The sequence below is a fragment of the Mustela nigripes genome, chromosome 3, assembly GCF_022355385.1.
Source record: "Mustela nigripes isolate SB6536 chromosome 3, MUSNIG.SB6536, whole genome shotgun sequence".
Taxonomy (NCBI): Eukaryota; Metazoa; Chordata; class Mammalia; order Carnivora; family Mustelidae; genus Mustela; species Mustela nigripes.
In genome coordinates, this window is record NC_081559.1 from 108,460,771 (window position 1) to 108,604,949 (window position 144,179).

Sequence of the window (144,179 nt, forward strand, 5' to 3'; positions counted from 1 at the left end):
TTTACATTTATTCTTCTCATCTACCCCACCCCACAGACCCTGAGAACCACCGTTCTATTCTGTTTCTAAGAGTCTGACTTTTTAAAATGTATATATTCCATATATAAGTGAAACCATGCAGTATTTATCTCCTATCTGGCTTCTTTTGCTGGGTACAACACCTTTCTGATTCATCTATGTTGTCAAAATGTCTTTTTTTTAAGGCTGAATCATATTCTATCATATTCCAGTAAATCTGGCTTATATACACACACATAAACACATACATACATATCACATTTTCCAATTCCTTACTGTAGCAAAATACAGTAATCACAACAGTATATTATTGGCGTAAGGATAAACATATAGATCAATGGGATAAAATTTAAAGTCCAGAAATATAGCCATTTCTCTATGGTTAATTGAGTTTTGACAAGCATTCCAAAATCATTTAATGGAGGTATAGATACTCTCCTCAACAAATGGTGCTGGAACACTGGATATCCATATGCCAAAGAGTTCAGCTTTTCCCCTTCCTCATCTTGTGCATGAGAATAAACTCCAAAAGGATTGTAGACCAAAACATAAAAGGTAAAAATATGCTCTTAGCAGAAAACATATAAATATAATCTTCATGACTTTGGATTGGGCTTTATGTTTTGTTTTGTTTTGTTTTTTATATGACACTAAAATCAGCAAAAAAGGGGAAAAAAGATGGATTACAGAAACATAAAAATCTTTTGCAAACAGTATCATCAGGAATGTGAAAAAGACAAACCACAGTATTTCAGAAAATACCTGCAAATCATCTATCTGATAAGGGAGTTATATCCAGAATATATGCAAATCACTTGTAACTCAATAATAAAAAGAGAGATAATCCAATGAAAAAAATAGGTAAAGTATCTGAGTAGATATTTCTCCAAAGAAGATATACAAATGTTCCATAAGAACATGAAAAAATACTCAATATAATTTTTCATTAGGAAATGCAAATTTAAAACACAATGATATATCACTTCACTCCCACTAGAGTGGTTATAATAAATGAAAGACATTTGCATGTGTTGGTAAGCATGTGAAACTCTTATACATAGTCTCTGGTGATGTGCAAAGGGACAGTTATTTTGGAAAATAGTTTGGCAATCCCTCAAAATGTTAAACATTAACCCAGTAATTTCCCTCCCAGGTACACACCCAAAAGAATGATATACCTCTATCCCAAAACTTGCACATGAATGATCACAGAAACTTTATTCACAGTAACAAAACAGTGGAAACTACCAGGTCTCCATCAAATAATGGAAGTATAGACAAAATTTTGTAAATCAATATAATAAACTATTATTGAATAATAAAAAAACACACAAATTGCTATGGCCTTCTACAGTGTGAATGGAAATTGAAAACATCATCCTATGTGATAAAAGCCAGTAACAAAAGAATACATATTGCATAATTCCAATTATATGAAATGTCAAGACTAGATAAAATAGATAGAAAGAAGGGAGCATGGTGTCTTCCAGGACAGAGAGACAAAAGATATAGGGTAAGTATGGGCATGACTGCTAACAGGTAAAGGTATTATTTTTGGTATTGTGAAAATATTCTAAAATTAGATTGTAATGATGCTTGCATAACTCTGTGTACATACTCAAAACATCATAATTGTGTAATTTAAGTGGGAGAATTATATAGCATATGAATTATAGCTCAGTAAAGCAGTTTAAGAAAAGAAACTGCCATGCATTACACTTTATGTAAGGCACTTTATTTGGGGGTATATATGCTTCCTCCATTTTCTCTACCATATAATATGGTAGAGGACCCTGTGACTTTAGTTCTCAGTTGTTTAAGTGGGGCTATGGTTAACTCCAAAGTCATGCTCCTGAGTAATATATCTGGATTTCTTCCACATGTCCACCAATAGATTTCTCCTGACAGATATTCTCCATGCAGTGCCCTGTTCATGGTGTCTCCCATTCACTGATATTTCAACTCCATAGATCTCCATTTGTGGGCAGCTGGCTCCACGTGTCACAGTAGAAGTTGATGCTGCTCTTACCCAGGGTGTGCCCTTCCATGTGGGGTGCCTCAGCTCATCTTCTTTGTCTCTCTGTCCTGCTGTATTGTCTTGTGATACCTCTGCAGGGGTACCAGCATCTCCTGGACTCCCTAAACACATTTAGTGTCTAAGCCTCATTGTGGTACATTGTGCCACCAAGTAAGCATTGGAGTTTAACACAAAGGCTAAAAAAATTGACCCCTCTCTTTCAAATTTCATTCTATTACAGCAAATGTAAGTGGTGGCTCTCTGGTATTTTGCACTTTAGTTCAAGAACTCTAAATTTTTTTTGTAAGATTTTATTTATATATTTGACAGACAGAGATCACAAGTAGGCAGAGAGGCAGGCAGAGAGAGAGAGAGAGAGAGAGAGAGAGAGGAGAAAGCAGACTCCTCACTGCCCAGAGAGTCTGATGCGGGCCTTGATCCCAGGACCCTAGATCATGACCTGAGCTGAAGACAAAGGCTTCAAAGGCCACCCAGGTGCCCCAAGAACTCTAAATTCTTATAGACATCTCTTTTGGTACATGTATCCAGAGAGTTGGCAGAGTTAATGATAGCCACCACACTGCAGAACTCATAGCACAGACTTCCACAAAGCTATGCACATGCATCATCTCAAAGACTGAGGCTTTGTTCCTGATCTATTTTTATTTTTTTCTATTTTTTAATTGTGTTATATTAGTCACCATATAGTACATCATTAGTTTTTGATGTAGTGTTCCATGATTCATTATTTGCATATAACACCCAATTCTCCATGCAATCCATGCCTTCCTTAATATCCATCATGAGGCCTACCTATTCCCCTCACCCCCTCCCTTCTAAACCCCTCTGTTTCCCAGAGTCCATAGTCTTTCATGGTTCATCTCCCATTCCGACTTCTCCCCCTTCATTTTTCCCTTCCGTAATGTCTTCCATGCTATTCCTTATGTTTCACAAATAAGTGAAACCATATGATAATTGACTTTCTATGTTTGACTTATTTCACTTAGCATAACCTCCTCCAGTCCCATCCATGTTGATGCCAGAGTTGGTATTCATGCTTACTGATGGCTAAGTAATATTTCACTGTGTATATGGATCACATCTTCTTTATCCATTCATCTGTTGAAGGGGATCTTGGGTCTTTTCACATCCTGCTCTATCTTTTAGTAGCTTCCTTCTCCTTTAACTTAAGCTCTTTTCTTAAAGCTAATATACAGAATTTGTCTGTCTACCTCACTAGTACTATTCAGCCCATAGCTGAATTACAACAGTAAATAAGGTTTATACTTCCCATAACACAATTCTGTCCTCCTGCAAGAAGAGCCTCATCTCCCTGCTCCAACATCATTTACTATGCACTCTTCCCTTAGCATGCACCACATGCACTGTGATTATTAATTTACTCCTGTGTTTTAGTCTTTTGTACCTCTCTGTAGATCCTTAAGGGCAAGCACAATGTATTATTCAACTTTTGTTTTTAACACTAACACCTATCTTAGTGTCAGGAACTGAACAAACACTCAGCAAATGCATCTGAACTCATGAATCAAGTCAGATCCCATCTATTTATTTTCATGTCAGCCTTGCTTATTAAGCAACTTGAACTAATTATATTATGTATCACATTGTTCCAACAAACCAGAAGAGTGAGGTCCATTTTAGATATTCATTAAAGATTTGTTAAACTGAATTCTGTGGCATCTATAAATGTGTGAGAGTTATTGATCCATAAGCTATTAATAAAGATTAGCAATCAATTATTAATTGATTATACTATAAGCTCTTTAGACCATTATTACAAGTGCTATCACATTTCAGGCAACCCTTTGCTTTTTAAATGAATATTAAGAAAAAAATAGTGTTTGGTTATTCTGAGAGTAGACCTCCCACCGCAGGCATTTAGACACAAGCTAGAGAGAAATAGACAGATGCATTTCATTTAGAATGTAAGATAAAATTGCTGTTTGATATTCAGTTCTCTGTGTGGGGAAAACCTTTTTGCTTTTCTGAATTCCAGTAATTGTCTTATTTGTAGTCCCTTGCTGCAGACCTTTGCCTCCTGCCAACTGCTTGCCAGACGTGGTCTTCATGCTAAGAAGAAAGAGGTTCCCAGAGAGTATAAGATATATATTGAAATCAAACACTCTTCTAAAACTATTGTTTTCCAATTTCCGCTAAATCATCCTTCTGGTGACCCTTCTTACTCAGTGGATTTCAAAACACTTAGTGAAAGAATAACTAAAATAAAAAGTCATTATTCACAGATGCTCTGCACACCTGAAGGGTAAAGTTAGTTTTCCTTTTGCGTGTTATTTATATCAATGATACACCTTTTTTTTTTTCTCTGACTGTACTTTGATTTCTCTTGCTTAGCTATGCATAGCAATTGAATTTAAGTATAAGCATACCAATCCTCTGTGGTTTTTAAATTTTGAGTCAGAATAAAAGATTAGAAAATAGAGTGGGGACATCAAGTCTTCTTCTCTATCTTAGAATAAACCTAAGCCTGATAAATTATTGAAATTTTGGAACACGTTTCAAAACCCTCTTCTTCTGGTCCCTTCCTGTGTGACCTTGGCAAAGTTACTTGCCCTCTCCATATCATGGTTTTCTTATCTGTAAAAATGAATATTAGCTATAAAACCTATTTTATAGTCTTATTTTAGGAATTAATTTAGGAGTAATGTCAGCAAAATGGAAGCTAAGAAACTCCTCACCTTCATCCCCAATGGAAACGTTAAATAAACACTAGATTCTGGATAAAATACTTTATAGGACTTGTGGAAATCAGTCAAAGATCTATAGCAACAAAGTGAAAGACAAATCAAGAAAAAAAATAAAAAGAAATTTAATTTGTTTCTTACTTTCTTTTGCCCCTTTCTTCTCTACTGTAGTATGCCTTGATTTGGGAGAAGAAGTGGCTTATTCCCCAGTTCCCTTCCAAAGAAAGTACAGCAGCCCTAATCTTCATCATCTTAACCTATACAGGGATTATTTGAGGAACTTGTTTTTGTGTTACCTAACTTGGAGCTCAGAAGGTGAAACCAGTGCAGCTTGGATCTCAGGTCAAAAAAAGGCATGAGAAGAAGTAGACAAAGCTCATGGAATCCACAGTGGACTATAAACCTATGCCTAGGGTAAGTGATTATAATTGAGGAAGATAATAGCATAGCATACCTAACACCCAGAGAAGACACAGGGATAAGATTCTCAGTGAGAATAAGACATCTATAAACAACTGTGTCTAGAAGGAATCAGAAACACACACACAGGCCCAGGAAAGTCATATGCCCTAAAAAGTGCTGAGAAGACCTTGAGGCTTGACACAAAGCTGATTCCTAGGCTCTGAACATGCCCAGTGAGAGGTTTTCTCTGTGTAGAACCAGTCTGCAAAGACTAGTAAAAGTGTGTTAATGTCTAATTCACAAGTAAAAATCACAAATCGTGCAAACACACACACACACACACACAAAAAAAAACCAGGAAAACATGATCCATTCAAAGGAACCAAATAAATCTCTAGAAACTTTCTAAAGAAACACATGCATTGGACTTACTAGACAAAGACTTTAAAACAACTGTTTCAAATATATTCAACAAGATAAGGGAAAACATGAAAAAAGAACTAGGGCAAATTAAGAAAATAATATATCAACATAACAAGAAAATGCAAAAGGATCCAAATTATAAAAAGAGAACTATGGGCTGCCAAGGTAGCTCAGCTGGTTAAGCACCTGAGCTGAAGCTCAGGAATGCTGATCCCCAATTAGCACCCCTGCTCAGCAAGTAGTCTGCTTCTCCCTCTCCCTCTGCTCCTCCCTTTGCTTTGACCTCTCTCTTTCTTGCTTTCTCTCAAATAAATAAATAAAAATAATATCCTTTAAAATAGAGAGAGAGAACCAAAGGGAAATAAATTCTGGAACTGAAAAATAAAATGACTAAATTGAAAAATTCACTAGAAAAATGTAAGAATTAATTCTAACTGGCAGAAGAAAGAAAAGGTCAATTTTCAAAGGAGTCATTGGAAATTATTGAGTCTGAGGAGGAAAAAAATAATGAAGTAAAGTAAACAGAGACTAAGGAACTCTTGGGAACCATCAAGGGATCCAAAATACACACTAAGGAAAGAAGGGAATCAAATGTGTCACTCCAAGAAAATCAGATAAACAAAAAGGGAGGTGGTAACAGAGGAAATGAAGAACAACAAAAAGGTGTAAGATATACAGGAATGAATAATGAAATGGCAAAGAGATAGCCAAGGTAGCAGAATAGTAGAGGACCTCATTTAATTTGTTCCCTTGAATTAAGCTGGATATCTATCAAACCATTTTGAACACTCATGAATTCATCCTGAGATGTAAGAAAAATATCTGGAACTCTACAAATGGAAAAGTAACTGCTTTTTGCAAGGTAGGGATTGTGGAGACATAAATCTGCAAAGAGATATTGGAAGATAAACGCAGAGGGTTGGGATCCTATATAAACTGGTTAGTGGAAAGTGATATGGCCTGGAAGACAAAATCAGAACATTTAGAAATCTGCTCCAGTGAGAGATATCCCTGTCTGAAAGGCATTCAGGTGATGAAAAGGGTAGAATTCTTGGGTTAGTGTGGTCTCAGGATCCCAGGAGTCACAAAAGGAAAGGAGATATCTGAGCAAGTAAAGTGCCCAAGCTGTGAAGTGGGGAAACTGGTTACAGTCAGAGAGCCCAGGAATGAACTCTCAGTTTGGGTCACCATAAACTGTGAGGCAGGCTGGTGGGTTGACTGCTCTCTGCCTGAGGACCCTGACAAGGACTGGAATGTGTGGGCCATCTGCCATCCCCTGGGAGGTGCAAAACAGGCGCATTCATCCATGATTGGGCAACAGTTCTCGGGCACTTGACCCAGGAAAGATAGTAGGGCAACACACAGCCTTCCCCCAGGAACAACAAAGTGGGTATGTACATGAACCCATGACTTCTCCAAATTCCAGTACACAAAAATGGCTATCACACCTGACCCTGGAACTCCCCCTGGGAGGATTGCAGAGAGCTTACACCACAGGTGTTTATGGAGTTTGGCACACACAAAGATGAAGACTATCCCATGAGTTTATAGAAGAGTAGGAACAGAGAACTTTTAGTTCTAGGGCTGGAGATTGAGGCATAGCCATTTTCCCTGTGATCTTCTAAAGAGGTGCAGAAAGCTCTCAGGGAACAAAAACCACACAAAGGGTCAGCTTACACTGACTCCAGCCCCTTGGCAAGGGGTGGTGCAATTCCCATCAGGCAAAGACAAGAAACACAGAAGGCCCCTTCCCCAGGAGACTGACTAGAAGAACAGGTGAATAACTAGTTTATGGATCCTACAAGACTGTAAAACTTTAGCACCAGGGGAGAATAGTATATTGAGTAGGAGTTTTTTTTCTCATGATTCATTTATCTCTTAGTCTAAAATTTTTCATTTCTTTTTCATTTCTCTGATTTCAACTAATCCCTTATTTTAAATTGTTTTTTAGTTTTTATTTTTTACATCTATATTTTATAGACATGTGCTTCCTTTTGTCCTTTTTTCCACCCTAATATGTGTGTGTGTGTGTGCATTATATATATATATATAATACATATATATTATAATAATATAACATATAATAATATAATAACATATATTAGGGTGGAAATATAAATAAATATATATGTAAGTTTTGCTTTATTTGCATTTTTGGGATTTAGTGTCTTCTAACATGCAGACCAAAACATACTCAAGAAAAAGCGGATCACCCTTCTTTTCTACCCTGTGATATTATAGTCTCTCTCAACCCTTTTTTTTTTTTCTTTTTCCTTTTTTCTGTTTTGCTTTGTTTTTGTTTGCTTTCCTCTTTTGGTTTATGACAGCTTCAAATTTTCTAGTGTGTTTGGGTCATGGTAGATAATTTGGATTCTGCTCACTGGCTCACCCATTCTTCTCTGGGCAAAATGACTAGAAGGAATTCACAACAAAAGAAAAAAACAGAAGTAATGTTCTCTGACACAGATCTAATCAATATGGATATAAGTAAGATGTCAGGCATGGAATTCAGGATAACAATTATCAATTTAATAGCTGGGCTTAAAAAAGGCATAAAAGAAAGTAGAGAATCTCCAAGTGCAGTAATGAGATCTAATGAGGTCAAATTTAAAATTGCTATAACTGAGATGCAGTATAAATTAGTTGCTCTAATAGCTAGGGTGAATGAGGCAGAAGAAAGAGTAAGTATCTAAAAGATAGATAAATGGAAGGGAAAGAAGTTGAAGAATAGAGAAAAACAACTCAGAGCCCATGAAGAATGGCTTTGAGAAATTAATGTTTCCCTGAAATGAACCAATGTCAAAATATTGGTGTGCCTGAGGGGGAAGGAGAAGCAAGAGGCATATTTGGGTAAATCATAGCTGAAAACTTCCCTAATCTGGGTTAGGAAATAAGCATTCATGTTCAAGGGGGTTCAAGAGTGGACCCCCTCCCAAAAATCAATAAAAATAGATCAATACCTTGACATATAATAGTGGAGTTTGCATATTTAGAGCAAAAGAAACTATCCTGAGAGCAGTTCAAGTCAGGGGGCTCCTTACCTACAGAGGGAGGGACATCACATTAACATCAGACATATCCAAAGAAATCAGCAGACTACAGAAGACAAATTCAGACTGGCAAGACATATTCAGAGCACTAAATGAGAAGAACATGCAGCCAAGAATACTTTACCCAGAAAAGCAGTTATTCAGAATGGAAGGAAAAATAAAGAGCTATCCAGACAGACACAAAAAATATGTGACCACCAAGCCAGGCCTACAAGAAATATTAAAGGGGATTTTATAATCAAAGAAAGAACCCAAGAGTAAAACAGACCAGAAGAAAGAGAGTTTCTTCAGAAACAGGAACTTTACAAACAATATGACACTAAATTCTTATCTTTTAGCAGTTACTCTGAATGTAAATAAGCTAAATGCTCCAGTCAAAAGCCATAGGGTAATAGATTGGGTAGAAAAGCAAGACCCATCCATATGCTGTCCATAGGAGACTGATTTTCGACCCAAAGACACTACCAGTTTGAAAATTTGGGGGTGGAGAACAATTTAACATGCTAATAGAACTCAAAATAAAGCTGAGGTACCAATCCTCATATTATACAAATTAGATTTTAAACAAAAGATTGTAATAAGAGGTGAAGAGGGACACTATATCATACTTAAAGGGTCTATCCAACAAGAAGATCTAATAATTGTAAATATTTATGCCCCCAGCATGAAACCAGCCAATTATATAAACCAAAGTAAAGAAACACATTGATAATAATACATTAATAATAGAGAACTTTAATACCCGACTCATAGCAATGGACAGATCACCTAACCAGAACATCAACAAAGAAACAGGGCTTTGAATGACACTGGACCAGATGGACATAACAGATATATACAGAACATTCCATCTTAAAATAACAGAATATTCATTCTTCTCGAGTGCACATGGAACTTTCCCAAGAATAGATCACATACTGGGTCACAAATCAGCTCTCAACCAATAGCAAGAGTAACTTCTCTTAAGATTATCCCTTGCAGATTTTCAGACCACAGTGCTTTGAAACTTTAACTTCATCACAAAAGGAAATTTGGAAGAAACTCCAATCCAAGACTTGAAAGTTAAAGAGCATCCTACTAAAGAATGAATGGGTCAACCAGAAAATTAAAGGATAATTTTAAAAATTCATGGAAACTAATGAGAATGAAAACATATCTGTTCAAAACCTTTGGGACACAGCAAAGGTGGTCCTAAGAGGGAGATACATTGCAATACAAGCCTCTCTCAAAAATTTAGAAAAATCTTAAATACACAAACTAAGCTTACACTTAAAGGACTTGGAGAAAGAACAGCATATAAAGCCTTGATCAAGCAGAAGAAGAATATAAATAATAAAGATTAGAGCAAAAATAAATGAAACAGAAACCAGAAGAGTAGAATAGATCAATGAAACTAGAAGCAGGCTCTTTGAAAGAATTAATAAGATCACTAAAACTTCTAGCCAGACTTACCCAAAAGAAAATAAAAAGAACCCAAATTAACAAAATCATAACTGAAAAGGGAGAGATCTCAACCAACACCCAGGAAATACAGAGGATTTTAAGAACATGTTATGAACAACTATACTCCAACAAATTAGGAAATCAAGAAGAAATGGATGTATTCTTGGAAACTTATAAACTACCAAAATTGAAACAGGAAAAAATAGAAAATCTCAACAGACCAATAACCAGTAAGGAAATTGAAGCAGTAATCTTCCCGGAGGAATTCTACCAAACATTTAAAGAATAAATAATACCCATTCTACTGAAGCTGTTTCAAAAAATAGAAATGGAAGAAAAACTCCCAAACTCATTCTATGAGACCAGCATTACCTTGATCCCTCAACCAAAGATCCCATCAAAAAGGAGAATTACAGACTAAGATCCCTGATGAACATGGATGTTAAAATTTTTACCAAGATACTAGCCAAGAGGATCCAACATTAAAAGGACTATTTTAAATAGTTCTCAATAGTACATTCAAAGGATTATTCACAACAAGCAAATAAGATTTATTCCTGAGATGCCAGGGGGGGTTCAATATTCATAAATCAATCAACATGAGATCACATTAAGAAAAAAAAAAAGAACCATATGATCCTCTCAATTGATGCAGAAAAAACATTGACAAAATATAACATCCTTTCTTGATTAAAATTCTTGAAAGTGTGGGAATAGAAGAAACAAACCTCAATATCATAAGAGCCATCTACATAAAGCCCACAGTGAAGATCATTCTCAATGAGGAAAAGCTGACAGTTTTAACCTTAAGGTCAGGAACACAACAGGGATGTCCACTCTCACCATTATTGTTCAACACAGTATTAGAAATCCTAGCCTCAGCAATAAGAAAGCAAAAAGAAATAAAATACATTCAAACTGGCAAAGAACTCTTTGCAAATGACATGATATTCTATGTGGAAAACCCAAAACTCTCCACCCCAAGATTGCTAGAACTCATTCAGCAATTCAGCAACATGGCAAGATACAAAATCAATGCACGGAAATCAGTTACATTTCCATACACTAACAATGTGACTGAAGAAAGAGAAATTAAAGTATAGATCCCATTTATAATTGCACCAAAAACCATAAGATACCTAGAAATAAACCTAACCAACTATGCAGCCATCAAAAAAACTGCAATCTTGCCATTTTCAATGATGTGGATGGAACTAGAAGGTATTATGCTAAGCGAAATAAGTCAATCAGAGAAAGACAATTATCATATGATCTCACTTATATGAAGAATTTGAGAAACAAGACAGAAGATCATAGGTGAAAGGAGGGGGAAATGAAACAAGATGAAACCAGAGAAGAAGACAAACCATAAGAGACCCTTAATTTCAGGAAACAAACTGAGGGTTGCTGGAGAGGAGGGGAGTAGGATGAGGGGTGGTTGGGTGATGGACATTGGGGACGGTATGTGCTATGGTGAGTTCTGTGAATTGAGTAAGAAGCTTACGGATCAAAGACCTGTACCCATGAAACAAATAATACATTATATGTTGATAAAAAAATAAATTAATTAAAAAAAAGAAATAAACCTAACCAAAGAGGTAAAGGATCTATACTCTAGAAACCACAAACACTTATGAAAGAAATTGAGGAAGATAAAAAGAGATAAAAAGCTTTGGCACACAAAGGAAACAGTCAACAAAACTAAAAGGTAACCTATGGAATAGGAGAAGACATTTGCAAATGACATATCAGATAAAGGGCTGGTATTCAAGATCTATAAAAAACTCTTCAAACTCAACACCCAAAAAATATATAATCCAGTCAAGAAATGGGCAGAAGATGTGAACAGACATTTCTCCAAAGGAGACATACAAATGCCCAACATATACATGAAAAAAATGCCCCACATCACTTGTCATCAGGAAATACAAATTAAAACCACAATAAGATACCACCTTACACCAGTTATAATGGCAAAAATTAATAAGACAAGAAACAACAAATACTGGTGAGATGTTGCTAAAGGGGAACTCTCTTACATTGTTTATGGGAATGCAAGTTGGTACAGCCACTTTGAAAAACAGTATGGAGGCTTGTCAGGAAGTTAAAAGAGCTACACTATGACCCAGCAATTGTACTACTCAGTATTTACTCCAGAGATACAGATGTAGTGAAAAGAAGGAGCTCCTGCACCCCAATGTTCATAGCAACAGTACCTTCCATAGCCAAACTGTGGAAGAAGTCAAGATGTCCTTCAACAGATGAATGGGTAAAGAAGATAAAGTCAATACCTCAAGAAGATATAACAACAATAAAGATATATGCAGTAAATGTCAAGGGTCCTAAGTATTTGAATTGAATACTAACCAATATCAAAAGCGACAATTGACAGTTCTAAAAATAATAGTAAGAAACTTTTCTGGGTGTCTCCATTTGACTCTTGGTCTCAGGGTTGTGAGATTGAGCCCTGCATTTGGTACTGTGCTGGGCATGGAGGCTGCTTGGGATTCTTTCTCTCACTCTCACTCTGTCCCTTTCCCCATCAAGTAAATAAATAAATAAATAAATAAATAAAAATAATAGTAAGAATCTTCAAAACCCTATTTTCAATGATGCATAGTATAACCAGACAGAATACCTACAAAAGAACACAACTTGAACGACACTGCAGGAAAATGGGACCAAACAAATACATAGCACTTCCTTCAATAAATACACCTTTTTCTCAAGTGTACATGAAAAATTCTCCAAAATAGAATATATATTAGGTCACAAAAAAGTCTTAATGCATTTTAAAAGATTGAAATCACATATAGTATCTTTTCTGATCACACTGGAATGAAAATAGAAATGGACAAAGGAAGGAAAGCTGAAAAATTCACAAATATGTGAGGTTAAACCATATATTCAAACAATAAGTGAAACAATGAAAAATTTGCAAGAAAAATTAGAATATCTTGAGATAAATGGAAATGAAAACCAAGTGCACAGAATTTTATGGGATTATAGCTGTAACATTTACATTAAAAAATAAGAAAACTCTCTCCCTTCCTCTCTCTGCCTGCCTCTCTGCCTACTTGTGACCTCTGTCTGTCAAATAAATAAATAAATAAATAATCTTGATTTAAAAAAATAAGAAAACTCTTAAATCCACAACCTGGTTTTATGCATTAAGGAACTAGAAAAAGTAGAAGAATAAACTAAATACAAAAAGAATAAACTAAATACAAAATTAGTCTAGAGAAAGGAAAAAAAAAAGTTTAGAGTGGAGATAAGGAAAATGAACCAGAAGTTGGCTCTTCAAAGAGATCAACAAAATTAACATTTAGCTAGATTGACTAAGAAAAATAAGAATCAAAAACTAAAATAAAATATGAAAAGGGGCCTAACTACTGATTTAGATAAATTTTTAAAAAAATTACTAAAGAGTGTAATGAAAACTTGTATACCAACTCTTTGGATAATCTAGGTCAGATGGTCAAATTACAAGAAACACATGACCGGACTGCTTTACTGGTGAATTCTATTAAACATTGAAAGAAAAATTAGTAGCAGTCTTTTTCAGTCTCTCTCAAAATGCTGAACAGGAGAGATCATTTCCAAGCTCATTCTGAGGCCAACATTACCCTGATATTAAAGGTGGAAAAGATGCTACACAAAAAGACTGATATCCTTTATGTATATTGCAAAAATCTTCAACATAATACTAGTAAACCAAATTCAGTAAGTCAATAACAGTTATTCCCTATGAATGAGTGGGATCAATTCCTGGAATTCATATGCAAATATGAATATCAATCATTATAATGTATTAACACTAACAGATTGAAAGACATACACACACATTATCATTTCTACTGATAAAGAGATAACTCTTGAAAAAATTTAATGCACTTTCAGGATTAAAACCACTAAACAAACTAGAAATAGAAAAAGCACTCCAACATAATAAAGTCCATATATGAAAATCCCATAGTTAACATCATACTCAACAGTGAAAGACTGAATACTTTTCTCCTAAAATCAGAAATGAGATAACACTTTTGCCACTCTTATTCAACAGAATCCTAGCCAGAGCATCAAAATTATAAAGGAAGAAGTAAAATCATTATTGTTTCCATAGAATGTGATATTGTAGAAAACCCTAACAATTCCAAGAATCAGTTTCATTTCTATATATCAACAATGAACAATCTGGAAGGAAATTAAGAATATAATTTCATTTTTCATATTGTTAAAAAATACCTAGGAATAAACTTAACTAATGAAATAAAAAGCTTTTACACTAAAAATTACAATACATTGTTGAAATTAAAGACATAAATAAAAAGACATCCTATGTTGATAAATTGCTAGACTGAATATTGCTAAAGATAACAGTAAAACCCAAAGTGATATACAGATTCAATGCAATTCCTATAAAAACAAACAAAAAACCTAATGATTTTTTTTTGCCAAAAAGAAGAAAAAGTCAACTCTTAAATTTTTATGGAATTTCAATGAATCTTAGGTAGCCAAAATAATCCTGAAAATAAAAACAAAATTGGATGTGCTGTGTTTCCTGATTTCAAGTCTTATCTTAAAACAACAGTAATAAAAATAGTGTGGTATTGGCATAAAGACAGGCATATAGACCAGTGGAATAGAATAAAAATCTCAGAAATATACTTGTCTATATGGTCAAATGAACCAGTACCAACATCTTCCAAAGGGGAAAAGATAGTCATTTTAATAAATAGTATTGGAAAAACTAGATATTCAGTAAGAAAATAACAAATATTATATAATTCCATTTTTATGATAAACCAACACTAACCAGATACATAGAGACAAAAAGTAGAAGGTGGTTCCCAGGGGCTGGAGGCAATAGAGAGTGGGAAGTTATTATTTAGTAAGCAAGCAGTTTCCATTTCTAAAGATGAAAAAAAATTTTTCTGGAGATAGATGCCATGAATGGTTGCACAATAATATGAACATCTTTGATGTCACTGAACTATACACTTAAAGACGGTTAGGTAAGACTCTAAAAAATTAAATTTGTTAAACAGAAGAAAATCTGAAATTAAAAAAAAATGCCTTTTAAGCATTTGTCATTCTTTTATGATTAGAGTCCATTGTAAATAGATAAACAAAAATAAGAATAATGTAATGAAAAGAAGGGCCATCTGTACCCCAATGTTTATAGCAGCAATGTCCATGGTCGCCAAACTGTAAAGAACCAAGATGCCCTTCAACGGACGAATGGATAAGGAAGATGTGGTCCATATACACTATGGAGTATAATGCCTCCATCAGAAAGGATGAATACCCAACTTTTGTATCAACATGGACGGGACTGGAAGAGATTTTGCTGAGTGAAATAAGTTAAGCAGAGAGAGCCAATTATCATATGGTTTCACTTATTTGTGGAGCATCACAAATATCATGGAGGACATGGGGAGTTAGAGAGGAGAAGGGAGTTGAGGGAAATTGGAAGGGGAGGTGAACCATGAGAAACTATGGACTCTGAAAAACAATCTGAGGGTTTGAAGAGTGGGGGGTGGGAGGTTTGGGGAACCAGGTGGTGGGTATTAGAGAGGGCACAGATTGCAGGGAGCACTGGGTGTGGTGCAAAAAGAAGGAATACTGTTATGCTGAAAATAAATTTTAAAAAATAAATAAAAGGATTCTACTGAAAAAAAAAAAGAATGAAAATTGGCAAAGGCATGATCATACAACTGCAAAAAGAAAACCAAAAAAATGGGTGAAGAAGGGAAGGAGGAAGGTAGTGAAGAAGGAAGGAAGAAAAGAGTGAAGGAGGGAGGGAGGGAGATAAGCATGCAGGCACTGCTGGGGGAGGGGAATCAAAAGAGAAGAAAACAAAGTAGAATTTAAAGTCCTAGGAAAATAATGAGGTGAGAATTAGTCTGAAGCCAGGTCTTGCTAAGGAGCTTGGAGAGCCACTTAAAGAAATGATATCCGGTAGTTACAATTTAAGAAGCATTAAGTGGTTAGCAAGTTACTTATTTAGAAATGTTTTGTGGGTTTTAAGGACAAGGAGTGGCAATAAGTCAGTTCTTTGTATTAGAGATCTAGTGACAGAGCTTTCCTCAGAAGCAGAGGGTTAAAGCCAGAGTGGGAGCTAAGATAGAGCAAATATAACCTTTTATTTTACTTCAAGAATTTAGAAAGATAAGAATAACTGGGGTAGATATAACCGACATTGATTGGCATCCAATTCTTCTTTACTTCTGGGTGTGTGACCCTGTGCCTAGTTTTGAATAAAGAAATATGAGGGAAAATAATATGAGTTCTGGCTAAAGCATTTAATACTCTGTGCTTGATTCTCCAACCCTCTCTGTGAATGCTATAATGAATCCTGATCTTTGTGTTGAAAAAATGACATGATAAGATGCTGGTGCCTTTGTCCACCTGTATCCCTGAGGACTTTTGACAAGCAGGACAAGCAGAGTGCACCTTACCAACCTTATTTGGACACCTGGCATGAACAGGAATAATCCTTTGATTTTGTTAAACTTCTAAAATCTGGAGGTTTTATTTTACTGCAGCATAACTTAGGCTAACCTGAATAATACATTATCCACCATCACCTTTTCATCATCAAAGGAGAAAAATCACAGCAGTACCCAATCTCAGGTGAAGATTCTTTTCAGACAGATAATTCATACTGTGCAATAAATTTTCTTTTCAAGCTTAGAGAAAGAGATGAAGGAGAGAGACCACCAGTGGCTCCATTGGACATATTGCTAATGAACACTGTGGAGCTCTTGAGTTTCTAAAATCCCTCTTATGAAATTTTTGGAGACTTTTAACCCTTTATAGTCACAGAGAAAAATTAATTTGCTGGTTTGATATTTTTATGTAACCACTTCCGGATTTCTACCATAGAAATGCAGTTCCTTTTATTTTAAGTAGAAGTAAAGGAAGAAAACTCAAAATGTCTTGGCAAAAGAAAAATGTTGTTTGTTCTATTTGTAATCTTTTTTTAATTTTTTTAAGATTTTTTTCACTTACTGGACAGAAAGAGAGAGAGCACAAGCAAGAGGAACTGCAGGCAGAGAGAGAGGGAGAAACAGGCTCCCTGCTGAGCAATGATCCCCTTTCAGTACTCTGATCCTCGGACCCTGGGATCATGACCTGAGCTGAAGGCAGCTACTTAACTGACTGGGCCACCCAGTCGCCTTATATGAATCTTTTGTAAAGCGAGAAATATGGAAGATCACAGAAATGTGACTATCCTGGAGAATAAGTGTTCCCATGATTTAAGGATCATTTATTTTTCCCTGAAGTTTTGTTAGTTTTCCAAAGTTTTCCAGTGAGAAGAATCTTCCAGTGAGAAGATTTACCTCAGTGTTGACAGTTCAAATGATGACAAAAGGTAATATCCTTAATAAATAAGGAGCATCTACTAGTCCACAAGAAAGTCATTAAGACTGCAGTATATATGCATAGCTAATAAATTTGCTTGACTGGATTCCTATGTAGTTAATGAGAAGTAAGCAGAAGACGCTGCTTGACACATGAAGGAAGCTTTTATAAGGGGCCATACTAACTAATGTGCATAGAGGCCCTTTGCCCCTCAAATCTCATCCTCCCCTCTTCCTCCTTCCTTCCTAAAATCCAGATACGGTGTTTAGAGCAGGAGGCACTGTGTTGTGACTATTGGAGAGAAAAGTGTCTAGCAAGCTTGGAAGATCAGGAAAACAGCAGTAACCTGAGTCCTTGATGGCAATACAGTAATGTCCATTTCACCCTGACTTGACTATACCCAGACTTAATTTATGATAAAAAATCAACCCTGTACTTGCTTGAGTCACTCTTGGTCATGTATTTTGTTAACTGCAGATGTGTACTATCCTATATAACAGACAGTGTTCTAAACTCTTTAACATATTTTTCACTTGTAACTTTTAGAGCGATCTAAAAGATGAGGCTATTATCTCCTATTATGCAGTTGAGGAAACTGAGGCATGGGGTGCAGCCATTTTTCCAGGAGATCTATCAGATCAGTTTTGTGGCTCATTCTTTCCTCTTCACTGCTCCCCAGAAAATCTGGCTCATAGATTTCCAATCTTCTTTCAACAATGGGCATCATGCTCTTCAAACCAGAAATCTACTTCCATAGTAGATCATTTTTGACTAATTATTGCATGTGTAATTTCTGGCAAGCAAGTACATCCCTCACCTTTTTTTCCTGACAGTTGTTTAAGGATTGAACCATTAACGCACTGGTACATCCTGGCCCTTCATAACAGCTAACGCTTATGTAGAGCACCTACATATATACCAGGCATATCTTTAAACCTTCCAGAGTCTCACTAAACCCTTAAAACAACCCAAAGCCTAAGTGTATTGTTAGCTTAAGTTTAGAGCTGAAGAGAATGGGAGAATGTAAGTGATTTACCTGAAGCTCTTCTGATAGTAATAAAACAGTGACTCCAGCTTCCTCACCAGTGTCTGTGCTCAACCCTCTATGCCACAAGGCTATTCCCATAGCCTGATCCTGCATTCTGTTCTTTGTAATCAACACACTACTAAGGGACCACAACACCGTGCTGTCCCAATGGAAGGTCCCCATGAAACTCACTCCCCTCTCAGTGTATACACCTTAACAATCAGCACATGAGGCCACAGGCTTGCCTGGACATCTCTTTGCACCCAATATGTGCATGGTATCAGTCTCTCCCAACACCAAACTAATTATGTTCCCAGTCACAACCCTCATTTCCTAAAACAAGTCAAACATCTAATTATACACTCCCAGTGAGGCATCTTATTAGAGTTCTGGCCAAGCATCTTATTCTAGCTTACCAGCCAAAGATTTCATTACAAGGCCGGACACATCTGATTTCCCACAGAACCACTGTCTCATTACACAGTTTTGAGACACACACACATGAACCTAGGATTTTGGACACTTATATATCATTAAACCTGTTCTGTCATATCCCATTTCACAGCAATTCTTGACAACCCTTTCATTTAAGTTTCAGAGACAGGCCTTGTCTAGTACCAAGGTGTCTGCAGGATCAAAACTGGAAAAGTCCTCAGAAATCATGTGTTTAGATCCAATCTATGAAGTCAGCAATGTTGTATCCATGGACAGTTGTCAAGGTTGAAGAATCTTAAGCTGTTAAACACAGATAGCCTGTATAATTTTTTTCTTATTTTTTTTTTATGGAAAAGACATACACACACTAAAATCACTTCACTGAGAAACAAAATTAGTAAATACAGAAGAAAATAATCAACAATACTACCATTCTAATATAATCAAAAATTTCAGATTGTTTTAGTTATATATGATTGTACATATGTAGTAGGCAAAATTACAGCTCTGAGAAGATTCTACATCCCAGTCCTTGTGACAGAATATGTTTGCCTCTGGCAGAAGGAACTCCACAAATGTAATTAAGGATACTAATCAGTTGACTTTAAAATAGGAAGGTAAACCCGAATTATCTCAGTGAGCTTAATGTAATTCACATATACCTGTAAAGGCAGCAAAAGAAGGCAGGGTGGCAGGATACAAAGTCAATGTACAGAAATCAGTGGCTTTCTTATACAATAACAATGAAAATACAGAAAGGGAAATTAGAGAATCGATTCCATTTACTATAGCACCAAGTACCATAAGATACCTGGGAATAAACATAACCAAAGAGGTAAAGGATCTGTACTGGAGGAACTACAGAACACTCATGAAAGAAATTGAAGAAGACACAAAAATATGGAAGACCATTCCATGCTCTTGGATTGGAAGAATAAACATTGTTAAGATGTTTATACTGCCTAGAGCAATCTATACTTTTAAGGCCATTCCAATCAAAAGTCCACCGGTATTTTTCAAAGAGCTGGAGAAAATAATCCAGAAATTTGTATGGAACCAGAAGAGACCCTGAATCGCTAAGGAAATGTTGAAAAACAAAAATAAAATGGGGGGCATCACGTTACCTGATTTCAAGCTTTACTACAAAGCTGTGATCACCAAGACAGCATGGTACTGGCATAAAAACAGAAGCAGACCAGTGGAACAGAGTAGAGAGCCCAGATATGGACCCTCAACTCTATGGTCAAATAATCTTCGACAAAACAGGAAAAAATGTACAGTGGAAAAAAGTCTCTTCAATAAATGGTGCTGGGAAAACTGGACAGCTATATGTAGAAGAATGAAACTCGACCATTCTCTTACACCCTACACAAAGATAAACTCAAAATGGATAAAAGACCTCAATGTGAGACAGGAATCCATCCAAATCCTAGAAGAGAACATAGTAACCTCTTCGTTATCAGCCACAGCAACTTCTTTCAAGATATGTCTCCAAAAGCAAAGGAAACAAAAGCAAAAATAAACTTTTGGGACTTCATCAAAATCAAAAGCTTCTGCACAGCAAAGGAAACAGTCAAGAAAACAAAGAGGCAACCCACGGAATGGGAGAAGATATTTGCAAATGACAGTACAGACAAAAGGTTGATATCCAGGATCTATAATGAACTCTTCAAACTCAACACACACAAAACAGACAATCATATCAAAAAATGGGCAGAATATATGAACAGACACTTTTCCAATGAAGACATACAAATGGCTATCAGAACATGAAAAAATGTTCATCATCACTAGCCATCAGGGAGATTCAAATTAAAACCACATTGAGATATCACTTTACACCAGTTAGAATGGCCCAAATTAGCAAGACAGGAAGCAACATGTGTTGGAGAGGATGTGGAGAAAGGGGAACCCTCCTACACTGCTGGTGGGAATGCAAGTTGGTGCAGCCACTTTGGAGAACAGTGTGGAGATTCCATAAGAAATTAAAAATAGAGCTTCTCTATGACCCTGCCATTGCACTACTGGGTATTTACCACAAAGATACAGATGTTGTGAAAAGAAGGGCCATCTGTACCCCAATGTTTATAGCAGCAATGGCCAAGGTCACTAAACTGTGGAAAGAACCAAGATGCCCTTCAAAGGAGGAATGGATAAAGAAGATGTGGTCCATATACACTATAGACTATTATGCCTCCATCAGAAAGGATGAATACCCAACTTTTGTAGCAACATGGACGGGACTGGAAGAGATTATGCTGAGTGAAATAAGTTAAGCAGAGAGAGTCAATTATCATATGGTTTTATTTATTTGTGGAGCATAACAAATAGCATGGAGGACAAGGGGAGATGGAGAGGAGAAGGGAGTTAAGGGAAATTGGAAGGGGAGGTGAACCATGAGAGACTATGGACTCTGAAAAACAATCTGAGGGTTTGAAGGGGATGGGGGTGGGAGGTTGGGGGAACCAGGTGGTGGGTATTAGAGAGGGCAAAGATTGCATGGAGCACTGGGTGTGGTGCAAAAAGAAGGAAAACTTATGCTGAAAATTTAAAAAAATATACAATTTTCTTGAAGAAAAAAAAAAAAGAAGGCAGTGTGGCGAATGGAATTTAAAAAGATGTGAATCACAAGGATTGCATTGTCTTCTGCTGGCTTGAGGATGAAGGGAGAGCCATTTCTCAAGAACATGGAGACCTCTGTCTCACAACCACAAACAGCTGAATTCTGACCATAATGTAAATGTGATCAGAAGTGAATTCTTCAGAACCTCCAGAAAAGAATGCATGTTGGCCACACCTTGACTTGGAAAGACCATGAGCAGAGAATCCAATCATCTTGTCTTAGACTTCTGACCACAGAACTACACTATAGTTAAATAATTATTATTCTAACCTGATAGCATGGTGGTAATATGTCATGTGTCTATAGAAAACTAATACAATGTACATATTTTTTATAAAATTATATATTTTATAAAATAAAAATATGCTATGAGTCATATTTGTAAGTCCATTCATGAAAGAATGTATTGAAGATACTTTATATATTGAAAAGGCATATTTACCACATATTGAATGTCTCCATGTTTTCTTTATTTGAACTAAAATTTATATAAATGACCATCTATTTGTGGACCTATAGATGGTTGTTATTTTGCTATTAAGAATGAATGCTGTGGACTCTGGGAAACAAACTGAGGGTTTTGGAGGGGAGGGGATGGGGATTTGGGTGAGCCCTGGTGTTGGGGATCAAGGAGGGCACATATTGTATGGAGCACTGGGTGTGGTGCATAAACAATGAATCTTGGAACACTGAAAAATTTTTAAAAATGAATCAATGCTGGGTGCCTGGGCGGCTCAGTCATTGAGCATCTGCCTTTGGCTCAGGTCAAGATCCCAGAATCCTGGGATTGAGTCTCATATCAGCATCCCTGCTTGGCAGGAAGTCTGCTCCTCCCACCCCTACTCCCCCTACTTGTGTTCCCTCTCTCACTATGTCTCTCTCTGTCAAATAAATAAAATGTAAAAAAAAAAAATTAATGCTATGATGAAACAAATATCTGTGTGTCTGCCTCCATCAGGAAAGATGAACACCCAACTTTTTTATCAACATGGACGGGACTGGAAGAGACTATGGTGAGTGAAATAAGTCAAGCAGAGAGGGTCAATTATCATATGGTTTCACTTAGTTATGAAGCATAAGGAATAACATGGAGGACATTGGGAGATGGAAAGGAGAAGTGAGTTGGGGGAAATTAGAGAGAGAGACAAACCATAAGAGACTGTGGACTCTGAGAAACCAACTGAGGGATTTGGAGGGGAGGGTGGGTAAGAGGTTGGGTGAGCCTGGTGGTGGGTATTAAGGAGGGCACATACTGCATGGAACACTGGGTGTGATGCATAAACAATGAATTCTGGAACACTGAAAAGAAATAAAATAAAATAAAATAAAATAAAATAAAATAAATAAAAATGAAGTATATACATGAAACCAGTCTTTATATTTTACATGAATAAATAAATGAAATATGTAACTAACACAAGTGACCAAATATTTGCTTTATATGTAGTCTATACTTCGTACGTATGACAAAATGGTAAATCTTTTAGTCTTACACACTCAGGTGCATTTTTGCAGATAACAAGTGAATTTGAATCCATTTCTTCCTCTTACTATGATCGCCAAGAGATTTGCATTTTATAGTAGATGCTTTCAAGGGTTACACACTCTAAATAATTCAAAGAATGGGTTAAACAAACACTAACACAAGTCAAATAATGAGTTAAAAGAACAGAAAACTAACACAATTTTTTGAGCACTAACACAATGGCATTAGGTTGATAGAAGCATCATATATGTTTACAGTGAAAGAGATGGCTATCTGACCACCAAATATCCTTTCTCCTTTTCTGTTGCATAAAATAGTATCTGGTAAATGGCTGTTCAGCTGTGAAGTGCATTTTCCGGACAACTATGCAGGTGATGGGTGAGCAAAAATGATGACGGTCGCTTTTAGGCTAGTGGATGCTAGTTCCACCCTTCCTTTCTACATCTGCTCAGGCTTTACTGGGAATCTGGCAGAGAAGTTCAAAGCATGAAAGAATTGCACAGTAAAAAGATATACAAAGTTTAGTCTCTGAGTCACTGCTTGGAGGTGAGCACAGTAAGTATGCTTGAAATGTTTATGTGAATGAGTAATATATTTTATTTGTGGTATTTTGGATTTTATAGAATATAAGAGATAGCACTACCTTAGCTAATACATTATCACTCTTTAATCAGTGTAAGATATAATTGTGAATGCAAAATTAACAAACAAGAAGTCACTATGGATTAGCCCCCTGCTTAACTGGAGTGCGGTGGGCGGACAACACTTAAAATCACAGAGAATTGAGAAGAGGATCAGAGGTTTATCATTTGATAGGGTTGCGCAAGTACTTTACCCATTTTGTAAATATTTCCAGAGAACTTCTTTTGTCCTAGGCCTTATGCTATGCTCCAGGAATATGGAGACGAAAAAACAATGTGAGTGCTATATAGCCTTAGATTGAATAGGGAAAACAGACAAAAATCAAACACTAACAATTCAAGAAGTTAATTGTTGTGATTTTGAAAGAAGACTTTATTTCTCAGCTTACCAGCTAAGTTTTTTTCTTGGAAGAATACATTTGGTTTAAGATTAAAAATCAAAATGGAATTTAAATACAGACAATCCTGACTGGGAAGCCTAAATTGAACAGTTAAAAAAAAATTTTCATAAACAAAACCTGGGAATGAAAACAAATATTTTCTTACGGAGGAAATCTGGCTCATTTCAGGAGGTGGGAGGTTATTCAGGAGAAATGGCATTAAAAGTGCAACATTGGGGAGGGTATGTGCTTTGGTGAGTGCTGTGAAGTGTGTAAACCTGGTGATTCACAGACCTGTACCCCTGGGGATAAAAATATATGTTTATAAAAAATAAAAAAAAAGAAGATAAAAAAAAAGTGCAATATTTCCAGTGGGAAAATAAATTTGATATCAAAGAAGTTAACATTTCCCAGACCAAAGACAGAATTACACCCGATGGAAAAACAAAGATGATTTTTGTTAGGAACTAAATAAGAAAGGTCGTGGTCTCCAAAATGTATAATATTTTATTAGAAATATTTGCTACTAAAATTACTAGAAAATGCAATTACATAAGTTATAATCAAAAGAAAATATAAGACTGAATATGTATACGATTTGAGTATGATTATATATCTTGAAAGCTGAGTCAGGTGAGAGGAACTGCGACTTGGGCAAGAAAACGTACAAAATGTGTATATGGAACATCCCATTAAATGAGAACATAAGGAAGCAATCAAAGACTACCAGGACCATAAGAAAAGGATGCACAACCCAACCTGAATGAACTCAAACTGCCAATGACAGGATGATTTGAGCCTCTATTAGTATCACAATACCATTGGATTAAAACTCATTGAGTTTTATTTGAATCTATAAGCTCCTGATGACTTTGAAGGCAACGTTGATTGGGCATCTTCTGAGAGTACTAAAGAAGCCACTTCTTATTTTAAAGGTGAGAAAATACAAGGGAAGAATCAAGCATTTATCATTTCCTATTTGAGCAGTACCTTAGAATAACTGAATAGTTGATAACAAATTTGTTTTAGGAAAGTTTTCTAGCTAATAAATGAAAAAGGAATATTAAAATTAGAATATTACAACCTGCAACGCATTATCATTCAATGGCTTTCACTCATAATTATCAATGGCTGCTAATATAAAAAGATAAGCATAACTGTATGTGTTTCCTGAATCAATAGCACCTATGTAGGCTGACTGATAAATGCAAAAGTGAATAATTTAATTGATTAATCTGGCTAGCAACGTAAAGGAAATAAAAGAGACAGAGGAATAAATCAAATGCCAGCATGAATATGTACCCTTCAATATTCTGAATTTTGAGATTCTATAGAACAAATAAACTCATTTCTTCAAAGATTACTTAAAAAAAATAAATAAATGAGGGAGTAGTAGATAAGTCTATATGTAAGCACACAAATTTAACAGTAAATATTTAATGATACTAAAAAATAATTGTTAATTTTGCTTGGTATGATAATACTATGATGTTTTATTTACAAAAAGAACCCCTATATATCAGAAACATGTAGTTAAATATTTATAGGCAAAATGATAGAATGTTTGGAATTTTCCTCACTGTAATCCCGGGGGCAAGATAAATGAGTGGAGATACAGATAAAATATTATCGTACATGAGTCAGTTGGTCCCTGTTGGAGCTGGCCATATGGAAATTCATTTTACTATTTTCTCTTCCTTTGTACCTGTTTAAAATTTTCTAAACTAATTTTTAAAGATTATTTATTTGTGAGAGAGAAGGAGCATCCAGGCAGAGGAGAGGGAAAGATGGAAGGTTGGGGAGTGCAAGCTCCTCTCTGAGCCAGGAGCCAAAGCAGTACTTGATCTCACCACCCTAAGATCATGACCTGAGCCAAAACCAAAAGTTGGATGATTAGCTGACTGAGTCACCCAAACACCCCTAAACTAATTATTTCAACCGTAAATTTTTAATAAGTAAAAATAGTCAAGATTGCAAAGGATATTGTAAAACATAGATGCATGTACTGTTTGCTAATGTATAAAATCCTTTTTAATTCTGTTGGAAAAGACTCTTACTATTATAATTAAAAAGCTAAAAAATGTATGCCATTGACCTAATAATTTCAAATCAGAAATCTAATCTATGGACATAATCAGAAATGCAAATAAGGACCTATGTCCCACATTATTCATTAAATAAAATATAGAGGCAAGTGAAACACCCAGTAATATAATAAATAGTAACTAGTATCTACATAATTAAATATCCCATACATACCTGTGATATTTCTCAAGAGTATTAATGGCAAGGAAGCTCAACTCATGATGTAATACAGATTGACATAAGCTATGTGATTGTACCCATGTAGGAAATATATGTATATTCAATCATCCAGTCATGACATTTTCAACTTGCATTCATGAAGTGACTTCTTCTATGAGCTGATCACTATAAAAACTGCTGGGAATATGATGATTGAGAAAAAAAAATGATAATGGTCTTTAATCTCAAAGAGTTTACAGTTTTTAGTTGAGCTGTTGGCGTCCTTCAGTGGCAAAAGATTAAGGACAATAACAAGTAAAACTTGTGTTTTTCTATCAAAGTATTCACAAATATTCACAAGAAATGGACAGAGAAATTACATATAATAAGTATTATGGAATTGTTACCTTAAAACAACCCAGAACTTCCAGTACTCATGATAAATATGTTTATAATTTCTCTAGAACAGCAGTGGTGATGTCTAATTCTGGGACTTAATAAATGAGTAAGATTTAATGAACTAAGAAGAGTATAGGGAGAGAATAAAAGCAAAACATCTAGGGAAAAAATCAGAATAATCAGGAAGAGGAAAGTCATCGTAAGATATTAAGTGAAAGAGTTGAGTGCCATAGGAATATTGCAACTTACAACATAATACTGGCAAGGAAGTCAAGCCCCAGAGGAGCTACAGCCTGGAAACCCATGGTAGCAGGTGTATTTGGGGATTTGGAGGGATTTAATGTTTTCCTCTCAGACTTTCCTGTAGCTGACAGACTCAAAAAGGACATACAGATGGAGAAATTTGGATCTGAGGTTATAGACTAGAGACATGTAGGCTTTTTGGTGGAAGTAGCAAATGAGAAAAAAAAATGGCACTTAAGAAAGATTAAACAAGCATCAGTGGATGGGTCAATAACAGAAAAGAAAAAAAGAAAATGAAGTCAGGAAGGAAATCTCACAGTCAACAATTACAGCCCTCTAAGAGGTGTAGAGGATCAGAATAAAGGAGCTTACAAGGGGATAAATAAATTGTGAATGTGAGACTGTTTAAAGAAAGAAGTGATAAGACTAATAAGCTCTAAGTGATGAAGAAGGATGATTCTACACATGCAGGCTAAGACAAGGGAAGAATTATGCTATTATTTGTTAGCACTGGAGAAGTGTTTTGACAGTTAACCAAGAGGAAATTACAGGCTCTCCAGCATATTTTTCAAGGGTGTCAATGTCGCCTTTGGCTCAAAGCAAAGACCCCACACACCCACAGTGCAATATTTGTGATACATTTGCTCACTTACTTATTGTATAAGCATCAGCTTCTAGGAGCCAAATGGTATGCTGGTAAAGGCTTTTAAGGAGATAAAGACCTAGTATTGTATTGCTTTGAGCATCAAATTGGCCATTTTTAAGATGATGTGGCAAATAATTAAGTCAAAAGTGGCAAGTGTTCTCAAAAATTTTCATGTCAGGGTGATACACACAGATCAAAAATGCAACACAAAGAAGAAAATGCTATTTCTGTACTACTCCTATATATTTTATCTGTAGAGCAGCACCATTTAATAGTGGAAGTAGAGCTCTTTATCTTAGGTGGAATTTCTAGTGTATTGAATAAAAGTCATTCTTGCTATAAAGAAACTACATTATTTTTGGACAAAATTAGGTAGGTCCTGACATTAGTGCACTTGACTTATATTTTACTATTTTTTCATCCATTTTAAATGGATAGGTATAAAATACCTTACACATGCTGAATTCAAATTTTGCTTTATTAGTTAACAAATCAACATTTCAGACCACTTCAGATTGTTATGCTGATGCCCATCAGTTGATTTGATGCTTATTTTCATATCTGTTAGGACAGTACTATTTTATGAATATTACTGCATTCCACCATACGACTTCACACCAAAGGGAAGAAATTGGGAAAATGAAAGTGCTAATGTAGGTGATAAGAACTCTGTGTTTCTTCAACTAATGCAATTGAGACTAAAACTTATCATTTATGGCAAAAAGAACAACCCCTAAGCTTCCAACAGATTAACATCTGTAAACGTAAGCTGTTGAAGGGGGGGGAGAAGGTAGAGGAAAAATGTAATGGTGGAAATAAATATTCAAAATCGATGTGTTATTAAGTGTATTAAACAATTTTAGTTTTCTATAACTGAAAGCCATGGTTACAATGAATGACAACAGCTTGTTTCTCTCTCTTTCATACTCTGCACTTTTACACAGATGTGTTGTTGTGTAATAAAGGACAGGAGAGCAGGTTTGGAATTTCGGTTCTGAGAGGCAATTCACTATTGCATTTGACACTCACAACACCCTGTAAGGTGATTATTATCACCCTTTTCTCATTGAGAGTAAAACTGTAATTTGTTGAGAGTATTAAATTGACCATGTTAAATAACTTATGAATGATAGCACTGATGTTCAAATCACATACTGATCATATACCTGTATCCATGTATAAATTTACTGTATCAAGCTAACAAATTTCCTGAAAACATATTTTTTTATAAAACCAGAAAATTCTTTTCCTGGAAAATTGTTGTTATGAAAAAGATTTAGCTAATAAAATCTACAGTTGTTTTTCTCTATTTTGACCAGTAGTCACTGCTTCCACTCTCCTAAGACCAGAGGCTGTGATGACATCTTAGGTCTGACTGCTGATAGAGAACATAATTCTCAGGAAAAGTGACAGATGGGAAATGTTGAAAAGAGGGTCATTATAAGAATGAATGAAAAGTGTGGCTACCACTGATGGAGCTCTACTTCTACAAGATCTTCCGAAAAAATATGTGGAATAAGGTGTACAAGGTGAGTCTCAGCTGGAGACAGGCAGCACATTTACCCACAGGCTCCCATCCCTAACTGGTTGAAGGTTTTCTGTGTAGGGATATGAGATCCCCTTGCCTCCACTTCCAGGTTGTGTCGGCATGGATACTCAGCAGACTTCCATAGTAGAGGTCAAGAGGGACTTACACCTAGCCCTGAAGCATAACCTTCGTGGGTTGCTACTGTTTGAAGTTATTCAGAGCCCATGCAGAACTGGTCTCTGTTGGAATGGCTGGGATAGGGATGAGAGAGATTAAGATAAGATGAACTGGTGGTGCACAGGAATTGACAGATGTATACAGATAATGGTATGCACATAAGACAGTATGTCTAGATGTAGATTATACACATGATTCATCAGTTCATTCAAAAATATTTTTAAAAACCTATACTATGACAAATTTGTGCTAGAAAATGGAGAAGATATGTACACACACACACACACACACACACATGAATTCAGAGTCCCAGCCATCAGTGACATAAACCAAACAGAGAGAAGGAGATAGATATGCAAACACCAGCACAAACTGTCTTCTGTGACCACTGGAATTTCATGAGTGATCCTCAAGGCATGTAGGTGGTCAATTCTCCCAGCAAGGAAGTTTAGTAGGAGTAAGGAGCTAGTATTTCCAGACAAAGGGGACTTAAGTTTTCAGTTTTGACATCAAGACAAAGCTCTGTTTTGCTAATGTGAGCAACTGGACTGAACCCAAAACCAAGAACTGAAAGTTTTAGGTGGGTACATGACATAATTCCTATTTCCATTTCTTTCTGTGATAGAAGTTATTCTTATAGTAAATGAGATGATAAAATGGAGAAACAATGATATTGGAGAAACCATTAAGAAATAATGATCATTTAGGCAAGATATGATAAAGGTCTTCAGTGAGGTAGTGACTAAGTTTGGGAGTGAGATTTCAGAGGAAAAGTGTAATAGATATTTCAGTGGAAGAATGAACATAAGATGAAGACACATGGGGAGTAGGAGAAAGGAAGAGAAAAGAGTGAGGGATACCGGCCAGGAGCTACTCTTAGGAAACTGCGTAAGTAGTGACACCATTCAACAAAGGTGCAACCAGGAGAAGCTTGTTTGAAGGTGAGGCATGGAAGAATTTACAACTTTCACATTTTGTGTGTTTTAGGAGCTCTCTGTGTGTCTGTGTGTGTCTGTGTGGGGGGCATGTATTGCCCAAGTCCAGGTGGAAGATTAGCAATTCCATAGAGGTCTCCAGATTCCAGGGACAAATCTGTGTTTGTTGGAGCTTGGCACAGGATGAAAATGCAACAAGGGCACAAAAGGTTGAAAGAAAAGCTGAAAATAGAGTGTGGGAAACTAGAACTTAGAGAAGAGAAAGAAGTGGTGATATTTGCAGAAAATAATCAGAGGGGAGTTTTTCCCAGTGAAGACACAAAGAAGAGTGGTCACAAAAAAACAAGGAGAATGTTTTAAGATGACTATAATAAGCATTCCCAACAATGCTATGTAGAGATCCAGAAATGTTTTACAAAGTTGTTGTTGGATTTTAACCGGTAAAGATTACAGATGACCCTGGGGTAACAGTGAAGGGATGTGTCCAGTCAAAGGTGGACCCAGAAGATTAGGTGTTGAATGTATGTGGGTTGAGGGATGGGGGGAGAAAGTAAGGGCAGAATAGAAGTAGCAAGCCCTGGATAAGAAGAAACATCAGTGAAATAGTGCTAGTAAAGGACAATACATGGTCAAGGCTGATTTTCTTTTAAAAATTGTTGAGATGATAGTATTCTGAGAAGTTACAGGCAAAGAGGGAAAGACACCAAATTATGGAAAAGCAGATAATTAGCAAAGCAAGATTCAGAGTAGATGTGAGGAGGTGCTTCTAGTGTATCCTTTGTCAGCTATTTATTTTTTATCTTGACTCTGCCATGAATCAGATGTGTGCACTTTGGCCTGTCCACCTAATATCTGCATGACTTTAAAGTTTGGATTACATGCTCTATGAGATTTATTCTGGATTTGAATAAAGATGCCTAACCCTAAGCATGCCAAATCATCACACCATAAGAAAACTGTACAGACTTTTGCTCTAATTGGTACTTATCCCCAGCCAGTTTCAGAAATTGCTAGCTGTTTTGATCATGACATGGGCCTTGAGAGTCCACTGGGAACTTCATCAACAGTCTGAATTAGGAAAGGCTGTCACCTCCTGGATATCATAGTCATTATCTGGTGACCTCCCCTCGCCATTCTCCAGGGCACACATCCAGAATTCTTGTTTCAAAAGACAAACATCTTGTTTAAAACCCATTCATATTCTAAAGCAAACATACATGCCTGTGACATGCTTAGTTTTATTTTGTATTTTATATGGTACTATGACGATATTGAAAAACAAATAGGATGATATTATGAAAACTTAACTACAAAGCAAAATGGATGGTGGACAACTGCATCCAATTAATGAAGAGGAAGCTAATTAATAGCAGGGTTAGAGCAGGAGATAGTTTCCTCCAAGTGCCTTTGGCACCTGCTGGCAACTCTGTAGTAACCCTTTGCTTCTTTATCACCTGAGAATTTGCAGTCTGATTGCCCCATTGAGAAACAGCAAATGGAGGGGCCCTGGGCGACTCAGTCAGTTAAACATCTGTCTAGGTTCAAGTCATGATACCAGGGCTCTGAGATCAAGCCCCACATCTGGGGACTTCTGCTCTGCAGGGGAGTCTGTTTCTCCTGCTCCCTCCCCCCACTCATGCTTTCTCTCACTGGCTGTCTCTCTCAAATAAATAAAATATTTATTTTATATAGATAAAATATTAGAAAGGAAAGAAAGAAAGAGAGAGAGAAAGAAAGAAAGAAAAGAAAAGAAAAGAAAAGAAAAGAAAAGAAAAGAGAGAGAAAGAGGGAGCAGAGAGGTAACCGCCATGTTAGATCGGCTTCAACAACTTTCACGAGATAAGAGCCCAGGTCTTGCTGTGGAAACTCTGAAGTCTTCCCCATCACATGCTTAGCAGAATGGATTCTACAGTAGGCCAGAGAAAGCAATGTTAAGATAAAAGTGTTCACAGTTTTAGTACCCACATTTATTTTCTTGACCACTCCAGTTTGTTTTTATGTCAAGGGAGGTCTCACAGTTAATGAGATTTTGGCGATTTTATCACAAGGGCCCAAGGCTATCCTTAGAATCCACTAGTCAACATACCTGCTTTGGTATAACCATGAGGCAAGGATAATTTCCCTTTAATTCCTTTTTAATGTCAGAAAGGAGTACATTTATTAAATGGCTAATATTAGATTTCAAAATGCTGAGAGCTGGAAGCACAGAAATAAATGTGTTGAATAAAATATTATAACCTAAAGAAGTCCACATGGTGTGGAGTAATACATAGGAGAACTCTGTTGGTTAAAAACAAACAAACAAACAAGAACAACAACAAAAAACCCACACCTCAATCTTAAGTAGGAAACAGAAGGTACTGAGTCAGAAAACAACAGAAGAGTGACAACTTTGGAGCTAGGGACAGGTCTTGAATTGTGACTCTCACTGTATCTTCATTTATTTCCTTATGAGGTTTCATTTCTTAATGTGTACTGAATCCATGAAGCTAGAATCCTGGCTCCCAGCATACCCACTTCTTCCCAGACTTTCCCAAAAGCCTGTGTTTGGAAACATTTTAATAACATTAAACTTCAATGGTTCACTGACTCATTCCTTGGACTTTCTCTGGACATCAAATGAGGCCACAGTGAATGGTCTACAAGGAAGTCCCTAATCCCAGTCTCATTGGCACCAACTAACATGGAGGGGATGCCCCTGGAAAGAACACAGGGTGTAGGGGGTCAAAGGAAGGAACTATGGGTCGCACATTGCACAAGGTTAGGGCAAAAAGGGTAGGGAGAGTGACTTTAATTGGGATAGCTGGAACATACATCATAAATCAGATGACACTTGTGTTGAGCCTTCAGGGATCACAAAGACAGAGCAGGTGTGAGCAAGGGGAAGTCCCCCAGGCAGATGGAAGAACATAGGCAGCCATGCACGTCCATGAGAAATGCACAGGTTTCATAGGTGGGATGCAGGGGAGATCATCACCCAGGCTGAAGAAGAAACTCAGAGACCTCCCCTGGGGTCCAACCATGATTAGGAATTGGGAGTTAACTCTAAGTGCAATGAAATGAAATTTAAGGATTTTAGCCAGATTTGCCTTTTACAATTTGTACTGCATCAACTTTGCTGCTGAAAATTAACGGGAACGAGATAGGGGAGGGGCTGCAGAAATAGGGAGACACAGTAGGAGGCTTTTACAATTCAATTTCATCATCAATGAATACGTTTTTAATGAAAAGAGAATGGGAATGATTAAAAACATTTATTCCATTTTTACAGGTTCTTGTGAATCATGCAAAATACTTCACTAGTTTAAATGGTTTAGACTTTTTTCCTGTCCTACTTTTTTTTTCTTTTTTTCTTATTAGGTGGTTGAATAATCATGGCCCTCTTAATGTCTTAAAAAAATAAAATGAGATCAAGCATTTTAGAGTTAAGAATATGGGGCATCCCACTCTGCAATGAACTTCTAGCGTAAGCTGTGTGTGATTATAACCTCAGTTAATACCACACTTGAATATTTAAGAATTGTGGTGTCATTCCTTTTACCATCTCTGTCCCACAAAGCATAAGATGGCATAGTAAGAGGGGGAGGAAGGAGAGAGTAGAAGGTGGAAATGAAATAAAATCATTGGGCATTATATATTTCTAATTCAGACTACAAAAGGTTTATTCTTCTCTTTAGAGGACAAATGGATGGTAGGCTTGGTTTTGTATTTACAAAGCTGGGTCATATAGCATTTAGCTGGCTGGATTTATGTTCTCTTTATAACCAGTAATTCACATACATTTGCCATCAGGTCTTCCATTATTACCATAGTCAGTGCAGTCACAGTTTTTTTTTCTCCTAATACTTTAAATTTCTACTATGTATGCTATTTCTGATATCACAAAGGTATGATAATTGGCAATATGTTCTAAGGGGTATCAGCCTAAGAGTCACAATAAACCAGTCTTTTCTCAGTTCTTCCCACAATTTCCTAGGTGACTTTTTAGCAATGACACCACTTATATCATTTTCTATCTACATAGGAAGCACCTGGCATAGATTAACTCTAATCTTTTAGTGCAGAATTCTCAGATCTGTACGATCAGGTTTTTTGAGGACATGTAATATTTCTGGATACTAAAAGCACACTCTGGCCTTTGCTAGACAAAGAAAAATAAAGCACCTTCCCACATACTCATTTTGTTTAAAAACAGCCTCATCCTAGATAGGGGCATGAATGGGGTTATTTTTAAGTAGGTCAGCCTGTATGTTTTTCTTTCTAAACCACCAGCTATTACTCTGTTTTGATGCTTGGCTTTTCTTGTTTCTAAATCATGGCTCTATTTCCAGTGCTTCTTGAAGAACAACCTCTTAAAATGATACTATCTACAATTTCATTGCCACATCACTCAAACTCAATGGATGGCTTTGTAAAAACATTCCATGTGTCGCAAACTATTCTTTAGGAACAAAAGTAGGTTTTTGGATTGGGAGAGGGCATCTGATTTTTGACCACTATTCTCCTATGGTATCTAGGGCCAGCTTCCATCAAAATGTCATTATCATTTTAAAAGAAAAATAAAATAAGTCATTATTATTTTGAAAGAAAAATAAAATTAAAAAGCTCAACATGCTTAAGCTAAACATATTGTTTGTTAGGGAAGTAAATGAACACTCTGTCCTTTCCTATATCCTTCTCAGGTAAAAATCTCCTACTCTCTCCCCATCTGAGGAATCATGTATATTTTATTTATTAATTGAAAATGATTCCCACTTTGCCCCACCGCAGAAATTTCTTCTTCAAATCTCAAATTTAACCTCCATCTACCATACAGTTCCCCTAGAGACATCATTCTGAGATTCAAATTGTCAGATCCAATATCACTTACAAGCAAAGAAATGCCAATTAAAATATAATAAATTCTGTTTTATAGCTTTTGATTTATCTTGAATGTTTATTAATCCAGACAATTTATTAATCTCAGCAAATGTTTATTTTGTGAATATAACTGTAGGAAAATAGACACCACAAGGTACTGCTGTTGTAAGCAAAACTTACGACAATGTCTTTGGAAGACTTGACAGTACACATCAAAATTAAAAATAAACATATTTAACCCAGTAAAATTTTACTTTTTACAATGTACCCTTTGGACTAATATATGTATTTAGAGTCATAAAATAAGTATATATGTATGCATTTATAATTATACATTCACATTTATATGTAAGACAAGTATATACTTGCTTATGTAGATATAGGTACATAGGTGTGTGTGTTTATCTATATACACACAGGTACAAGAGGTATAAGTATAAGGACGATTTAAATGACCATCAATGGGTGGTTGGGAAAACATACCGAGATGCATTATTTGGATGAAATGCTGAGCAACTCTTTTTAAAAACAAGGTAAATTTATATGTGCTAATTAGGAAACACCACTAGGATAAAACCCAGATGCAAAGTAGGATGTATTTATTGCACCCTGTTGTTGGGATGCATTGATGCACCTGCAGACACATTTAAATGTTTCTAATGATTTACTGGCTTAAACTGTCTCTGAAAGAATAAAATAAGGTGACAGCAGGGGTTAACTCTGAGGAGTGGAATTCTGAGCCCCGAGGGAGGGCAGTAGTCTGTATTCTCACTGTCTATAAGTTGCTCAGTTAGGGTTCTTGCTACATGAAAATGTTACTTTAGTCCCATAAAGAGGCAGTGCTCCTTAAAATAAAAACAAAATGGAAATCAAAATGGATCATGTATCTTCCTTGATTAGTGTCATTTAAGAATTTTTGTAATCTCAAAGTAGACTACAGTAGTTTACAGTAATTCCCAAGACCTGCCAGTCATTTTCTCTTCCCTTTGCCTGAAATGCTCCTCATTCACTGTCCTTAGAGGTAATTCTTTCTGTTACTGGCCAGACACCTCTGAGCTCAGGTCCTGGCTGCTGCGCTGGCTGATGTATGAGGGCTCTGCCTGAAGGAACGCTGGCAAGAGCTGCTGCTCTATGGCGCATGTTGGGTTTTGCCCCTTTCCAGGGTTGGGACCAATGTCCTATGGGCACCTTCCCCTTTTGTTGTCTCTGCCAGTGTCTGACCCATAGTTTCTGGAGTCAACATCTAACTCCAATAGTAGCCCTGCTAAGGAGATGCCCAGAACTTTAAACTGCTTCACTAGTAATTTTGCCTTCTCAAAAGCAGTTTTGTGTCCTCCTAGTGCCCATGGTTCTTGGTTACTCTGCTTTAAAGAATGAAGAGGTAGACCAGAGGAAGTTGGTGGGCAGCAAAGCAAAGCTGACTGAGCAAGGCTATAAAGACCCCAGAGAGGGAGGGGGACCAGAGTGGGTTTCCCCTAGAGTTTCTAAGTGTAGGGGGTTTTATGAGCTCTTTTGTGGAAATTTCGTAAGCAATCAGGGTGTGCTGGGTTGTGCCAAACAGGGTTCTGGTCACAAAACTCTCTACCTTTTAGGTTCATGTCCATCAGCTAATGGTCTATTTTTTTTTTTTTTTTCCTTCTCCTTCTCTTGGGGCTTAGGTCTTAACTGCCCCTTGCCTGTGGTATTGACAAATGCTTTTGTGGTTAATTGTCTTATTTTAGGATGTTTTGCAGAAGTCTTTTTTTTTTTTAAGATTTTATTTATTTATTTATTTGACAGACAGAGATCACAAGGAGGCAGAAAGGCAGGCAGAGAGAGAGGAGGAAGCAGGCTCCCTGCTGAGCAGAGAGCCCCATGCGGGGCTCGATCCCAGGACCCTGAGATCATGACCTGAGCCGAAGGCAGAGGCTTTTAACCCACTGAGCCACCCAGGCGCCCCTGCAGAAGTCTTTTCTGCAAAGGCTGCAAAACAGAATGTCAGTGCAGCTCTGTCTAAGCTGAAAAACAGGATGTTGGTGCTATTTTATTTTGACTATCCGAACTCCATATTTCCTTGATGAGGACACTTGTCTTAACTACCTAACTGTCCAACTAACTCCTAACATTTGTTGCTCTGATCCCCTCCAACCCAACATGTGCCCTTTCTTTCTTTACCTGGCAACAAAAGGGACAGAGGCGCTGTGCGAGATAGGGAACAAGTCTTCAAAAACCCCAAAATCCTTACAAAGGTTTACGTCTTATTCATCACAGCCTTGGGGGAGCATCTGAAGGCTCATTATTGTTCTTCACACATGAAGGCAAATTGATCTCAGTTATCAGAAACCCTTTTCCATGAATCTCCTTGAAGATGAAGCACTTTTGCAAGATCACTTTTTGCCGAAGCCTCAGAGTAAAATAGTAAGTGTCTCAAATGACAAAAGACTGACAAATAATCATGATTAAAGATCTAATGAGAGTCCATTACAATGCAACCAACAAGGGGATTTGGTTACTTCTGTAACATACATTTTAAAATTATGACTCATAACATTATGCCAGAGCCCATCAGAGTTTTAGGAATTTCATACAAATACACGCTAAAGAAAGTTTAGCGTCATTTCTAATTAACAATGCTACCCATTAAGTGTAACATATATAAAAAGTTACACAGTTGTAAAACAAATAAGCAAACAAAAAATTGAGCTCTTTTAATCAAGGAGACTCCATTTTCTTAAGTAATCAATGCCTGACAAAGACAAAACAGAACTTTTTTTTCCCTAGGTAGATTACATTAAAGGTGAAGAAAAACATTTGTTTATAATTTCTTATTGAGAACAGGAGATGATCTAAGAAAATTTTGTCCTTTTAACAGAGACAAAAACAAATTCTAATTTTGCTCCAGTATACTATTGACATTAAAACTCTTCTGTCCCCACCTTTTAACTTACATACACCCATTGCAACCCTAGCTTGACTACACAAAAAATTCCTTTTCAGTATCCCTCTTCTAGGGGCACCTGACTGGCATGGTTGGTTGAGTCTTGGTTTTTGGCTCAGGTCGCGATCTCAGGGTTGTGAGATCGAGCCTCATGGCAGGCTTAGCACACAGTGGAGCCCTCAGTGGAGTCTGCTTAAGATTCTCTCCCCCCTCCCTCTGTACCTACCCCCCCCCAAATAAACAAATTAAATATAGATATCCCTCTTCCACAAACCTGAAACTTTTGTTTCAGCTTTTATTCCTAAACTCCAGTCTCACTCAGGTCCCCAGCCATTTGGCTAAAGCTTTTTTTCTTCTCTTTCTTTCTTTTCTTTTCTTTTATTTATTTGTTTATTTTTTCACTGATATCTGTGAACTTATGGAGGCTCTGCACTGAACTTGGGGCAAGGGAATTACTGGGGCAGTCTGTGGTTTTGTATGTATGTTTGTTTGTTTGTTTTAAGATTCTATCTATTTATTTGACAGAGAGGAATCACAAGTGGGCAGAGAGAGAGAGGGGGGAACAGGCCCCCCCCGCCGAGCAGAGAACCGGATGCGGGGCTCAATCCCAGGACCCTGAGATCATGACGTGAGCTGAAGGCAGAGGCTTAATCCACTGAGCCACCCAGGCACCCCAAGGGGGCAGTCTGTGTTTTAAAAAGCCTCTCTCCCTCCTCCTTTTTTCCTTTGTTTGTCTCTTGGGTATTTACATTTAAAAGACATAATAATATTTACGATTGCAATGCTCAGAGAAAGAAAGTAGAGTTTTCTCCTATGAGTTTTTCTGGGAGGTATTTGTTACTCAAAATGTTGCCTTGTATGAGAGGTCAGAAAGGCATGAGGCATTTTGTCCATTTCCTCATCAAGTACCACATTCACTTCATTTGTGTCACCTTCCCAAAGATTCCATCTTTCAGCTTTCTACCTAGGCTTTGTCATAAGCGCCTGGGCCTTAATCCACCCCAGTGTGTACCATCAGTTTTGCAGAACAGTGAGCTAAGGCTTCTAACTTATTACCCTGACCTTCCAGGTTGTATGCCAGACCCAAGGCTAGGATGGTAGTGGACACTGGCACATCCTTCTTTAACCTCAGCTCTTCTTGGAACTTTGCAACTTGAACTTCAGCCTCTAGTTGGGCATGGGTAGCCAGCCTCTCCGCAACAGAGGGAGGACACTGTGCAGCCCTGTGCTTCCTTTCTTGCTGCAATGTCCTCTTCAGGGTTCCTCAAACAAACCCCTTAAAGCAGCGGGCACCTGGGGAACATCTCTGTACTCAAGCTGCAGCTCATAATCATCTGCTATGTAGGCTATCCCCTCCCCACACCGGGGCCAATGCGCAGCTCAGGATTTCCCCCCACAAATGCCTCCCAAGGCCCCTATCTCAGTCTCTTGTACAACTTGACTACTGTGAGTTTCTATCCTCTCAGGAGTTTCCTATGTGTAATCTGAAACTGGCTCCCAATCGTGGAGGGCAGGGAGAAATGGAAGAAAGACGCAGTCTACTACAGGTGGTAGTGCAATTTTAATAAGCTGAGGGAATTTACATATAAGGCCTGTTTAGGTTACTACAGGAGAGGTGGATCCCCGCACCCACCCAGCATATCTTAAAAGTTTACATTGGAGGCCTTAACTTGCTTCAGTTAAGTATACCCTGTAGGTGTCCTCATAGCACATCACTATCTCCAGGCTATGTCCTTGGAGTTGCCTCTGGGAGCCAGGAAGGCTGGTGGAAGTCACATTCCAAGGGTAGCAGGGGAAGAGCCTCCAAGTGCTTCTGTCCAACTCCGGGATCAATCAGCGGTCATGTCTTTTTAGGTCCTTTATGCATGTTTCATGTTCATTATTACAACATATCAAGGCTATGGACAGCTTGTTCCACGCCCACAACCCACCCCCCAACCCCCACCCCTGCCTCTCCTCCTCAGGCTTCAGAAAATGGCAAATTAAAACTGTGCATTTCCTAAGCTCCTTTTGCAACTATGTTTCTTGATGTCAAGAGGGGTCTGCTAATTAGATGTTCTTACAAGGAGTCATAAGGTTTCTCTATAGTTGTGCTGCAGTTTATCCTCCATCCTTTTTTTTCCCCCCTCCTCTTTGTTTTCCAAAAGAGGAGGAAGTAGCAATGATGTCCACCACGTTCCTGACTGAGCTGTTCTAATCTCAGGATAGCAACTCTTATAATGTGCTCTTGGACTGAGTGGTTTGACGACATTTGTGGTGACAGCTACCCTCCTGTTCAGCTCTGTAGCATTTTGGTTGTCATTCCTAAGTCTGCTACCTGCAAAAACAGGGTGACCTAATAAACACAATATTCAATGAAAGTACTCAGACATAAGAGTACCTTATATAGTTTGTCAAAAGAAAATTCAGAATAGGCAAAACCAGCCTGTGATCAATGAAATCAGGATGATGGCTAACTTTTACTTGGGAAGAATATGTTTGGGTGGGTCACCAAGGAAATCAATGATTTTTTGATGTTTCTCTCTCTCTCTCTCTCTCTCTCTCTCTCTTTTAATGTTAGTGGACATACGGTGTGCATACTAACTAAATTCAATGAATTATTCACTGTTAATTTAGGTACTTTTCTGTATGTAAAGTTATGCCTTGATTAAGAGAATTTTACTTAAAACTACAAACTGATAAAAGTGATTTTGCTATTTATCTGCCTTGACTTGTATTATGGGCTAAATTGTGTTTCCTAAAAAGATATGTTCAAGTCTTAATCCCTGGTACCTGTGAATGTGACCTTAATTGGAAATAAGTGTTTACAGATGTAATCAAGTTAAGTAAGAGGTAATCATACTGAATTAGAATTAGCTTTAAGTCTAATCCTTATAAGGAGAGAGTTTTGGACACAGAGACATGCAGAGAAGAAAGTCATGTGAGGACAAAGGCAGAGTCCGGGATTGATGCGTCAGCAAGCTCAGGATGCCAAGGATTGCTGACAGCTACCAGAAGCCAGGAAAATGCAAGGAAGGATTATTCCCGTGAGCCTGCAGAGAGAATCAACACCTTGATTTCAGACTTCTGCTACCAGACTGTGAGAGATTTAGTTTCTGTCATCCACCATCTCTGGCCAACTCACTTTTCTACTACTGTGTAAGAAAGAAAAGTCTACCCTAGGATAATAAAACTTTTTCCTGGATAATATACTTCAGTAACTTCTGTTTCCTGCACTGAGCCACAAATGAAAAAATCAACTTCTGTCAAGGAAGTGGCCCCTCCACACTCCCTGTCACTTAACTCAGGAAGCCCAAGGTGGCCACAAGGGGAGGCCATGCATAGGAAGAGTCCCCACACGCCCCCAATGTGTTCAATGGAGACACCTTCAGATGCCTCCAAAACCAGTTGCTGTCTGACTACAAGCCAGAATCATCCAGCCAAACCTTAGAACAAGGAGGGATAATAATAAATTATTGTAAACCATCAAGTTCAATGGAAGCTGTTCAGGAATAGATAACCAGAACATATATGCTATATATTTTTCTACCTATCCTAAAATGCTCATTCCAAACTTTTTTTTTTTTTATGTTATTGATACTTGCATTATTTCCTCAAAGTTCTCTTTTTTCTTTGTTTTTCAGGTTGGAATTTTCCCTTATGTGTTTTGGCAATGCTTAGATCTTCATTATGAGTCAAGAGTAAGACTCTAGAATCAGATGGGAGCCTCTGTGGGCTGGGAGGGGTTTGCTGATGGGTGGGCATCCCTACAAGGGGTTGGAGCAGCTTCACTGGGGTGCTCTGACTTCACACTTTCTCTCATTAAGGGTCTCTGCGGAATAAACCTTTCTCCCTTTCTCCCTGCCGTGGTGAGAGAGGAGACCTGGAATTTTACCTGCTCTTTATTCAGAGTTTTTAACTCCTTTCCTCTATTTTGAGCCTTGTTCTTATCCACACATCCCTAACTGCCCTAGTCTCTCAGATTCCCGTGGCTCTTCAGGGTGTGTGCTGGAAGCCTTCACAATTCTCTTCAGCATTCTGTTCTTCCTCTGTTACATTAAAAAAAAAAAAAAAAAAAAAAGAGAGAACCTCTTTTATTAGTTGTCCCACATCCTATTCTCTTAGTTAATGTGAACTTACATTTTTTTGTTATTTGCCACCATTTAATCAGCTCTCAAGAAGGCAGGAAGATCAATATATATATAGTCCTGAAACATTTAATTATGTATTACTATTTTGATATAATGTCAAATCATGGAATATTTGTGAGGACAGTAGGAATAGTTTTCCCCTGACCTTTTCAAAGTGAGTTGTTGGCATGATGCTCTATGACTTCTGAATATTTTTGCATGTATTTCCTACAAAGTTATTTTCCTATATATTCATAATAAAACATTAAAAACAGAAAATTAAATTTACTGAAATATTATTGTCGGAGTCTTCAGATCCCATTGAATTTTATTAGTTGCCTCAGTCCTGTCTTTAATAGCAAAATGATCCAGCTCAGAATCATGTGTTCCGTTTAATTGTATCTGTTTAACATCTTTCAATCAGCATTTGTTCCTGATATTTTCCTTGACTTTCATGAGCTGGATCATACTGACAATCGGCAGGACAGTTATTCTGCAGAATTTTCATCAATTTGGGTTTATTTGACATTTCTTCATAATTAGATTCAAGTTATCCCTTTATGGGAGGAATATCACAGCAGTGATGCTGAGTGCATCCTACCAAGTGCTACACAATTTTGACTTGTCCATTACTGGTGATGTGTACTTTAATCACTTGATTAAGGCAATATCTGCCAGCCTTCACCACTGTAAACTTACACTGTGCTTTTCTTTGTTAACTAGTAATTATTCTGTGGAGAGACACTTTGGCTTTTTTTTCTTCTAAGTTTATTGAAATATGTATGCATAACATTCATGTAAATTTAAGGTGTGCAATGTGATGTCTCGATACACTTCTATTGTGAAATGATTACCATAATAGGGTTATTTAATACCTTTATCTCATCACAAAATTATTATTTTTTTGTTGTGAGAACATTTAAGATCTACTCTCTTAGCAACCATTACTAACTGCAAGTACCATGCTGTACATTAGTTCTTCAGAACTTACTCATCTGGTAACTGGAATTGGGTACCTTTTCACCAACATTTTTCCCACCCCTACAGCCCCTTGCTTGCTGTTCTACTCTATCAGTTCTACATTTTTTTAAATTCTGCAGGTAAATGCAATCAAGTCTTTGTCAAACTTATTTCCCTAACCATAATGCCCTTAAGTTTCATCCATATTACCACAAATGACAAGATTTCCTTCTTTCTCACGACTGAATAATATTCCCTGTGTGTGTGTGTGTGTGTGTGTATCTTTTTAAATCCATTCATCCACAGTGATACAATTTAGGTTGTGTCCATATTGTACCTATTTTGCATAATGCTGCAATGAGTTCAGAGTGCTGACATCCCTTCAAGCTCACGATCTTCTATGAATATAAATTTGGATATGGGATTGCAAGATCATATGGTAGTTCTCTTTTTAAGTATTTGAAGAACTGCCGTACTATTTTCCATAGTGGTTGTAACAATTCACATTCCCACTAACAGTGTACAAAAGTCCCTTTTTCTCTATGTCCTTGCCAAAACTTGTCATATCTAGTCTTTTTGATAATAGCCATTCAAACTGATATGAGGTGATATGCCATTGTGGTTTTGATTTGCATTTCCCTGATGATTAATGATATTGGGCATCTTTCATGTATCTTTGTGTCATTTATATGACTTTTTTGGAAATAAATATCTATTCAGATCCTCTGCCAATTTTTAAATGGAATTATTTTAATGGAAATATTTTCTTGCTACTGAGGTCTATGAATTTCTCATATATTTTGAATATTAACCCCTACCAGATAGATGGTTTGGAAGTATTTTCTCCCATTCCTTAGGTAACCTTTTCATTTTTTTATTGTTTCCTTTTTTTGCAGAAGCTTTTCAATTTGATGTAGTCCTTATTTAACTTTTGCTTTTGTTGCCTATGCGCTCTATGTTAGAAGCAAAAAATTGATGACAAGACTAATGTCAAGATTTTACCTCTGTCTTTATTGTAAGTTTTACAGTTTCAGGTTTCATGTTTTAGTCTTTAATATATTTCAAGTTAATTTTTGTGAGTGGTGTAAGGTAGAGATTGTTTCATTTTCCTGCTGTTGAATATCCAGTTTTCGCAGCCCTACTAAGCACAGTTGGTTCCCTTGTCAAATATTAGTTGACCAGATATGCAAGGGTTTATTTCTGGCACTTGACTCTGTTCCATGAGTTTATTTGTCTGTTTTTATGTCAGTCCCACACTGTTTGATTACCATAGCTTTGTAAAATAATTTAAATCAGGAAATGTGATTCCTCCAGTTTTGTTCTTCTTTGTCAAGATTGTTTTGTCTATTTGGAATCTTATCTGGTTTTATACATATTTTTTTTTCTATTTCTCTGAAAAACTATTCAAATCTTGGTAGGGATTGCTTTGAACCTATAAATGGCTTTGATAGTATGGCCATTCTAACAATATTAATTTTCCAATCTAAGAACATAGGATATCTTTTCCCATATCTATTTGTTTGTGTCTTCTTCAATCTTTCATCAAAGTCTAACAATTTTCAGCACACTCATCTTTCACTTCCTTGGTTAAATTTATTCCCAACTACTTTATTATTTTTCATAATGTAAAAGGAATTGCCTTATTTGCTTCTTTTTCAGATATTTCATCATTAGTGCATAAAAACAAAACTGATTTCTTACACTGACTTTATAACCTGCAACTTTACCAAATGTTTGTTAATTCTAACAGTGTTTTTTGTAGTTTTCAGTATTTTCTATATATGAGATCATGTCTTCTGCAAACAGAAATTTTACTCCTTCTCATCAAGTTCTGATTCCTCTTACCACTTTTTGCTTACCGATTTGCTCTGCCTAAGACTTCCAGTACCATGTTAAATAAGAGTCAGGAGAGTGAGCACCCAGTCTTGTTCTGATCTTGCCAAAAATCCTTCACATTTTCCCCACTGAGATGAAGTTAACTATGGCTTCTCAGATAATGTCTTTTCTCAACAATTTGTTGAGAGGTTTTTTTCATATGAGAATTTAGAATTTTGTTAAATGATTTTTTGGTATCTATTGAGAAAATCATGTGATTTTTATCAATCATTCTATTAAGGGGGTATATCATGTTTATTGATTTGCATATATTAAACCATTCTTGCATGACAGGGATAAATCCCATTTGATAATTGCGTATGATCCTATCAGTATGGTGTGGAATTCAGTTGGTTAATGTGATGTTGATAATTCTTTGCATCTATACAAATCAAGGATATTGGTTTTTTTTTTTTTTCTTCTTGTAGGTCTTCATCTGGGTTTGATATCAGGGTAATGCTGGCCTTGAAAAATTAGTTTGGTAGTGTCCCCTTCTCTTCAGTTTTTTTTGGAATAGTTTGAGAAAGATTGACATTAATTTTTTATTTTTTAAAAGATTATATTTATTTGTCAGAGAGAGAGAGAGAACATAAGCATGGGGAGTGGCAGGCAGAGGGAGAAGCAGGTTCCCTGTTGAGCAAGGAGCCCAGTGCAGGACTCAGATCCCAGAACCCTGGGATCATGATCTGAGCTGAAGGCAGTCAGTTAATCTCTGGAGCCAGCCAGGTGTCCCTTGATTGGCCTTTTAATGTTTGTTAGAATTCACCAGTGAAACCATCTGGTCCTAGGGGGTTTTTTTGGGTTGTTTTTTTTTTTTTTTTTTTTGGTGGAGGTTGGGGTGAATTTATTACTAATTGAATCTTTTTATTAATCATTACTCTGTTTAGATCTTCTATTTCTTCATCATGTAGTTTTTGTAGGTTATATGTCCCTAAAAATTCTTCCATTTCTTCTGGGTTGTGCAGTTTGTCGGTATACAGTTGTCTATAGTCTCTTATGATCCTGTGGTATTGAAACCATCTTAGCCCTTCCAGCCAACCCAGGGGTCTTTAAGTTCTAACAAACACTGTTAGCCTGAATGATTGATTAAATAAACCTTTCTTTGTATATTTATAGATCATACATTCTTTCCTAGAAAGAACAGAACACTTCCACATATCACCAAGCCCTCTTCTACCACCCCATGCAACAGGAAACCTGACCCTATTGCAGAGCTCCCCCAGGGCACCAAGGAACCAGACCCTCTTGCACAAACTCTGAGTACCATAATAAAATCTATAGCTAGCACCATAGAGACTGCATGTAATCAAGAATTGTCACAGACCAGTGCACTCCCTTTACCGAGTAACTGCCCTAAATCCCTTTAAACGTCTCTGGGCCAGGCAGAAACCTCAGACTTGGCTTGTGGGAAAGAGTCTACCTTCTCCCCAGGTGGCCACCTCCTGAAGAAGCTCATATTCCTTTTCAATCAAAATTATTTTCTTGAATATTGGCCTTTTAAGCCATGGGCAGCTGAAACTGGATTTTGGTGCTGGTATCAGTTGTAATGTTTCCTCTTTCATCTCTGATTTTACTTATTTGATACTTTGTTGTTGATGTTGTGTTCTTATCTTAGCAGAAGTTTTGTCAATTTTGTTTATCACTTCTAAAATCAGCTCTTAGTTACATTGACATTGTATATATTTTTTCTGTTTCTGTTTCATTTATTTCTGCTCTGATCTTTGTTCCTTCCTTCAGTTAACTTTAAGCTTACTCTGCTCTTTTCTTTCTAGTTCCTGAATTTTAAGATTAGGTTGTTTGAGAACTTTCTTTATTATTACTATTTTTTTTAATGTAGAGATAATCACTATAAATTTCCCTCTTCGAACGGATTTTGCTGCCGTTTTCGTTGTGTTTCCATTTTACTTGTTTCAACATTTTTTTTTCACATTTCTTTTTATTTTCTTTAACTTCTTTATTGACCCATTGATTGTTCAGGAATATTACTTATCATTTCATATCATTGTGGTTGGAAAAATGCTTAATGTGACTTCAATTTTCTTAAATTTGCTAAAACTTATGTGACCTAAAATATGATGCATCCTGGAGAATTTGCATGTGCACTTGAGAAGAACGTGCATTCTGTTGCTGTTGGATGCAATGTTCTATAGATGTCTGCTATGTCCTTTCCAGTTAAAGTATAAGTTTAAGTCCAATGTCTCTTTATTGATTTTTCTGTCTGAATTATTTATCCATTGTTGAAAGTAGGATATTAAATCTCCTACTAATATTGTATTTTTGTCTATTGCTCCCGGTACATCTGTTAGTATTTATTTAATAAATTCAGGTGCTCTGATGTTGGGTGTATATCACTTTGACTGTTACATCCTCTTCATGAATTGACCCCTTTATCATTACATAATCATCTTCTTTGTCTCAGAAATCTTCTTTGTCTCTTAGAGAATAAATGGAACAAGGGAACTATAAAACAGCCAGAAAATAATTTAATAAGATGGCATTAGTATGTCTACATGCATATATAATATATATATAATAAATTATTTGCATATATTCAATTCACCACAATTAACCAAAAATCTTCAAATGATGTTTATTTACGAAAGTGTGTATATTACAAAAATTATTTTTTGGAACTTAAACCAATTCAAAAAATATTTTAATGTCTTAAAGATAATTGAGGTAAAGTGCAGGATCCTAATTTGTAGATATATATATATATATATATATATATTTAAAGTGATATATTTAAAGTAATATTGGGTTCCTTACACCCACTATAAAGACTGAAACAATATAAAAAATATCAAAAATAAAGCAAATTGTTGAGGAACAACACAACTATTTCTTTTCATAATACCTAAGAAAAAATTGTCTTGGTGTTAAGAGGTGGCCAAAAATTAAAGATTACCATTAGTAAAACCCTTAATACAATAAAATAATAAATATTGATAATTATTCATATGATAATTCTCAAGGAAAGCTAATACTGTAATCCAAAGAAGTTAACATTAGTACATGTCTATACAGCACATTGTATTAATTGTAGAAAATCTATGAATCATGACATTTCATGACATAATGAGAAGAAGGTTGCCAATATAATGAATTGTTAATACATTTTTATCTTGTCTATGAAAAATAAAGTAAGAGTCATTTTTATTATTACTGTTAATAATGTTTATGTATACATGCTTAATCTCTATGTATAATTTTTATCATCTCTTTAACATAGATAAACATTAATTCATTTTTCATGCTTTCTATGTTTTAAGAAAATCTAATACTCTGTCATTTTTTAAAGTGTAAGCTAGTTTATTTAGCAATGTGGCCAACATAAGGTGAGGAATCAGCTCTTCGCTTCTATTTAATTTAAAAACTGATAAGTCTTTTATGTGTACATTACTCTGAAAAGTCAAGCATCATTTAAGAGATAGTTTAAAGAATTGAAAGGAGGTCTAAATTCTGGCCATGCTTCTGCCAAAAGCTTCCCATAAAACGTTGAACAACCATCTTTATTTTATCATTTGTAAATGCATTTGTGTAAATAATTTCTAAATTTCATGTGGTTCTGTATTCTAAGATGTATGATGATATATTTTGTATGATGATAATATTTTCTACATATAGAATAATATTAAAGCCTTCTAAAATTCTCTACTGAATAATTATAGAAGGATTTTATTGATACTTATTTTCATTTTATGTTATGTAACACAAATGAAGTGGAAAACTGACAGGCTATTATTAAGGAACGAATGACCAATGTTAAGTTTAACCCTGGGTTTGATACAGCAAACCAATAAAGAATAGTCATTACACATCTTTATCTAGTACATGTAGGTTATCTCTTAAGCAGCGATTCCATACCAGTCAGCATTGATAGACATAAGGACCATAAGTATCATTTCAACGTTTTTGGACAGCTAACACCTATTTGGAAAACAGTACAAGGAAGTCATGAAGGGGTCAGCACCATTCAATTCTTCCTTTCAAAGCAAAGGGTTGGAGTGTATAGTAAGTGAACTAAACCATCATTAAAGATGGTAAGCATCTCTTTCTCTCAGTATACCCACTGATTGTGTTTCTTTGCTTGGTTAAAAAAAAGGGGGGTGGGTGGGAATGAGAACAATGAAAAAGAGGAACCAGTATTCTTAAGCAAATAGAAGATATTTTTGAGTTTAGTTTGCATTATTTAGGCCAGAGTGAAGTGGCTAAGACATCATTCCACCAATTTTCCCTATGAAATATTCAAAAACAGGATGAATTTCTTTTTTTTTTTTTTTTAAGATTTTATTTGTTTGTCAGAGACAGAGGGAGAGAGAGCGAGCGAGCACAGGCAGACAGAAAGGCAGGCAGAGGCAGAGGGAGAAGCAGGCTCTCTGCCGAGCAAGGAGCCTGATGTGGGACTTGATCCCAGGACCCTGGGATCATGACCTGAGCCGAAGGCAGCTGCTTAACCAACTGAGCCACCCAGGCGTCCCAAACAGGATGAATTTCTAAGGAAACTCAAAAGAATGAAAATGTTAATGTATGAAAGAAAATCTAGCTGCCATTGGATTTACCTGTTATATTGGATACAATTCATCTAGTTCTGTCAACCTGTCTTCTTCAGTAATACTTAATAATAGTGTGACATTAAGCAAGTGAGTTGTCTCTATGGGACTTAATTTTCACCTCTGTGAAAATTATCACTTGCCTATTGAGAGGAGGGCTCTGTACCAGAAGAGTATTGAGCCTTTTTTGAATTTCAATAGTCAGTTGTTATTTTTACATGTGCCATGGCCTTATTTTCCGAGGACTTCTTAGGAAGTCTATTCAGGTCATTGGTGAGACCTTCATATTCTTCTTCCTTTTTTCTTTTTTTTTTTTCTTTTCTCTTTTTTTTAAGCCTATTTTATGTAACATGTCATATATTATTTAGAAATTGTATTGTTGCATACCAATAATGTTTTATGAAAATGTTTTATATAGCTATTTGCTTTAGTAGAATGAAAAAATGCAGGGTGTTATAAAGAAAAAAAGTAAACATTACTTATAATACCTGCATCCAAATATAACTATTTTGAATGTTTCACCTTTAAATTCATATCAGTATGTATATGCCTATTATTCTTTTGCTAAGTGAGATTTCATTCACCAATTTTCTTTTCAACTTTACAATATTATACATTATCTAAGGTCAATAAATTTAAAACATTGCTCTTAATTGTTGCATAACATTCTACTATATGAATTATACCATGGCACATGTATCCAGTCAACATAGCTTGTCATTAAAATTGTTCCTGGAGTTTCATAATTATAATTTTTTTAACATCTTTGTGGAGATATAACTGATGAGGGAACAGAAGGCAAGCCGAGGACAAAGCAGCTGCCAACATCCAGCAACCCCCCCAACCCCTCACTCCTGGGTAGGACAGGTGTGACATTCTTTCCAAACTCCCAACTATCTTAATGTTAATGACTTGCTAGAGGGGAAAAACCACCTTAACCTGAAAATGGTAAGGCCTCTGGTATCTTGCAGGTCCTCTTTAGCATATGTCAGTTCTTTTGAAACCTCCCATTTCCTTACCTCCTCCAATCCCATTGTATATAATCAGCCATCCTTTACAAAACCTGTGCAGCAGCTCTTTAGGCCCACTGGTCATGTCCCTGGGCTTGAATAAGCCACCATTTTCCACCAAAGATGTCCCAAGAATTCTTTCTTGGTCATCAGCTCCAGGCTCCACCCCACTGAACCTCACTTATATTCTAAAACTTCATCATTTGGCATCTGAATGTGGGGCTTTGAGTCTTGACATCTGGACTCTGAGTTTTGGTGCAAATTGGTGAGTACTTTCTCTCCTCTTCCTTTACTTTCAACTCAGGGGCTTTTCAAGGAGTATGGCCTTATTGGAACACTTTCATGTCAGTTGCTCAGGCTTCAATCCTCTAGACCCTGGCTACTCTACAGGGAGGAAAAGCCTGCCTTTTGGCTGGCAGTCAGTACCCTGGCCAGAATGGTAATAAGATTCAGAAACTTGATGCTCTGTTTCTCTTCTTATACAAAGTTGTTTGACTTGGGCACAGCCACCTAAGTCACCAGGACAGCTGTCAATTTTAAGACTCCCGTGTGAGGTTTCCTCCTGATGGATCTAATGTGATCCTTTCCACATCCCTGGTCTAGCCACTTCTGACCTTGGGACCTCCACTGGGAGCCAGCGGAAACCAGCACCTGATTGAATTAAAACTCAACCAGGATTATGTGTGTTGGAATGTCTCTTTTAGACCATGGTGGATTTTAATCTTTACTGTTTCTTGTCAGTGTCCTCTACTAACTATTTAAAGCGACAAAATTCAGTAAACTTTTCTAGTATTTTCCATGGGTTAAAATGACAGGACGGTATGTAACCTTCAGGACATACAGTGGTATGACACAGTATTTCAGTCCACTCACCAGCCACCCATCTCTAGCCTAGTATGAGATGAGGTAGGAGAGGGGTGCAGGCACCCCCCAAGGACTTTCATGGCAGGAATGTCTTTACAAGAAGGCAGGATTGTGGTCAATAACAATGTCTTGCTTGAGGGACACCTCCAGTCACTTTTGACACACTGGAACCTCTGACATATCCTGTGTGGGACACCACCCAGGAGTCAGGGGGATTTGGTAATGGACTTCCTTTACTTTCCTGGAAGTGTGGCCTCAGTTCTTTCAGTTCCCAAGGAACTCTACCTTGGAATGCCTTTTAACTCACTGGAAACAAATTGCATTGCAAAACTTAGGAAAGAACTGAACTCCTGTAACACTGCATGGACTCAGTAGGATCTATCAGTTAGATCTCCTCCCCAGGAAATCAGGCAAATGGACCTAGCATACCTTCATTACTCATACCTAGGCCTTCATTGCTCTACACTATGACCCCAACCAAAGGGCCTCTGGCAGAATGCGTTTGGCCAAATATGTCTGGATAGTAAACCCTCTCCTGACATATTGGATGATAACTATCTAGATTAGTCTTCTTCTAGTAAACCCAGGTTGCTTGAGGACACAATGGCCATCCTTAGCAAAGGGGACTCCGACTTTATCTCTCTCTGCTTCTCCTAATATATGTGGGGGCTTCTCCCTCACTCATCTCCAGCATTGGAGCCAATTATGGTTAGTCTCCCTCGGGACAGGGACTTTAAGGAATATTCCCAAACACTGACAAAATTCCCTTTGTTTCAGGGAAACTCCCTGTCTTGTCTGGCCCAAAGTGGACTGCCTAATCCCTCCCCACCACGTTGTTGACAGGTAAATATGGTGTCTCCTCCTCTGTTGGAGCCGATAAGTTCTAAAGCCGGGAAACTTTTCTTTGCCTTCTAGCGGCACTTTTTCTTTTCTGTCTCCCCCTTCTCTTGTTTCTGCACCAACTTGGGTGCGGCCTTCCTAACTGGCCTCTATACCATCATTGGTGCCTCCTGCACCATGGCTCCTCCTCTCTCCACTGTCAAGGAGCTAGAAGAGCACCCCTGGGCCTAACAACTCCCACTCCAGATTTCCCCACCCGTGTCTCAGGTAAAAATTGAAAATGGGGCAGGCCCAGGTGGACATAAATCAGTATTTGAACTAATGTAAGTTTATTGGTTTAATTAAGATAGACAGGTCTTTAAAGTTATAAGCACTAAACGTAAAGCTTGCTCTATCAAGGTTTGCTGAAGGCCAAATAAGCTCACATTATCTCTGTTGCAATTTGTTAGCACAAATATGACTAAACCGTTAGTTAATGGTCTCAAAGTTTTCATGGGTAATTGCGAAGATAGCTTTCAAAGTCTTTGGTAATTTGAAACTTTAAAGTTTTGCTTGTATGATAAATGGAATTAAATTCTTTGGACATCTAGATCTTTTCTAAATGGGATAAAGTGCTAAATTACTGTTAACTGGACATAGGTTTGTGCTTTTGACTTACTGCAAAGAACTAAGGATATTTATTTATTTTTTTTTTGAGTTTTTAAATTTTTTATTTTTTATAAACATATATTTTATCCCCAGGGGTACAGGTCTGTGAATCACCAGGTTTACACACTTCACAGCACTCACCAAATCACATACCCTCCCCAATGTCCATAATACCACCCCCTTATCCCAAACCCCCTCCCCCCGGCAACCCTCAGTTTGTTTTATGAGATTAAGAGTCACTTATGGTTTGTCTCCCTCCCAATCCCATCTTGTTTCATTTATTCTTCTTCTACCCACTTAAGCCTCCATGTTGCATCACCACTTCCTCATATCAGGGAGATCATATGATAGTTGTCTTTCTCTGCTTGACTTATTTCACTAAGCATGATACGCTCTAGTTCCATTCTTGTTGTTGCAAATGGCAAGATTTCATTTCTTTTGATGGCTGCATAGTATTCCATTGTGTATATATAACACATCTTCTTGATCCATTCATCTGTTGATGGACATCTAGGTTCTTTCCATAGTTTGGCTATTGTGGACATTGCTGCTATAAACATTCGGGTGCATGTGTCCCTTTGGATCACTACATTTGTATCTTTAGGGTAAATACCCAATAGTGCAATTGCTGGGTCATAGGGCAGTTCTATTTTCAACATTTTGAGGAACCTCCATGCTGTTTTCCAGAGTGGCTACACCAGCTTGCATTCCCACCAACAGTGTAGGAGGGTTCCCCTTTCTCCGCATCCTCACCAGCATCTGTCATTTCCTGACTTGTTGATTTTAGCCATTCTGACTGGTGTGAGGTGATATCTCATTGTGGTTTTGATTTGTATTTCCCTGATGCCGAGTGATATGGAGCACTTTTTCATGTGTCTGTTGGCCATCTGGATGTCTTCTTTGCAGAAATGTCTGTTCATGTCTTCTGCCCATTTCTTGATTGGATTATTTGTTTTTTGGGTGTTGAGTTTGCTAAGTTCTTTATAGATTCTGGACACTAGTCCTTTATCTGATATGTCGTTTGCAAATATCTTCTCCCATTCTGTCAGTTGTCTTTTCTCCAGAATAGATCACATCCTCGGTCCTAAATCAGGACTCAACCGGTATCAAAAGATTGGGATCATTCCCTGCATATTTTCAGACCACAATGCTCTAAAGCTAGAACTCAACCACAAAAGGAAGTTTGGAAAGAACCCAAATACATGGAGACTAAACAGTATCCTTCTAAAGAATGAATGGGTCAACCGGGAAATTAAAGAAGAATTGAAGAAAATCATGGAAACAAATGATAATGAAAATACAACGGTTCAAAATCTGTGGGACACAACAAAGGCAGTCCTGAGAGGAAAATATATAGCGGTACAAGCCTTTCTCAAGAAACAAGAAAGGTCTCAGGTACACAACCTAACCCTACACCTAAAGGAGCTGGAGAAAGAACAAGAAAGAAACCCTAAGCCCAGCAGGAGAAGAGAAATCATAAAGATCAGAGCAGAAATCAATGAAATAGAAACCAAAAAAACAATAGAACAAATCAACGAAACTAGGAGCTGGTTCTTTGAAAGAATTAATAAAATTGATAAACCCCTGGCCCGACTTATCAAAAAGAAAAGAGAAAGGACCCAAATAAATAAAATCATGAATGAAAGAGGAGAGATCACAACTAACACCAAAGAAATACAAACTATTATAAGAACATACTATGAGCAACTCTACGGCAATAAATTTGACAATCTGGAAGAAATGGATGCATTCCTAGAAACATATAAACTACCACAACTGAACCAGGAAGAAATAGAAAGCCTGAACAGACCCATAACCAGTAAGGAGATTGAAACAGTCATTAAAAATCTCCAAACAAACAAAAGCCCAGGGCCAGACGGCTTCCCGGGGGAATTCTACCAAACATTTAAAGAAGAACTAATTCCTATTCTCCTGAAACTGTTCCAAAAAATAGAAATGGAAGGAAAACTTCCAAACTCATTTTATGAGGCCAGTATCACCTTGATCCCAAAACCAGACAAGGATCCCATCAAAAAAGAGAGCTATAGACCAATATCCTTGAAGAACACAGATGTGAAAATACTCAACAAAATACTAGCCAATAGGATTCAACAGTACATTAAAAGGATTATTCACCACGACCAAGTGGAATTTATTCCAGGGCTGCAAGGTTGGTTCAACATCTGCAAATCAGTCAATGTGATACAACACATCAATAAAAGAAAGAACAAGAACCATATGATACTCTCAATAGATGCTGAAAAAGCATTTGACAAAGTAGAGCATCCCTTCCTGATCAAAACTCTTCAAAGTGTAGGGATAGAGGGCACATACCTCAATATCATCAAAGCCATCTATGAAAAACCCACCGCAAATATCATTCTCAATGGAGAAAAACAGAAAGCTTTTCCGCTAAGGTCAGGAACACGGCAGGGATGTCATTATCACCACTGCTATTCAACATAGTACTAGAGGTCCTAGCCTCAGCAATCAGACAACAAAAGGAAATTAAAGGCATCCAAACCGGCAAAGAAGAAGTCAAATTATCACTCTTCGCAGATGATATGATACTATATGTGGAAAACCCAAAAGACTCCACTCCAAAACTGCTAGAACTTGTACAGGAATTCAGTAAAGTGTCAGGATATAAAATCAATGCACAGAAATCAGTTGCATTTCTCTACACCAACAGCAAGACAGAAGAAAGAGATATTAAGGAGTCAATCCCATTTACAATTGCATCCAAAACCATAAGATACCTAGGAATAAACCTAACCAAAGAGGCTAAGAATCTTTACTCAGAAAACTATAAAGTACTCATGAAAAAAATTGAGGAAGACACAAAGAAATGGAAAAATGTTCCATGCTCCTGGATTGGAAGAATAAATATTGTGAAAATGTCTATGCTACCTAAAGCAATCTACACATTTAATGCAATTCCTATCAAAGTACCATCCATCTTTTTCAAAGAAAGGGAACAAATAATTCTATAATTTATATGGAACCAGAAAAGACCTCGAATAGCCAAAGGGATATTGAAAAAGAAAGCCACAGTTGGTGGCATCACAATTCCGGACTTCAAGCTCTATTACAAAGCTGTCATCAGCAAGACAGCATGGTACTGGCACAAAAACAGACACATAGATCAATGGAACAGAATAGAGAGCCCAGAAATAGACCCTCAACTCTATGGTCAACTCATCTTCGACAAAGCAGGAAAGAATGTCCAATGGAAAAAAGACAGCCTCTTCAATAAATGGTGTTGGGAAAATTGGACAGCCACATGCAGAAAAATGAAATTGGACCTTTTCCTTACACCACACACGAAAATAGACTCAAAATCGATGAAGGACCTCAATGTGTGAAAGGAATCCATCAAAATCCTTGAGGACAACACAGGCAGCAACCTCTTCGAATTCAGCCACAGCAACATCTTCCTAGGAACATCGCCAAAGGCAAGGGAAGCAAGGGCAAAAATGAACTATTGGGATTCATCAAGATCAAAAGCTTTTGCACAGCAAAGGAAACAGTTAACAAAATCAAAAGACAACTGACAGAATGGGAGAAGATATTTGCAAATGACATATCAGATAAAGGACTAGTGTCCAAAATCTTTAAAGAACTTAGCAAAATCAACACCCAAAAAACAAATAATCCAATCAAGAAATGGGCAGAGGACATGGACAGACATTTCTGCAATGAAGACATCCAGATGGCCAACAGACACATGAAAAAGTGCTCCATATCACTCATCATCAGGGAAATAGAAATCAAAACCACCATGAGATATCACCTCACACCAGTCAGAATGGCTAAAATCAACATGTCAGGAAATGACAGATGCTGGTGAGGATGCGGAGAAAAGGAAACCCTCCTCCACTGTTGGTGGGAATGCAAGCTGGTGCAGCCATTCTGGAAAACAGCATGGAGGTTCCTCAAAATGTTGAAAATAGAACTTCCCTATGACCCAGCAATTGCACTACTGGGTATTTACCCTAAAGATACAAACGTAGTGATCCAAAGGGGTACGTGCACCCAAATGTTTACAGCAGCAATGTCCATAATAGCCAAACTATGGAAAGAACCTAGATGTCCATCAACAGATGAATGGATCAAGAAGATGTGGTATATATACACAATGGAATACTATGCAGACATCAAAAGAAATGAAATCTTGCCATTTGCAACAACATGGATGGAACTAGAGCGTATCATGCTTAGCAAAATAAGTCAAGCAGAGAAAGACAACTATCATATGATCTCCCTGCTATGAGGAAGTGGTGATGCAACATGGGGGCTTAAGTGGGTAGGAGAAGAATCAATGAAACAAGATGGGATTGGGAGGGAGACAAACCATAATTGACTCTTAATCTTACAAAACAAACTGAGGGTTGCTGCGGGGCGGGGTTGGGAGAAGGGGGGTGGGGTTATGGACATTGGGGAGGGTATGTGCTTTGGTGAGTGCTGTGAAGTGTGTAAACCTGGCGATTCACAGACCTGTACCCCTGGGGATAAAAATATATGTTTATAAAAAATAAGAAATTAAAAAAAGTGAATGTCTTATTTACTAATTAATTAAACATTACTACTTTAAAAAATGAGCAGAGGATCTGAAGAAATAGTTTTTCCAAATTTAATAATAAAATTAAAAGCAAGATCTTAAAAAAAAATAAAAATCAAACTGTCTCCAAATAATTAACTGTTTTCCAGAATGAAGCTTAAGAATAATATGAATAAAAAAATAACCAATATTAATCCCAAAAGCAAAAAATGTATAATGTCTGGCAATCAGATATGACCAGACATTCATAGAAACAAGGAAATATAATTTATATTTAAGAGTAAATCAAGCCAGAAGTGACAAGGATGTTAGAATATCAAGCAAATATATTAAATCAATTGAAATGAGGTTCAACTGTTTACCATCATGGATATGTAAATTAGAACCTTGATAAGATAGTACTATACACGTATTAGAATGGCCAAAAACAAAAAAAATTGACCACATTAAATGTGGCCAAGTATGTGGGGCAACTGGAATACTCATATACTCCTGGTGGGAGTATAAAACAACACTTAAAAAAAAGAAATAAAACAGTTTTGCAATTTTTAAAAAGTGAAATATACAGTTGTCATATGATCCAGCTATTACACTTTTGGGTATTTACTCAAGAGGAAAGAAAGAAGACTTGTACAGAGACTTGGACACAGATGTGCAAAGCACCCTTATTTTTAATAGCACCAAGCCGATGAAACACAAACTATGTCCACCATTGTCTAAATTGAGGAGATGAGCTGGAGTAGTGCCGGTTTTAGTAATGCTTCCATACATCCAGGCCAAACCCAATATGCAGCCACTTGTCCATTGTGGGGGAAGCCAGAGCCATGGGTTAGTTCCACATATCCAGGTGGTTCCGTTTGGAGCTAGCCATCTGATGCCTGGTTGCCTTATGCAATCAGTAGCAAAACAGTCAGTCATCTGGAGTACTATTATTTGGGAACACGTTTTAAACCAACTGTTATTTGTATTTTCAATAGGGGCATCTTAAATCTGGTCGACTAGAATAAGCAAGATCAATAACCTCTGAATAGTTATGCTTTATAGAGAAGTACAGTGGTCAGGTCCAAGCAAAGGCTAACTCGGTTTAAAGTTTGACAGGTTTTAAGTATTATTTCAGGCATATCTGTAAGTGTAGCTGGATATTTAGTAAGTCGGCCTTCATCATCCATTGGTGGCATTTGGTTTCTAAGACTCTGGACCTGATGTGAAGTCATTATAGTCAGGGATTGTCCCATTGTGAGTTTTGGACTCCATTTACTAGGAGAGCTGTTCTACACTTAGCTAAAGCCTTTGCAACTCTACCTCAACAGAGGTGGCTATTAGGATATATATGACTAAGGTATGAAACCATTAAGAAGCCCTTTTTGAATGGCCCAGGCTTAACAGTACCCTAATTAAAAAAGATCACTGATAAGTGGGAGAAAACTTGTCAAGAGATAAGGGGAGTCCATATGCATCATCTCATCCAATCATAAAGAAAGAGGGGTCATCCATTATCTCCACAAGTCCATAGTTAATCATATGGAGTGGGGTATTCTTCTGGCATATAGGGAATTTCATTATCCCAGTCACATAAAATTGGTCAAAGTGATAGTTAAGTTATACAATTGTTGGGGAGTCAATCCCATTTTCCAGTTGTTTAATCATGTGTCATGGGGGCCTGTTATTATCCCCACAGAATAAAAAGCAAGAAGATCATCTAAATGAGCTATAGTGAAACTTCTCTGAAGTATACTTCAAGTTGTCTAGCTTAGGTAAACAGCAGGTATTTAAAGACAATCAAATCTAGAATTTAACATCCACGAAGGTGTATTATTAAAACATAATTTTTCTCTCTAAAATCACCCTCATTTCCAAAGATAGCCAAATCAGGATTAATTTAATTGAAAATCAAGTCCAATTTTAAGAAACCTGGCCTAATTATTTACATAACCTCAGCAAGAACAGTGTGTGATCATATAGACCTTTTAGAATCTGCTTTTCTGGAAATTCTTCTTTTTTTTTTTTTTTTTTTTTTTTTTGGAAATTCTTATAAGGAATCTCTAGGTTGAAATTTTCATAGCTTCTGAGGCCAGAAGCCAAGCCAAATACTTGCCATCAGACATGCCTGCAATACCTGTAGATTTGGGTGAATTCCTCTTTCTGAGGTCTCCAAAGTATCCTGGGGTTTCTGCACCTGCCAGGAAGTGACAGTCTTTACTCACCTGGTGAGGCTGCTGGGAACTCTGTAAGTAACATATCAGGTCAAATTTCCAGGGGCTTTATGGCTCCAAGTTTTATAAAGTCAACCTTAGCTCTTTAAAGTTATCTGGTCATAGTTGAGTCTATGCATGTGTTTCTCAAATATAAACATTCCAGTCAAAGAGTTGGTAAAATAACCCATGTTTCCAATGGTGTCCTCTTTCAAGAGAATAGATTCTTATTAAACTTATCCAAATGACTAGGATTACCAAAGAAGAAGGAATATTTAAACTGAGACTTTTTGAGTTTCAGAGGGTTCATTTAGGGAGAAAAGTTAATGCTTTGATTTGTTTACAAAGGAGCATTTTTACATTTCTGTAAGTTATACATATCTTAAGAAATTAAGTTTCCTTAGTCTGGAAGAGCAAACATTAGAGAAGCAAGCAATGTTTCAAACAAGAGTCACAACATTATAATCTTTTAGTTCATTTAGTCCCACCTTACTAATTCTGACTTAGTTTGAATGCAGCTTTAGTTAGTTATCAAAATTCTTACTCATTTCTCTTCTGATCTTAAAGATATTGAATACCTGTGTTGTCCTGAAAGTCCTTTATATGAACCTCCTGGAAATGAAACTCATTTTGCAAGGCAATAAAAACAATTATAAATGACAGAAAACAACAGCAACAACAACAATAACAACAAACAAACAAACAAAAAAACCCTCAGAAATGGACATTGTTAACAATCTGATAGGAGAGTTTACTATGATATGATGGACAAGGTAACTCAGTTATACTGTGACATATAACACTTTAATAGCCAGAGCCAGAAAGTAACAAACCAAGCAAGCAAGCCTAATTAGTCAATAAGACTTTGTTCATGATTTAAAAATCTTGGGGAAGTTTGCTAAAATCCTAGGAATTTTTAAAGCACATGCTTAGACAGGATTAGAGGTGTTAAAGACCTGATACAAGCAAAATATAGAAAATTGTTCTTCTGGTCAGGCAAAAAGAGAAAACAACTGTTTACATTTTCTTCTCAACAGCAGATCAGTTAATTTAAGAAGAGTTTATCTTTTTGAATGGAGAGAAAGGAGACTTTCAATCTTATACCAGTGCACTTTAAAATCTGTTTATTTCAATCTTAGTCCATCCTGACCACACCTAAGATTCCATTCCAAATTTTCCCTCCATAAAGCTTCTACAACTTTACTTTGCATTTAGATTTTTTCCCGAGCCCTTTCTCTCCAAACAACCAGTCTCATTTAGGACATAATTACCTTCTTTTACCTTTAAGAAAAATGCATTCCCATTCCTTCTATCGTTCTTACATATTACCTACTTTGCCACATACATAGTTATTTACCTTATTTCCAGTCTTAGTTATGGTTAGCAGAATTTTGCATTCTTAGAAATATTAGTCTCCAGTGAAGACTAAAGAGTAACCAATTGCAAACTCTTACACCAGAATTCTTTAGATGGCAAATTTGTGAATCAGTTGGGCACAAAGCATGTTTTCTAACAGATTTAAATATCCTTAGTTCTGTTGGTGTAGAGAAATGCAACTGATTTCTGTGCATTGATTTTATATCCTAACACTTTACTGAATTCCTATATAAGTTCTAGCAGTTTTGGAGTGGAGTCTTTTGGGTTTTCCACATATAGTATCATATCATCTGCGAAGAGTGATAATTTGACTTCTTCTTTGCCGATTTGGATGCCTTTAATTTCCTTTTGTTGTCTGATTGCTGAGGCTAGGACCTCTAGTACGATGTTGAATAGCAGTGGTGATAATGGACATCCCTGCCGTGTTCCTGACCTTAGCGGAAAAGCTTTCAGTTTTTCTCCATTGAGAATGATATTTGCGGTGGGTTTTTCATAGATGGCTTTGATGATATTGAGGTATGTGCCCTCTATCCCTACACTTTGAAGAGTTTTGATCAGGAAGGGATGCTCTACTTTGTCAAATGCTTTTTCAGCATCTATTGAGAGTATCATATGGTTCTTGTTCTTTCTTTTATTGATGTGTTGTATCACATTGACTGATTTGCAGATGTTGAACCAACCTTGCAGCCCTGGAATAAATTCCACTTGGTCGTGGTGAATAATCCTTTTAATGTACTGTTGAATCCTATTGGCTAGTATTTTGTTGAGTATTTTCACATCTGTGTTCTTCAAGGATATTGGTCTATAGCTCTCTTTTTTGATGGGATCCTTGTCTGGTTTTGGGATCAAGGTGATACTGGCCTCATAAAATGAGTTTGGAAGTTTTCCTTCCATTTCTATTTTTTGGAACAGTTTCAGGAGAATAGGAATTAGTTCTTCTTTAAATGTTTGGTAGAATTCCCCCGGGAAGCCGTCTGGCCCTGGGCTTTTGTTTGTTTGGAGATTTTTAATGACTGTTGCAATCTCCTTACTGGTTATGGGTCTGTTCAGGCTTTCTATTTCTTCCTGTTTCAGTTGTGGTATTTTATATGTTTCTAGGGATGCATCCATTTCTCCAGATTGTCAAATTTGTTGGCATCGAGTTGCTTGTAGTATGTTCTTATAATAGTTTGTATTTCTTTGGTGTTAGTTGTAATCTCTCCTCTTTCATTCATGATTTTATTTATTTGGGTCCTTTCTCTTTTCTTTTTGATAAGTCTGGCCAGGGGCTTATCAATTTTATTAAACAAAGAACCAGCTCCTAGTTTCGTTGATTTGTTCTATTGTTTTTTTGGTTTCTATTTCATTGATTTCTGCTCTGATCTTTATGATTTCTCTTCTCCTGCTGGGCTTAGGGTTTCTTTCTTGTTCTTTCTCCAGCTCCTTTAGGTGTAGACTTAGCTTGTGTACCTGAGACCTTTCTTGAGAAAGGCTTGTACCGCTATATATTTTCCTCTCAGGACTGCCTTTTTTGTGTCCCACAGATTTTGTACCGTTGTATTTTCGTTATCATTTGTTTCCATGATTTTTTTCAATTCTTCTTTAATTTTCCGGTTGACCCATTCATTCTTTAGAAGGATGCTGTTTAGTCTCCATGTATTTGGGTTCTTTCCAAACTTCCTCTTGTGGTTGAATTCTAGCTTCAGAGCATTGTGGTCTGAAAATATGCAGGGAATGATCCCAATCTTTTGATACCGGTTGAGTCCTGATTTAGGACCGAGGATGTGATCTATTCTGGAGAATGTTCCATGTGCACTAGAGAAGAATGTGTATTCTGTTGCTTTGGGATGAAATGTTCTGAATATATCTGTGATGTCCATCTGGTCCAGTGTGTCGTTTAAGGCCTTTATTTCCTTGCTGATCTTTTGCTTGGATGATCTGTCCATTTTAGTGCGGGTGGGGGGTGTTAAAGTCCCATACTCTTATTGTATTATTGTTGATGTGTTTCTTTGATTTTGTTATTAATTGGTTTATATAGTTGGCTGCTCCCATGTTGGGGGCATAGATATTTAAAATTGTTAGATCTTCTTGTTGGACAGACCCTTTGAGTATGATATAGTGTCCTTCCTCCTTCCTCATCTCTTATTATAGTCTTTGGCTTAAAATCTAATTGATCTGGTATAAGTATTGCCACTCCTGCTTTCTTCTGATGTCCATTAGCATGGTAAATTCTTTTCCACCCCCTCACTTTAAATCTGGAGGTGTCTTCGGGCTTAAAATGAGTTTCTTGGAGGCAACATATAGATGGGTTTTGTTTTTTCATCCATTCTGATACCCTGTGTCTTTTGACAGGGGAATTTAGCCCATTAACCTTCAGAGTAGGGGCGCCTGGGTGGCTCAGTGGGTTAAACCGCTGCCTTCGGCTCAGGTCATGATCTCAGCGTCCTGGGATTGAGTCCCGCATCGGGCTCTCTGTTCGGCAGGGAGCCTGCTTCCCTCTCTCTCTCTCTCTTCCTGCCTCTCCGTCTACTTGTGATTTCTCTCTGCCAAATAAATAAATAAAATCTTAAAAAAAAAAAAAACATTCAGGGTAACTATTGAGAGATATGAATTTAGTGCCATTGTATTGCCTGTAAGGTGACTGTTACTGTATATGGTCTCTGTTCCTTTCTGTTCTACCACTTTTAGGCTCTCTCTTTGTTTAGAGGACCCCTTTCAATATTTCCTGTAGAACTGGTTTGGTGTTTGCAAATTCTTTCTTTGGAATTGCTGTTCTTCTTCTCTTTGATCTGCTGATGGATTTGCAGGTGTTTGCAATCTTTAGATAAGCTATCTAGCTGATTTCCTACTGGCTGAAGTAGTCTCAGCCTGCTACTTCTCCGCCATCTTGACTCCTCTCCCTCTGCTCATTTTTTAAGATGGATTTTCTGCTGTTAATCTGCCACTGTGGAAAAAAGTTCAAAGGTTCCTCATGAAATTAAAAATAGAAATACCATATGATCCAATAGTTCCAGTATTGGGTAATTACCCAGAGAAAACAAAGACACTAATTTGAAACGATATAGGCACCCCTTTGTTTATTGCAGCATTATTTATAATAGCAAGATTCAGAGGCAACCTAAGTATCCACTGATGGATGAATGGATAAGGAAGATGTGTTATATAAATATTATACAGCCATAAAAAGGATGAGATCATGCAATTTGAGGCAACATGGGTTGACCCAGAAGGCATTATGCTAAGTGAAATAAGCCAGACTGAGAAAGACAAATAACCATGTGATTTCACTCATATATGGAATTAAAAAAAAAAAAAAAAAAGACAGGATCAAACTTATGGTTGCTAGAAAAGAGGAAGGTGGGTGATGGGAAAAAATGGGCAAAGAGGAGTGGGATAAATTCTTCCAGTTATGGTATGAATAAGTAATGAGAATGAAAGTCACAGCATAAGGAATAGAGCTAATGACATTTTAACACTGATATAGAGGGACAGCTTGTAGCTACACTTGAGGTGAAGATAATATAAAATATAAACTTGTTGAATCACTATGCTGTACATTTAAAACTAATGGAACAACTATACTCAAATAAAAAACTTACAAAAAATGATAATTTGTTTTAGAAAGAATCATACTGTGTTTAGTTCATAACAAAATTTTCCTGTCTTTTTAGTAGGACTTCAGTGAGGCAAGCAAGGAATCCAGAGTGAAAATGAAAGAACACAGTCATGCTTAGGTTCCTACTTATGTCTACCTGGGCATAAGTACTTATCTATGAGTGGTCCAGGTTGCAAAATGTAAGGAGACACTCATTCTCATGTGTCAGTCCTGCACTTGTTGGAACTTGAAAGTGAGTGCCTCCATAACTTTGCTTAATGAGTTCCTCACTATTTTTTTAAAGATCTAATTAATTATTTGAGAGAGAGAGAGTGAGAGCATGAGAGAGCTCATGCTGGAGTGGGGGTGGGGGGTAGACAGAGGGAGAAGGACAAGCAGACTCCCTGCTGAGCAGGGAGCCCAACACAGAACCTTATCCCAGGCTCTGGAGATCATGACCGGAGCCAAAGGCAGATGCTCAACTGACAGCCACCCAGGTGCCCCATGAGTGCTTCACTTCTATCGCCTTAGTCCCATCTTGCTCTGTGTACCTTATACCACAAGAATGATACAATTTTCCAGATGGCTTGGTGGGAACAGTCACTATTTCTAGACCTCTGGAAGCACTGGAGACTGTTTCCTTGAATTCTCTCAGATGTTTCTTTCCTAGCCCTATGCAATTTCCTCACACTTATTCACTAATCAGTACTCTGGAAAATACCCAGCATGTACTTTCTAAGCTGCTAGAGCCCACTTTCTGGGCATCTGTCTCCTTATTGGCACTCTGTGTTGCAAACTCTAGCTAAACTGACCTCCTGGAATCTTAATCTCATCTTCTCAACTCTGTAACCTATGAGCTCTTCTTGGGTGATTCCTCCCTGAGCCACAGTCTGGAGACGCTTCAAAGGCAGTACCTGGGGAAATCATAAAGTGTTCACATGATATGTTTTTCATTCCTCAGTGATCATTACCTGTCATTATCTGATCTCCAGTATTTTGAACACCCGTGTTTCAGCTGTTACCCAGTATTGCTGTTGTTGACCCAGGTGGAAGGGAAAATATTTTGCCTCCTACTTCATGTAAACCAAAGTAATCATATAAATGGTGCTCTAAAGAGCACATTTATTTTTATATATTTCTAAACACTTTTATTATTTTATAGAGAGAAATTACCATTTTCTGTGCTACTCTGAGTACCTGCAATGCATAGAGCCTTCTTCTGAGATAAGATTTATGTGTGAGTCATGTGCTGGGTCATCCCCTGAGATTAAATGTGTGATTTGATTAAAATTAGCACTCTGACATAAATATTTAGGGTAAGTTACTGGTTACTGCAAAAAATGAAGAGTGGGTTCTTGGCAAAACATCCAACTTATAGCAGGCTGGGAGATGTTAAATGATGTTAAGATTGGTTCTTAAGGCTACACAATTCTCCTGGAAGAGGAGGTCGATGGTGATGTTTTTCTCCCTCCAGAGACTGAGGTCCCAGTGGGTTGCAAGGAAACCCAAGAAGAAATTTGTCAAATATTTCTTGTTCATAAAAATTTTAACTTTGAATTACTAGCAAAATAAAATTTCATAGTTGCAAAATTGGCTTTAACATGCATGGTAGCCTCCAAGCCAATCCAAGTTCTAGATAAGAATTTTTATTTTGCCACCAAAACCATCATTCCATATTAATTATAGATTATGCAGAAGTGACAAAGTATCACTGAAGCTATGAAGTGATGATGGATCTTGGATGTATCCAATGCTTTTAAGGCTTAGGGTAGCCAGAGAAGATGACACTGGTCCTAAAAGACTGGTCCAATAAGCAGGACTAACTGAATAGTCACCACCTGGGTACTGTCCTGTAGTCTAGGTGCTTGATTTTCAAAAGAAAAATGCTCAACATGGCACAAATTGCAGGTTGATGGGACACACCAGTTAGATTCTCTCTGAAGACTTTGAATTTGAGGTGTACAACTAAAGAGTTAGTAGGAGGTAATGCAGCAGAAACAAAGACAGAGAATAAGTGGCTTAGCACGAAGGCTCAGCATGAGAGCAGGAACAAAGAGGCCCAACTGCTGGGTGGACAGAACAATAATACAGAGTTAGAACAACAGGGTGTGTGGACTCTGCTATAATTACCCCTGGCTGGGTGATGGTTCAAACTATTTGCAGTAATGATGAAGTTCCTTACTTCCCTGTATGTCTTAAAATAAATGGAATAAATCTCCAGTGATAATCATAGTGTATTTCTTTACCTTGCATTATTTATGAGTTAGTCTGCTCTTTTCTTTTTATTTTCTCAAATGTAGAAGGTTGACCTCATCATATATTCTGGTTGATGGTATACAATCATCACATGTTTATATAACACAACTTTCTTTAATTTTCTTCTACCCCATTCTGATCTCTGTTTCTGTTCCACTTCTATCTCATAAACACATAACATATTTTATATATGTATGTGGATACTTTGTATACCTTGTAAACTAATTTGTATTTATTTTTATTTTATGTAAATGATTTGACTGTAGAACACCTTCCATTTCTCACATTTTTGCCCATCATTGGTTTAAGAAGTACAAATATTGTACCATGCACATTTAGATTATTGCTTCTAGATACTGCAAAACATTCCACGATATTCCATTGTGGATTCCACAGAATCCAGGCTCTAGATACCTTCAACCCTCCACAAAGCAAATGATGCTTTAATAATTATCATTGTGCACATCTGTATAGACTTCCTTTGTATAATTGGGATTTATTTTCTAACATGGAACTGCCTGGTCTTAGGTTATGGACATAAATACAAAATGCACTGCAAGTCTATACCAGATTGCTTTCCCACCACATTGCACAGATGTTCTCGGTTCTCCACACTTTCCCAGACCCTGAGGTCTTTTTTTTTTTTTTTCCCTCTTAATTCTTACCAATCTGATTTCAGTAATTTGACACCTCATTGTGTTTGTTATTTATGGATTTTCTCCTCACTTTTGGTAAATTAAAAGAAGAAAAGTAAAACCAAAAAGGGAAATTGCTCATATACAATTTGTTAGCCATTTGGACTTCCCCCTTTTTAGAATTGCCTATCCAATGTCCTTTTAAAAAAGTAAAACACTGGGTTTTCTAGCTTTATATTACAGATATGGAAAAAAGTTATTACATATTTCAACTATTAATCCTATTTTAAAGGATTATTATTCAACATTAAATAGACAACATGCAAGAACCCACGGCAATGCAAACAGAGAGACAGAAATCCTAAGAAAGAATCAAAAAAGATAAAAAATTTAAGATAAAAAATTCTGTAAGAGAAATGAGGAATGACTTTTCTGGGTTAATTAGTAGACTTACACAGAGAGGTGAAGAATCTCTGAGATTAAGATATCTCAATAGAAACTCCAAAACTGAAAAACAAAGAGAACAAAGACTGACCAAAAAAAAAAAAAAAATCTGGAACAGAATAGTATCTTAAAAATGATAAACCATATGCAAAATGGGAACACTAAAAGGAAAAGAACAGAGAAAGAAACATAATAAATATTTAAAACAAGTGAAAATTTCCTTAAAGTCAGACATCAAACCACAGATCCAGTAAGCTCAAAGAACACCTAGGAGGAAGAATGCAAAAAAAAAAAAAAAAACCAAACCAAAACAAACAAAAAACTACACCTAGGCATATAATTTTCAAACTATGGAAAATCAAAGATATAGAATGAATCCTAAAAGAAGACAGAAGAAAAAAATACTCATATATATGAGAACAAAGATAGGAATTACAGCTTGCTTCTCCTCTGTAAACATGAGAGGAGGAAGAGCAGATTGAAACATTTAAAGTGCTGAGAATAAATAAAACACCAACCCAGAGTTTTGTACACTGCAAAATTGTCTTTCAAAGTGAAGAAGAAATAGATTTTTCTCAACAAACAAAAATTGAGGAAATTTGTTGCCAGTTGACATGCTTTGCAAGAAATCTTAAAAGAAGTCCTTTAGCTCCCTAAAGAAAAACAATATAGGCCAGAAACTTGGAACTACATAAAGAAATGAGTTATATCAAGGAATTGAATTGAATTTGAGGCATACAACTTAAGAATTAGTAGCAGGTAATGCAGCAGGTTAAAAGGTAATATAAAAACTTTTTTTTCTTATTCTTAGTTGATTAAATAATAGCTCATTCAAAATCGTGATAGCAGCAATGCGTTTGATTATGTATGCTTATGGGTCTTCCATTCATATATATATATAAGTGAATTCAATGAAAGCAATGATAGGACAGGAGAAATAAATTAGGACTATTTTGTTATCAGGCAATCAGACTACCCATGAAGCAATGTGGTTTTAATTTGTAAGGTGACTTGGATTAATTGTGAACTATATTGTGAACCCAAGAGAAATGACTAAAAAAAGATAGAAGAAAAAAATAAGTGTAACCAGTATGCTAAAAAGAGGAAAAAATAATAAATTCTCAACTAAAACCACAAAAGGAAGCAAGATAGTGGAAGAATACAAACCAAGAATGAGAGGAACAGGTAGAAACAAATAATGAGTATGGTAGATATTAACCCAAATATATCAATAATCACTTTGGATAGCAATGCTATAAATTAAAAGACAGAGATTGTCAAAGTTGATTAAAAACCAAGACCCCAATTTTTTTTTTTTCTGTAAGAAATCCACTTTAAATATAAAGACACATATAAATTAAAAGTAAATGGATGGAAAAAATATTCTACACTAACATTAACAAAAGAAAGAATAGCTATATTAATTTCAGACAGAGCAGGTTTCAAAGCAAAGAAAGTGATCAGGGATAAAGAAAGTCATTACATAATGATAAATAATTCTCCAAGAAGGTATAGCAATATTTAATGAGCATGTTTCTGGCAATAGAACATCAGATTATATGAGGCAAACCTCAAAGAAAGGACAAAGAGAAATAGATAAATCCACTATATATTAGAAGACTTCAACACCTATTAGAAATAAACAGATACAGAAGACAGAAAAATCAGCAAGGACAGCAGAACTCAACCACACCATCAAACAACTGGATATAAGCAGCACTGATCGAATACCTCATTCCAAAACAGCAGAGTACACATTATTTCCAAGCTCATATGGAAGTTTTACAAAGAGATAGACCATATTCTGGGCTAAAAACACACCTTGACACATTTAAAAGAATAGAAATCATACAATGTCTGCCTTTAAACCACAATGAAATCAATACAGAAAGTTAACCGAGAAATACAAAAAATATATATATGGAGATTAAATAAACATTTCTAAAAAAAACATGAGTCAAAGACAAAATCTCAAGAGAAATTTTAAAATATTTTGGACTAAAGGAAAATGAAAATACAATTTATCAAAGGTTGTGGTATGCAGCAATGCAGTACCTAGAGGGAAATTTATATCAGTAGATGCACATATTAGAAAACCAACAAGATCAAAAATCAATCCTCTTTGTTTCTAATTTAGAACACTAGAAAAAGAAGAGTATATTACATCTAAAGTCAACAGAAGAAAAGAAATAATAAAAATTATAGCAGAAATAAGTGAAATGGAAAACAGGGAAAGAGTAGGGAATATTGGCAAACCAAAAAGTAGAAGAGAAAAGATCAGTAAAAATTGATGAGTCTCTAGTTAAGATAAATAAGAAAAAAAAAACACCAGGAATATGAATTATTAACATCAGAAATAATAAAAGGTGCATACTACAGATCCTATGAATATTCATGAATATCCCATGAATATTTTCAAAGAATAATAAAGGAATTCTATGAAAAACTCTATGCTCAGAAATTTGATAATCTAGAAGAAATGGACCAATTCCTTGAAAAACAAACTTTCCAAACTCACAAAACAAGAAGTAGACATTCTGAATAAGTCAATATCTATTAAAGAAACTAAATCAATAAATAACCTTAAAAACTGAAAGTCCCAGGTTTAGATAGGTCAAATGGTGAATTCTACTAAAAATTTATGGGACAAAAAATGCCAACTTTCTGCAATCTCTTTCAGAGCCTAAAGGCAGAGAGAATACTTCTTAACTTATATTATACCAGTATTAAGGCCAGTATAACCTTCCAAAACCACACAAAAACATTACAGGAAAACTAAAGACCAATATCTCTCTTGAACATGGATGCAAAATCTTTAATAAAATCTTAGCAGATTGAATCCAAAAATGTCTAAATAGAAACTTATAACAAAAACAGGTGGGATTTAACCCAGGTATGCAATACTAAGTCAACATTCAAAAATTGTAATATAGGAATGCAAGCTGGTGCAACCACTCTGGAAAACAGCATGGAGGTCCCTCAAAATGTTGAAATAGAACTGCCCTATGACCCAGCAATTGCACTACTGGGTATTTACCCTAAAGATACAAACGTAGTGATCCGAAGGGGCAAGTGCACCCAAATGCTTATAGCAGCAATGTCCACAATAGCCAAACTATGGAAAGAACCTAGATGTCCATCAACAGATGAATGGATCAAGAAGATGTGGTATATATACACAATGGAATACTATGTAGACATCAAAAGAAATGAAATCTTGCCATTTGCAACAACATGGATGGAACTAGAGCGTATCATGCTTAGCGAAATAAGTCAAGCAGAGAAAGACAACTATCATATGATCTCCCTGCTATGAGGAAGTGGTGATGCAACATGGGGGCTTAAGTGGGTAGGAGAAGAATCAATGAAACAAGATGGGATTGGGAGGGAGACAAACCATAAGTGACTCTTAATCTCACAAAACAAACTGAGGGTTGCTGGGGGGAGGGGCGTTGGTAGAAGGGGTGTGGGGTTATGGGCATTGGGGAGAGTGTGTGCTTTGGTGAGTGCTGTGAAGTGTGTAAACCTGGTGATTCACAGACCTGTACCCCTGTGGATAAAAATATATGTTTATAAAAAATAAAAAATTTTAAAAAATTGTAATATAATCCATCATATCAACAGATTGAAAAATAACAATCACATTATCACATTAATAAATGCAAAAAAATTGAAAATATCTAACACCCAATCATGATAAAAAAAAAATCTCAGTAAACTAGAAATAGAACTCCTTAACTTGATAAAGAATATCTTCAAAAGCCTATAAGTAACATCATACTTAATTTTGAGAAACTCAAAGCTTTCCCACTGATTTCAATGCAAGAAAAATATATTTCTACTTACTACTTCTTTTCATTAGCATACTGGCATTCTAGCTAATGCAATGATGAAAGAAAAAAGAAAGAAAAAAATAAAAGAAAGAAAGAAAGAAAGAAAGAGAAAGAAAGAAAAAGAGAGAAAGAAAGAAAGAAAAGAAAGAAAGAGAAAGATAGATTATATACACTGAGGAAAAACACATGAAACTATCCTTGTTCATCAATAATTGTTTATGTGGAAAATCCAAAACAAATTAAAAAAAAAATGTCCCTGGAACTAATAAGTAATTATAACAGTGTTGCAGGACATAAGGTTAATGCAAAAGTCAATTGATTTTTATTTAGGAACAATGAACAAGTGGAGTTTTAAATTGATTCCACAATACTATTTATATCAGAATTCAAAAAAATTAAATAATTATATTTCTAACATTATACATTCCAAATCTATATGAGAATAATGACAAAACTCTGAAGAAAAAAGATCTAAATAAGTGGAGAGATACTTCATGTTCATGGATAGGAATATTCAACATCATGAAATGAAAGTTTTTTCTAACTTGATCTATATGTTCAGTACAATCCTAATCAAAATTTTATCAAGTAATTCTTTATATATCAACAAAATGATTCTAAGGCTTGCATGAAGAAGCAAAAGACCCAGAACAGTCAAAACAAATTTCAAAGAGAAGAAAAGAGAGCACTGATTGTAGCTAACTTGAAGACTTACTATAAAACTACAGTGTGGTGTTACTGAAAGAATAAACCAGTGTGGTGTTACTGAAAGAATAAACAACTAGCTCAGTGAAATAGCTCAGAGAAAATAAAGCCATAAAGAGACCCATGTAAATAGAGTCAATTGATCTTTAAGAAAAAGCAAGGCAATACAGTTGGGCAATAATAGCCTTTTTAAAAAATGGTTCTAAACAACTGGACATCCACATGCAAAAGTGAATCTTGACATAGTCTTTACACATTTTAAAAGGCTTAATGCAAAACCACAGACCTAAATGTAAGACATAAAAGTATACAAATCCTAGAAGATAAGCTAGATGATCTTGGGTATGACAATGACTTTTTATTTTTATGGGTTTTTTAATTTTTAAAAAAGATTTTATTTATTTATTTGCCAGACAGAGATCACAAGTAGGCAGAGAGGCAGGTGGAGAGAGAGGGGGAAGCAGGCTCCCTGCTGAGCAGAAAGCCCAATGTGGGGCTTGATCTCAGGACCCTGGGATCATGACTAGAGCTGAAGGCCAAGGCTTTAACCCTCTGAGCCACCCAGGTGCCCCTGACAATGACTTTTTAGACACAATACTAGAGTCATGATCCTTGAAATAAATAACATAAGCTAGACTTTATTAAAATTATAAGCAACTGCTCTGTGAAACATAGTGTCAAGGGAATAAAACAAATGTCATAATTGGAGACAATATTTGTGAAAGACCCATCTGATAAAGGATAATTATCCAAAATACACATAATATTGTTACAAAATGTAGATAATAAAATAACAAACAACCCAATTAATACATGAGCCAAAGACCTGAACAGAAACAGAATCTCCTCAAAGTTCTCTCTATGTGTATGTGTCTATTTATATGTATATGTGTGCATACATATATATATATGTACATATATATATAAATGGCCAAAGATATATATACATATAGGTATATTAGATATGTATATATATCTTTGAAATATGTATAAATATAAATACATGCATATATCTTTTTGGAAAATAAACATGAAAAGACCCTCCACATCATATGTTATCAAGGAAATAAAAATTAAAACTATAATGAGATACCACTATACACCAATTATAATGCCTAAACGCAGAATACTGATATCAACAAATGCTGATAAGGATGTGAAGCAACAGAAACTCTCATTTCTTGCTGTTGGGAATGCAAAATGGTACAGTCACTTTGGCAGTTTCTTTAGATAACTAAACACATTTTTGTCAAGTGATCCAGCAATCATTCGCCTTGGTATTGACTTAAAGGCATTGAAAACTACATCCGTACAAACACCTGCCCATGGATGTTTGGATGTTTTTTATAGCAGCTTTATTCATCATTGTCAAAATTTGAAAGCTACCAAGATGTCTTTCGGTAAGTGAAGGTTAAAATATCATGGCACATCCAGAAAATGATTATTCAGTACTTAAATGAAAGGAGTTATTAAAGAAAAAACTTAAATGCAAATTACTAAGTAAAAGAAACCATGCTGGAGAGGCTGCATACAGTATGATTTTGACTGTATGGTGTTCTGGGAAAGGCAAAACTATGGAGACAATAAAAAGATCGTTGATTATCAGAGTTTGGGGAGAAGGAGTGAATACATGAACACAAAGAATTTTAAGGCAATAAAAATGGTATTCAATGATATAATAATGGGTACATGTCAATATACATCTGTCCAAACCCATAGAATGTACAACAGCAAGAATAAACTGTAATGTAAAGTGTGGGCTTAGGGCGATGATGACGTGTTGATGTAGGCTGAACAATCATAACAATGGACCACTCTAATGAGGGATGGTGAAAATACAGGATCTATGCATGTGTGGGGGCAAGGAGTTTATGGGAAATCTCCAAACCTTCCTCTCAAATTTGCTGTGAACCTATAATTTCTCAAAAATATAAATAAAGAAAAGAAAAATTTGGTATAAGGTACATTTTTTTACACCAACTAGGGAAATCCCAGATGAAGGCAATGGTATTGGTGAAAAAAAAAAAAAATATATATATATATAAATGATAGGCCTTTAGGAGAGTAGAACACAGGTGCCCACATAGAAATCATGCTAGTCTATCCTCTGCCAAACCTGATAATTCATCATAAACTAACAAAATGATATTTATAATATTAAAAATGAGACTTTAAATACAAGGTCTTAGGAGTAAATATTTCATGATTGTCAGCTACGTGTGCATGTATCCACACTTCTATTAATCTCTGATGTTCTAGAGAAGAGACCAGTTTTATACATCTTCCATTTTGCTGAGTTTGGTAACTAACACAAACATATTTGTGAATAGCTTTATCTGAATGTACTTTGTTACAGCAGCCCTCCTTGACTTTGGAGTTGTTGATTTGAATGCTATATACCCAGGTAGAGGTCAGGTTCTGATGAAGAACTCATTTCTGAAGTTAGAGTGCCTGGGCTTTAATCCCCAGATCCTCTTTTGACTAGATCTTACCTTAGGAAATTTAATTACTTTCTCTAAGTTTCTATCATGGTAGTTACTATTACCATTGTTGTTATTTTACTATCACCATCATCATTATCATCTTCATCCTTCTTTCCTAGAAAGGAGGAAAGATGTTGACATTTGTTGAGGGCTGTCTTGCAAACCTCATAGAGTCTGTGCTGTTTCTGTTGGGCTACCTGCCTCACATCTGACCTGCACTCACATGAGCTCCAATGTCTGGTTGGTCTCTCTCAGACAAACCAACAGACCGGTTTCTCAGATTTCTCTGGCATGTTTTGTTTTTGTTTTTATTTTTGTTTTTGTTTTTTGTTGATCCCATTGCACTAAAGACAAAAGATATTACTTTTGCCTGTAATGAGTGAGTCAATGCCTGGTCCTGGAATTCTGATTCCATGGAAGGCCATGAAAATAAATATGTATTAACTTAAAGTAGAGTGCCCATTCTGAGTTAATTTCTGCCTGTTTATAGGCATTGTCTGCATAGAGATGACCAAGAGTTGGCCTCCAGAGGACAAATCAAGAAGATCCCCCAGAATGTGCCATCACTAAATTCAATGTGCTTCACAATGAGTCATTCACATGTTCTCTTTCGTATTCACTAGCTCGATAGTTAGAAAGTTAAATACTTGACTCTTGTTGATCATCAAACCCAAAAATGATCTTTGAGGCAAGTAAGATATACCTCTATTATACTATAGAGACAGAAAGTCAGAGATTATTGTTTATTTTAAATTTCAGGAACTTCATATTAAAGAGCTTCACTGTGTAAACAAGAGCACAGCGGTTACTTAACTAATTAAAGATTCATTTACAAGGAAAAGAGTCAGATAGATTGCAATAATAATGGTAAGTCTAACTACTTAGTATTCCCCATAGTTTATCTGCTGATATGAAAGTAAGAACAAATGTGATTGTACACTATTAAAGATTATTAAGCATGGCAAGTGTAAAATTACTCCTGTAATGCATGTTTTCCCTTAAAATCACTGAGTGATCTTGAAGCCCCAAGGCTAAAACATATCCATCGCTAGACATCCAATTGTCAAATGTGGCTGCCTAACAGGGAGGCCTAACAAAGAGAATTCTGCAGCCACCTATGCAAGCTGAGAGAAATGGAATGTTTCCTGGATTGAAGCTCACACTGACCCAGCTGTCTTCAAGGTTTGCAGAAAGCCTTAGAGAGCTTTCCCAAAAGTTTGCTGGAGACAAGGATGATCTGTTCTAATTACTTCAAAGAGAATATGAAATTGTTTGTATAGCCCATCATGAGCACTCTCTGTTATTATGAAGGGTGATCCAAATAACATTCTCTAACAGTAGGACATAGATAGCTGAACATTTATTGCTGTTCTCATTTTCAAAGGATGCCAGAGGAAAAAAAATCCCTACCCACCTATGATGAGTTCTCAGAGGGCAAATGGTCTCTCAGGGAATAGAAATCCATGGGACATTCAAGTTTAGTGTCTCCTCTTGGTCATATATTTTGTGACCTAGTTCAAGAATCTGACTTTTGGTGACTATCTCCTTACTATGGTTCCAGAAACTACTATAGAACTAGTGAATGAAAGCTACAGGGATAGAGATTTTGGCTTGATAGAAGGAAGGACTCCCTGGTGAACATCATTGCCTATCACTGAAATTTGCTCCTTGGGGATTAGATTCTTGGTCATTACAAGGACACAGGTTGGGCAAAGTTGGTAAAACAAAATAACATGGATCAGGTAAAATGCTATCAGACTTAAAATTTATTTCAAGTTAACCCTATAGCCACCCTGAGTGGTAGATATTATCCTTATTTTATAGGTGAGCAACATGTGGTGCAGAATGGTAATATGGTTTTCTCAACATCACACCGTTTATAATGAGAAATTTATTTGAGGCCAGCTCTTTTGGATTGCAATATCCATTTCCAGCCACTACCGCAGATGCTATGGATAGGAACCTTGAATCAGGCAGAGATCAGATGAAAAAATGAATGAATGACTAGGACATCTTGCTTTTTAGTAACACAGGATATAAATTGCCCTAATCCTCAATTTCAATTCCCATATAAGCTCAAAGCCTTCCCATGATTTTTATACCTTCTATCATAGTGACTTGTTAGATTCTACTCCTAAATCTATGTAGATTTCTTGCTCCTAAATCCCATCAGACAAGACACAATAATCTCCCAGTTCTTCGTTTACCAGAGCACATCCAAGCCCACTCATAACTTACTGTTTCCTTGCTTTATTAAAGACCATGAAGATGGCTGGAAGCATTTCACACTCTACACTATTCCACCATATCACCTGGCTACCTTTATGCTCCTGTAGTTCCTTGGAATGTTCAGCCCACCTTCCACACTTTCCACTCTCTTACAGGGCGAGCTTGGTAAACTGGTCTACTGTCTTTAATTCTTTGAAATCTGGGGTGGGGAAAAACCAACTATTCTTCATCTCTTCCACAAAATTATATCTTAATCCAAGGCTAACATTTTTTGATAAATTTGTGATATAGAAGCAAGCAAAACATAATTGTTTTGCTGTTTTACAATAATAACCCTGGCAGCAGTTTAGTATGAGGACTATCAGGATGTAGCTGTGACCAGGAAAACAAATTAAGGTCATTTCAATAGTCCAGGAAAAAAAAAATGTGAAAATGCCTAGGCTGATTTACTGGTTGGGTTCTCAGTCCTCAAATAACTGCTTGGGGCTGATTGAAATCCAGCCCTTTCTTTGCCCTCCATCTTACCCTTCATCTTCTCCTCACCCTCGCCCTCATCCTGCCAATGAGAAGATGCTCAGGAGAAGTTAATGTATTGAGAACCACCACCAGAACATGCCCTTGCAGTTACAGAAATTGAAAAGAGAATGAAATTTGTCATAGAGGTATTACTGGAGTAAAGCCAAAAAAAGGGAGACAAAGTTGAGATACATGAAGATAGATGAAGATTAAAAACAAGAGAACAAAAGAAATAGTAAATGGCATGAGGTTGTGCAGCAAAAGGTAGAATAGATAAAGCAATAGGCAGGGTGTGTTGACTATATCATTTAAGGGAAAGTAAAAGTGAACATGATCCTTGCAGGAGAATATAGATCTCATTAGAGATTTAGATTCTAAATATAGGTTGCTAAGGTCTTTGACATTCCAGATATCCTTTTAGTAAGAAATGGGGAGGTGTCATAAATTAATAACAGCCTTTCCATATTATCTCTTGATAATGAAGGAGTAAGTTGAGGTTTGGGAAGGGTTCCAAAACCCAAATCACTGTTAGAAAGAGAAGCTACTTCATGTAATTCAGAAAATGTGCTCCACTGGTGCAAGACCATGTCCCAGCCCTAGAAGGTGAGACCAAGATCAGAGACCAAGGAATAAAACTCAAATTGGTGATGGAACCATAAGATTGAAGAATAGGGGAAATACATACAGTGAAACTAAGTTTAAAAAAAAAAAAAAGAGCAAGACAGGACCAAGAAAAACATGTAATTAGAGCAAGGACTCCATGTGTAGACATAAAAAGGAGGTGTGGGAGATAGTTGGAAGGTCCTGTGGCATCAACCCTCATAAATATCTCTCCATTTCCCTCCTCTCCATTCCTACTGCTGCAGCTACTTTATTTTACTTCTAAATGATCGCATCCACTCCCTTACCATCAACTTGTCTCCATATTTGCCCTTCCCTTGGATATCCACACTACAGCTAGTAGTTTCTCAAATATGAGTGAAAGCTTCCAGAGCAAGATGGCAAGCTGAGTTCACATACCTGCCTTATTATATATGTTATTAATAAAATAAAATCATAACAAATACTCTGGTGTTGTACCAGAAAAGCAAAGAGAATAGGCCTGGACCATCTGCAAAACAGATTTTTACAGCTTCCTGGAGAACAAAAGATGTATGGAAGAGCCCTGACTAATGAAAGAGTAGGGACCAGGTATTCTAGAGTATTTCTGGAGGGAAGAAAAGCAGAAATGAGTGAAAATTTAGACAAACCCTGAAGAGAAATTCAAGTCTTGGCAAGTACAGGTCTCACAGAAAGTAATAAAGAGAAATCAGAAGTAATATTAGAAATTTTTATATCAAGAAATACATTGTACTATTCTATATAAATGGAGATAGACATTCACTAGCAGGAAAAAAAAAACCTGCTCTTTTTTTTTTTCTTTTCCCCAACAACTTAAATGAATTATTTAGATGAAAATAAGCATACAATTTAGGAAATACTTGAAGCTAAGATCAAGCTTTTTGTGTATCACTAATCTGCATTATAAAAATGCCAAGATAAATAAACAGGAAGACCTATGATAAAAATAAAAGGTTAGATAATAATTATAACTTTTGTCCTCAATTAAAGTATAAAATAATGATAGGGTACTGTGCAAAAAGAATTCTCAAAAAAAAAAAAAAAGAGACTAATTTAGAAAATTTTAAAAAGATAACAAAAATTTGGGGCACCCAAGTGGTGGATCAGTTGGTTAAGCATCCAACTCTTGCTTTCAGCTTTGTTCATGATCTTAGGGTCTTAAGATAGAGCCCCATGTTGGGTTCCATGCTTAGCAGGGAGTCTTCTTGAGATTCTCTCTCTCTCCTTCTGTCCCTCCCTCAACTCATGCTTTCTCTCCCTCTCTTTCTAAAAGAAATATATAAATCTTTAAAAAGATAACAAAAATTTAAATAGAAAGGGTAACTATACCTTTGAAGTCTTCCATCAAGAAAACCTTAAATGAAGAAAGATGACAGAGGTTCCCAGCTCTAAAGAGAATTAATAAGAAGAGAAAGGCATTTGATATGTAATGAATTAGATTTTTTATTCTCCTCTCATCACTAAATAATGACAGAAGCAGATTTGCCAGGAAAATTCATGTCAAAAACATGAAACATGAAACAAACTAAAATATGGTAGAACTTTGAGAAATGAGGAATGTACAAAGATGACTATATCAGCACATGATTCTTGTGTAAGTAACACAAGTGTTACCAGTTAAGCTTTATGTATAAGAAATGGTGACTTCTTGCTTTGAAGTGAATAGCATCTGCAAAATCAACATTATATAAATGTTGTTTGTCAGATTATAATTTTTGAATAAATCAATGAATGCACGGGTAACTTAATTATCACAGAATGGAATGTGAAATTTTGACCTCTCCATGTACCTGAATAGCATAAGTTTTTCAATTCTTTTTAAAAGATTTTATTTATTTGAGAGAAAGTATCAAGAGAGCATGAGTGAGGTTGGGGACAAAGGGAGAGGGAGAAGCAGACTCCCCGCTGAGCAGGGAGCCTGATGTGGGGCTTGATCCCAGGACCCTAAGACCATGACCTGGGCCAAATGCAGATGCTTAACTGACTGAGCCACTCAGGTGCTCCTTAATAATTTATGTTATCTGGGCACAACCCAGATACACTGGAAGTAGACCTGGGGGCAGGAGAGAGAATCAGAAAACCAGTTTCAGTATATCCACTCTAAAGTGAAGAAATGCTATTGAAGATGGGGAATATTGAGATTACTATATATTATTCCAAGTTAAATAGTTGAAGTAGTACTAAAAATAGCGACATACCTTGCAAAGTTTCCAAGCAGAGTAAAGAGAGGAATACTATATAAATGAGACAAATTTGTCACTCTCATTGCCCAACATGAATTTGTATTGTGCCAAGGTGAAAAATATTAGAGGCACAGGCATGTTATTTAGAAATGAGTAAGTAGGTAATGCCAAAGGAAGAAAGGAAGGAAGGCAGGAAAGGGAAGGGAGGGGGAAGGAAGGAAATGAAATGCAGAACCAATTAAAGCTGGTTGTGAGTGTTATCCTGTGGTAGTGGAATGTTGTCATCCTGATATACTGGGGCCAGTAGATAAAAGAAGGTTTGGGACAAGGGACTCTTGGTTTTCATTTTAAAATATTTTCTTTCCCATTTTATTTATTTTATTTTTAACCAGGCCAACATATTACACTGATTAAAGTAAAACAAAGTAAGTCTTGTCAGGAGAAGGGGGATCAAGGGGTTGAGGAATCAGCTGAAGATGTCAGTTCCATTTTCTGAGCTGGCACATGAATTAGCACCAAACATAATACAAGAGCAGGGTATTCCAATTTTCATTTCTGTGTTCTTTATACCACTCACAACGCTCCCTCCCACTGAGGTAGAATAAGATTGCTTGGGGAGTAGCCCAGGTGCTTTTGATGTGCATGACTAACATATAAAATAATAATGCCAACTCATTTTGTAACTCATAATCAAATGATTCTCTCCTACACAGGGTGACCGGATGGCTGGGGATGCCCAGGTTTCCCCTGCCGGTGGATGAGGCTGACTTGAGGTATAGCCTCTTGTTCTGCATACAGAATAAGGGTCCATTCAACTCATTAATTCATGAGCACTCTTTATTCTAATATTGATAGGATGTCGCAGCATTTAGGTCACCTTTAGTTTCAAGCCGATATTTACCTCACATCAAAATTAATGGACATACAGGGACAGTTCAACAAATGCAAGAATCCTTGAAAACGAGAAACATTTTAGTGTCCAGAGAAGGACTACATTGGTTTTAGCACAATAGGTGCTAATTAAATCGGCATACAATCAAATGAGTAGCCACTGGTCCAAGGATCATTTGGCATTTGGTGAGATTGTTTGCTTGGGGCAGGACTCTCTCCCTTCCCACATTTAGGAATCTTCCTTGTAAGATTATAGGACTCTATGAAGGTTAACGTCTCAATCCTAACCTTTATACTCTTTATCTCTTGTTCCCAAGATTCACTGACTATATGGAAAATATAAGATAATATTGGAACCATAAATTTTATGGCAATTGAAACAGTCTCTTTCTTAAAAACGTAACTGGGCCAAAATGTACCACTTACATTTGCCTCTTGTATTTCTAAATTATGTTATATTCTGCAGAGATTTTAACATCTCATATCTGGTCCCATTTTGAGCCTTAAAAAATCAAAGCTGCAAGTTTGTTAAGGAAGCTATCCATTCCATTTTAAAGTGAAGAAAGGAATACTCACTGTGGGGCCATGGTGAGGGTTTTATAAAAGATTCTGATGTCCTCTTTCATTCTTTGAAATTAAACAAAGAATTGAGGAAACAACTTGAATGTTGTTCCTTATTAGTGCTTACCTTGTGGAGAGTTGGTTATTGAGGAATACCTTTTTTCCCTTCTGCTTACATTTAACAAGTTAGGAGGGCTGATTTACTTACTTGTAGTGCATTTAAAATCATATTTAGGACATTTAACTTTAGTCATTTACCTGGGCCATGGATTCCCAAGGGATTGTGGATAGTGCCACCCAGATCTGCCTAACCATGGAACAGAATTGCTCAGCAGAGTCTGGAGGAGCAAAGCAGACTCCAGTATGATGGAAGACTGAGCTTCAAAACACACCTCCATCCCTTGACTTCAGAGCCCTGGGAAAGTCCTTGATTTGTTTTTCATTAACTCAACAACTAACTCTCAAGAGCAAATTAGATGAGATACTATCTGTGAGTGTGACTAGCTCAGGGTATGCATCATGAGTACATGTTGAATTTTTTCTCTTCCCTACAGATAGTTCAATTACATATTTATTTAAAAAATCAAAATAGGATCTTTGATCCTCTGCCTGTTAACTGGTTTCACTGATGATGTTTAAAAAAACAAAACAAAACAACAACAACAAAAACCAAGCTCACTTAGATTTCTGTTCTGCATAGTACTCTTAAACCAATGCCTGTGAACTGTTTCTCAGTTTTGAGTTTAGGAATCTAGTTGGCCTTTTCTACCCAAGGAAAAAAATTATCATCTTCATCTCTAATAAATGGCAACACCTTAATTTATAATTCAAAAGGAGAAATAATGTGGCTGTCAGGAAAGGGTAAGCACTTTAGAAATGACTTTTGTGAAAGAGTATGCAGTCTATCTACTGTACCTTATCACTGCAGAGGGAAAACGATGTTTCTTTTGATCAAGACAGGACAAGGAGCACATCCAAATCGATATGTCAAGAATTTAATCCTACAAGCTGTCAGAATCACAAACAGAAAGTGAATGTTAATGACAGGAAGGCAAACATGTTTATTGTGGAAAGGTTATGGGTGAGAGGCCTGCTTGGCCCCCTAGAAAAGGCGCTGGTGACATGACCCATGGATCCTAAACTTTGTCATCAGTTTTTCTTTAAAAAACTAAAACATGATATTTAGTACATCAGGTTTCAAAATCTGAAAGGTTAGATACACTGTCTTTAGTCTATAAATATGACAAGGGTTTACACCAATCTAAAATATATTCTTAAAGTCTGCTGTAATACGGCTGCATTTTTCAATGTATTTAAAATTATGTCTACAAATGGCAAAGATAAAAGTGGAGAAAATAATGCAATGAATACCCTGAAGCTCATCAACTAAATATAAAGCATCACAATCTTGGCATTTTTGCTTTATCCATTGTTTTGTGTTCTTCCTTTACTTTTTTCTTTGATGGAGTATTCTAAAGCACAGACAAAGAGCCATTCACTCCTAAATATTTCAATAAGTATCCTTTAAAAACATAGACTGTTGCAAAACAACAGTGTCATTATTTTGTCGGGCATAATTAAATATAATCTCCTGATGTCATCTCAGATTTAGTACATAATAAAATATCTTTCTCAAAATGTTTTTTTACTGTTGTTTTTCTGTATCGGGATCCAATAATGATCATGTAAAATTTTAAAGTGGTAAATTAACGAGGAACTTGAATAAATAAGTCAAACAAAATAGTATATCAAAGTAAATAAAATGTGGTCAAGTGTTCAATCACCACAGATATCCATTTGAAACAATATCAAGGTGATATTTATATTGCTAAAGCGAAGCTTGCACTCTCCATGTAACATATATTTATATTAATATTTGTTTAAAAACAAAATGTTTCTAGTACTTAACCCTAGTATAGCTGAGATAGCTGAATAGTTCTGCATTGGCAAGAATGTAGTGAATCAGAGTAATTGTCTTTGACACTGGAGTAGGTAATGAAAGGTAATGAAAGTCAAAAGAAAATGTTCTTCCCACTTAACATCACACACCCACTCCTGGAGATTTATTCTAAGGAAGGAATTCAGACAAAGTGAAATAAATTGTACATACATTGCTTTTCATAACAATATAATCTTTAAAGGGAAAAATGTAATAGAGAAAACAAGGAAACCCACACTATTACATTAGGTAACTAAATATCCTATATTAAATGTCCTATGATATCATGCAGTCATTAAAACAATGACTATAAAGAATAGCAAGTAACTGGGGTACCTGGGTGGCTCAGTGGGTTAAAGCCTCTGCCTTCAGCTCAGGTCATGATCCCAGGGTCCTGGGATCGTGTCCCACATCGGGCTCTCTGCTGGGCAGGGAGCCTGCTTCTCTGCCTCTCTCTGCCTACTTTTGATCTCTCTCTCTGTCAAATAAATAAATAAAATCTTAAAAAAAAAAAAGAATAGCAAGTAACATAGGAAAATATAAATACATAAAATTAAATGGAAAAAGAGCACAAACTATGTATATTTTTACTGTTATATAGAAATATGCAGGAACACAGATTAAGTATTGAAAGGAAACACATAAAATGAATGTAATTATTTAGGGTTTGGGTGATATAAATGAACATTAAAAAATAACAAGGCTTATTCTTTTTCTACAGTTCATTTAATATTACTCACCATCCAACATTTAAGCAAGTATAAAAAAGTGATAATTACCAATAATATCACCACCCCCAATGTAATCACTATTTAATATTTTAGCTAAACACACACACACACATAGACACACACATATATATGGTTTTGCTATGTACTCTGAAATATCATGAGTATTTTTTCATATCAGTAAATTTTTCATTGTGATTTTCTATTAGTTTATTCAACTGTTTCTTATTATTGAACAATTTGGTTTCCAATTTGGGGAGGAAAAAATTTTTATTCTTGCCTTCGAGATTCTTCTGTCTGTTCTAAGAATCAAATTGACGCAAGAGAGATTAACAGGAGAAAATCAAATTTAAGTATGTACATGTGAGAAATCTACATAAATATGACAGACTCCAAAGACAATCAGACAGAATGAGGTATATATATCATCTTGAACTAAGGAGGGTGGTGTAGGGTCCAGATATCAAAGGGAAAAAAGCCAATTCATAGGAAAATGAAAAAAATAAATGTTGGGTAAACAAATATTCGCTATGCCATGCAGAAACAATAAGACTTAGAACTTTGCTCAGGGGTTCCTGGTTGGCTCATTCATTAAGGGTCTGCCTTCAGTTCAGGACTTGATTCCAGGGTCCTGGGATGGATTGAGCCCCACATCAGGCTCCCTGCTCAGCAGGAAGCCTGCTTCTCCTTCTCCCACTCTTCCTGCTTGTGTTCCTCTCTCGCTGTCTCTCCCTGTCAAATAAATAAATAAAATCTTAAAAAAAAAAAAAGAAAGGACTTTGATCAAAAAGGCCTTGCTAAGCTCCTCCTGTCTACTGTACCTACTCCATATTATACTGTAGTTATTTATGATGATAGTGCCCTTGTTGAACTAGGTTCTTTACTTAAATTATTTTATGCATTTAGGAGGAAGGTCAGAGGTTCTTCCTCAGTCATTTGGGCCTTTATTGTTTTCAGCTCAAAATACTCGGCATGCCAAAGTGACCCAGGTCAGGGCAACTTATTCTGAACACCTTCACTTGCAATGCTTCCTTAGCAACAACACTAACTGGAGGAGTTATAGCCACCACAAAACCCATACCGATTATATGCTGATGCCTAAAGGAGACAGTTCATAGGTGTTTCCTGTAATTCTCAACATTATTTGTTTGCAGCAGATCTATTTTAATTATGAGGAATCTGAGTTTAGCAATCAATTTGCTTTGGGTTGAATTGCATCTCCTCCCCCACTCAAAAACAAAACAAACAAACAAAATCAAACATTGAAGTCTTAATACCTATTACCTCAGAATAGGTATTTATTTGGAATTAGAATCATTGCAGATGTTAAATTTAGATTAGAGTAGAATGAGCTTCTAATCTAATATGATTGGTGTCCTTTTAAGAAGAAAATCAAAGAAAGAGACATACAGAGAGAATGCGATGTGAAAATGAAGGATCAGAAATGCAACTACAAGCCATAAAATATCAAAGGTTACCACTACACTACCAGAACTGAGGAAGAAGCCAGGAAGCAACCTCTTTTGTTTCAGAGGCAACATAGCCCTGCTGACACCTGGTTTTGGACTTCTAGCTTCCAGAAATGTGAGACAATAAACTTCTGTTCTAAGCCACCCAGTCTGTGGTACTTTGTTACAACAGCCCTAGGAAACTTACATATACAAAATTCTACAAGACCTGGTTTCTGGTTTCCTCTCTGGATTTATCTCTTCTTGTCTTCCTACCTCACTATGTTCCCACTATATTCACCTGTCCTCTGTTCTTTGAACATCTCAAGATCACTTCAACCTTAGGAGGATTGTGCTGGCTATTCTTCTGGCCTGGAATGCTCTTCATCTTTCTATGACTGTCTTCCTTTTTAATTTAGGGCTACCTTCTCGTGAAGTTGTACTTATTTTCTTCCCCTAACCAAAACAACAGTCATGCCTTTTGATATCACCCTGTACTATTTTCATTACAGAATTGTGCATTAAAACAACAACAACAACAAACTTGATTCACTATGTAAACTTCCAGATTGTTAAGCATTAAAAGATCAGGGACCTCCTCTTGTCTTTGCTATTTGTCTTGTGCCTAGAATAGTATCTGACACATGAAATACACTCAGCAAATTTCCATGAAATATAAAAGTGCATACATGAAAATAAAAAACTACAATGAGATGCCACTTCGTGGTCTTAACGATATTTTCTTCTTTTCTATATTTTTAGTGCTCTGGGGGTTTGCTGATTTATGAGAAACTGCCCATTCTAGGGCAAGTTAATTCCTAAGTATGTGTCTTTCTGTAAACCTACCAATCCAGAGTCCAGACCCTTAAGCAGCTCCTCTGTCTGACTCTCATACTCCAGGATGTAATATTCTACTGCCTAATAATCCCAGGGTCATATACCAAAAAACTAGAGACCCATTTATGAACCAGAGACCTCTGAAGTCATTTATATTAGCCAATCCTAATCCTTGTTTACTCTACCATGCCTTCCTTTTCTTATGGAAATCAACCCTTGATTGTGTGGGTTCCATGTGTGGTCCTACATGACATGGTGAGCCCCTCCTCTTTATGAATAACAAACTGTCTTTTCAACGCAGTGATTTCCTCCTCTGTTAGCCTCACCAATATCTGAATAATAATCAAAACCATATTTTAAAATGTATACATGTTAGGATATTATATATATATTTTTAAAAAGTCAGTTAGCAACAATTGTTAATGAGAATGTTAAGAAATTGAAACAACCATACAATGCTGGGGGGGATGTAAGATGATGAACTATTTGAAAACCAGTTTCTCATTCTTCCAAGGCTAAACATGGAATTACCATATGATCCAGTAATTCCACTTTTAGGTATATACACAAGAGGAATGAAAATATGTTTTTGCAAAATCCTATACATGAATCCTCATAGCAGAATTATTCTTAGTGCTCCAAAGTTGAAAGCAACCCAAATGTCCATTGACTAATGAATGGATAAACAAAATGTTGTATTTCTAGACAATAGAATAGTGTTCAACAATAAAAGGAAAAGATGTATTGATACATGCTGAAACACAGATGAAAGCTGAAAACATTATGCTAAGTAAGAGACGCAAGTCACAAAAGATCACATATTGCATGATTCTGTTCATATTAAATGACCAGACTACTCAAATCAATAGGGACATAGATTACATTAGTGGTTGCATTCGGCTAGGGAGCTTGGGTGGTTGAGTGGGGTGATAAGAGTGGGGTCAGTGGTGTGAAGGTACAAGGTTTCTTATTGATAGTGATAATGGTTGAATAACTCAGAATGTACTAAAAATCACTGAATTGTATACCTTACATGGATGAACATATTGTATGTGAATTATATCTCTGTAAAGCTATTACAAAAGAAATGTATTTGATAATAGTTAACACCTCTGCAGGTTTTGCTGTGAATCACTCTGCGGACTTTCTGTATATTAATTCAGCCTAGTCCTGAAATCTGAGCTCTTTACCATCTTGTTATACTGCCTTTGTGCACATTTTTTCTTTCTACACTACTGCTTATATCAGACAAGAAAATGCCACTGATTATTTAAGGGGGATCTGCAGTTCAAGAAGAGGGACCAAGCAAAGCAACTGTACAAAATAGCTACTGCTAAATGGAGTTGGTGGTAAAATAGGAGATTTAGGAAACAAGCAAACAAGTTCATAAACAAAAATTCTAATGTTCACATTCAGTGAAATTAATGAAGCTGCTGAATAGTCTAAACAAGAGTATGCTTTTATGCAAAAGGATAATTATGCATAAAATAGGATTTACATAAAATATAATATTTCATTACCTTTATTCATGAGAAGCATAAAGATGAACAAAATTACAATAAAACACAACAACAACAACAACAACAACAAACCCAGACACCTCCAGTTGAGTAGGGATAATATGGGGCAGGAAAGAGGTATACATAACTAAAAAGATCCCAAAGATATCTTAAATATCTATGTAATGAAATACAGAACTTACAAATAAATAGGAGAAAAAAGGAATAAATAAAAACATTAAAACCAGTAATTATCAGAGTAGAAAAAATAAATAAGAAATACTTATCAACTGAAAAGAAATAAAAACAAAACAAATGAGAAATTACATTAGATTAAAATAGAACAAATACATCAATTGTTAAAGAAAAAAAAGAACTACAGTTTAAATAACTTAAACTCTTAGATTCTTTGAATTAATACATACTTGTATGCTTATGATAACAGATGTAGTAGCAGTCTTTCAGACTAATAAAAACTCAAAGTAAGAAAGAAAAGATAGCAGATGTGGCAATATTAATAACATAGAAAGTAGCTTTTGAGGTGAAAACCATTAAAAAAGGACAAAGAGAAATATTTTATAATTATGAAGGGCAAAATCTCTAAAAGTGATATAATGGCCTTGAGCCTTTTTGTACTCAAGAATATAATAGTGAAATATATAAAGTAAAATGTGTTAGAACTGTAAGGTGAAATTGAAAAAAATTATACTCACTTGTAATATGAATTTTAATATACTTTGTTTCAGATCTTAATACCTTTAATTGAGAAATACTACTGGAAACTACAAAGAAATAGAAATTCTCAAAGTATATTAATCATAATATAGTATGAAATCTATGCCAAACAGAAAATGGACACTATTGTCAAATATACAGATTGTAGTTTAAGATTTTAAATATTTAAAACACAACAACAACATCAACAAAATCTGTTAAAATAAAAATGTAGAAATGTCCCAGACTCTGTTCACAGTTCAAAATAAGAATCTACACATTTTGGAACAACAAAGTATCAATATATATATACATATAGATGTATAGATGTATGTGTGTGTGTGTGTGTGTGTGTATGCAGTTGAAAATGAAACAAATACCTGCTAAATCAATGACAAAAGCAAAATTAAAATTAAAGAGTAGATAAAAAAACTAACAAAATAAAACAAAGAAGGCACAAAAAAATCTAGGACATGAAGCCAAAGTAATATTTAGAACTGAAGTTTGTTAAGTCTAAACCCAGAAGTTCTGATTCTTTTCATCTGGTTTAGTTCTTAAAACCAACCATATTGATTCTGATGAGGTGGTCCCTGAGTGATGTTTCCATAATCACCAAAGCCGGAGGCATTCATTATGGAAAGAAAGATCTACTGCTTCCCATTTCCTTAATCCCAATAGTATTTCTTAGAGTCAACCTCTTTCAACTCTTTCTGGCAGCTCCTTTGTACAACTCAATTAGACTCTATTAATTCCTGATTTATATCCTAGGAAATATCCACAGTTCCTGTCATGTGTCCTGAGTGAATGAATGAAGGAAGGAAAGAAGGAATGAACCAATGAACAAATAAACCAAGTATATACTCAAAAGTGACTTCCACGTTGGGATATAAACTCTTCAGTGATAAGCCATAGCAGTCCATGAGATCACCAGGAAAAGTACACGTGGAGACGGGAAGTAGGTCTCGCTCTATACTTCAGTGCAGTTGCCCAGGGCGGTGGGGGGACAGAAGCTAGGAATAAAGACTGAGAAAGAAGACCACTAAGTTAAGATGTAGGTGCTTCTAGAAATAAAATTGAAGTTTTATGAAATGCTACTAAGGATGAACTAATTTGAATTTTGTCCTCTGGATATGGGAATACAGAGTTCTCTGATGACTCTCACAAAAGAAAAAAAATAATTAAAAAATAGAAGAGGGACTCTAGGGAGCCCACTAGGTCATAGACACACTGAGGAATTAGGCACAATGTGTGTAGAAGTTCAGCTGTGTAGGGACACAGTGAAGTGTGGGCTGTTCTTAGTCTTCTGGGTGTCCAGAGTGAGTACTCCGTGCCATTTGCTGAACTGAACAGAAGTACAGTTTTTCACATTATTTTCTTCAAAATATTTGTCCACAGTTTTTTCCCTAATTCAACAATATAAATTATTTATTTAATTATATAATTAAATATCATTCATTGGACATTTATTATGCAATAGTTATTCCAGTCACTATTAAAAGATGCTATTTTTGTTTCATGTGACCATGGGAATTTAGGTTAAAGAAAAAGTCTCATTCTGTTGCTGAAGGTCATCTAATAACAAAACTATAATAGACAGCTAAGTACATTTTGGACTGGAGCCTCATACTGTAGCTGACCTTTGACAGATGCCACATTCTTCCTGAGGAGTAAAGGGGAGCACTTCTTGCTAGACACCTATGATTAAAGTACCTGAATTTTCAGCATTAATATTTAGCATGTGAGCTACTGGCTCTTCTACTTAGCTTTTCCTACTGTCACAGAATCTCTCAGGAGAATGAGGAGGATTTTGCTTTTCTGTGAATGTTTTCAGCAGAACTCCATGCCCCATGGGGGCCCTTTCAAAGCAGAAACACGGTTCCTAGAGGGAATTGTACAGCTTCTTTAAGAGATGCATCTAAACTTGCTAATACAGATGCTTTTACAAAGAGTTGGGAGTGAAAAGGTCACCCATAGCAGCATTAAATGCCTGACCTTTACTTTTTGTTCTAAATTATCCTGTGATTGTACAGCAGCACAAAAAGCACTCATTGTGAGCTTATTAGAATGCCTGCAGATGGAATCTTGCCCAGTGCTGAAGCAGCAGGTAGCTACACTTAATGTTTTTATCTACATTTTATTTGGCACTACCACTGGGAAATGAAATGGTAGAAAATGAAATTTGCTGAAAGATTATTTTATTCATGCATGTGGTAACAGCACTCATATAAATATCTTTTCTGGGAGGAAAAGAATGTGGGCACTGAGAAAAAGAGTTTTGTTCTCCCCTCCCCGCCGACCCTGAATGTCTAGGCTTGTTTGGCTGCCCTAGATTCTAAAGCTAAGTTGTCTATCACTGACTCAGTGAACTCAGAACTTGTTAAAATTATCTGCTCCTTGCATTTTTTTTTTCTAAATGTTTCTTTGTCCATTCATTTACGCTGAAAATATCTACCTCATCCTGATTCTTCTTCATATGATTGTTATGTCTCTTGATCTCCATGAGACCCTAAATTAGGTCATACTGGGTCAGGACTAAAGACTCCTCTTCTCGTATATTATAATTAAAATCAAACTAAAAAAAACTGGGATGTAAAACATCATCCTTCTTTATGTCAAACTCCCAGGTTCTAGCTTCTCTTATTAAAGAATAATGAGCCTATAATTAATCACCTTAAATTTTTTCCTTGATTTATGTTTTTACCCTACATTCCTTCTTGAGGCTGATGATTTTTCCAAATTTGCTATCCACTATATAAAAGAATACAGGCAGAGAATATTAAAACTGACTTTATACATATTATCAGTTATCTTTTGTTGTATATAAAATCATCCTAAAACTCAGTGGCTGAAAACAATGGATATCAATATGCCTCATGATTCTGGGTTTGCTCAGCCAGACTGGTTGATGTAAAATGGCTTCTCTAACATCTCTGTTCTTGGCTGTAGGTCTATGCCATCGGCACCACCGGGACAGATGGAATGCATATTACAGCTTGGATATAGTCTCTGATTTCCAGAAGATGAGCCCCAACTTTTTTAGGTGGTGGCAGTGAGGTTCCTGCAGCAAGAGAGCACAGGTGCCAATATGCAATTAATTTTCAAGTTTCTGCTTGTGTCACATTTGCTGGTGTCCCAGTGGATGAAGAAAGTCTCATGAACAAGTGCCAAGTCTGTGTGGGAAGGGTCATCTCAAAGACTTGGATACAAGGAGGGAAATAAAGATGCCACTTAAATATTCTCCCACAGTAAGTAAATTAAGATTCAAAAACTACTCTGCATGTCCAGGAATGTGAAAAAGGTAAGACACCCACTGGTTGTGGGGAGCAAACTTTTTTCAAAGGTCAGATAATAAATATTTTAGGTTTTGCATACCAGTCTCTGTTGAAATTACTAAATTCTGCTATTATAGCATTAATGAAGTCAGGTGATATGTAAACAAATAGGTATGGCTATGTTAGAATAAAATATTATTTATAAAACCAGGTAATGGGCCAGATGTTGCATGAATACTAGGCAACCCTTGCCATTAGTACCCATTCCAGTAATTATTGCTGCACAATAAATCAACATAAAACTGTGGTTTAAAACAACAATGTTTCCCAGTTTGGGTAGGTAAGGAATGTGGAGAGGACTGCTAGAGAGTTGTAGCTCAGGTTTCTTTTGCAGTTGTTAGATGGTGGCTAGAGATGTTGCAACAAGAAGCTGTCTGTTGGCATGGGCCAGTTAAACTTCCTCATCCCATGACAACACTGTGGTGTTGAACTGTTTACTTGCCAGATCAGGGCTTCAGCAGCCAGCTTCCAAACAGCAAAGGGTAAATCAAGTGTATTTTATAATCTAGCCTCAAAATTCACACAGTATTTCATTGTGTATGTATATATATAACCACATCTTCTTTATCCATTCATCTGTTGATGGACATCTGGGCTAATATATATATATAATATTATATATATATATATAATATATTATAAATATATATACATACATATATACACACACAATAGAATCTCTCATATATATATATAGTATTCTATTGTGTATATGTATATATACAATGGAATAATATTCAATCATCAAAAAAAATGAAATCTTGCCATTTGCAACAACATGGATGGAACTACAGGATATTATGCTAAGGGAAATAAGTCAGAGAAAGACAATTATTATATGATCTCACTCATATGTGGAATTTAAGAAACAAACCAGGGGATCATGGGGGAAGAAATGGAAAAATAAAACAAGACAAAAACAGAGAGGGAGACAAACCATAAGAAACTCTTAATCATAGGAAACAAACAGGATTGTTGGAAAGGAGAGGATAGGATGATAGGGTAACTGGGTGATGGACATTAGGGAGAGCACATAATGTAATGAACAAATGGATAATATTTAAGACTAAAGAATCACTGAACTCTACATCTGAAACTAATAATACATTATTTTTATACTTTATACTACTATATATGTGTATATATATATTTATATAATACATGCATATAACACTATATTGTGTGTTATACATATAATACATATACACATAACATTATTATATTGTATGTGCTTTATGTTAATTGATTTTAAGTAAAAAATATAAATAACTTAAAAAATAAATAAAAGTTACAAAAAAGTCACACAGTGACACTTGTACTGTGTTCTATTGGTAACAAAGGTTGTACACAATCAAGGGAATGGGAATTAAACTATCCACATCTCTACTGAGTTTTGATAGGGAAGTGACAAGTTTATAGAAGGTATGTGGGACATACCCCATACACAACCCTACAACCAAAGTTGTGGCCAACTTTGGAAAATAAAATCACAACACACCAGGTTGGGATGGGTCTTCTCATGATGATCAAAGGCAAATAGAGCTTATATAGCAACCTACAAGATTGTCAAGTGAAAGAAAAAGCACATATTTTACTTTTTAAAAAAAGGCTTATATTCTGGTCCTGATACTTATCATTCATTTGTTCATTGTCTAAAGCTGATCAGGAGCCAGATTTAAAGAACTACTTTTAGATATTGCTAATCACTTTGGTTTTTATTGTTCCCAATAAAATGATCCTATATCAGCATCTCATTGGGCTTTTCCAAGTATTAAAAGTTATAAGAGATAATATGTCCCTTAATGGTTCTGGTACTTACAAAACATAGAATAGAAGACAATAGTGTTATGCCCAAGTTTTCATGTCTGAGAGACCACCAAGGAGCCAACACCAATGCAATTACCTCAGATCAAATAATTACATTATTTAACAAGCTTAAGCTTGACCCTAAGTATACCCAACATAGCAGAGTAGGGACTTGGACCCCAAAGCTAGTTAAGGCAGGGGTTTTTATGGGTCATTACAAGAGGCTGGGGTTGTGGGGAGGAGAAGTTTCAGACTTTTCTGCAGTGAGCTGATTAGCTGTTGCCAGGCTGTTTACAGGGTTAGGTACTTTCTTGGAAGTGTTTATAGGGTTAGGTATAGCAGTTTTTCCTGGAAGTGTTTACAGGGTTAGGTATTCTTGTTACTAAAGCAGGGTGGGGGTCCCTGAAACTAAAGTAAAGTAGGGGAAAATTCAGCCCTTGGTGACAGGGACCTGAGATGACTGCCAAAGCTAAGATGGCTGTACTTGTGCTAAAGCTAAACTCAAGGTGCGATGACCTTAATTTTCTCTGTCTCCACATTCCCCCCTCTCAGAGGAACCTAAGGAAGGACTGAATCATGGGTCCAGGCTGGTCTCAGCAACAAGGTCCAGTGGTTGGTGGGGATTGGTTCTGTCGTGAAGAGGAAATAGTATAAGCAACATTAGTGGGGTGAGTGATAATGGCACAGTTTTAGCTTTAGGGGATTGTCCTTGTCTAGTTGGCTTTTCCATTTTGGAATGAAGTCCTTGAGAATGGTGTGTGGGTTAACTGGTCAGATGTGGGTATAGTGGACCCAGGGAGTAATCCCATCGACCTTGAGAGCAGTGGGAGTGGTCAGGATCACTAGGTCAGGATCACTAGTCAGTTCCTAGAGAGGTCAGGCCATCTCCACGAACCGGGATATCCACAGCCTGCAGTAGCCCACCATCCCAAGAAACTCCCTCGTGGAGATCAAAGCCTAAATAAGTGGCATGGCTCTGACAAAGCTGTGCTTTCATTACTGACACCTGATATACTTTTCCTGCATAGTTTGTAAGAAAGTTTTCGTCCCCCACAAGCATGACTCAGTGCTCAGCAGCTATTTCCACTATTCCCACTAACCCAATCAGATTCTTCCCTTCAAATCCTTCAATTTTCTGAAGTTTCCTCCTTACCTCTGGGGCTGACTGACTGGCGAAAACAAGATCGTCTAAACGAGCTATTGTGCCACTTCTCTGAAGTTTACCTCAAGTTGTCTAGCGAAGACAAACATTTAAAAACAATCAAATCGGGGCACCTGGGTGGCTCAGTGGTTTGGGCTGCTGCCTTCGGCTCGGGTCATGATCTCAGGGTCCTGGGATCGAGCCCCGCATCGGGCTCTCTGCTCCGCAGGAGCCTGCTTCCCTCTCTCTCTCTCTCTCTCTGCCTGCCTCTCTGCCTACTTGTGATCTCTGTCTGTCAAATAAATAAATAAAATCTTAAAAAAAATAAATTAATTAAAAAAATAAAAATAATAAAATCTAGAATTTAACATCCATAAATGTATGTTATTAAAACATAATTTTTCTCTCCAAAATAATTTCATTTCCAGAGATAGCCAAATCAGGACTAATTCATTTGAAAAACAAGTCCAGTTTTAACAAATTTGGCCTAATTATTTACATAAGCTCAGCAAGAACAGTAAATGACCATATAGATCTTTTAGAATCTGCTTTGCTGGAACTTCTTGTAAGGAATCTCTAGGTTAAACTTTTTAGTAGCCTTTCTGGGCCAGAAGCCAAGCCATGAACTTGCCATCAGACATGCCTGCAATACCTGTCGATTTGGGTGAATTCCTCTTCCTGAGGTACCCAAAGTATCCTGAGGCTCTGCACCTGCCAGGGAGTGACATCTTTTGCTCACCTGGTGAGGCTGCTGGGAACTCTGTAAGTAAGGTATCAGTGCAACAGTTCCAAAGGGCTTTATGGCTCCAGGTTTTATAAAGTCAACCTTAGTTCCTTTAAGCTCTCTGGTCATATCTGAGTCTTTTCAAATATGACATTCCAGTCAAAGCCTTGGTAAAATAACCAGTGTTTCCAATGGTGTCCTGTTACAAGGGGAACAGATTCGTATTGAACTTACGGAAATGACTGATTGCCATGGAGGAAAGAATACTTGCTGAGACGTTTTGGTTTCAGAGGGTTCACAGAGAGAGAAAAGTTGAATGCCTTGATTTGTTTACAAATGAATACTTTTACATCTCTGTCAGTTACAGATAACTTAAGAAAAAGTTTCCCTAGTCTGGAAGAGCAAACATTACAGAACCAGTCATGTTTAAAAGAAGACAAAACATTAAGAGACACAACATTACAATTTTTTTTAGTTCATTTAGTCCCATGTTGCTAATTCTGGTTTAGTCCAAATACAGCCTTTACTTCTGGAAATTATTATCCATTTAAGTTCCAGGATTTTAACATATCGAAGACCTGTATTTGTCCTGAAAGTCTACCATATGAATTTCCTTTAGGGTGGAATTCATCTTACAAGAAAATTAAAAGAATTACAAGTGACAAAAACTCAGAATAGATATGGTTAAATATCAAGTGATGACCCTTATCAAAACATTAAAACTTTAGGAAATGTATAGAACCTCTAGAGTAGTTATAGCATTTAACCAAATGTAACCCAAGGTTTATCATTGGTTTAGCAGTACTCCCCGAGTAACTTAGCATATCAAGGAAAAGCCTTACGAGTCAAAGAGATCTTATTTACAATTTTGGGTGGGCAAAGAGAAAACCATTTACATTTTTTTTTTTAACAGATCAATTAACCTAAGAAAACTTTGCCCTTTTAAACAGAGAGAAAACCAGCTTTTTTATACCAGTGTCTTTCCTTTTTATTCTTACGCATTCAGTCTTAAGATAGTGGTTTTACTGGGTTTCCCCCCAATTGTGAATGATGTCGCAGACAAAAGGGTAAAGGATCTTTCAGATGCTGTCTTGCTTGCGTCCCTCATGGGAACTTAGGAGCATCTCAGCTAGGGTCGGTCCGTATAAGCCCCAGACCAGGCTACTCCGTGGAGTAGGTGACTGTTATGCCATATGGTGCCCCGCAAGAATCGGGGTGCAGTCCACTTAGACTTCGTAGCCGAAGCAGTGGAGCCATACAGAGAGATTAGGCACCTCAGGAGAATGCTAAATCACCTTGGGACTGTTTTTCTTTCTTTCTTATTCAAACAGGATCGGGCATCTGGTCTTTCTCTCTCTCTCTTTTTTTTCCTGAAGATTTTCCTTCACAAACCTTCTATAATTTTCTTTTGCATTCAGGTTTTGTCCCAAGCCATTTCCTTCCAAACAACCATCTCATTTAGGACAAAATCACCTTTTATCTTTAACAAAATGCATTCCCATTCCTTATCTCTATCTCTCTCTATCTCTCTTTTTTTTTTTTTTTTTTTTTTACATATCTCCTACTTTCCTACATACAGAGTTCTTCCCTTATTTCCATCAGTCTTAGTTACACTTAGCAGAATTTTGTACTCTTAGAAACTCTTCAGTCTCTAGTGATGGCTAAGTATTAACCAATCATGAACAGTTAAAACAGAATTCTTTATAAGGCAAATATATGAATCAGTTAAGCACAAAACATGTTTACCAACAGATTTAAATATTCTTAGTTTCTTTGCAATGAGAAGTCAAAAGTGCAAACCTAGTTCCAGTAATCAATGCTTTAGCATTTTATCCCATTTGGTTAAGACCTAGAGATCCATAATTTAATTCCATTTGTCATCCAGGAAAAACTTTAAACTTGCAGATTACCAAAGACTTTGAAAGCTAGCTCAGCAGTTATCCATTAAAACTTTGAGACAGACAATTAACCATCAGTTTAGTCATCTCTTTGCTAACAGATTTTAACAAACAACATGAGCTTATTTGACCTTCAGTAAACTTTGAAGTTTCCTGTTTACTGCTGATAACTTAAAAGACATGTATATCTTAATTAAACCAACAAATTTAACTTGGTTCAAATACTGATTTATGTTCCACCTGGGACCACTCCACTTTGAATGTTTACCTGAGACACGGGTGGGAGGATCTGGAGTTGGGGGGTGTTAGGTCCAGGGGGTGCTCTTCTTCCTCCTTGATAGTGAAGAGAGAAGGAGCCGTGGTGCATGATCTAGAGGCTAGTCATGCAGGCTGCATGCACATTGGTGCAGAAACATGAGAAGGGGGAGACAGAAGAAACAAAGTGCTGCCAGGAGGCAGAGAAAGGATTCCTGGTTTTAGAGCTCATCAACTCCAACAGAGGAGCAGATGCCATGCTTTCCCACCATCAAGGGGCAAGGGGTTAGGCAGTCCATGTTGGGCCAGAGAAAACAGGGAATCTTCGTGAAACAAAGGAAGTATTGGTAGCTGCTTGGGAATATTCCTCAAAGTCTCTGTCTCAAGTTATACCAACCCTGGTTGGCTCCAGTTATAGCCCTTAACACAGGAAGTGAGTGAGGGAGAAGCCCGTACATCTATTAGGAGGAACATAGGGAGATAAAGTCCAAGTTCCCTTTGCTAGGGATGGCCCAGCAACTTGTGTTTACTAGAAGGCTTATTCTGCAAAAGGCCCTTAGATCGGGGTCCTGGTGTAGAGCAATGAAGGCATAGGTATGAGCAATGTAGGTATAGCTTTAAGGAGTTAGTAGAAGACACTGACAAGAAACAGTAAAGACTGAAATCCATCATGGTCTATGCAACATTCCAACACATGTGGTCCTTACAGACAACTTCCCTAGGAAATGGTCACAGGTTGCATTTTAATTCAATCGGGTACTGGTTTCAGCTGGCTCCCAATGGAAGCCCCGTGGCCAGAAGTGGCTAGACCAGGGATGTGGAGGAGATCACATTAGATCAGTCAGGAGGAAACCTCACATGGGAGTCTTAAGATTGGCAGCCATCCTAGTGACCTAGGTGGCTGTCCCGTGCCCAAGAGAAACAACTGTATATAAGAACAGGAACAGAGAGAGGGCATCAAGTTTCTGGGTCTTATTACCATTCTCGGCCCCCTACAGACACTCGCCAGTGGGGACACTCGGTCCCCTAGGGATGAGCAACACAACAGGCAACAAAAAGACAAGACAAAAACAACCAATGACAATTAACAAGAACAGACTCACAGACAAATGATCGGGCATGGTCACGAAGACAATACTGAAATGAAGTTAAGGGAGAATCAGACCACACCTGCAGCAGGCTCTCTTCACAGATGAGGACCTCATCCTCTGGATGGGAGCAAGGGACGTCTTTCCCCAAAACCCCCATACACTTAAAACTGAAAGCAGGTTGAGTGGCAGCCTGATTGCAATGGGAGCCGAGCCTCCTGACAGATGAGGACCTTGTCCTCTGGGCCTGACTACAATGGCAGTCGAGCCTCCAACATGGGCCTGACCACAACAGCAGCCAAGCCTCCAGACATGGGCCCCACTGCAACAGCAGCTGAGCCTCCAGACAGGGGTAAAGGGACATCTCCCACCACGCATCCTCTTGAGCCAATGTTGACTCCAGATACTCAGATACTCAGATTGGAATTCCTACAGGTAAAAGAATGTAGAGTGGAGCTCCCAAAGTATGCACACAAATAGATAAAAAACGAGTGCACTCACCAGCCAGCACAGGACCCTCCGGGTCAGAGTCCTGGGGGTCTCTCAGATCTCGGTGGGACCTCCAAATGTTGCACCCAAGTTTTTGCGTCTGAGAGACCACCACGGAGCCAACACTGATGCAGTCACACCGGGGTTTATTTAACAAACTTAAGCTTGGGCCTAAGTATACCCAACACAGCAGAGTAGGGATTTGGACCCTGAAGCTAGTTAAGGCAGGGGTTTTTATGGGTCATTACAAGAGGCAGGGGGAGGGGGAGGAGAAGTTTCAGACTTTTCTGCAGTGAGCTGATTAGCTGTTGCCGGGCTGTTTACAGGGTTAGGTACCCTCTTGGAAGTGTTTATAGGGTTAGGTATAGCGGTTTTTCCTGGAAGTGTTTACAAGGTTAGGTATTCTGTTACTAAAGCAGGGTGGGGGTCCCTGAAATGAAAGCAAAGTAGGGGAAAGTTCAGCCCTTGGTCACAGGGGCCTGAGATGGTTGCCGAAGCTAAGATGGCTATACTTGTGCTAATGCTAAACTCAAGGTGGGATGGCCTTAATTTTCTCGGCCTCCACAAATAGTATTCTAGTAATCTATTCTTACTGACATTATTATACATATCAACCACAATGCCAAAAAGTTATGTCTATCAAATGATATAAGCCATCTGAATTTGGGTTAATAGTAAAAGAATCCAAACATAATAGCTAAGATGGAACCACAGAAGGAAGCAGACTCATCTAGTTTCAAACCCTGATCAGCCTCAAACAGAGTAACAGATGTTAAGTGCCTGGCACAAAGAAGCCACTTAAAAAAAAAAAAAAATGGATTTCTCCTTTTTACAGCTGAGACAACATATTTGAATTAAAATAGACCTTTCCAAAATGAGCCAATAATTATTAAGAAACATCAGATTAGTCCCTTTTTCTCATCTCTGGGTGACATAAAGGGCAAGAGTTTCTCAGTATCTAATATTATTCCAATTAAAGCTTGTAAAATATGTTTAAATATGAAAGCACTCTAAATGCTAAGTGATAACAGCACTAGCAATGTTTTAAAGTTCTGAACAGCATTTACATTAAATGGGAGGAGAGCTAATGTCTGTAAGAGACAAGAGAACATATGAATTTCATCATAGACAGAAATGTTAGCATGTTTTCTTCGACCACTTCATCTGTCTTAGATTGAGAGAGGCATTTAAAGTGTACTATTGAGTTTTGATTTCTGGTTGTTCTCTAGGAATTTTTGCTTTATGAAAACTGTTGCTTTGTTAATTGGATACATAAATATGAATAACTGTTATTTCCTTACAGTAAATTTTAGTCTTAAACATTATAGAGTGCCTGCCTTCCTTCCTTCTTTCCTTTTTTTCTCTCTTTCTTTTCATTCTTTTTCTTCTTTCTTTCTTTCTTTCTCTCTTTCTCTCTTTCTCTCTCTCTTCACACTCTCTGGTCTTAATTTTACTGTGACACATAATCAATACTATTACTCCCTCCTTTTTTTTTCTTTTTTTTCTTTTCTGTGTTTGCCTATTTTATTTTTCTTAGTTTTTTCTTTACCTTATGAATTCTTTATTTTTGATCTCCACTGAATATTGTTAGATTTTGTTTTGTTAGTCAAAACAAAATTGTTTTGTCATTTTATAAGTGAGTTATATATAAATACATATATTTTTATATTAGATGTATATAAATATGTTATATTTATAAGGAAGTAAAACCCACTTCATTCTTTCAAATAGTTTTATGTGATGTAGTGTGTGTGTGCGCATGTGTATGTGTTCATATAATCTTCCACTAGACAGTCTATCTGTGTGTGCTCAATTTTGATGTAATATTTTATATGAAAAAGGCTTTGGTTTTTATTTTCTTCTGGTCACTTACATATGTAATACTATCGAATAATAAACCACAGTTCTCTCTTTTATGGAGGAAAGGGCTATGTCTATGGTTTCCCTACTATGAACAAGATTGATAATAGCTAATAGCTTCTATTTCCCATCCTTCTCCACCAACATCTAATTTGAAGTAATATCCTATTATTCCCAGTTAATTTCTATAACTCAATTGGTACATATTTATCCTTTCAGGTACTTTTCCCATGACCATCTCCCCCTTCCATTATCTTTATATTGTCAAAACTTATAACCATTAAAAATCCTAAATGTACTATGATTGCAAATTTATCTTATTACTATAAAAAATACACATTTAATGTTCAGTATAAATTCTGTTGACATTAACACTCTTCTCATTTTTGTTAGCCCTATGTTTTTCTTTCATAGATTCTTTAGGAATCTTTCAGCAAACACATTTACCAAGTTCTTGCATGTTCAAGCATTTCATACATGAAGACTAGTTTACCAAATATACAAACATTGGCTCATTTTTCCAGTACTTGGATATTTTCCAGTATATTACTGCCTTGTCTTGTAGCATAAAGTATTGCTATTGAAAAGTCTGATTAGTTTCTTTTCCTTTAGACTCTAATAATTTTACAAAGTATGCCTTTGGCTTTGATTCATTTGGGTTGAATTTCTAAGATGCACAATGCACTCTTCACATGTCTATTTTTCAAAATATATTTAATAGTATTGAAACATATTTGCACATTTTCTCATTTTTTTTTACATCATCTCTTTTTCATTTCTTTTTTTGAATTTTAAGAAAACACCCTCCTTTGTTTTTTCTATTTCTTTTAAGGTATCTTCTATGTTAATGTGATACACATTTCAGTCTTCATTTTGCAGGGAAATTAATAATTGTTTTCCAGCATTTTTAGCTTTTTTTTCAAATCTTCCTTTCTCCTTTAAATTTCCCCAGAGTATTTCTTTGACTTTGGACCCATTTTGTTCTTCTGTAGCTCCTATAAGTTCCTTCATCTTATTTAGCTTATTTTAAAATGTTAAAGATTTTACTTGTCTTTTTGAATTTACTCTTAGTATGTGTAGCAGAGTCATTCTGATTGGTGTTTTCCTATGACTTTGAATGGAATTTGGAAGAATATTGTGTGATGTTTATTCTTAAGTAAAAAAAGAGTTTTTCTATACAGTTAGGCAGAAATGGGCCAAGAGAACTTTTAGCTTAACATCTGTAAGACTTACTCTTCTGCTGTTACCATGAAGTGATAGCTGTATTATTAGCCTTTTGACCTCTTCTTCACCTGCATCTTCTCTTCCATTGTACCTGTTGTCTTTTTTGAGTTCAGGCTGTATTAGGAGGCTCCCCCAAAACTCTTGGACTTTCTTTACTTCTTCCTACACAATTTCTAATAGCAAGAGAGATGTGTGGCTATGGGAGTTCTGTCCTAATCCTCTCATCTTTGGAAGTTTATGAGAATATATTTTCACTTTTTTTTTTTTTGTATTTTTGGTTTTTGTAATGTTTTCTACAGATTTTAGCTCTGATTTTCTGTTTATTAACTTGAGCAAGATGAGATTCAGGGAGATTCCCGAACCACTTGCTGCCACCATCTTTTTGGAATTCTATTTCTCTGTCTCTCATGAATTAATAACTTTTCAAGAACCCCCTAGCTATCTCTTCTTAAAATTATAGTTCAACATAGAATCACATGTTTAATTCTAAGTGAAAACTAACAAGTGCAAGTTGGTGCATCCACTTTGGAAAACAGTGTGGAGATTCCATAAGAAATTAAAAGTAGAGCTACCCTATGACCATGCAATTGCACTACAGTGTATTTACCCCAAAGATACAGATGTAGTGAAAAAGAAGGGTCATTGGTACCCCATTGTTCCTAGCAGCAATTGTCACATTCACCAAACTGTGTTAAGAACCAAGATGCCCTTCAATGGATGAATGGATAAAGAAGATATTGTCCATTTACACAATGGAGTATTATGCCTCCATCAGAAAGGATGAATATCCAACTTTTTAATCTACATGGACAGGACTGGAAGAGATTATGCTGAGTGAAATGATTCAAGCAGAGAGTCGATTATCATATGGTTTCATTTAGTTATGGAGCATAAAGAATAACACAGAGGATATTGGGAAATGGAGAGCAGAAATGAGTTGGGAGAAATCAGAGGAGGAGACAAGCCATAAGGGACTGTGGACTCTGAGAAACAAACTGAGGGTTTTGGAGGGGAGGGAGATGGGGGGTTGGGTGAGCACTGGGTGTGGTGCATAAACAGTGAATTTGGGAACACTGAAAAGAAATTTAATTTAAATATTTAAAAAACTAGCAAGTGGATGATGCATTTTTTTTTCTTTTTCCCAGTGAGTTTATCCTTAAAGCTAAAGAGTCAAGCATTTCAATGTTCTTTGAACCATGTGAATTTTAAGAATTGGCAGTACAAACAAACCAATCCAAAGTCCGTTAGGAAGATTTAAAGGGATGTTAATGATGAGTAATGTGAACACACAGTTCTGTTAGGCAGTCTTTGGATGACCTATGTCAGTTGGTGAAGGGTTTCTCTCTTTCCTATGTGACAATATCTCTTCATTTGTGACTAGGAGAGCAAGGTTTAGGTTGTTTCTTTTCCATAAAACAATTTAAACAATTTACAATAAGAGACAGCAGTTTTTTGTTTTTGTTTTTGTTTTATCAGTTTCTATCTCTTGCTCTTTGCAGTGAGAATTTTCCCATTCTTGATGCAGTAGCTCTTTGTCTTTCAGAGGTGGAATTGAGAAAGGAAAGATTGTAATTACCAGTGACAACTGTCGGTCTCTCTGGAGAAGCATCAGCCAGACCGTGTCCATGGAATCCCATGAATCTTTCTTGGTCATCATCCCTGTGAGCTCTGACTGTAAGTCTGAGAGACCTGTGGGAAATAGATAATTATATTTTAATGTGATCTTGAGAAGATAATAAACAGGTATAATCAGAAAAATTTACTTACTACATTCTATAAAGCCTATTAATTGATCTGTGCCCTGGCAAGAAGAGAATTTTCTTAACCTCTGGTAAATAGTGTCCCTAAAATAACTGTCTATTACAGGAGACAAGTAATCAGACAAATACTTAGGAATTCCAGCATTGTATATAATGGCCGTAAAGAAAGAAAGGGCTCAGTCTATGAAGTCACCATTATAGTATTATTTTAAAATAATGTATGTAGTATATGTAATTATATATGTGTATATACATACACAAATGCACAACATAAAATAGCTAATTAGCTGGCTAGTTGATTAGAAACCAAATGGAATTCAATGTCGTCATAATAAGTAAATGGGGTTTTTCATTTTCCAACATAAAATATAATTTATACTACTTATGTAAGTGACAAAATTGGGTTCCAATATGCGCTTATTTCTTTCCTCTTCAACCCTCCTTCTCTCTCACTCTTTATAAAGTTTAGTAAGTTTTAGAAGGATTCATATAACTGTATGTATCTAGATAGTGAGATTATAAGTAATTTTATCTAAATCTTCTTTTATGCACCTATTAAATTGAATAGTCTTGGTTTAGTCATGACTCATCAATCTGTAGGTACATTTTAAGTTTCTAATCTAAATTCCAATGACTTCTCCTTTGCTTATATACAGGCTGAGTCCCTTAAAGTGACCTTTGATTAGTTTAGAAGCACTAAGATGTGTACTACAGACAGACATCCTTTAACCAAAGCCTCCTTTCACTCTAGTTTTCATTGCACTGGACTGGATTCAAGTGAGAATTTCTGTTTTGTCTAGTAATCACCTTCTTCTGGACATAAATAGGTTAACACACACTGGTAAAGCAGCATTTCTCCAATAGGCACCACCACTGCTTTATCTGATCCAGTAGTATCACATCAGACATCATCTAATTTCACCCATTGGGCATGACAATATGCATTCAATGCTACTACCTTCTTCCTGCTGTTCCATTTTGTCTGATGGATACCTTCATGATTCTGTTGAATACCTTTACTTTTGCACTGACAAAGTGGTCTCATCTATGTCTAAGAAAGACAGAATGAGACTGAGACTCTGTGTGTATGTGCATGAATGTTACCCTCTGTTAGAAAGATCTGAAGAAGCTTTTGCTTCTCTATAAATAATACTGATATTGACAAAGCAGCTTTATTAATTTTTATTTTGTGTTGCATCACACTATATAATACTTAGACATGAGTATAGTTAAGTTAAGTTCCACACCAAGCAGTGGAAAACATGTTTTCCTCAAGGCTTTTACTCCCATTTGATTGTTGAGTTTGTGTATAGGTCACAGTCTGTCTTTCCCAGGATAGAACCTCTTGGCAGGGCACTCTTTAGTAAGTGGACTTTTGTTGGGCCACCATTCCACCTCATCTCAATAACTTCCCAGTCCCATCAGACTCACCTTGGATATACACTAGTCATAGTGTAATTGCACCATAAAATGCCATTTATTCCATTTAGTGCAATGTCCTTAATATGTATGTTTAAGACAAAATGAATAGTAGATAAAAATTAAGAAATTTTATTTTCTAATTTCTTCATTTTGTATACTTTATTTTTTAAGATTATTTATTTATTTATTTGAGAAAGAGAAAGAGCATGGACATGAGTGGAGGGATAGGCAGAGGGAGAGGGAGGGATGGGCAGAGAGAGAGGGAGAAGGAAACTTCCCACTGAGCAGAGGCCAGGCTTGATCCCTGGACCCCTAGATCATGACCTGAGCTGAAGGCAAATGCTTAGCCAACTTGGCCACCCATGTGTCCCTGTATATTTTATATCATAAGTCCATTCCACCAGTTTTTACATACCTTTTTCCTTTTGACCTCTGTGCATTTGATCAACTTGTCCCCTTTACCTCAAATTATATGTTTTCTCTCTTAGTTCTTCAAATTTTATGTGCCTTCCACATACAACTCACATTCCAGATTAATTTTATATTTCGTAACCATGTGTTATCATTTGAAGTAAGTAAGTACTTACTATAGATGTATAAATGATGTATAAATGAAATTTTGATCCATTACTATGTGCAGCTCATTACACTGGACACTTTCAAATGTGCTAAAAATAATTTCTTACTTGCTTATCTGTTAAACAATTGTCAAAATTCAATTGAATATACAAATTAGCTTGCAGTGTCTGGATTATATTGACAAGAAATTTGGATGGTTTGAATTCATATACTCACATAAATAGAAATGGCTTTGTTAATTGCAATTTATTGTTTTAAATTTTAGGATTTCTTATTTCAAGTACTAAAAAGAAATCAATTGAGTTAATCAATAAAATTAAATATGACTCATTGAATAGCAAGAACAAATATTGAAACTCTAAATTCCATGAACATAACTAAATATTTTCTGTTGGGCAAATGATGGGAATCTTATATGAAAAAATGTAATAAGCTATATTATATTAAAAGAAATTGATTAATAAAATAAGTTTAAGGTTTTGAAATTTTACTTGATAATCCTTACAAATTTTTTAATTTCTTTTTAGATTTCCCATGTCAAGCTATAGTGTGAAACCTAGTTATAAAGTTAAATGAAAACATTCAGTTTGAGTGTCAATTGTGCAAAAAGCACATCAATCAATGTAATAATATGTTTTATGCACTTAATTATTTTTGTAAATGGCAAACACTAAGGACCAAGCTTTACCTGGGAATCTTAGTGTCTTCCTTTTTCTTCAAAAATAGTAGACATCCCCTACATCCTCACAATGTAGCAGAGTTGGTGAATTAATGTCTCACTAAATTACAAATGTCATCTTTTCTGAATCCATAACCTAACAGAATGCATATGGCTAATGAGTAGACATGGTGGTATTAAAAAAGAATGGTGGTTTAAGTGGAGTGAACAAGGACACGGATGATACCACAAAGTAGTATGTCTCTCCAAACTAGCAGTTTAATTCCTCAAAGTCTCCAAAAAGGGAAACTCAGTAATCCTTGATCCATAGTAAAATAGAATAACATATGAAATTGTGAAGGCAAATTATAAAAATTTATGCCAAGGCTTTATTTGTCTTGTGTCAGATGAAATTGCAAAATTTTGATGAAAGTGGAAACTAAATACAACACTAACCTGACTAATACCAATAATAGGCACCGCTGGCCATTTTTTGACTTCTCATTTGGGGCTCATACCTCTTGAGAACTGTCCTTCAGGTTCTCACCATGAAATTCCATTTTATTCCAGAGATCTATCAGATATATACTTGCCTATCCTCACCCACTTATAATGTTGCCTTCCAAACAGTGTTATCACCCACAATTTTATATTTGTGGATCAAACCCTGATACTTTTTCAGCGTCTTTGGTAGACTTATATCTGATACTTCAATTTAACAATTACCTTGCATTTTAATTTCACATAATAAATACAAAAGAAAAAGAATGAATGATAAAAGCACAACAAACTCCAAAAGGGTCTGCGACTAGTTGTGTGAAACTGCATTCATTGTAGGGCCATCAGATAAAGTACAGCTGGTTTGCCCCTGTCATCTGATCTAAAATCCAAAGCAACTGCTGAAGTTTACACTGGTAATAAACAAATCCTCTCTTGTCTTTTAAAAATTTGTGTTGTTATTTGTACATGCTCACCATTCTTCAATACTGTTTTGAAATACTATACATATAAGAGTAATTTTGACTTACACACGTGGCACAAGTTCAATACCCTTCTTAGTAATTCCTAATTACCACTTTATAATGTTCCCTATTGAATTTTAGAATGAGCAGTTACATGACCATCACTAAAGTCCAAATTTGATGCTACCTGAATTATTGGGAGTTTGTTGTCTGGAATGAAAGTGGAATGAAACCATCACTATGAAGTCTTGAAACTCAATTAATATAGTCATTCATACAAAGGTAAGCATTGAACACCTACTACTTGCCAGGTCTTGTTTAATGAACATAAGGCACATCAGTAAAAAATAAATAAGTACATAAATTATTTATTCCTTCCTTCTGGATCTTATGTGCTATCATGGCAGATAAGCAATAAGCAATAAACATAAAAATAGGATATTTTACACCTCTCAAAAGTGATAAGCAATGAAAGAATAAAAGAAATAGGTTGGAGCAAGAGGGACTGGAATTTCTGAGTGATAATGAAGAAGCAGTTTGTCTTATTTAATAAGGTAGTCAGTGAGCTTGGTCAGTCTAAGAAAAGGATATCTAAACAGTCACTTCCCAGTGGGAAAGTCAGATTTGTGGCTTTAAAGGATAGTATTGCAGGCAGAGAAACAGCTAAGACAAACACTGAAATAAGCGCATTCCCAGCACATGTAAGGAACCACAAGGGGAGCAGTATGGCAAGAATAGAATGAACCAAAGCAGGAGTGAGAAAGTGAAGTTATAGAGAAGGCAGGAATAACTGGGGGCAGCTGAAAAGTTGAATCCTTAGAGTGTCTAAGCAGAGGAATATTATTCAACCTACACTTGAAAAGGCACGTTGGATAATATGTTGAGATTGACTGTAAGGGGAATCTGTAAGACATTGACTCTGGAGACACCATAGTTGGCTCTTATAATGAGTCAGGCAGGGAATGGTGAAATGAACAGAGAAACACAGGAAAGACTGCTATTCTTACCTGCTACACTTTCCTCACTCCTAACATTTAATACTTGATTTTACCATCTTTGTATCTGTCAGATCTATTATTTTCTTTTGCTCTCATTTTGCCTGCTACTTTCTTGATTAATGGCTTTATCAGGTAGATCATAGATAGATGATAGGTAGATAGATAGATATAGCCTATAATTTACTTAATAAAGACTTATTTATGGATACCAGCTATTTCCAATATTTTGTGCTCACACATAATGCTGAAGTGAGCATCTTTATAAATACATATTTTCAAAAAATGGCAGCATATCTGTAGAATACATTGGCAAAGGGAGATGTTGGGTCAAAGTACATGTGAATTTGTGATTTGTTTGCATGTTTGATTCATTTCTGGGTATTTATGTATGTAATGTATTTATTTATTTATTTGAGAGAGACAGAGATAGAGACAGAGGGTACAAATGGGGAGGAGAGAGAAAAACAGGCTACCCACTGATAGGGAATCCGATGTGGGACTTCATCCCAGAACCCTGGGATTGTGACCTTAGCTGTAAAGGCTGATGCCTAACTGACTGAGCCACCAAGGGGGAGCCACCCCTATTTGTTCGTTTTGGTTCTGTTAAAGCAATGCATTTACTGTCCCTCAGTTTCTTTAGAGTAGAATTTTGGAATGTATTTAGTGGAGGAGCTCATACGAAAATTACAGTAATAATGCTGGCCAGAGCTGTAGTCCTCTGACTGCTTGACTGGGAGTGGAAGGTCTGCTTCCAGTGCAGTCATATGACTGTTGGTAGGAGATCACAGTCTGTCCCATATGGACTGCAGGGACTGCTTCCATGTTATCAGCTAGGTCCTCCAGTGCAAGTGATCCAAGAGAGCAAGACAGAAGCTTCAATGCCATTTATGACGCATGGAGTCACCATTATCTGATGTTCTTCCTTTCTTTGCATAGATTCAGATTTCTATTTGGTACCATTTCTGTCTGCTTAAAGGATGTTCTGTAACTCAATCTATCTTTCTCTTTCTTTCTTTCTTTCTTTCTTTCTTTGTAGTTAGGGTTTGATAGTAATGAATTCTTTCAGTTTTAATGTCATTATTCTATTTTCACATTTTAAAGACACTTTCTCTGAGCAGAATTATGGGTTGATAGTATTTTATTTCAGTACTTAAAAGATGGTGATCCACTATCTTCTTGCTTGCACTGTTTCAACAAGAAATCTGATGTTATCCTTACCTTTGTTCCTCTGGAAGTAATATGTCATCATTTTTTCTTTTCTTTTCTTTTTTTAAGATTTTATTTATTTGTCAGAGAAAGAGAGAGCACAAACAGGGGGAGCATCAGGCAGAGGGAGAAGCAGGCTCCCTGCTGAGCAAGGAGCCTGATGCGGAGCTTGATTCCAGGATTCTGGGATCATGACCTGAGCCAAAGGCAGATGCTTAAGGACTGAGCCACCCAGGCATCCCAAGGAAGTAACATGTTTTCTTTTCCATGATAAATTGTATGATTTTTCTTTTCCTCACTTGTTTTAATCAGTTTGACTTGGGTGCAATCTTTTTCATATTTTTGAGCTTGTGGGTTTTTTTGTGAGCTTGCATTTTTTAAGCTACTTAGATTTATGAACATATGAAACACAATTATAGTAACTTCATAAAATGTCACTGTTGGCTAGACCTGACATCTATGTCAGTTCAATGTTTCTTCTAATTAATTGTTTTCTTCATTATGGGTCATATGTTTTGTTGTTGTTTTGCATGCCTGATCATTTTTTCTTTGATACCAGATATTGTAAATTTTAAATTGTTGAGTGCTAGATATTTTTGCATTCTTATAAATCCTGAGCTTTGTCCAGGATTGCAGTCAATTTACTTGGAAACAGTTGGATTCTTCTGATTTTACTTTCACAATTTGTTAGGTGTAAACTAGAACAGTGCTCAGTGTAAGGGTAATTCCTTCTCATGACTCAGGTGAGACCCTCCTGTGTGCTCTACTTCATGCCCTGGGAAGCATGAAATTTTCCATGGCAGCTTGTAGAAACTGGATCAATTGGTAGTTCTATACCACGTGTGATACCCTATCCTCTAGTCCACTCAGGTGGATCTTGTTCTGGACTCAGATATTTTCTGACATATGTGCTGAGTGTTACTCAGCTAAATATGTGGTGAAGAGGCTCTGTAGGGTCTGAAGATTTCTCTCAGTAAAACTCCTCTCAGTACTCTGTCCTGGAAAACATAACTTTCCTGGTCTCCCCAGGTTCCCAAATTCATATTCTCAGCTGAGGGGGTCTTCTGGGATCTGCAGGGGGTCCCTGTTTGTGCCATGTCCTGGAATTTCTCATTAGAGATAGTTTTGTGGGGACAATCACAGAATGTACCTGATTTGCTTCCTTTCTCTCACTGATCACTGGCCTTTACTGACTGATGCCCTACTCTGTCCTTAACAATGTCCTTTCATATATTTTCTTCCTTTTTGGATTGTCTCAGTGAGGAGGGTAAACCTGGTTCTTATTAATCCATCTTGGACTGAAGCAATCTTCATCATTGCTTGCTTAAATTTTCAATGTCCTTCTAGTGGATTTCCCTTCCTCCTCAGTTATCTACTCTGAACTACTTTAAGTGGTCACTGTCCCAAAACAAGAAACTTATCTCATGACATGTAAACTTAAAACCATTCAAAAGCTCCCGATTCTTTCAAAATAAAATCAAAGTCTAGTATATAATGCATGCAAGTGTTCAAACTGCACTTACCTTTCCAGAATCATCACATAGATCTCTGTGTGAGTCCTACTGAAAAAAAAAAAAAAAAAAGAGAGAGAGAGAGAGAGAAATATCAGCATATCATGCTGAATCTTCTCTTTAGTCTCTTTTTGCCTGGAAATTTCTTTTCCTTTCTCTTTCTGATCCCTATTCATCCTTCAGATAGCATTTGGATCAAACTGTCAACAAATTTACAATCTAATCTGATAGTTGTTCTTCAGGTCTTTTCTGTACCTGGCTTAATGTTTTGTTCACTTCAGATACTTCATAAATCTATAAATATTTGATGACTGAATGGGTTGATGATGAAGCGAATGAATGAGTGAGTAAAATGAGATTTGAGAAGTTTAGTCATGAAATGTGTTATAAATTGATTAGAGGAAAAGAATGCAGACTGCCAGTGTCTTCAGAGACATATTGAATTCCAGGCGTGTAACATCCATCATTTGTGTCTCAGAGGGAAAATAATTAGTGGTGCAACCTCTTCTTTTAATCAGTGGTTCAACATTGACGTTTATGTGGCAATGCCTTCTGGTCAGAGAGCAACTGACTAACTTTTACCCAAATGGTACAGAGCGTGGGATTTAATTAGGAGCACCTCATTTGAAGGACAGGAAAATGTGTTGGTTTCTTTTATAGTATCAGTCAAAGAATGTAAAATAGCAAAGATTAATGCTGGGCATGGAATCAGACTGCCTAGGTTCAAATCCCCATTGTATACCTAATTCTTTTTTTTTTTTCCTTGTTGAAGATTTTATTTATTTATTTATTTGACAGAGAGAGAGACAGCGAGAGAGGGAACATAAGGAGGGGGAGTGGGAGAGAAGACAATGATATCCTGATTTTGAAAGTGATAATAAATACCTAAAATTTTCTAAGAGAAAGCACATATTTTAAAACAAAACAAAGATGAGAGAGGAAAGTCAATGGGTGGCATGGGATTTATACATACAATATCAAAACTACATGCCTAAATTTAATGCTCTACATCTCTGGAAAATCAGGGAAACAAAAGCTTTTTTTCTTTTTTTTTTTTTTCCCAAGAGGATAGACAAGGGAATTAATTGTAGAAGAGAAAAGATGAAGTAATGAAATGGGTGTGATTATAGCTCTCTAAATAATCTATAGATATCTAGCCAATACAAATTTAGGTCATAAGCAGGGACAGGTGGGAGAAAAGAAAGATCTACAACAGACTAATCTCTTACAAGAATGTTTCCTATTAGAATGTATCTTTGAACGAAAGAATGAAGAGGTAAAACCTGTTGGTGCCTTGTTTGAGCCTCCTATCGTAGAATAGCGACAATTATAAAAATGTCAGGGCACATAGCCTGATCCGGGAGAATATTTGTTTAATGGAAAACAATGGATAATCATCAATAAGAATGCAGGAAACACCTTTATGTAGTAAACAAGCAAAAAACGAACCTGAGATATACCTTGTGGATATGCAACACTATTTTATAAAGCTGGTTTCCAGGTCCAGGGTAGATACCTGGAGATAAGTATTGATCACTCAAGCAAAGAAAGTCAGGAAAGTGTGAGCTTGAGTTAGTGAGTCGCCCAGTGACCTAAGACACTGGGTGCTTGTGGAGTTAGGTGTTCGAGACATGAGAAATCCTTGGGACTGATGAAGCTACATAGCATTGTGAAAATAACCCCTACTTGCTAGAAAGGGTAATGGAAAAAAAAGGATTTTGTATTTTGCGTGTTACTGTTATTAGATTCTAAATAACAATAATAATAATAATTACGATAATTTGTTCTGAAAGAGGAAGAAGAAACTTTTTATTTGTTAACGGTTCATGTATTGTTCTTGGATTTTTTTTTGCCCCGTGCTTTAATTATTTTAAGAATATGAATATAATGAACACAAAGATTCAGAAGAAATGTATGAATAGCTTATATTCAAAAGCCAGAGCTGTAGCAATCATTCATCTGAATATGTCTAAATGAATTGGAAATTCACCCATACATGAATATTATTTAGAAAACGTGGTAAATTGTGTAAAAATAAACTCAAAAAAACCTCAATTTCCCTTACATAAGATTCTGATAAGCCGATTTAAAATCATGATAGAACCAAGAGACAAAAATTGGAGCCCCACCTAAATACCAGCTGTTTTTGTGGAAAAGGAAAAGAGGTAATAAAGGTTCCCTAAAACCCTTACTCCAGCAATGTTCTATCCTGGCACACATCCTTTGCACCAACATATCGAGAAAAGAAACCTAGTCCATGGTGCAAAAGAAATGTAATTCTAAGCATTTTTCAAGTTTTGATTGAGGGTTCAGGGGAAAAAAAATTCCCAACTGTTTTTTCCCCAAGGAGAACTAAAAACATTGCCACGACACAAACAAAATATGCATAGTCCCATCTCCCTCTAATGCTCCCAGACACTGGCAAGAAAATCAGTGAAAGAGTTAACCTCCTAACAATTCATACATCCATGGAGCTAACCCAGTGGCTGTAAAACCTTATGTAATCTTATGGTTGTGTTTGTTCAACAGCAACAGCATTCAGTTGGGAATAAAAAAAAAAAAAAAAAAGCAAGATGCATATGGTTTCTATAGCTGTGCTGATGACCAAATCGAATCAACCACCAAGTTGAACTGATCAATTGTGCTGAGAGTAGCCATTAATACAGCTAGAAACACCATTTCAAATGAAAAATAGTCATTTCAGAGGCTGTCCATGACTGCCGAATCGGGGTATGACAACATAACTTTCAGACTGGATTCTTAGAAGCATAGAATTGTAATTTGGGGAAGTCATAAAGCTTTCATGTACATAGAAGTTACAGAGACTAATCATCTTTCTCAGGTTTTACATTCTTATTTGTAAAATGTAATTGACTAGGTTCTGTGCTTGGTTTGGATAGCAGAGGAGACAAACTGCTTGAAGATAGTTTGGGGTAGCCAGAGGAATCCAGATTTGGGACCAGATATACTGAACTCCAAATAGACCTCTATAGGTTTCTAGATTTCCACTTGGTTTTCTCATCAATAAGATGAGTACCATAATGCCCATGTAGCCAAAAATTTTGAAAATTACATAAACTAATATGTATTTATAAGAATCCAGCACAGAGTCTGGAATAAAGCAAGTACTCAACAAATTTTATCGAATACATGATTCTAAGAAGAAATAAGCAAACGAAGGAATGCAGTTTATATGAGTTTCTTAAAGCTGGGAAGAAGAAGGGAAAAATAGTTGTGTAGAATCTGACTACCGCATTTCCTGTCCTTGTCATGCCAACTAAGATGAATGGAGCTAAAAAGAATGTCAAATGAGGGCAATATTAGGAGCTGTCACTGATGGAATAATTGCTACATGCCAAACATTTACGTGTATTATTGAATAATAATAATAATAATAATAAATAGAGCTTATAATACTGCATTGTAAGCACTGTGGTGAGCACTTTACCCATGTTTATTCATTTGCAATTCTGATGAAACCTTATAAAGTAGGTGCTCTATTCACCTGCATGCCTTGTATGAGGTTATTATCCCCATCCACACATGAAAACTGAAAGTTCAGTAGATTCAGTGACTATGGCCAAGACAGATACATGTTATCTGACTTCATAGTCTGTGGTTCCATTTTACCAACTTCCTCATCAAGGAAAAGTTCTGTCCAGGAAAGAAGAGGCTGACCATTAAAAGGCTGAGTGGATTAGTTAGCAGCAATGGGAAAAGCCTAAAACCAGGCAGCTGAGAAGGGGAAAGGATGTTCAGCAGACGGCCAGGCTTGGCAAGAGAATGGGTATTGATACTTAACCTCAACCCCAGGATGCTGCGTCCCATGCTGCTGTGGGGAGAGAGTGGGATTGTGTTTAGTTTGACATTTTGGGCAATGAACTAGGTTACAAGCACGTTGTGGAATCACCCTACAGGTCAGAGTATTCACACTCTGTATTGAGAAAAATACTTGGGCTAATCCCCAGGGACAAACTGGCCTGTTTGCATGAATAATCATTTCCAAAAACATTTACATTTACATTCTAATTACTAGGCATATGCTCTAGAGAAACTGGAAATTAATTATTTGTCTACAAAGACTTTAAAGCCAAGATTAATTAAAATGTAAGAACTGAGGCTTGTCCCATATTCGCTATCCGTCAAAATATTGAGCTACCCAGTCAATGCTTCTCGTCCTGGAATTTTATTTTACTTAACTAATTTTATTTAACTAATTTTATTTAACTAAGATGTATCTAACAGAAAAATTCCTTCATGAGATAAGAAGCTCTCTTTGTCTGAAATTATAAAATGCATTCATAAGTACCCAATAGTAAATTTATCTTGCTTCCAGTGGTCACTTTAAGTATCAAAAATCCATTAAATGCTTGTCTTTCTCTATCTAGTTTTCTAGACATCCCTAAATCATTTAGTCCACTTTTCTTATTTGTTGTGAAGTGATGCTTGCTTATATTCATATTATTTACCTCCCTTAAAAAGGATTCAATGTTCTTGTGCTGACTCCTGTCGGTCAAAAAGGCATTGTCCCTTCCTGGAAGGTAGAGAAAGCTGAGTGCCCTGCAGTATCAATCTCATCTCAAATCACAGACTTCCAAGTCCAAGTGGGCATGGGCCCACTGAATGTTGTGGAGCTTTGGTCTGCTGCTATCCCCAAATCTAGCTGTTTGGATGTTTATCACAGTCACCTATAGTCTGCTTAGAAATGGCAAGTCTACAAGAGACTTCATTTCTTCCCTCTCTGTCTCCACTTTACCAATCTGCATCTCACTACCTCAACCTCTCTGGAAATCACCTGTGGATAGAGATGGAGAGTAAAGTTCTAAAATACCACCCCTAACATTTAACATTGTTTGTGTCCAGAGTCAGTGGACGTGCATTTTCCATGCCTCCAAATCTTTCAGTGTTCTAAATGAGATAGTCTTTTTCTTTTTTTTTTTTAAAGATTTTATTTATTTATTTGACAGAGAGAGATCACAAGTAGGCAGAGAGGCAGGCAGAGAGAGAGAGAGAGAGGAGAGAGAGAGTCCCGCAGAGAACCTGATGCGGGACTCGATCCCAGGACCCTGAGATCATGACCTGAGCCAAAGGCAGCGGCTTAACCCACTGAGCCACCCAGGCGCCCCCTAAATGAGATAGTTTTAAATCACGTTACATAAACTTAACTTTTAACTTGAAAATATACTTTTAATTTTAAAAATTGTATTAAAACGCATAAACTATGATTTTTAATGTGACTAAAGCTTGGCAAAATGTGAGCCAAATAAACATGACTATTTCAGAAATATTTTTAAAAAGTTTAATGACATCATCTAAGGCATATACTGTATATCCCTTATATGATGATCTTTACTATCTCAAAACAGTGTTATGATCTACAGTCAATGTTTAAGTTATTCTTATTTTTAATTTTATAATGCCAGAATATTATAAAGATAACTGAAAGTAGGAGTATTAGTCTCTTTATTAAAAGTCTCTTTTGAAGCAAGACTGACTTCAAACATACAGGGTATGGGCATGCCTAACTAAAGGGTATTTTCCAAAGCCTGGCAAAGAAAGTTCTGAGGCTATCTGCTATGATCTTCTGTGGTAGACGAAGTTGCTTCTTTCCTGTCCCATATGCCTCAGTTTAAAGCACTGTAGATACTGGAGTAGGTTATACTATTGTTCATTACTAGTTTAGAAGTCTTTATTTAAATGCAATTTACTGTAAGAAGACCTGGTTATGTATTCCAGGAATTCAGCCAATATGGTGGTATGAGATGTATAACAACATAGATTCTCATGTCCTTGCAAAGGAATAAGTGTCCTTATTTTTTCTCTATATCCTTTGGATCCACACATTTGCTAGAGGCTTTAATATTGATGTCAGACCTGGGCTTCCAGCCCACCCTGGCATGAGAATACCACAGCTGCAACTTGCATATGTTCTCCATATCTTTGCTTTTGTAACATATACCCTGATTATTTACCATACCTAAAATCATTAGTTATAAGAATATTGAGGACATTGGTTAAAAGCCTGACATATACCAACATATTCCAAGGCTAACAAAAAATTCAGAGCTCAGTAAACCCCACGTTTGTTGAATATTCATTTATAGTCAGAGGCTCTTCTATAGGGAAAATGTGGAATGTTCTTTATATTTTTTTCATCTTGTTTTAACTGAAGTATTGTTGACATACCATGTTACATTAGTTTAAGGCTTACTACATAGTGATTCCACAACTCAATGTTCTGCTCGCCACAAGTCCTAGTACTCTTAGTCACCATACACAGTAACACTGACTGTGTTCCCGATGTTGTGCCTTTCCTCCCCCATGACTTACTCATTCTGAAACGAGAAGCCTGGACCTCTCATTCCCCTCTCATCCATTTTCCTACTCCCCTCCCCTCTGGCAACCATCAGTTTGTTCTCTGTATTTATAGGTCTAATCCTGCCATTTTTTTTTAAAGTTTATTCACTTATTTTGTCTCTTAGATTTCATATGTAAGTGAAATCATATGGTATCTGTCTTTCTCTGACTTATTTCATTTAGCATTATACCCTCCATGTCTATCTATGTTGTTACAAATGGCAAGATCTCACTCTCTTTCATGGCTGAGTAATATTCTAGTGTGTGTGCCTGTGTGTGTGTGTGTGTGTGTGTGTGTGTGTGTGTACATGCCCCATCCTCTTTATCCATTCATTTATCTATTTTCATTTTTTGAGGAACCGCCAAATAGTGGCTGCACCAATTTGCATTACCACCACAGTGTGTGAGGATACCCTTTTCCCCACATCCTCACTAACCCTTGCTATTCCTTGCCTTTCTGATTTTAGCCATTATAACAAGTGTGAGGTGATATCTCACGGTGGTTTTGTTTTGCATTTCCATGAAGATGAGTGAATATAGTCGAGCGTCTTTTCATTTCTCTGTTTACTGGAATATCCTTTTGATAACCAAGTATAATCAGTCCTTCTTGTCATCCTTATGGAACAAAGTCATTTACATGCTTGGTTCTCAAGGATTTTATATTGCATTTATGCAGATGAGAATGGAACATGTAGATCTTCTGTGCTCTATGGCTCAGTATGGAGAGTGTGTGCTGCATAAGTCAAGAAGGGTGAATAGTTAAGGCCTGAAATTGTCAAGGAGGTGAATGTGAACTGGTTCCCAAGGGATGATTGAAGGTTTCAATGGATAAAAGAAAAAAGAGAGAGAAAAAGTAGTTCACCTGAGGAAAAATGTTAAAGTAAGATATTATTATTATTATGTTTTTCAAGATAGTAAAGTTATCAGTGCACCTGGGTGGCTAACTCATTACACGTCTGCCTTTGGCTCAGGTCATCTCTCTCACTGGAAAATACATACATACATACATACAATCTTAAAAAAAAAAGATGGTGAAGTTATCAAAGACTCAGAATAAGAGAGTATTGGTAAAGAAGTTATAAAGTAGGATGACATGGGTAAGATGAAATCAACTAGATTGATCAAAATCTTAAGTCTGGGAGAAGAATCTGAATTTCATAGGAATTAGGATATCATTGAAGATTTTGAAATCAAATTATTTTTATTTATACAAGCAGACGTTCTTGGTAGTCATGAGTAGTTTGGGAGTTTAGAGAAGTGTTGTATATGCATGTGTGTGTCTCTGTGTGTGTGTGATTCTTAATATTCAATGGTGATAAACAGAGTGGAAGGAATCAGATTGAGATAAGGCTTTTGCCTCATAAACCCTTGGCTTCTCAAATGTAACATTTTCTTCGGAACTCTATGAAAAAAAAAATGTCACTTCCCCATATAAGTCATGTACATCAACCACAGCTAATGCAGAATTGGGAGCTGGAAGCATTTCAAGGGCACTTGATATAATAGTTTCTTTTGCCTTAGTATGGTGACATTTTGGTAACATATAAAAATGTCAGTGTGTGACAAATCCAAACTTAAACCAAAATAAATGAAGAGTTTGAAGTTGTAAATCATTGGAGCCAATTTTAAGTTGACTCAGTTCAGTGTTTTGGTGTTTTATGTCACTCAACATATGATAAAGTGATGACTTATTCAAATTTTCTGATAAGTGCTGAGATTTTTCAAGTTTATGGAAAAGAATGAACAGTATTTTGAGACTCACCCTAGATAAAAATGAGGAGGAATTTAAAAGAAAATTTTAAAAATATTACATCCTTATGCTTCTTTTAAGTATACAATTCACGTTTTTAACATCATGTTTTAAATATTGCTTTTTTGTGAATTCATTTGTAAAAGTGTGTGTGTAAAAAAAAATTCTGTGTGTGTGTGTGTGTGTGTGTGTGTGTGTGTGTGTGAGTGTGTAAAGAAAGCTATCAAAACAGGAGGCTTTCTGCACAGCAGGGAATGGAAGTAGTTCCTGTGTCCTGAGGGTTCACTATTTGCCTTACATTGGTCTAAAGATTTTTAGAGGATCTCATTTGTTTTTGCCATTATCATGGGTGCTACTTTTTTTTGTTCTCATTTTCTGGATTTTTTGTTGTTGCTGGTGGTGGTGGTGTTCTTGTTGTTGCCTTGCTTTCACTGGATAGTCCTATGGAATACATGGGATCTGGTGGGAGGGGGTGCTAATACAGGCAGGTTAAGCCATCTGACAATGTTGAACAACTGTGAGTGGTGATCCCAGAAATCAAACACGACCTGAAAGTGCATGTGCTTAGCCGTGAGTCACACAGCCTCCCCCGGTTTGACAGTATGCATCAGTGGTGCTTGAGGATTAATAAATCCTCAAAATCATGACAGGAATAAAATCTACACAGCCTCAAAGCATGCTGCAAATTGTAATACATGCTAATTTTATAGAACATCTTTATTTCTTTTATTTGTGATAAAAATGGGGTTAATTTTTAATTACATAGGGAATATATGAATGTATTCTTTTTACAAAAAATTAAAATATTACAGATGAGAAAAATTGTCCTTTTCCTACAGCGCTCACACACAGCCTCCTATTCTTCCCACCTACTTTTCTAAGACATCAGTCTTTGCTTATTGTTGATTCTTTCAACACTTCATAATGCATTGACATTTATATTGTATACACACAAAAAAGTATTTAATTATATAAACTGTATCATCCAATACATATCATTTTTTCAGAAGCTTCTTCAACAGTATATTTCTGTCTGTTTCAACATTATAAATACTACATAACATTCCAAAGTATAAATATATCAGTTTCACAATTATGTTTTTATTTTTTTATTTTTATTTTTTTAAAGATTTTATTTATTTATTTGACAGAGAGAAATCACAAGTAGACCGAGAGGCAGGCAGAGAGAGAGAGAGGAGGAAGCAGGCTCCCTGCTGAGCAGAGAGCCCCATGCGGGACTCGATCCCAGGACCCTGAGATCATGACCTGAGCCGAAGGTAGCGGCTTAACCCACTGAGCCACCCAGGCACCCACAATTATGTTTTTAATACATTTTGTGGATTTGGGGTTTTTTTGCCGCAGTAAATATCTTCTTTCGGAATTTGTTGTATACTCTTGTGAATATTTTTCTAAGGACAATGCCTCAAAAGCCTACTAGGTCATGTGATATTCATACTTTGTATTTTAATAACAATTTCAAATTGCCATTCAGTTACCTTGTGCCAATTTATTCTCACATGGAAATGTATACCATTTCAATTTCCTAAGTCACCAAGAGTTAATAATATCAAACATTTTAATGTATGTATTCTGAATGAAAGTTGGTATTATTTAATCTGATTTTTCTAGTAATTAAAATCATACTCAAAGTAGTAACAGAGGTTTTTTTTTTTAATTCTTGTAATTCGTCTGCTTCTGTTAATTGCTCACTTTTCTAGATGTTTGGTTACTTTCTTGATTGCTTTATGGTTTTTAATGCACTGATCACAAAATTTTACCTGCTATAAATGTTACTTTTATTTTCTAGTTATAAGGGTAAGGGGTAAAATCATTTATTTATTTACTTATTTATTTATTTTGCATTTTTCTTTATCTTGACCTCAAATTTTGGAGAATTAAATTACAAATAGTTCTTCAAGAAAACTAGTATGGACTGCAGACAATTACTGCTTTGAATAAAATCAATTAATAGAATTTTACTTTTAAAATGGCATCAATCAAAGAATATATGAGATTTGCATTTTTGAAAACTTGGTTAGTATCTCTGTTTTCAAATCAAAGGTACATAGCAAGCAATGCAGATTAGCATTAGGGATAATTATATATGGATAATTTTTCTGCTTCAAAATTGACAAATTACGATGTTATTAATTTCTAGTAAGGGATGTCTTGGTGTTGGTTTCTACTGGGTTTTGGGCAAAAGGAGTACAACCTAAAGGCAGCATACAGCCTGAGCAGCCCAGGGATGAACCCACAAGACAGATAGGAGATAAGAAACGCACACTTGTAGAATGGGATGCAGAAATGGAGAGAAGCAAATATGGTCTCAGTCTGTGAAAGGAGAAATGCACACACAAACACACACACACACACACATGTACACAAAGATCTGTATTTAACAAGGGATAGCAGTGTGTGTTAACGAAAGTCTTTGCTGATCTAGTTCAGTAAAAGTGAGCTTGGACTTTATTTATAGACCTTGCCTATGCAACAAATTCCTTGAAAAAGTGAATAGTTTCCTTATGAGATCATTAAAATGATGCATCTGGAATAAACACAAAAGTCCTTGATAAAGAACTGAGGAAGAATATGAGATGAGAAGAAAAATGTCCCAGGGAACAGAGAGTTACTAACCTTGGATGTAATACATGTATATATATTTTTTCAAGCTTGAGGTTTTCTTTCCTCTAAGTTTTCAATATGGATACAACTAAGCAACAAAGGGATCAAGACAAGATATTAATAAAACCCACAGCCTTCTTTAGCAAGTATCCAGGGGAACTCTTTAAGTAGATGGTTCTAGCCCACATAGCCATGTTTAAGGGCACACAAGTCACCCCTAACAGAGGGATCCACCCAATTTGTATTCATTGCAACATCCAATGTTTATCATCCCTTTTCAGCTTCCCTGGTCCTCTTAACCCTCCTCATTTCAGATCCTGTTAACTCAGACCATTGAAAAGTTTTTAGACATTTGGCGTGCAAATTACAATGATGTTTTTTGCTGGAGTGTGCAGAGGGAACTAGAATGGGTTGTCTGGAAAGAGATTTCCTGATATCCCTGCACAGAGGGAGAGGCTTGCATTTCAACAATGGAAGCACGGATAAAGCAGAAGATACATGAAATATTAAGAAAGCCAGTTCCTAACAACTCAGGAAAGAAAAAAGAAATGTGATAATGAAGAAAAAATTGTTTATTCTCTGAATCTGTTAGTTGTTTAAGTGTAACTTTATTAAATGAAAACTCAGCACATATTAATGACACTGTCTAAGCAAATAGGATAATAGCACCAATAGAATCAACATGTCATTTTCAGGTAGGCATTGTGTTTTGACTTAACAGAAAGTATAATTACTGCACAGCAAGATGGTTCAGATAGTTTCAGTATATATCTTACAGGGAACATCAAGATAACTTTAAAATAATAGCCCCATGCAGGAACCCTTTGTTCTAGTACATTTTGTGCTTTCTAAAACGTTTTGAAGATACTAAAAATGTTCCATCTATAAGATACTAAATATCTAGATAATTAAAGAGCCCTTCATTCAAAAAACTATTTTTCAATACAGTTTGGAAATGTGTGAATGATGCAATCTCCCTCCCAGTTGAAGAGACAGGCAAGATTGTTCTACCCAGCCAGCGGCAGTGGAATGGAATTGGGGCAAAGGTTAGATGTCTGCTATCAGGAGGTTGTTACATGAAATGGAAGAGACAGCACACTCAAACTAACAGGAGGGGAAGGGCTCCAGGTCAAGCTGAAGCAGCATATCCAAATATGCTGTTAGAACCAGGAAACCTATTTCTTTGTAGATTGTGGAAATGAACTGAAAAAGGTAATAAATAGTTTACCTGGTGCCTTCTTATTTAATCATGTCTCAAAATCAGTCTATTTAGGAATTCTAAGTAGAACCAATACCTTCTTTTTTTTTTTTTTTAAAGATTTTATTTATTTATTTGTCAGAGAGAGAGAGCAAGCACAGGCAGACAGAGAGGCAGGCAGAGTCAGAGGGAGAAGCAGGCTCCCTACAGAGCAAGGAGCCTGATGTGGGACTCGATCCCAGGACTCTGGGATCATGACCTGAGCCGAAGGCAGCTGCTTAACCAACTGAGCCACCCAGGCGTCCCAAACCAATACCTTCTTATAAGAGTTTTAGATTAAGATGAAGTGTAAATAAGTAAGATGTCCAGGATAATGCCCAATGTATTATAAGTGTTCAATTGTGTCTTTGATCTCTTGATACTTGTTTTCCACATGCATATTTGCCACTAGAAAAAAAAAAAAAAAAGAAGAAGAAGTAACAGTTTAGGCTATGAGTTTCGTTTTCAAAGCTGCATCCCCCATGGTGTTCCCTAGTAGGTTACACCACTGCAGTGTTTCATGATCTTAAGCTTAATGACTCTGTATCTGTGCCTGGTTCTCACCTGTTTTTTTTTCCTGCTGAAATCACATGCACTCCCAAGGCAATGACATTGTAACTTGTCCCAGAGATACCAGACATTCCATCAGATATCTGAAGATAAAGGTTGTTAGCAATGTCGGGTACTAGAGGAGCACACTGTTTTATTCTCTTGAAATGGAATTTCATGAATTTTGCTTTCCATGAAAATTCGTACAAAGTGTTGGTTGGGTTCATTAAGCAATTGTCTGCATTTCACTCAGCTCAGGACTTGCAGAAATCAGATCCTTGCAAACTGTCAATTAGAAGGAATTAACATCTGTCTTGAAGGCTCTACTTCAGGCACATTTCACAAGACTTAAAGTAGCCACTTATTTACTTTACTTTTATTACTGAATTACATCACTGACAGGAATACAGAATTCTATTCTTCTCATAGTAACACCTCCCATTATTCTATATTGTTTTCTATATTGCTATTAAGTAGCAATTACTCATGGGTAGTTAAAACCTATTAAGTGCATATTTACTCTATTTGTGTTTAACAATTTTTATAGCATTTTTAATTTTGTTTGAGTAGAGATAAGAATTCCTTTCAGTTAGTTAACTTCCCCATATATTGTTAAAGCATCTTTTTCATAGAGTCACAGAATTATAGACATTTAAAATTAGAATGGATCTTAAAATCATTTAATACAGGATGGGATAATGATAATAAATTGGATCTTATTTTGTGCCAGATAGTATTAAATGTTCTACCTGCACTGCTTTATGCTCTTGGGCAATGGTTCTCAAACAGGCTTAAACGGGGAACTTTATTTCAGCAAGACTGGGCCTTTGTGATGAAATAAATTCTTAGGATTATCTGCTGCACACCAAAGTTGGAGAAGCACTGCTCTTGGAAGTGGAAACAATTGCATCTTCATTTTGTATATTGAGAAAATTGAAGTTCATAGGTAGTACCTTTCTGGAGATCACAGTGCGTGCAAGTACCAATCAGTATCTAAACTTTCTTTGGCTAGGGCTGATAGGGAGTTATATTTTGCAGCTCTCCTCTGTGAGTCAGCCACCAAACTGGCCACTGCAAATGAACAGGTGATGTCAAGCTGGAAACCATCACGACCAGCTGCTGATGTCTGCCACAAACAGAGGGAGAGTCACCCAGTCCTAGTTCTTCCATTTAAAAAACAGCTCAAGAGCAGGTCAGGTTTCTTTCAGCTAGATCCCACGTTGGCTTTTGCCATCCTTAGTGAGACTTCAAGCCTCAGGAATGTCTTGTGTGCTCCTTAAAGAGAATTAAAGGTAAAGACAGGTCCAGTGAATCAGGAACCAGAACACAAATTCCAGCCCCTGCCCTGATATTAACTTGTATGAAATTAGCCAAGATAGCTTTTCATTGCTGGATAGTAGTTTTCTCATGCCAAAATGGAGTTTTATGGATTCAGCCAATTGAAAGCCTACTTCCTTGTCTAACATGGTTAATGCTCCGTAATTTAGGAACAATGACTCTTTCAATGTAAGGGTAATATTCTGACCCAAAATCTTAGTGTTTGATTATTTTCAGAAACATTAATCAACTAGTTAGTCTTCTTAGAACCTTAGAAAATGCACAAAGGAGCAGATTGCCAGTGCAGTTCATTTGAGAGGCAACTCTATTTTGGGGCGTGGGAAAAGACAGAGGTAACTGTATAAAGGGTTGTAAACGTAAGGGCCTGCTTAGCCAGAGGGAGTCATTTTGTGTTTATGCAGTGAACTTAGATTGACCCTGCCCCTCCCAGAGGAATTTACTTGCAAAGCCTAGATACAAGGGTGGGTCAGTCCAGGTGGAGACATCCAATCAGTGGGGCACATATATCTACTAGGGTAAATTGAAATTCAATCGGCCACCCGAGTGTAACCTAGCATGACTGTGCAGTGTTCTCTGTGTGTTGCAAACCTAGCATGACTGTGTGGTTTTCTCTGTGTACTGCAATCTCATTGGCCCTGTGTGTGCAGCCAGGCTCAACTACCTTTGTAAAAGTTAGTCTGTGAGGCTGGGAGTGGTTGCCTCTTTGTAAGAGACAGCCCCGACTGGTTGGTTTCATTCTCATTCTTGATGCTTGGCAGGAAATAAAGCTTTGCTTGACCTTTTTGTATCAGTCTCGCTCCTTTGATTACGGACCCTAACAGTAAACACGTGGTGAAATCTAATAATCTAAAACTACCTGCAAACTATATGGTATCTTTCAGATGTAATTGTTGGAGGGAAAAAAAAAGGTAAAAAATTTGTGCAAAAAAATGTACTTGGTGATAGATCAGTGTGTGGAGATTTACCCATCTCTTTTGGTCCCATGTTTATAGGATACATATTTTTAAATCCTTTTTGTTCCCTTCTACTTGTCTTGCAGTAAAATGCCACAAAATAGTTCTATTTATTTATTCGACTTTTATGCTAATAGATTCCTAACCAAGTGGGCTCATAAAAGTAGATAGGAGAAGGCATGAAGCTGCACCACCATACCCCACACCCTACTAGTCAGTTGCTAGAGTATCTTGGTTCTACAAGATACTGAACTCTTTAGGTCTCAGTTTTGTCATCTCTAAAATGGTACAGCAGCAGAATAATACCTTAAGGAATTTTATGAGGATTAAAAAGTGGTTGACAAATGCTACACGTATATCTATAAATATGTTGTATCTTCAAGGCCAGAAACAGTATCTCAAAGAATGGCAAAGATTACAGTAATTTTAAGCAGCACAGCTAAGACAAAAGCCCATGCTTCCAGACTCCAGGTTCAAAACCTTTCCTGAGTTACCAAACTACTCATGTATATTTTATGTGGCTCCTGGGGAACTCTTACAACGGGGAAATGTCCAATGCCTCATAGAACCAAAGTGCTTAGAGTTAAGTTCCCTTTTCCATCCTACTATTCCATTTCCCAGAACAGCGTCCCCTCAGAGCACTTACGACAGAAGACTGTCTTACGACAGAGACTCATTATGTGATGAATAGGAACAATTTCTGTTTAAATGCTCTCATCTCTCAGTCCCTTGCAATTGGTCCCCTTTCTCTGTTAAAGGCAAGGTGAAATCAGAGATTCCGGCCCCCAACCCCAAGCATTATGCGCTATTCCCCAGCCTATCACACCCTCTTGGCATCCTTCACCTAAATCCTATCTCCTAAGCTCACAGCCCAGGTTTCTGGATCTTGGCTTGCATTAGTATGCAACCTGCCCTCTTTCTGATCTCTAATCTTTCCCATTGGCTGTTTCTCAGACTGCGTCTTATTTCTGCAGATCACATATTTTGTATATCTCTGCCACTGGTATCTGCCTCCATAATGTCACTTCCCATTCTATTAGGGGGAGAGAAACCCTGCCCCCTCCAACCCCACTGCCACAGATATTAAATCAGAGAAAGGGACTGAGCAAAGCACACAATTACTGAAAAGAAATGTCCTTAACAGTCATCATTTCTCAACATGGCTATGACTCCAATCCACAAAGGCAGCATTCTTTGATTACTATCATCAAAAGCCCATTACTCTAAAGAGGACAGTATACATTTTGAATGATGCTGTTAAGGTGTTTTTGTGGCTGAAGTTGCTAAATAGTGAGTACTTTACTCCCGTCCAGTCATGCAGGCAGCATTGAAATATTTAAAATACGAGGCAATCAGGCACCGAACCTAATATTTACTCTCTGAATCACTTAGCTGTATTTCATCAGCTCCCCTGGTCTTCTGAATTTTCATCAACAGAGCATACATCATGAAATCCTCCAGTGCGGGGGAAGGTCACAACAACACCTTCTAGTGACTTCCATGGTGATGACATTAAAATCTGAAGATACATTCATTTTCTGAGATACGCTGTTCCCTTGTGAAATGAGGATAGACCAAGGGTTCATCCTGAAGAAAATCAGACCAATCTTTTTCCTCTGCTCTTAAATCATGCAGAACTTGTCACCACCTTCTGTATTCACTTTGCATAATACTATTTTCCTTCTGTCTTGCACATTTCCCCTTCCTGCTACATCCACTGTATTCATATATTGATCAGGCAGGATAAGTGAGCTCAACATATATTTTAAAAAATCACGACTGTGTTCATTTTCTAAGTCCTTGGGTTTATATCTAGTGATAGATAATTTACCCCAGAAAGAAATCTTCACTGAACTTACCATTCAAAGGGTATAGGTAGAGGTGAAGATAGGGAGACAGCAGGAGCTCTGTGGAGGATGGATTGGTACAGAGGAGCAGAATTTGAGTTTCAGTTCTGCCATTTTGCAACTGTGGGACTTGGGCAAACCTTTTAATCCATCAAAGCATTTGTTTACTTATCTGCACACTGAAGGTTGTTGAAAAATAAAAGATAAAATTTGATAATGTGTAGAAAAACATATTAAATTGTCAGTATTATGGGTGCGATCCTAAACATTAAGCTTTTATATCTTTTTTTAAGATCGTCTTTACTTATTTAGAGAAAGAGAGAGCAAGGAGAGGGGTGGAGGAGGACAGGGAGAGAATCTCAAGGGGACTCCATGCTAATAAGCACAGAGCTCCCCACTGGGGCTCAGTGTCATCACCCTGAGATTATGACTTGAGCCGAAGTCAAGAGTCAGACACTTAACTAGGTCATCCACGTGCTCCTGGAGTGTTTTAAACTAAGCAGTGCTCTTATTCAAGGTAAGGTTATATCTTTCATTTTTGTGTTGTTTGACTATAAACATTGGTAAATGGGTATAATTTATTATTGATGTTATCATTAGAAAGTATTTGAAATTTGATTCTGCTCTCTTCCTAATGTACTTCTGTAAATAACACAGCACAATTTTTAACTTTGTTATTTTTAAAAAATGGAATTAGTCATACCTCCTTTACAGGTATGAAATCAGCACGAAAGGGAACTCATGTATGAACATGAACAGCAAGTGTAGTTAGGGTATTTATTTATTTATAGGTAGGGATATTTATTTATTTATTTTTTTTTTAAATGAACATATGATATATTTTTATCCCCAGGGGTACAAGTCTGTGAATCGCCAGGTTTATACATTTCACCGCACTCATCATAGCACATACTCTCCCAAAAGTTCATATTCCCACCAACCTCTCCCACCTTCCCTCCCCTCAGCAACCCTCAGTCTGTTTTTTGAGATTGAGTCTTTTATGGTTTGTCTCCCTCCAATCCCACCTTCTTTCATTATTTCTTTTCTTACCCCCTAAAGCCCCCACATTGTATCTCCACTTCCTCATATCAGGGAGATCATATGATAGTTGTCTTTCTCCAATTGACTTATTTTGCTAGCATAATACCCTCTAATTCCATTCACATCATCACAAATGGCAAGATTTCATGTCTTTTGATGGCTGCATAGTATTCCATTGTGTATATATATAGCACATCTCCCTTATCCATTCATCTGTTGATGGACATCTAGGTTCTTTCCATAGTTTGGCTATTGTGGACATTACTTCTATAAACATTTGGATGCACATGACCCTTTAGAGCACCACATGTGTATCTTTAGGATATATACCCAGTAGTGCAATCACTGGGTCATAGGGTAGCTCTATAGTTTTCTGTGGAACCTCCATACTGTTTTCCAGGGTGGTTGCACCTTGCATTCCCACCAACAATGCAGGAGGGTTCCCCTCTCTCAGCATCCTTGCCAGCATCTGTCATTTCCTGACTTGTTGATTTTAGCCATTCTGACTGGTGTGAAATGGTATCTCATTGTGGTTTTGATTTATATTTCCTTGATGCCGAGTGATGTGGAGCATTTTTTCATGTGTCCTTTGGCCATCTGTATGTCTTCTTTGCAGAAATGTCTGTTCATGCCCTCTGCCCATTTCTTGATTGGATTATTTGTTCTTTGGGTGTTGAATTTGATAAGCTCTTTACATATTTTGGATACTAGCCCTTTATCTGATATGTTGTTTGCAAATATCTTCTCCCATTCTGTCAGTTGTCTTTTGGTTTTGTTAACTGTTTCCTTTTCTGTGCAAAAGATTTGATCTTGATGAAATCCCAATAGTTCATTTTTGCCCTTGCTTCCCTTGCCTTTGGCATTGTTCCTAGGAAGATGTTGCTGCAGCTGAGGTCGAAGAGGTTGCTGCCTGTGTTCTCCTCAAGGATTTTGATGGATTTCTTTCTCACATTGAGGTTCTTCATCCATTTTGAGTCTATTTTCATGTGTGGTGTAAGGAAATAGTCCAATTTCATTTTTCTGCATGTGGCCATCTAATTTTCCCAGCACAATTTGTTGAAGAGGCTGTCTTTTTTCCATTGGACATTCCTTCTTGCTTGTTAAAGATTAGTTGACCATAGAGTTGAGGGTCTATTTCTGGGCTCTGTATTCTGTTCCACTGATCTATATGTCTGTTTTTGTGCCAGTACCATACTGTCTTGATGATGACAGCTTTGTAATAGAGCTTGAAGTCTGGAATTGTGATGCCACCAACTTTGGCTTTCTTTTTTAATATTCCTTTGGCTATTTGAGGTCTTTTCTGGTTCCATATAAATTTTAGGATTATTTGTTCTATTTCTTTGAAAAAAATGGATGGGATTTTGATAGGGATTGCATTAAATGTGTAGGTTGCTTTAGGTAGAATAGACATTTTCACAATATTTTTTCTTCCAATCCATGAGCATGGAACATCTTTCCATTTCTTTGTGTCTTCCTCAATTTCTTTCATGTGTACTTTATAGTTTTCTGAGTATAGATTCTTTGCCTCTTTGGTTAGGTTTATTCTCTGGTATCCTATGGTGTTGGTTGCAATTGTAAATGGGACTGACTCCTTAATTTCTCTTTCTTCTGTCTTGTTGTTAGTGTAAAGAAATGGAACTGATTTCTGTGTATTGACTTTATATCCTGACACTTCACTGAATTCCTGTACAAGTTCTAGCAGTTTTGGAGTGGGGTCTTTTGGGTTTTCCACATATAGTATCATATCATCTGCAAAGAGTGATAGTTTGACTTCTTCTTTGCCAATTTGGATGCCTTTAATTTCTTTTTGTTGTCTGATTGCTGAGGCTAGTAGAACTATAATAGAACTTCTAGTACTATGTTGAATAGCAGTGGTAAAGGTAGGGATATTTAAAAAAAAATCTATTTCTTATTTTTTCTCCTAAATTGCATTGGTTTTAGATAAATATGTTATAATAGAAATAAAAGCATTTAAAAATATACAAGATATTTGGGCACCTAGGTGGCTCAGTCATTAAGAATCTTTCTTCTGCTCTTGTCATGATCCCAGGGTCTTGAGATTGAGCCCCACATCGGGCTCTCTGCTCAGTGGGGAGTCTGCTTTTCCCTCTCCCATTCCCCCTGCTCATGTTCCTGCTTCCACTGTCTTTCTCTGTCAACTAAATAAAATCTTAAAAAAAATGAGATATTAAAAATATAGAATGAAGGGGAAAAGTGACAATTATAAGAGAGATGAATTTTATCTCTGACTAGAACTAATACAAAATATAGAAAATCACCATAGCACAGCCAAAATTCACACAAGGCCCTGATATTTATACATCACCTGATTATTAACAATTACTTTGAACTTTGAGCTATATAGCTAACAGTCAGTATAAACCAGTTCTTAAAGAATTTTATCCTTTTCTGTTTCTTAAATTATGGACCGAGGACGTGTGTTATCAGCTGCAACCTGTACAGAAATGGGGCAGCAGTGGAATATATTTGATTAGGTCAAGATTTGAAATAATAAAAAGACATTTTAATTAGAACTTGGGAAATGTAGGTCTGACCTCTGAGTCAAAATCATGATATTATAATTAAGTAGTAAAAACTGGTTCTATTGCAAAATTCTCAGGAAACACCGTTTCTTGGGCACTAATTCTTTGTAATATTAATAGATGTTATAAGGGCAAAGTATAAATGGGGAATGTTGCTAAAAACAATTAAGCCCCTTTGCTGCAAGGATATAATGCCTTTGATATGCTGACAACACAATAATATAATTGAAATGACAGAAAAAATTCTCCATAATGTGCCTTGGTCTGAAACTGTCTGTTGAAGCTGACTTACTATTCTTTTCCCTGTTGCTTACAAAATTCTACCTACCCTGGTCTTCCAAACCCCTGCCCTGTATCCATGTCCAACATGCCCTACCTAAGAGTTTTATACCTGTCATTTCTTCTCCCATATGTATCCATGTGTCTTTCCTTTATTTCATTCAAGTGGCTGCACAATGGTATGTAGATTCTTTGCTTCCCACAAAGTATGAGAAAGCATCCCCGGTTGGTTCCTCTTTATCACTTCCCTGTTCTTTCTTCCTTCCTCTCTTCTTCTTCCCTCCCATCTTTCTCTTTCCTTTTTTTTTTTTTTTTTTTTTAAATTTTGGAAGCACTTAAGCTTTGTCACTAGAATATATATATAATCAGGTGATGTATATATATATATATATATAAATACTTTTTCCCCCTTAATTATCTTATTCTCCAATCTAACCCATTAAGTACAGGTTTTTGTTTCTTGGGTTCATTGCTGAATTCCAAGCCCTAGAACAGCAGTTGCTATGTGGCACGTGTTCAGTAACTCATTATTGAATAAATGCTCTGTTAAAAAGTTCTGTTAGCAGGCCACATATGTTAAAGAATTTCCAAATTTAGAAAACAAATGAGTGATATACATAGACAAATAAATCCAGGGGACAGCACAGCCTTAAATGCAAGAAAGAGAAGTCCTGGGAAACTTCTCACCGTCAGATAAAAGAAATCAAGAAGCTGAAGGACTTGCACTCAGAGAGAATAAACCTTCCTGTTTCCCCCCACTCCTTGCTCAAGGGAAGGAGCTGTCAGCAAGGGTTTTTGCCCAAAGGTCAGGTCAGAGGGCAATTGCTTACACAGCTATTGCCTCAGGGTATGGGGGAGAGCCGGATAATCCCCACACCTAGAGGAAAACCTGCTATCACCCTGTGTCCTGGCTACCACCCTCTCAGCAGGCAAGTTTTAGCATCTAACTGGCAGTTAAGCAGGATTTTACCAAGACAGAATAATTAAAAGTCACTGAGATTTGAAATTCAACTAATAGTATGAAACAAAACAAAATCAACAAAAAGGATATCTGAAAGCTGAAGAATTCATGCCTTTGAAGACATCCGGAGAATATTCCATCTGGTTTACAAATTACCAGATAAAGTCAAGAGAATTTGAGAATATGCCTCCAAAATTCAGATTTAAAAGATTTAACAGATAACATTCTAGCAGAATGAATACAGCTGATGAGTCAGCTAGTGAGTTGGTACCTGAATCAAAGTAATTTTGTCTATAATGCAGCACAGATGGAGTTGTGATATGTCAGAGAGCACATTAAGAAAGAATAAGGTCTAGAATGTTATGTGAATACAATAACAGATAAGATTCAGATGGCCATATTTTTGTACTCAAGAAATTTAGCATTTAGTTGAAAAAATGGAATTAATACACATGCAAAAAGCATTTTTTTTAAATGTGGGGGCTTCAAGTCCCCAAATGGTAGTTATAAATGATGGGATCTTTTAATGCCTTGGGGACATGTTCCTATGCCTGCTAGATGTGAGAAAGAAATGTTTTCATGGGCCTCCATCTATTAGGTGTATTGTGAAGATATCATGAGCATTTTGTAGAAAACGTGTATCAACTGTTTCTGTCACATGACCCCAAATCATGCTTCATATCTGCTTTTATTTACAGTGGTCAGTAGAAACCATCCTCAAATGAACACTACATGCGTGTTTTTGAAATGATAATACCTTGGCTGGGAAAAGTGAATGGGAGAAGACATTTGGCAGAGAAGAATGTGTGAGGCAGGGAACACCTTCCCAGAGTCAGACTGTTTCATTTCAGGAAGACCTAAGGGCCACTCACCAGGAAAATGATTTTTCTCTGCCTATGTCTTCTGTCACGATGCAGACATAATTTGGTGATATATTTGTCTCTTCGTGTGCTATCTTAAGAACAATACTCCAAGGGAAATTTAACCTGCTGTGTCTGATCATCTTAACTCACTGGCAGAGTCTGTTCTCTGAGGACTTTAATGCCCACGAAGCTGACAGAAACTTTCCAGTGAGCAGGGGCTCCTAGTTGCTCTAGAAATCACACAAAGACAACTTCAAAGGACCCATGTTAAAGCAGAATATTAGGACTTGAGATATTGGGATGGTGCCTGACTCGGAGCCATTGGTCCATTCCCTCCCTTACTTTGCATTCCATGCAGCTCTTGTTCATTAAATATCGCTGAATGCACCCAACAGCTCTTTAGGAGATCAAATGTCTGAATGGGGAAGATCATTAAAAAGTGATTTGTGTCTATGAAACCAGGAAATAACCCTGCTACACAGAGAGAACCACATAGAGTGAAAAGCGTACATCCTCATTCATTTTGTAATTTGCGTTGTTAGAAACATTTAATATTTCACGAAATGGTGTGTAAAAAAAATAATCTGCGGACCTCATCACCCTAAAATTCTTCAAACACAGCTCAGTTTTTTCCCGATACTGTGGTACTAGTGAAGGAGCTGTGAGAGAAGCCAGATCTGTAAGCAACCTATTTCTTGGGAACTTTCAAGCTGCTTAAGAAACAAAATTCTAAGAAATGTTGCTTTCCGACTAGGGAAGGAATTTTTTTCTCCAAGTTGTCATAGACCATTAAGTTTCATCTTCTGCAAGGCATGGGGACTACTAGGGGCCAGGGGCAGGGCCCAGAGAAGTAAACATCTCACTCCTGAGATCATGATTATGAATCTAAATGTAATTGGAAATAGATGGGGAATGTAAAGCTCAGTCTACCACATCTTGTGACAGTAACTTGGGCATGGAGGATTTTCTTATGCCTAAGGGATGCCGGAAACACTAAACCTCGTTTGGAATCATATAAAGTTGGATGGTTTTGGGGAGTTGTAGAATTCAATTAGAATTCTTTCTTCGGCTGCTTATTACTTATTCAAACTAGGGTAATGTCAGTAGACTGACTATCTTTCTCTACGCTTAGGGTTGTTGGGATAGTTTTCTAGTATAGTGTATACAAAATGCCTCGCACAATAGTGGTACATAAAAGTCACTGAGAAATTGCTAGCAATATGAGAGCAGGGGGCGGGAGAAGTGGTAGCAGGTGTAATGATTGCAGTTTATTCTAAAGGAATAAAAGACACCAGCAGCATGTCTGTAATGGTAGATAAAGTAATTGCCCCTTCCTTCAATATCACTCTTAATCTGATCCCACACAACTTTCATGTCTTATCTCACAATATTTTGCATATAAAAATCTGTCTCTTCAGTTGGTCTCCTTTGTCGCTAGAAATGTCCTCCATTTTCCAAACAAAATATGTCTCAAACTGATGTACCAATTGAACTGCTCATGCTCTCTCTTCTCTGCTTTTGTTCAGGTCCTGCTCAAATCAAATGATGCCTTCTCATCAAGTCATCTGCTACATCGGTCAACAATATACACTATGGAATATATGGAGTATATACACTATGGAGTATATGGAGTATATCCTCCATCAGAAAGGATGAATACCCAACTTTTGTAGCAACATGGACGGGACTGGAAGAGATTATCCTGAGTGAAATAAGTCAAGCAGAGAGAGTCAATTATCATATGGTTTCACTTATTTGTGGAGCATAACAAATAGCATGGAGGACATGGGGAGATGGAGAGGAGAAGGGAGTTGGGGGAAATTGGAAGAGGAGGTGAACCATGAGAGACTATGGACTCTGAAAAACAATCTGAGGGGTTTGAAGTGGTGGGGGATGGGAGGTTAGGGGAGCCAGGTGGTGGATATTAGAGAGGGCACGGATTGCATGGAGCACTGGTTGTGGTGCAAAAACAATGAATACTGTTATGCTGAAAATAAATAATAAAAAATAAATAAATTTCAATTATAAAAAATATATAAATTTCAACTATTCAAAAAAAGAGCTTTCTGGACACTTAAGGCTCATAATATACCTACTGTCTGGTGTGTTGTGAGGCATATAGACATTTTAATAGTCTCAGTTAGATTGCTAGCTTGTTTAGTGTGGAAGCTATGTTTAGTTATGTCCCCTAAAGTGACATGTTTAGTAAGAAATAGTCTGTTGTGTTTCTTTCAGTGATAAATAAATATGGCAAATGATCACCAGACTTTAAAATCTTGTCAGTGACTTTTTCTTATGGAGAGTAGGAAGCTTTTTCAGCATCAACAATTCAGTTTTTCTTTCATTTTTTTCCATGGAATTATGCATTAAAAAAATTCTTTCACAAAAATTATTTATCAAGTCAACTTGGAACCATGTTAATTGTTGTGAAAATATTGGTAAAAAAGACCAACATAGTCTATACCCTTGAGACACACAAAGTCAAATTAATCAGACATATGAATAGCCAATTATCCTAAAGTGAGGTAAGTGTCCCAGCTGAGATATGCAAAGCCATCTCAGAATAAGATGGGTATGTAGAAAGAAAAACTAATAGATAGATGAAAAGATGGTAAATGAAAGGAGAGACACAGACATATAGACATTTTTAAAATGTATTATATGATATTCTTCACTCTTTCCTTCAGATGCAGGTTTCCATCTGCAGCCATTGCTTGTCACCCTGAAAACTGTTTTCAGCAATTCTTGTGGTGCATGTCTGACACGGAGTAATCTCTCCACTTTTATCTGAGGCAAAATGCAATTATTTCACCATCATTATTTAAAATCAGATTTGTGAAATATACTTGTACATACATTAAAATGTCCCCCTGTATTTTTTTAAAAAGATTTTATTTATTTATTTGACAGAGATAGACAGTGAGAGAGGGAGTGCAAGCAGGGAGAGTGGCAGAGGGAGAAGCAGACTTTCTGCTGAACAGGGAGCCCAATGCGGGGCTTGATCCCAGGATCCTGGGATCATGATGTGAGTCGAAGGCAGATGTTTAATGACTAAGCCACCTAGGTGCCCCAAATGTCCCCATACTTAATGAACTGAGACAAATGTGTGTGTGTGTGTGTGTGTGTGTGTGTGTGTGTATCATGTATAAAACCTAAAATCAAAATATAAAATACTTCTACTTCTATCAGGCAAAAGAAAATTCTTGTGTACCCAACCCAGTCAAGCTGCTATGTCCCAGATAATCACTAAACTATTTTCTAACTAGAAATTTATATTATCTTCCTAGAGTTTCAAGAAATACATAATCATACAGCATGCATAGGTTGGTATCTGTTTTCTGTTGTCTACTATAATATTTCTGAGATTCATTAATGATGTTGGCATTAACAAAAATCCACTGGATTTTTATTCATTTTATTTATTTATTTATTTATTTATATTTATTATTTTTTATTTATTTTTATCCTGTGTTTTTATTGCTGAGTAGTAATCTAGTGTATGGATAGACAATAGATTGTTTCTCCATTTCCTTGTTGGTGAATTTGGGTCCATTTTTTAGCAGTTTTGAAAAGATCTTCTGTTCATATGCAAGTCTTTGTGTGGATATGTTTTCAATTCTCTTCAGTATACCTAAGAGTAGAATTGGTAGCTTGTAAGATAATTGAATCTTACATCTTACTAGAAACTGTTAAACTAGTTTCCAAAGAGATTGTATTGGTTTATATTTTTCACACTCATCCATCAGTGCTGCTACAAATCACTATAAGAAAGTCCTATCTAATACTTCCAAAAATTGGCTCTATTTATATTGACTGACTTATATTTGTTCTATTTGAATATAGGTCATATTTTCTTGCTTCTTTGCATATTTTATAAGTTTTTGTCAGCATGCCAGACATTGTAGAAAAGTGAATAGTAAAGACTGAAATAAATACATCTACCTCCAAAAAAAGCATCTACTCCTTTTTGCAGTATTGTGTGAGGATGGGTTGTGCTTCAAATATTTTGAAAGTGGGATTAGGACTGTCTCTTCAGAAGATGTGGAATTTAAGCACTGGTGAGTCTCCAGAGATTTATTTATTGCTTAAAACAAGTGATTAACTTTCTGAACTGTGGGACATCTCTCTCTGCTTTTTAGCCTGGCTACTTGCTTCTGGGGTCACTGGGCAGTTCTTTTTATTCTCCAGGCATATTCCTGGTCTCTGACCCACAGTACATTTTGCTCCATATTACTGTCCTGCCTCTAGGCTCTGGTGGCAGTCATTGTCATGGACTAAAATGACTTTTTGCATCAGAAGATGGTTGCAGATTTGTCATCTCCTATTCCCTTCCTTCAGCATTTGGTGTCCTTCTTCCACTAGAAGGTGTGTGCCAAAGAGAAAGAAGTTGGCTGTTGGGTGTAGATTTAGTTTATAGTTACGACTCTTTAGGATTTCTCTCTCTCTCTCATTGATGTCATGATCCAATCTCATTAATTTTGTTCTTTCTTTTACACCATCATGTGCGATGATAAAGTGTTCTTGCATGTGCAGAATACTGCATATGAATACAGCATAGAGTCAAGAAATGAATACCCAACAGAATGCAGACTGACCCTGTCTCCATCCAGCTCTGGACTAGGCCAGCTCTACACAGTGAAATGAGCTGGTATCTTGCAAAAAACAAACAAACACACACACAAAAACAAACAAACAACAAAAACAAAAAACCAAAAACACCAGACAAAGGAACCCATCAGCTCATTTTTTTCTAGAAGGATTACCTCACCTCAACAAATATGAAGGCAGTGCTTCTCTGAGTCAGGGCTGGTGGTAAATGCTGGAGGGGGTGGCGGGGGGAGAACCAATTTAGTAACTGGCTTGAAGAAGGAGAGACTGCCAGAGAAGGCATGGCACCATGATACTACATCCTGGGGCCCAGGAGAAGGACATCTTCCCACTTCCCCCAGTCTGAGCAAATCATTGAAGTCTTTCTGGGGGAATGTTGACTCTGTTAATTAATATTAACATTGAGTAGTAGGTGAAGAAGTAAGAGGAACAAAAATGAAGGGGCTTGCAGGAAGAAATATACCCCAAAAGCCTGCGTTTTTCCAAAGGAGTTTTGACATTGCCTGTCTCAGATCCTTTACCCCGGAACAGGACATGATGTCTCACTTTGCAGCCTATGACCAAGACCCTACCTAAACCCTACTGTGCCAGAATCCCCATGTTAACTATCTGCATTGCAATAGTGGTAACTGGTATAATTTACTGTTATCCCAGTGTGTCAATATTTGACATTTTTACACCAGAGAAAATGGAGACTCAGAGAAGATCACATAGCTAATAAGTAGCCCATCTGGAATCTTAAAGCTTATTTATCTTGTTTCAGCAATAGCCTCTGTCGCTGGGCTTGGATTTCCTCTTACTGCTGCTGTCTTCTCTACGACTGGAATACCTGGAACATTAAACCTCTATCTTCACTGAATTCTTTCCCTAGAGTCCCATGGGTTCCTATATATTGCCTGCTAAGCATACCTTTGCAAAAATGTATCCATTTCCTGATTTTCAGTCTTGAGGGTGAACGTACTCGGCACTGATTGATCACCATTTTTAATGTGACTCTCCACAAATAAAGAACTTCAGTCCTAGGGAGTTATTCTTAAATATAAAATGAAGGTTTTGCACTAGATTAGCTAAGGAACATGTTGCAGTTTTTTAATAAGTGTATTATTATAATAACTTATAATAGTTATGATAGGGACCTTTATTTATTGAAATGACAGCACCATTTCTTTGCTCTTGAGGAAAAATGACTCTATCTTTTCTTTTTATTAAGATTTTATTTATTTATTTGACAGAGAGAGAGAGATCACAAGTAGGCAGAGCAGCAGGCAGAGAGCAAGGGAAATCAGGCTCCCCGCTGAGCAGAGAGCCCGATGCGGAACTCGATTCCAGGACTCTGAGATCATGACCTGAGCCGAAGGCAGAGGCTTAACCCACTGAGCCACCCAGGTGTCTGTGACTCTCATCTTTAAAGTGCCCCAGAGTTCTAATCATCTGATTCCTTGGACTCTGTAGTTTCTCAGAACTGTACACCTACAGTGCCTCTCTCTTTCAGTCCAGAGCCAAGATATGGCAACTTCATGCCTCATTCAGGGTCTACCCGTGGGATGCCGACTGCTTCCATCGGCAGCATCTGGAGTCTGAGAAGTTAGAGCACATCAGCAAGAATCACATTGACTGAGAATGCAAATTCTCAAGTCCCATCCCAGAAGTACTGATTGAAAAACTCTGGGAGTGGATCAAACAATTGATATTTTAATAAACCATCCAGATGATTCTGATGACAACTTGAGAAACACTTGCATAAAGTATAACAAGCATTTTGATTCCTTTATAGGTAGGGAGAACTGTGAAGGAACAGAAGAACCATACCATCCAAATCTGGAGGTGTTAGGAAAGCTTTTGAAAGATGATACTGGAGATGAATTCTGAACTTAGCCATGGGGAAGTGAAAGTGATAGAATAGTCCAGAAGAAATATACACAAGAAGACCATATAACTTCACAAGTTAAAATAAAATATAAAAATAGAGAAAGTTAGAAAATTAAAACAAGGCATAAAATGAAGTACATCAAGAGATGAGACTAGGGCGCCTGGGTGGCTCAGTGGGTTAAGCTGCTGCCTTTGGCTCAGGTCATGATCTCAGGGTCCTGGGATCGAGTCCTGCATCGGGCTTTCTGCTCAGCAGGGAGCCTGCTTCCTCATCTCTCTCTCTCTCTGCCTGCCTCTCTGCCTACTTGTGATCTCTCTCTGTCAAATAAATAAATAAAATCATTAAATTAAAAAAAAAACAAGAGATGAGACTAGAATATTGGTCAGGAACCTGGTCATAACAAAAAGAAAAACAACCTGGTAAGTATGGGCATTCTTTTCTTCTCCCTACTGAGCAGGGAGCCCTTTGAGGCTAGATCCCAGGACCCTGAGTTCATGATGTGAGACCAAGGCAGACACTTACCCAACTGAACCACGTGGGTGGCCAGTGTATGGGTGTTTTCAGGAGGTCACTTTATCTCCAGTTCATAGGAGAGATGGATATTACAGAAATAGAAGCAGACTGAGAATCAGTCCACCAGTGAAGAACCAGAGTGGTAGCAGTGGGGAGTGTGAGGAGTTACCAAATCAGATTGCAGTTAGAAGGTACAGTGAACTGAACTGATTTTGCATTGGCTTCGGATTTTTGGAATTACATCAGTCACTGAATTAAGAACGTTAGTTAGAGAGGTAGGACTCAAGGGAAATAAAATAGTTTTATTTTTAGATATTGAATTTGAGGTACCTTCAGTAAAGTGTGTATGTGTGTGTGTGTGTGTGTGTGTGTGTATGTGTGTGTGTGTATAGATATATATTCCATTATCTATTCCATATAATAATAATGTATAATAATACTAGTTACTCCATACTATTCTAATTTCTTTACATATTAACATATTTAATCAGCAAATGGTAAAGGAGTTTTCAAGTCAGTGTCAAATAATCTATTCTCTTGTGAAGAGAAGAAGGTGAGCTTATCTGCAAAAGGTGAGGAAAGGGGTGACTGGATGTGTAGGCTAAAGTACTTAGTGTAATACAGAATTGACTTTTGTTGTTACTGAATTTACCATGTTTCTCTTTCATCTTACTGGGTATTTGAAGTTCCCCTGAAATGTAATGCTGATTCATATATCTACACTTTTGCAAATGTTGTGCACTTTTCCATTCTTCCCTAAACTTGCAACACATGGGCCACATTCTGCATTGAATCTCTTCTGGAAGAAACATTGTAAACTGTGAAAATCATGCAAATCTGAAAAGGCTGAAGATGGAATTTGGGAACAAGTGGCATATGAATATTCTCTCTTATGCTGAGCTAGTATGTGTGTATGTATGTATTCTTTGTGTTTTTAAGGATGATAATTTGTGCTTATGGATTGTCTTTCCCAAATAAATATGGCAGAACTCCATGAAGCTGAAATATTGCTCACCTCTCTTTTTTTTATTCATTATGCTTTTCATAAGATAAATCTTTGAATCAGCAAATGTTCATTCCCTGGGATTTATGAAGCTCTTCTAAGAATTAATGAGGGGTTAATTTCAAAATAGTGCAACACATGGACAAGATTTATCTAAAGTTTTCCTTTTCCTGACTTAAATTATAAAATTTTCACACTAGAACAATTTGAAATCTGTAGAAATCTGATGATAGCACTGAAAATCTCCATATACCGGGGCACCTGGGTGGCTCAGTGGGTTAAAGCCTCTGCCTTCAGCTCAGGTCATGATCCCAGGGTCCTGGGATCGAGCCCTGCGTCGGGCTCTCTGCTCAGTAGGGAGCCTGCTTCCCTCTCTCTCTCTCTGCCTGCCTCTCTGTCTACTTGTGATCTCTGTCTGTCAAATAAATAAATAAAATCTTAAAAAAAAAAAAAAGAAAATCTCCATATACCACATACCTGGGCTTTGGTACATTAAGATCCTACATTAGTATGGTACATCTGCTATAAATAATGAACCAGTACTGATTTGTTATTTCTGTTGTTGTTGTTGTTGTTTTATTTTCACTTTATATATTTTTTGTTTTTTTAATGTTTCAAGTTTTTATTTAAATTCTAGTTAGTTAACATACAGTGTAATATTAGTTTCAGGAGTAGAATTTAATGATTCATCACTTCCAATTAATACCCAGTGCTCATCACAAGTGCCCTCCTTAATACCCATATTAATTAAAGCCCATATTTTATTTAGATTTCCCTAGTTTCCACCCAGAGTCCTTTCTTTGTTCCAGGATTCATGCATGATGCTATACTACATTTAGTCATCAGAGTTCTATAGGTTTTTCTTGGCTATGACAGTTTCTCAGACTTTCCTTATTTTTGGTGACCATGAGAGTTTTGAGGAGCACCAATCAGGTGTTTCATAGAATGTCCTCCAATTAGGATTCATCTGATGATTTTCTCATGATTAGACTGGGGTGATGTGTTTTGTGGGAGGAAGACCACAGAGGTAAATTACCATTCTCATTACATTATGTCAAGGATACACACTATGGATGTGACTTATTACCATCGATGTTAACCTGGATCACTTGGCTAAGTTTCTTCAATGTAAATTTACTATTTTTCTCCCTTTCCATTCTGTATTCTTTTGAAGTCACTATGTGCAGCCCACACTCTAGGACTGGGGAGCTATGTTCTACCACCTCAAGGGCAAAGTATCTACATAAATCATTTGAAATTCTTCTTCAACAAGAGATGGGTCTCTTTTCCCCTATATATTTATTCAAATAGTTTGTTTGAATCAATTTAGATTACTCATGGATATTTTTTCCTGTACTTTGGATTATAATTCAACATGACATTTGTTTTCATGCTCAGATTATTCTAGCCTTGATCATTGAGATCCCTTTCAGTTGAATCTTGTGTCCCTTTGATACACACCTATCACTGTCACTTTTTTTTTTTTTTTTTTTGAGCATTATATTATTTTCTGGCACTGCAAGATGTTCCAGGCTGATCCTGTATTCTTCCTGCCCCAATCTTAGAATAAATCATTTCTTCAAGGATCCTTGGTTATGTTTATTGGATAGTTGTGTTAGAAACTAACATCTGGGTGTGCCTGGGTGGCTCAGTGGGTTAAGCCTCTGCCTTCAGCTCAGGTCATGATCTCAGGGTCCTGTGATTGATCCCCATATCAGGCTCTCTGTTCAGTGGGGAACCTGCTTCCATCCCCATCTCTTTCTGCCTGCCTCTCTGCCTATTTATTTGATCTCTGTCAAATAAATGAATAAATAAATAAATATCTCAACAACAGCAACAAAAAAAAAGATGAGGGAACTAAC